The sequence below is a fragment of the Elaeis guineensis genome, chromosome 7 (genome assembly GCF_000442705.2).
Source record: "Elaeis guineensis isolate ETL-2024a chromosome 7, EG11, whole genome shotgun sequence".
NCBI classification, from domain to species: Eukaryota; Viridiplantae; Streptophyta; class Magnoliopsida; order Arecales; family Arecaceae; genus Elaeis; species Elaeis guineensis.
The window spans coordinates 8,905,261-9,049,439 of NC_025999.2; the positions used below are offsets into that span (position 1 = coordinate 8,905,261).

At 35.7% G+C, this 144,179-nt stretch overlaps 2 protein-coding genes, 1 long non-coding RNA gene and 1 pseudogene across 12 annotated transcripts; 2 read left to right on the forward strand and 2 right to left on the reverse strand.

The window, feature by feature from the left end:
* Positions 1–16,409: 16,409 nt before the first annotated feature.
* On the forward strand, positions 16,410–30,818 carry LOC105049078 (uncharacterized). Of its 5 annotated transcripts, XR_012142686.1 has the most exons (5): positions 16,410–16,810; positions 18,468–18,957; positions 19,275–19,429; positions 26,823–27,480; positions 30,330–30,818. It is a non-coding gene; the product is annotated as an uncharacterized lncRNA (long non-coding RNA). The 5 variants fall into 5 exon arrangements; XR_012142685.1 differs by lacking the exon at positions 19,275–19,429; XR_012142687.1 differs by lacking the exons at positions 18,468–18,957; positions 19,275–19,429 and adding an exon at positions 24,328–24,524 and having other exon boundaries at positions 16,414–16,810.
* Positions 21,505–27,131, reverse strand: LOC105049077 (uncharacterized). Its single transcript, XM_029265748.2, has 12 exons — positions 26,999–27,131; positions 26,719–26,903; positions 26,103–26,183; positions 25,982–26,023; positions 25,858–25,902; positions 24,425–24,511; positions 23,931–24,057; positions 23,504–23,587; positions 23,118–23,243; positions 22,536–22,600; positions 22,347–22,452; positions 21,505–21,827 (listed from the first exon to the last, which is right to left on the reverse strand). Exons 1-12 carry the CDS (start codon positions 27,108–27,110, stop codon positions 21,721–21,723), a joined length of 1,167 nt encoding a protein of 388 aa, XP_029121581.1. The 5' UTR covers positions 27,111–27,131; the 3' UTR covers positions 21,505–21,720.
* A 20,960-nt stretch (positions 30,819–51,778) lies between the features above and the next one.
* LOC140859425 (uncharacterized) lies at positions 51,779–55,508 on the forward strand (annotated as a pseudogene).
* An 8,087-nt stretch (positions 55,509–63,595) lies between these two features.
* LOC105049080 (cold-responsive protein kinase 1) lies at positions 63,596–96,439 on the reverse strand. 6 transcript variants are annotated; one of them, XM_073260778.1, is made up of 9 exons: positions 96,302–96,439; positions 96,068–96,201; positions 91,417–91,573; positions 83,497–83,630; positions 83,218–83,333; positions 82,919–83,129; positions 82,549–82,786; positions 82,150–82,300; positions 63,596–64,216 (listed from the first exon to the last, which is right to left on the reverse strand). In XM_073260778.1, the coding sequence occupies exons 4-9, from the start codon at positions 83,564–83,566 to the stop codon at positions 63,812–63,814; spliced, it is 1,191 nt and encodes a 396-aa protein (XP_073116879.1). In that variant the 5' UTR covers positions 83,567–83,630; positions 91,417–91,573; positions 96,068–96,201; positions 96,302–96,439; the 3' UTR covers positions 63,596–63,811. The 6 variants fall into 6 exon arrangements, with proteins under 6 accessions (XP_073116879.1, XP_010926928.1, XP_010926923.1 ...); XM_073260779.1 differs by lacking the exon at positions 91,417–91,573 and adding an exon at positions 65,828–65,882 and having other exon boundaries at positions 64,055–64,180; XM_010928626.4 differs by lacking the exon at positions 91,417–91,573 and having other exon boundaries at positions 63,596–64,180.
* Between the last annotated feature and the right edge of the window lie 47,740 nt (positions 96,440–144,179).

The window sequence follows — 144,179 nt, forward strand, 5'->3', positions numbered from 1 at the left end:
TTCACCAAGTCATTGAATTGGGTTAGGTCATGTTGATTGAGCTAGTACCTAGATCAGTCACGCTGATCAATCTTAATGGCATAGACTAACTCAAATTATTTAGCGATCTAACCAAAATTTAGTTCACCAAATTGGTCAAGTAAGTGAGATCGATGGGAGGGTCTGCTAAGCTTGCCTTAGACATCATCAAAATGATCAGATAAGCCGCTCCTAATTAAAAATCACCGATCGAAATATCAAACTTATCTTAGACATCAATTGGTTAACTAGTTTCGATTTGACCAACCTAATGATTTGGATTCAACCACTGAGCCACAATCAAGGTCTATTTGGTCTAATCAAAGATATGGACTTGACCATCTACAACTATTGTACTAAAAAAATCTTGATTAATCTAATTCAATATTTGGTTAAACTTGATCAATTTCTCTACATAATCAATCAATTCTTTGATTCTAACCTTAGGTCTAACCCAATTAAAGAGAAGGACCTGATTTGAGCGAACCCATATCCCATATTTTATGCAATGTCATTAGATCTAAATCACAATTTTAGATTTATAGAGTTTAACACTTAATTCTTAATTAAGTTTTGTATCAACATGGTTAAGATTTTGAAAATAATGTTTCATGTAAACTTTTTACATCAAATCACAAAAGCTTTTAGATCAAATCTAAATTTTTATGATTTTAAATCAAAATAATTTTGATTAATCAAGATTAGATGTAACTAGTTTTTTTATAACTTGCACCACATACAACAACACCTAGGATTTCAAGATCTAAGATTTTACAAAAAAGTAAGTTTTCTTTTTTCGCTTTCTTCTTCATGGGACCTCATAGTGGCACCCCTACATGCCATGAAGAGCATCCCATTGAATGGGAGGAGAGGGTTATGAAACCCTACTTGCTCCTATGACCAGACGGCTTGGTGATTATCCAATCTGAGTACTTTGCTACTCAGAACATCTAATCTAAATAAATGATAATCAGATCTGAAAATAAACTAAATTAAATCTAATCTAAATCATAAATAATCAGATTAAATAAAAAAAATTAGATCTAAAGTCATATTAATTTATATCAAAATAATCTGGCTCTGATATCAGTTGAAGAAAATATGCGATAGTGCAGTACATGCAATTTTAAAATTTTGTACAGCAAAAATAATAGATTAAATGATTTAATCCTAATAATATGTATAAGATCTTATCTTAGACTACTATATCATGATCTTTGATATGAAAATATGCATTTTAGATCTAAAAATAAAAATTGCATCGATCTCATCGATGCTGAAATTCTAGATCTAACTATTAGATCTACCATAGAAATCAAAACAAGTTAGAGATTGTTACCGAACAAATTTGATCTTGATTTTATCTAGTCCAATAGTTGAAAAAGATATTCTTCAAATCGCTCACAACCACACGGAGTTGTCTGGCCTCTACAGGAAGATCCACGCAAAGACAGGTGCAGATCAGAAACTTGGAGGTGCTAGCCGGCAAGCAACTTCGATAGTTGATTTGTTCCTCTTTCTTCAAGTAACTTGGACCCTCCAAAGTAAGAGAAGATTAAGAGGAGGAATAGAGGAGGAGGAGAAGAGGATCTAGAAATAAAAAATACTAAACAAATGATCATAGGATGTCTAAGAGAGAGGACCTCTTTTTGTAGACTAGGAATTAAGGCTTTCCAAAGAAGAGCACCAAGAGTCAACACCAAAACCTCCTTTTGGCATCTCAAAAAATTTCAAAAATATCATTAAGATGTGGAGAACAATTTTGGTATCTCACTTGCCAAAGGATTCTTTAAAAAAAATAAGAAAAAAATAAATATAAAGCCAACAATATTCCATATATAAATTTTTTTTTTCCTAGTTTACCTCTTATCTCTAATTCAGATCGCATTCGAATTAGGCAAGAGATAATATTATGACTCATCAGCTATTGCTGCCTACTCTTATTGGATCCTCTATCATGATGCCAAAAATCATAATCCAAATCCAATTAGGTGTGGAGAAATTAGCTTGGATCTAGGTGTGGTGCAAAAGATAAAGATAGAGTCCTAGTTGATAAGGACTCTTCATTTTCAATTCTGATTCTAATCCAAATCAAATATGGATTGAACCCACTAATAAAAATGAACCTAATCTAATTAAAAATTTAAATATCTCATCAAATTTTTAACTCAATTAGGAATTAGCTGAGTCAAAATTCTGATCGAATCAGGATCAAATTTCTCTTGTATCAGGTTTGATCATATCAAACCCAATCAGAGTCGAACTGAATCTAATTCAATTAAACTTGATCTAAAGCTCTTTGTTCAATCAAATTGAGTCAATTAGTAATCTAATTATTAATTAATTCTCTAAAAATAGTATAGTTCTAGTCCCAGTGGGATACTCTCCTAGAGTCCTAGTCCGAGTAGGACTCTTCACTAGAGTCACAATCCAATTGGACTCTTCAGCCATCAGATCTGATCAAATCTTCTAATGCGTATGACTTCATAGGTTCGAACTTAAATTGATAGTATAGAAATAACTTTTTATACCAATCGATGTAACCATCTAGCAATGATGACCCAACGACCGGATAGGTTAAAGTATTGCAAAGCAACCTTCTAGAACCTACTGGCATATGGTTATCGTATAATTCATCTCTTTGACCAAATACTCAAGATAACCTAAGATTTAACTGTCAACCCTAATTTAATAGACCACATTGTATCTCAACCTTTTAAATCTATCTTATGGATTATCCTGACCAAGTTTTTACTGAATTGAAATATACTGATGCATATTTTCTATTAATTCAGAGGGGTCAATTCCATCTTGACTCACACACCAACTTGATAAGTACTTGACTGCACTCAGTAGCCTTCTGTCACTGAGTTAGAAACTCAGATGGTTCAGTACTAAAATACAGTGAGTTGCTTATAAGTCACCGTGGTGGTCTCAGATCGGAGGGACACTTATATCCATACCCTTCACGAGCTACTCTTGACAGCAGAGTGCTCGACACATGATCACGTTCGATGTAAATATACTCTTATATTCCATCTGCATGCCATAACAGTGTCACCACACTCCTTGGTTAAGAGGACAACCAATTCATATGGCAAGCAACGACCTATACTCGATAATGCTATCGTTCTATTAATAGTATATCATTTAATCATGAATATTTTTAAGGACTTAACAATAAATCTTTCTTTGTCGATTAATTATAGTCCTAAGGACTTCATTACCACACAAAAGTTCAAAGATGGATAATTTGTAATAAAAATATCAAATAATTTTTATTAATAAAAATTTATATATAATTTATAAAATGAGCACAATCGTCTAACGATTGACTTTGGAATATATTTTTCAACATGAGACTTATTGGATCATATCTAGTAGAGGAATGTTCACTTTTACTTATTTAAAAATCTCTATGATTTGATCTAAATCGACTGAGTGTCTATTGGATCTAAGTCTATTTGAAAAAGGAGCTACAGGATTGATGGGTGATATCTCAGCTCGCTAGAACCTTGATGTGGATTCTATAAGTGGCTTGAGTGGCTCATCAATCTCTGTTGATTCAAGCTCCTTAGATTTGGTTTGATCGGTGGGTTGTTCAATAAGTGACTCAAAAGGTAAATCTTCATGATTTTCAGATGTATTTACTTTATTGTCCACTTATTTTTCTGACCTTAATGTATAGATTGCATTCACTTGGTTAACCTGATTTTTTGACTGGGGTCTTGGACCATTCTGAACTCTAGGATTGGATTCGGGTTGGCTTGGTAATCTATCCTTTTTTCTTTCACTAAGGATAGTGGCTAACTGATCCAACTGCATTTCTAAACAGGCTATGGCTTGAGTGGCTATGGCTTGAGTGTTTGCTATTAGGAGTTGGTCCATGGTCTGCATGAAGCTGTTCATGGTGGTGGTGGTATCAGAAGCTGATTTCATCAAGACTTCTAAATCCTTCTCTAATGTGTTGAACCTCCTTTCGTTGCTAAAATCGGATGGGTTGTTTAGTATATAGTTGGGCCTCAAGTTAGGCAAATTGAAGACAGGACTGCCTGAGTTAGTGCCTTGTGACCAAAAAAAGTTTGGATAATTTCTTTACCTTGGATTGTAAGTTGGTGTATAGGGGTCATTCATAGGTCTATGATAATTAAGCCGCATTTATCTGTGCATAACCATTCTCAATCTAATTCATCAGGGTAGGATATTCTTTTAAAACATGACCTGGTTCACCGCATCCATTGCATATGGGTGCTGATGCTTGGTTCACTTGGGCGTGTCCTTGCAGTTCTAATATCTCTATCCAACAGGTCAAGGTTGCGATCTTTACTTTTGCAGCTAGGGATCTTTGCACTTGATGCATTTCACCTCTTAGTGGTATGGATCTATCAGGTTTTCTAGTTGTCTCCCATTGTAGATTTTTCTCGACTAAATCTTCTAAGAACTGCCAAGCCTCATTTGATTTTTTATGCATGAATTGGCCCTGGCACATAAATTCTAACATGATCCTAGAGTTTGAGTCTCGTCCATCGTAAATAATCTAGCATAACCTTCAGATTTTTATTCTATAGTGGGGGCATTGACTCAACAAGTTCTTAAAATGATCAAAGCACTTCCAAAAAGACTCATCAGGTAGTTGGTAGAATTGGTTAATCTCATGTCTAAACTTGGTAGTCTTATGGTGTAGAAAAAATTTCTTTAGAAATATTTTGACAAAACTGTCCCATATCGTGATTGATTGGTTGGGCAGACTATATAGCCATTTTTTGACATGATCCTTAAGAGCAAAATTGATAAGTTTAAGCTTAATTGCATCCTCTGAGTGTTGTTAAAGCTTCATGGTGGTACACGTTTCTGCAAACTCTCTCATAAAGATGTATGCATCTTTAATTTTGATGAATTTTGAAAGCATGTTTATGATCCAGGGTTTAATTTTAAAATTAACATTAGTTTGTGGCAGTCAGATACATGAGGGTTGGACTAATCCAATCAGATAACACAAGTCCTTCAGGACTTGTGGTTGATCGATTTTGCTGATGGTGTCCTAAAGATCTATTGAACTTGATGTAGGATTCAAATCACTTCTAACCAGTCATCCAGATATCCTTGTCTAAGAAGGAAATTGGAAGTTTTAAATTATTTTTATAATTTTTTAATTTAAAAGTAAAAAATAAAAGAAGGAGAATTCTAGAAATGAGGACCTAAAGAATCCTAAATCTAAGAGCTAGATGAGAAGAATATTTTTTTTTATATTTTTTATTAATTATAAATAAATTTTTAAAATAAAAAAATTCTAACTAGATTTTAGCCTAGACCTAAACAGCTCCTAACTATTCTAAGTTCACCTTTAGGAACTTCAAGTTCAAAATCAACCAACCAAATTGGCCAGGTAAGTATAAGATTAGTGGGAGGCTCCTCGTACTTTCATAATGAACCTAATTAAGTAACCATCATTCTTCAGGATTGAGTTTCTGAACTACTTTTTTAGACATCAATTAGTTAGTCAAAGTTCAATTCGGTCCAATCTTCTGATTTTCTTATCCTGTTAAGCTCGAATTCTTTAGGGCTGATGTCAATTGATTTTATTAGGATTAGGATTATGCAAGGTGAAAGAAACTTGTTTGTGGATCAAGAAAGAGTGATGAAATCTCTATCTTATCTTGTTTTAGGATTTATACCCTTAAGATTGATTATGAAAATACAATGCAACAAATAAGATGGCCAAATAATTTTTTTTTTATTTTTGTTTCTAATGTGACTATATATATTATGAAATAAATTTTTTTATTTTTTTTTATGTTCAAATAATTGTGCTAATGATTTCCGACAATGACGCCAAAATTTGGCTGCTTTTGTAAGCAACTAAAGATAAAAATTAACTCTGATTCAACTATTTAGTAGAATAATATGAGTCGGATATTGAGTCCACATATATCAGAAGATTAAGTTGATTCAACAAAATAAAAATTAAGAAAAATAAAAAAGTTTTTTATGAAAAATTTGTATCTTGGAAGATATTGATGATTAAAGAATTAATTAATTAAAAAATATAATTAAAGTAATATGTATGATAATGAAAGTTTCAAGATTTTGATTTCATCTTTAATTACAGTCTTAGTATTTTTTTTGAAGCAGATTAATTAAGATGTTCTATGATTAGGTTTGATCATAACTTATCTTATCCGAGTATGAATCATATCTTCCGATTATGATCTATCTCTCTAAAGTATAAATTATTCAAACTTGAATCATAAAAGATCTTAAAAAGAAGATAAAGAAATCTATGAGTAAGTTCTTAAGATAGCTTATTTTGCTTGAGCACGGACCGTATCTCCCGATCATGATCCGACCCTACGAACGTATAAGCTTTTTCAAGATTAACTACATAAATATGAAGTATAAGAACTTAAAAGCAAACAAAATATTTATTAATCAAAGAAAAAAGCTTACAAGTTTTTTTAATTGCATCAAAGATAAATATAAGAAAAAATATTCAAGATAAAATACAAAACTAAAATTTAAAGACTTATTCTACTCCTTCGAAAATTTGAGTTTTTAGTCGTGCATGATATTGATTCCGCTCGCCTTCACTCTCTTTATCCTCATTCTTATTGAAGTATTAGAGATTGGATGCTTTGATGAAATGGATGAATTCTAGTTTAAGACATTGAGACTTATTTATAGGTGCTAGGAGGCATGAAATTTAATTGATAGGCAATATGGGATTAATAGAAGCAAGGATGGATGGCTAGGATTTTGTCAGTGAATATGAGAGGGCTTCTAATTAATGAAGAGTTGAGATTTATTGTGGAGATCAAGGAAAGGTGCTAGATGGTGGCATAAAATAAGATAGGATAGAAGAAAGAAAAGAGGGAGTGCAAGTTGTTTCTTAAGAAAGTGTTAGGGTTTCAATTGATGTGGCTTGATGGAGGGCTTAGATGCGATAAAAAGAAAGAAGGCACGCTCCCTATATGGAGCGAGAAAGGGAGGAGGGCTTCTTATCTGGTGCTAAAAATAAAGAGAGAGGGCGTTGGTTATTTGGAGTGTGGAGAAGAGATAAGAGAGTACTTCATAAGGTGGCATGCAAGAAAGAAAGCATGAAAAGTTGTTAGGTTTTTAGTATGAAAAAAAAGAAGTGGGGCATGAATGATGGATGTACGCTAGAATTCTAGTGTGAAGGGGAGTATTGCATGTGCTAAAAATAAAAAAAAAATGAAAAAGGGGGGTGAGGTTTTATGGTTGGTGTCAACTATGGAGAGAAAAAAAAGAAGTTATTTGGGGCATTGAAAGTTCTTTAAGTCGGTCTCTCTTGATGGCCTTTGGATCAAGATATCTTGCTTCCTATCCCTTAGATCTTGGTATTTCTAGAATTTTCATGAGTTGACATCATAAATCTTGACCGTTGAGTGGAGCATTGCTTCTAAGCCGTTGGATTATTTTCTTATTTGATTAGCCCTTCAAATTGATTGCTCTTAGCCTCTTGGTTCTTGAATGTTGTTTTGGATTTGAATCAATTTGGATCTTGGTTAGCTCAATCTCTTAATTTTTTACAAAAGAAGATAGGAAGTATCAAATTCTACATAATATAAATCAATTAATAAAGGCTTGAATATTTCTATATCCTAATTAATGTACTTATCAATAAGCCTTTTTCATGTCGATTTTAAGAATCATCAAGCTTCGGATCCTAGGTGCCTTCCACATTGAATGCATGACCTCTTATCCTAGTAGAATGTTATCTAGCATACTTCTTTCTGGCACAAAAGCTCCTTGTTCCATAGACACCAAGCTTGGGAGAATTGGTTTCAGCCGATTCATAATGATTTTTGTCACGATTTTATAAATTGTATTGCACAAACTAATGGGGCGAGAATCATTGACACATAAGGGGCTTTTCTTCTTCAGCACCAACAAAATGGATGTCTTTTTCTAGCTTGTTGGCATTTGAGTATTTACAAAAATGAACTTGATAGCATCAATAACCTCTTGACTCACAATATGCCAAAACTTTTGAAAGAAAAAAAGCTTGAAATCCATCTGGTCCCAGAGCTTTATCATACCTCATTTTCTGAACAATCTAAACTATTTCCTCTTCCATAACCTCCTCAATCATATGCTCATTCTAGTCATGGGAAACAAAAGCAAGCCCCATTGGTACATTTGCCTTCTTAACATCAGATTGAGCCCACCACTGGAGCTGAAACTGATCCAAAAAGAGCTTTTTAACTTCTTCTGTAATTAGCACACCCCTATTGTCCAATAAACTTATAATCCAATTTTGTCTTCTATGCAAAATTATAGAATGGTGGCAGAACTTTGTATTTGCATCCTCTTCTTTAACCTAGGTTACTCTAGCCTTTTGTCACCAAAGAACCTTTTGCTTATATAAGTTAGCATGATATTACCGTAATAAAGAGAGTATTTGTTGATGATCCTGTCCAGACAAACCTTCATTTTGGACCTCCATCTACAAGTCATATATTTTATCTTTCAGCATTTGTGCTTTAGAAAATAAATTACTCACCGTCTTTTTCCATCTTCTAACAACAAATTTTGTGTTCTACAGCATCTTAGTATGTTTAACAACAGGTGAATATCTCCCTTGACATTTCCAAGCATCAGCTATATCTTGCTAAATTCTATTGCAATAGAGCCATATTTTTTCAAATCTGAGGGGACCTCTCCTACTCTTCTTATTGTTTGACATAGGCAACAATAAAGGATAGTGATTTGAAGCAAACCTTGTTAGATGAAAAATATTGAATTCTAGAAACGTATCAACACAACTATCTAAAGCAAAAACCTTATTCAATCTCTCCCATACTCTGGCAGCTCCCAACTGGTTGTTACACCATGTATAAGCTAGCCTTTGGAAGCCCAAGTCAACAAATCCAGTTAGTCTAAGAAAATTCTGAAACCCTCTCACAGCCCGATTCACTTTAAATAGTCTACCTCTTTTCTTATCTTTCACACTAATTATACGGTTAAAATCTCCAACGATAAGAGTTGGTAGGCTAAGAGAATTAGTTGAAAGGATCTGCTTCTATAATTGATTATGCTCCATATCACAAGTACTTGCATAAACCATAGCTACCAGTCAGGTAAGAGACATGTGTGATGAAATGATTCAAAAGATAACTTGTCTATTTGTATGATAGAAATCTGTCTCCCCTAACTAATGCCTCCAAGTCACTACAATCCCATCAGAAAGCTCTCTAGCTGAAAATAAATAGATACCCCAAGCAGGACCCATTAACCTTTGGATTCAGCCTGTAGGTTCCTCAAACAGCCTTATCTCAAGAAAATTATAAATATCAGGTTTATGTTGCCTCATCAAACTTTAAGAGTAGTTTCCAAATGGAGGTTTAGTAGTACCTCGATAATTCCAAGCCAGTATCCTTATGAGCACAAAGAGGGGGAGGAAGCTGGCACCTCGGCATCCTTAATAGTGCAACTAAATTTTCCAAGAGATTCCATTGGACCTCCTTCAACTCCTAAGACATCTAGAACAATAGGTTGAGATAATGACTCATCCATACATAAATCATGCTCTTCTAGTACTAACTTTAATTTTAACATACATGCATAATGAGTACCTGATTCAGCACTGGTGGACTAGATATTTTTATCTTGAATAAGTTATGGCCTTTGCACTTCAACGTGTTGTATCTTCCCTTTCAGCTTCTAGTTTTGCTTAGCTACCCATGCCCTAGTTGGCCTCCACACTTCTTTAACACCACGGGACTTTTTACCACTATTTGTTAAAGAGTATGAAACTAACTGCTTTGACACATTCGCATTAGCAGCAAGCTCCTCCCACACAATTACTTTAGATTGGGGTGAGGATTCAGACCCTGAGAACTCTTTTTAGATGCCGACTTTGTTGGTGATCATTTTTTCTTCTCCTTCAATGTACCAACCCCAGAAGTTTTAGCCTTAGCTAATGATGAGGAGCTTATCTCCATTGGTTGAACAATTGATTCCTTTGCTTTACCCGTTAAGGGGGCAAATCTGGACCCCTATCCCTTATCCACCCCCTGATGAAAGGGTTTAGTCTTGGCCAGTAATACCTTTTTTGCCTATCTTTTTGGTTGCATCCATGGACTTGTAGAAAATCCCTCTTGATTCGGTAGAGTAAAATTTTTTCTTGCAATATCAGTAGTTGTAGAGGCAACTGGTATCCTTGTCATCCGGATCCATGGACCATATACCTGTTTCTTTCAATATTTCTCTGACAATAGTGAATAGCCATGCTCTCTAGCTATTACAGTAATCCGATCATAAGTGTAACATATTTTGGGTAGGTCTTCATAAATGAATTCTTGCAAGAAAGTGGTATCATTGACCTTTACCTTTGTGCCCGAACAAATAGGTTGGTCAGCTTGTATTAATAAACAAACTCTAGCAAACCCCATTCTTGATGAAGCCTCCATCCATTCATCAAGAAATAAAGGTTTACTTGCTACAGATACAATCCTCAATATTTTTTTTTGTCCCATAATTTCAATGGTAACTCTAGCAGTCAGATCCAAACCCAAGTCTGCATGATGACATCATGACTAGGTTTAAAGTTTGGCCACCCATCTTTCAGAGCAAGCAACTGTCCTACCAGTGATTTAGGTCCTTTAGAAAGCACCTTATGCTTCACCTCCTCTGAAGATAGCCTAAACATCAAGACACCCTCAGAGATAGGTGAAACCTGAAAATTTCTTTCCACATTCCATCAAAACTTGAGCTCCTTCTATACAAAATCCAATCCTTCCCCAAAAACTTACCCAACAGAGATGTCGCTGGGAGACTGCTTAGCTGATTTCTTCTTTAACAATAAAAATGAGTTATAATATCTTTATTTATACTAGTAAGGTTCATTCTTGTTACTGTCAAAATCTTGTCCGGCTACAGCAACTTGGAGGGCACTGGTTGATCCAAGAAGAGGTGCTGATCTATACATAGAAAAGAAAAAAAAATTTATCAGATTGACTTTGGCCAAGCCTTTCAATACCTAAATCAGGAAGGACTTTGAAATAAAAGTATTCAAGAGAAAATATAAAAGAAGATTAGAGTAGTGTAGAACATTGCTATATTTTGATCAGCTTGATTTTGGTTGGCCTTCATCTCGATTTTCTTAGATTGATCGTTTTACCTAAATCTTCTCGAGTCAGCCCTAAGATCGACCTTTATGAGTTTGGCCCTAAGCTTCTCATCTTGGTCTTCTAAGGTTGGCTTTCGGAGCTTAATTTTTGACATTCATCTTTGGCAGCTCTATATTAGGAGCCTGGCTTTTAAGGACTCTGTCTTTGGGACTCTATTTTTGGGAGCTCTATATTGGAAGATCAACTTTTGAGGAGTTCAATCTTTGAGAGTTCTGCATTGGGAGCTCGGCCTCTAGGAGCTCAACCTTTGGGAGCTCGGCATTAGGAGCTCGGCGTTTGGGAGCTTAGCCTTTGGAAACTCTATATTGGGAGCTTTGCCTCAGACTTTTCACCTTAGCCTTTAGCTTCGTAGCTCGATCTTGATCATCACCATAGTCTAGGCCTTCACCTCAGCCTTAGGTTTAGTAGCTTGGCTTTGGTCATCACCTTGGCCTTAGCCTTGGGCTTAGTAGCTCAGTCTCACTTTAGTTGCTTGGCTTTAGTTATCACCTTGGTCTTAGCCTTTACATCGATCTTAGACTGAGCAGATCGGTCTTGGTCATCATCTCAACCTTAACCTTCATCTTGGCTTTAGGATTGGTATCTCAACCTCCGTCTTGGTAGCTTGGCCTTGGTTATCTCCTTGGCCCTTGCCTTGGTAAGTCAGCCATGGTCATCATCATAGTCTTGGCCTTCATCTTGACCTTGGTTTGGTAGCTCAACCCTTCAATCTTGGCCTTCACCTCGGCCTTAGGCATGATAGCTCGATCTCAGTCTTGGTAGCTTTGCCTTGGTCATCGTATTAATCTCGACCTTAGTCTTGATAGCTTGTCTTGGTCATCAACTCAGTCTTGATCTTTACCTTGGCCTTAGATTTGGTGGCTCGACTTTGGTCATCACCTTGGTCTCAATCTTTACCTTGGGCTTGGGCTTGGCAGCTTGATCTCAATCATGATAGCTTGGCCTTGGTCATCACATTGGCTTTGGTAGCTCGACCTCAGTCTTCACCTCAATCTCGACCTTTATAGCTTGGCATCGGGCTTCACCTCAGTCTCAGTCTTCACCTTGGTCTTGGGCTCGATAGCTCAGTCTTGATTTTCATCTCGATCTTAGCCTTCATCTCAATCTTGGGCTTGATAGCTCAGCCTCAAATAACACCTTGGCCTTGGGCTTGGTGACCTCGTTCTAGTTGGCTTGGTTCTGATCAACCTTTACTTTAGTCTTGGTATTTGACCTTGTTAGCTCATAGATCTACGAATCTGTAAGAAAGAAAAGTAAAATGATAGATTAGGACTTGAGAATCTCTCACTATGGAAGCTTTGAGTTATGAGGATTTCTTCTTTTGGAGCTTGTTCTCCTGGGTCCCTTTGGCCATGCTTATATAGGCGCAAGTTCCGTTATGATTTGAAGACAGAAGTCAAGGGATTACCATAATCTTCTTTCTTATCTGAAAATTCGAATATATCATAACCTTTTTCTTTATCTGGATCTTTCATTTGAAATTCAAATATGTTTGAAAATCTCTTGTCATATGTCTATGCACAATAGACAGGTTGTTACCATACCACATCAATCCTTATAAAATTTAGGTAGATCCTTTTTTTAGTTGAAAAGAGCTATAGTTTTTCCAAAATAGACATAAGTAATAAAAGAAATCTTTAAAAAGCTAAAATATCGCAAGAGATAGATTTTGAACTAAAATAATATTTAACTTTAATATATATATATATATATATATATATAAGGGTAAAAATAATTATTTCTAGAAAATATGGTAGCTAAAATATTGTTTCCTGTTACCATAATAAGTTTTCTATATCAAAAGACAAATATTACTACTAGACTTTTAGCAACAATTTTTATAGAGTATTTTGTAGGGTTTTTATTTGAGAGCTAGAGGATTTTATTTTCTATGGACTAAGTGTAGAGGCTCATTGGGAAGTTGAACCCGATGAGAGTTTAGATCAGATAAATCAATGGCTGAGATAAATTTTAAAGTGATGAGCCAATATCTCACTTGGCTTTGTCATTGCCTAAAGAATGACCTATTCAGCTTTTTTGGTTTGATGACACTTGGATCATCACGAAAAGCTATTTATCGAGTATTTGTTGATTAACATGTTCTACATATACAAGCTTTTGAGGTTTAGTCCTTATATTTTTAAGTTTTAATTGATATCTTTCAAAAGTAGTGAGCTAGATTTTAGAAATTTTAAATTTGAATTTAATAAATGCACTAATTTAAGGAGTATATGATATTAAATAATTATGCACTAAATAATGAGAGCAATTGTTCTAAAGGAATAGTAATTAAGTGTTGAAATATATATCTTAATGCATAGTGTCAAAAACTTGAATCCGGTAATTAAGCACAATAAAGTGTATTTGTGAGTTTTCCAAATTTTTAATTTAAATTTGAAAAAGAAAGAGAATCTTGAATATGTTAAATATTGCATAATTTTTTTTACTACTACATGATTTTCAGAGCAACTGAAAAATTCATTTTTTATTTGAAAATTAATTTAGAAATTTTGCACTATTTTAAAGCAGAAGAAGTCAGATATTATTTTTCAATGTGGTTAAATAATTTTTACACGAATTTTATAGCATCACAATTTTATTCTAAAAATGAAATTAAAACTTCCACATGGATTTCAAATCAAGTTATTGGATTTTGTTTTGAGACATAAAGTAGTTTTCTGCACTGATTTTAGAGCACCAATTTCTTTTAAAAAAATGATATTGCAAAAGATTGAAATCCCCTAAAATACAATATTTAACAAAATTACACAAACAATTACAGTTGCACTATGTTACTTGAGTATGCAAATATTAGCAATTTTTAATTAACTGGGAAATTCATTCTTAGATTGTTGTGGACTAGTTCCTAGAAATTGCTAATAATTGTGCAAAACAAGATTTGTAAATAATTTCAAAAGTTTAATAAAAAGATATATTGCAAAAAGTAATTTTAAAGGAAGGTATATCTGGCATGACATGTATGAAGACAATGCCTTGAGAACAAAACAAAATCATCTTTAAGGTAGAACGAACCTAGCTCAGCCCCGGGTCTCCTATTGCATGGAGGTTTGACCCAATAGACTTCTTCAATTGCCCATGATGAAGAGCAAGAAAGGCTTAAGAAAAATTCAATAGGAGGAAGAAGTTTAGTGGAAATGAGTGCAAAAGAATTTAATCACGTGCATGTCATGTCCAACTAGACATCAATAAATGAGTATATATTTGTATTTAAATATCTAATATGGGGCTATTAAATATAGTTTTTTAAAATTCAAAACTTTTCAAAAAAAAGGAAATAATTAAAAATTTAAACTTTTCTTAAAAGGATAATAAAAATTTCCAATAAAATTTGTCCCTGCTTTTATTTGCTTTTTTTTTTTTTCTTTTTTTAGTACATCTTGCAACCCAGCGGCTTTTATTTTCAAAATCTTCCCATCTTTTTTTATTGTAAATAAAAATTTTAAGGCACATTACTTAATACTCTTAGAAGACTCGGCATCCAGGGAGTTGGAAACAAAGCTAGCAATTTATGATATGACCCGTCAACACGATCAGTAAACAACCCATTTTAAGTAAGTCTGGATTTGATATAAATAGGTTTGGGTTACAAATGATTTAACCTGTCCACATTAGTTTATTAAACGGGTTAGTTTGAGTTTAAATTTTTGATCCATTTAACTTGTTTTGACTCTTCGAGTGATTCGACTATATCATAACTTGATCTTTTTTAATTATTTAATATTTATTTAATCTATTTAAAATATATTTAATTTATTTCTGTATGTCCTATTTAACTCATCTTGCTTAGCTTATTTAATTTGTTTAAATCTATTTATCATGTTAAAACCCCCCAAACATATTTAATCCATTTAACCTGACTCAACTTATTTGATAAATACACTATATTATTATTCTAGGATAATACATTATTATTTTATTATAAAATAATCTATTATTATAAGATAATTTATCATTATAATATATTATATTATTATAATATATTTTATGATAGATATTATTTATATTATATTATATATTATGCTATATTATATTATAGATGATATAATAATAATATAAGATAATATAATATTTATATAATAAAAAATATTATATAAAATATGGATACATCTTATCAATTTATCCAGAAAATTAGCAATATAAAAGAATATAAGTAACATATTTTTGAATCATTTTTTGGTGCATAAAAGAGTATGAGTAAATTATTTCAGATCCAAATATTGTCTTCTTGATTATTACACCAATAATAAGTATTTCTATCGAAGATCTCATCGTTTTAGGTAGATAACTTTTATGCTAGACATCTGTTTTTAGAATTTTTGGCATATCTATTGTAGCCCGCCATCCCAGATAAAGTCATCACTAATTCACCATACGTAGATTTGGTAATTTCTTTTGTATTGGTACAGTGGCCAAACTAGTCGCTGCCATTGCCATGCTCATGCCTCTCTCCCTCTTTTTTCTGCATACCTTGCCCTCCCACCCCCTCTATTCTTTCCTCCGCCCATAATGACGACCTCGATGCCTTACTCCTTCTCCTCTACCCTTGGTGCACACCCCCACCTCCTCTTTCTCTTTCTCCCTCTCCTCTTCCTCCATCCTTGGTGACGACACCACCGCCCCACCCCTCCCCTCCTCCTCTGCCCTTAGTGCATATCTCTCCAACTTCTTCTCGGACTTTCTCTAACTCCACCACCCATCCTCACCGAAAAATTGTGATTTGAGAGAGGAGAGATGGCAAAAAAAAATTTTGAAAAAAAAATAGTATTTAATTTAATCTTGATCTTTAGGATATTTACCTCACCAACCATGCACATCAGGTACTCTAATTGATTGCTAATGGAGAAATTCAAATCATCCATTTTTATTTGATAGCTAGAAATAAATTAATTATAAAAAAACTAAACTACTCTTTGGAGCACCGTAGTAAAACCCTATTATAATATTATTTATGATATATATTATTTATATTATATTATACATTATTCTATTCTATATTATAGATGATATAATATATATAATATAATATATTATTTATATAATAAAAAGTATTATGTAAAATATTGATAGATCTTATCAATTTATCTAAAAAAATAGTAATATAAAAAAATATAAATAACATATTTTGAAATTATTTTTTAATATATTAAAAAAAATATGAATAAATTATTTTCGATCTGAATGCTGCCCTCTAGATTATTGCATCAGTAATAATAAGCATTTCTGCCGAAGATCTCACCGTCCTAGGAAGATAGCTTTTATCCTAGACATCCGTTTTTAGAATTTTTAGCATCTAATTCACTATACGTAGACTTGCTAATTTTCCTTGTACCAGTACAGTGCCAACTCCCTACCCAGCCGCTGCTGTCGCCACCTCTCGTTGGGCCGGCGGCGAGCCTTCACAAGACGCCCTCTGCCTCCCAAGTCTTCTACTGCGTCGCCGATTTCCGAAAGGTGGCGCCTTTGGACCTCTCCGATCCCATTCCGTATTTGATGTAAATCATCTCTTGCTGCTGCCGTGATAGATTGGTTGTGGAGGATTCTAACGCAGTGCATCCTTTTTTGTCACGATGGCGCTCGGTGGAATCGATTTTGACCTAATTTGATTAGAAGAAATTTCTGAGGTGAGTCTATTGCTCTATAATTAGCATATCGACTTTGATTTCGTGGAATGTATCTTTAGATATTGTATTCGTATGATCGATCTCAGTTGTTTTCCCGAGAATCCTTAAACATAGGGGCATCGAGCAGATCTTATGGCAAATAAAATAATCTGGCATCCAAACAGGCCCTTAAGGTTCTTAAGGATGATAGTTTAACCACTTTGGATTACATTAAGTGGATCAAGAACCTTGCAAATCTTTTAAATGAAAGGTTTGCAGGAAGGCTGAGCCATATGTTATCAATGGGGCTCAGATTAAAGCCATATTTAATCACTAACAGCAGCAACAAACGTAATTGTTCCAAGATCATAAGAAATAGGTTTCATAGATAAAAACAAGCTCGCAGACTGATTTGCAGGGGTATTGAATTGAAGTTTATCTTCTTGTGCCCATCGCTTATATACATACACATATATATACATATATACGCATATATATACATATACATACCCCCCCCCCCCCCACACACACACACATATATATATATATATATATATATATGAGCGCGCGCGCGCACACACACACATATATATATATATATGCATGCACGCACGCGCGCGTGCGCGCACACACACACACATATATATATATATGCATACATATATATATATATATATGGCCCATCCTTATAATTTTCGCACACAACTTTAACATCTAGAATAAGAACTTAAAAAATAGAAAAAAATTTGAGTCCTACCATTCAAAGGCAAGATGTATGCTAGCTCATTATAAGAATCCATATGGGCATATGTTTAGTCTTACATCAGTTATGCATTGGATACATCTTGTATACTTATACAAGGCCAAGAAATCTAAATAATATCTTCCAAAAGGTAGCTTTTTTGAGTAACGTATTGGATTGTGATAGATGGTATTATAGTAGATTCGACCTATGACCTATGTAGACTAGAGTATACTGAGTCGTGAGTCCATTGCAGTTGACCACAAGTTGATCGTGACGTTTGTGATTAGATTTGACTAGATATAGATCCTTAGCTTGGCAAAAACACTGTGACTTAAACAGGGGGATTATGTGAGGACACATCCGTGCAAACATATGTTTAGTCTTACATTGGTTATACATTAGATAGATCTTAAGTACTTACATAGGATCAAGAAACCCAAATAATACCCTTCGGTTAGCCTTTTTGGATGAGATCTTAGGTTGTGACACTCATCTTTAATAGTCGGGCTATTAGATTCTGGCCTACAAGGATCGGAACACATTTACTAGAAAGCTCATGCAAACAAAGATACTGATGCATAATTGTTAAAGCAAAAAATATATAATGATTTGGACGTAATAGGACTATACCATGAACTTGACTTGATAAAACTTGCATATTAGATGTTCCATGTTCAAGGAAAAGAAGATACTTGGGATGTGTGGGTAGAAAACTGTCAATGCTGGATGCAGATTCATTCCAAAATACATCATTGAAACAAGGCACATACCTTTGAGCAATTTTAAAACAAAGAGATTTTTAAAACTTGTTTTATTTGTTTTTACAATCAAAGAAAGGGTCGTTCTTCTATTTTTAAACAAGTTGTAGTCATTTTAAAATTTCTCTTATTCTATGATTTGGTATTTTGTGATGTGGTTTCATTTTCTTGCTAGGTTTCTTCCTTTGCCTAAAGTCAAATACCTACATTTGTACCTATTGGTGCATGGGTATCGAGGTGTTAGGATGGTGTCACTTTATTTCCCAAGTCTTTGTTGTTGAGCATAGTGTGATAAAGGAATCCTCTGAGAACGTTTTATAGAAATAGAAGGAGACCTTGTTTTCTTCTGATACACCTTAAGGCAGACCGTCCATCATGGTGCTGATGATCCAATGATAGCTTGACATTTGTCTGTGGTAGAAGGTGATGGAGCGATTGTCCGATCTTTGCCATCTGGACTTTTACTGTGCTGGAAGAATTCCAGAGCCTTCTGCATGCAAGATGACAAGTGGCCTAGCCATTCACTCCTCTATTCCCTCCTTCACTAAGCGAGATCCATGATCTTAACAACCTCAGCATGTGCATGCTGATATTTTGTGGCAGCTAGAGCACATCTCTAAAGATGTTACCCTTTGGTGGACAATGCACGTCCTTAAAGGCGACAGGTACTCGCTTTCATCTATAAAATTTTTTTTCTGGAACCCTCTAGGTAAGTGAAGACCTATCTTGCATGCCCTCTCCTAGAGACAGACTACATATGCACTAAAATTCGACTCCTCCATAGAGCTCTGAGTTCTCCATTCCTCATCTTCCATTCTCCATTACTTTCCCTCCACGCTTCATACTCAACATCACCACTCCTTTTTATCCACCGTTCAGATCTCTTCTGTTTGCTTCCGTAAGAGACTGACTTAGGCATCAGATGATCACCACCGGAGAAAACCCCGATAAGAGGACTTTCCTCTCTTTGGTGGTTTTGCAGGACCAACACAAAGGATCGATTGAGGATCCGACACTAGCGTCCAGCTCCGAAAATCTGAACCAGTTGTCCTACGACTGCCACTCTTCTCCGACTCAAACTCTGCGGCCCAAGCCAACTCGACTCCTTGGCGGCAACATCTTCTTTCTTCTTCTCCTGTGAGCTATTATTTTCTCTCTTTGGATATGACTATTGCATGCAATCTGATGTCTGCCTCAAGAAAGTGCACTAGCGAAGGAAGAAGAGATCATTATATCTTGAGGAAGAGTTCCAATAATTCATGCACCTCGGAGGGTGTATATTGACTAAGGACAGTATGTTGTGATGTGACATGATCCACTAGGTTTCTTAACCTTCTCCTTCTCTCTCTCTCTCTCTGCTAGTTCTTATTCTACTTTTCCTTCTCATTTTGATATCATTCTTAACCTAACATTATACAATATTTGACTAATATATTAAAGGTTGCTGAGGTAGAGCCAAACAATTCTATCTATTTTTTTGATTTACTAAATGTCAGTTTAGTGAGGAGCTAATACTTCTAGAGTAAAACACTTATGTTAGGATCCGTGCGGATGTATTTTAGTCCCACATCGGTTATGCACTGAGTAGATCTTGGACCAAGGACCCAAATAATACTTTTTGGCTAGTCTTTTTGTGTGAGGTTCTGGATTGTTACAAATGGAATCAGAGCCGATCTAGTCATGGCCTATGTGTATGTAGGAGACACTGCAGCATAGGCCCATTTGGATTGCCATGGGCTGATTGTGGTGTTTGTAATTTGATTTGTGGTACTTGTGATTGGATTTGAGTAGAATTGGACCCCTAGCTTGGTGAGAATACTAGGGCTTAAACAGGGAGAGCATGTGAGTACTTGAGTGGGATGTTTAGTCTCATGTCGGCTATAGACTAGGTAGATTTTGGGCCAAGGAACCCAGATAACACCTTTTGCCTAGCCTTTTTGAGCGAGGTTTTGGATTATTACAACTTGTTTGCTGAATTTACTGAATATAAGATTTGAACAAAAATAACTACTATGACAGCTTACAAGTTGTTGTGGACATAGTGCCAAGAGGCTGTAATTGGAGACCCTCAAGTAAATAAGCATTCCTCCTGTAGTTAGGTGCGTCAGATGTTATTTTATGGGTGGCTTATATGTGCAGCATTTGCTGGTTCAGATGGAGAACCTTTCTAAATGTTGGATTGTGTATTTTTTTTAGGGAAAAGGCATCTGTGTATGATAGATATCACATTTTGTTCTATCAAGGCACCTGGCTATTTTTTGATTTATAAAATGTCATTAAAGTGAAGAGCTAATACTGCTAGAGCAGAGTACTGATTTACTGAATTACTGAGTATGACATTTAAAGAAAAACAACTATTATGAGAGCATCAAATTTGCTGTGGACATAGTGTCAAAGTGTTATCAATGGAGACCGTCAAGTGCATGAGATTCCTCTACTAATTAGGTGCTTCTATCAGATGTTATCATGTTATTCTATGGGTTGCTTATATGTGTGGCTTTTGCTGGTTCTAACTATATGGAAAGACTTTTCTAAAGGTTGGATTGTATGCTTTTAGGGAAAAGGTGCCTGGGCTTGATTGATGTTACATTCTCTTCTATCAAGTGTATTACCATACTAGGAATTTGGGATATCATTAAAATTTAAAAGGACCCATGGAGAGATGTAAGTCGGTCAGCGAAGGAGGGGATCAATTTAAGTGCAAATATGGTAGGAAGGTACATGTATTCAACAATTAATGCATTTGCTGCATCAGCTTATTGAAATACATCTTGGAATAATCTGAAAGCATTCTGGATTGTAGAATGCAAAACTGAAATATGCATATGTTTATGTTGAGGGAAGCTTTTGTAATGTCATTTCTTAGGAGCTTTGCTTCATCTAGATGTGTCAATGCCGCATACAAAACATGGTTTCATATGCCAGGTCGATGCAGATTGTGACTTTGCTACTCAGATTTTGGAGATGTTGCAAAAATGCTGTACTGCTATAGCTTGTCTCTGGTTAGACCTCATTTTGATTGATTACAGTCCTTAACTTTATCAGAGAAATGGTTATGTGCAAGACAAGCATGAGATGCAGGTGCTGAAACTCTCATACTTAAAGGCTGATCTTTATTATGAAGAATCCTTTTTGAGGAAGATGATGGAAAAGTTTTCTTTCATTCTCTAAGAAGACAGATTCAAGTAAATTGGAATTCTAAACTGCAAAATTTTCCTTATCTTAAATGAGAAGTTTAGGAGAGCAAATCCGTATTTACATATCATATATAAATATACTCATGCATATATTTTTTTAACACTTGAGTAAAAATGTTCCAATCAAGAAAATTGTGTAAGCTACAATGAAGAATGTGATTTCTTCACCATAGTAAAATAGGACCTATGCATGGCAACTAGTTTCCAGATATTATACTGTCATTTAATCTGCTATTGCTTCCTTAATGCCCTGTTAAACTCTTCCAAAAGTCGCTCAATGCTTCTCCTTGATGTCAACTTGTTATCAATCTCAAATGCTCTTAACTCGTCTTTCAGCTCTGCAAAAAGTAGAAAAGAAGTCTTTATGCTGGACCATGAAAATAAGTAATCCTAAAACACTTCCAATGCATTGTCTCATATATCTAGTGATTCCTATGATTTCATATGCATAAGCATCCAGTCCATGTAGATGATGTTCACAATGTCTGAATTGTCTTCCATATTTTCTTCTTTTATTTGCATGTACTAGATTTACTTGAGAAAAAAATGAATTTTTATTTACTATTGTTATATCTAGGAGAAGCGTTCTTAGAGGGTGAGCCTTGGCACAATCATAATGTTGCTCCACTATGACCTAGAGGTCACAAATTCGAAACATGGAAACAGTCTCCTTGCATATGGGGGTAAGGTTGCATATACATCTAACCCTCCCCAGACTCCACAGTGGTAGGAGCCTTGTGCATCAAGTTGCCTTTTTTTTTTATTAACCAAGAGAAGCATTCTTTTCCTAGCCAATCCATTTTGACTTAATCCCACAATACTGAAATTTACACAATGGTAGGACAAACATAACTGACCTAGTTGCTCCAGAGATTTAAGTGGCAAATGTGTTCCATTGGTATCAAAGAAGTGGAGAAAATTTTTCATAAGCTCCGCGGTACTGGTAGAGACCAAGATCTCTCTCTATAATAAAATAATCAGTTAGTCACCCAAAGAAAATCTTATGAAACAGAATAATGAAACATTCTGAGAATACCAGATAATACCTTAAAGTTCTTCTGGTTATCATAATACCCTGAAACAACCATGAGCAGCCGAAGTTTTTCTGATTCTGAAAGTTTAATGAGAGACCATCAGCAAAAGAATTTTAAAACATATTGTGAAATAATTATGTCCTTACAAAGTCGTTTTTTTGGGAGTTCTTGGTTATGTAGAGGATGCAGGAAGTGTAAGCATTATTAAATGTACTTGGTAATGTTTAATGAAGTAGAGAACAACTTGATGTAGAATTGTCATTCTATCTTTTGAAAGATAATTTGACACAATTTACTTTAGTTGAATATTTTTAAGAAGAAATAATAATGTGGCAAACTAATTGTTGAGGCTGTACTCGGTAAAGAGCAATTTAGAATAACTAGCTTTTAAAATTTAAACAAGTTAATTTTCTAAAAGAGGCAACATGTTTTACAATCAAATATAAATCATGCCTGGCGACCACTCCAAAGGATTGAATCAGTTCACATCACAACCGTCAACTTATAGACAAAGCAGACTTTTATAATGACAGTACAAAAGTTAATGCTGAGCAGTAACTTTTATGGCTAACATGAAAATGAGAATTTGTTTACCTCGAAATTGAATCACCTCCAGAGCAGCAAAATCTTCATGAGCAAGAAGTTGTTCAACTGAGATTCCAATAGAACTCATCCCAATATGGGATACTGTTAATCTAGAACCAGTGGTATTAGGCTTTCCTGGTTGCAGATGATATAGCAAATGACCATTCAATTAGGAAGAGGTTTGGAAGAGTTATAGATCATATTAATCTCAAAGCAACTTAAATAACATCAGTGTGTGACATAAGATTCCATATTACAAAAAACAGAGGATTCCTGATGAACTGGCATCGACTCATAAAATATAGTTCATTGCAAATTTAGTTATAGAATATTCAGAGATTATTTTCATGCAATTAGTCAATGGAAGTTGAAAAGTGTGTGAATGAAGATTGTACCTGTAACTCTGGTCCACTTCTTGAAATCCCTATGAAGTATGTCCCTCACCTTAAGATCAGATATATCAAACATTTTGTATTTCACTGCAAAAATTTGATTGTCTTTTAACATGCAGATGTAATAAATGAGGAGTAAACTTAAGGACAGGCAAGAAGCCTGTTAAAGAAATAGAAGCTTCTATATTTTTCTATATCACACAATGCAAGAATTATTACACTTTGAGTTTGATATGGGAAATCATTTTTCTTTTTTAAGTTAGAGGGTGTTTCTTTCATGATTAATAGCTTCTATTTTCTTCTCATGAGAAACATCATTAAAATTGGAATGTCATTAATAAATTGATTTAAAAGTTTTTGGACAAAAGCAACCAATTTGTTGTTGCAATGATACAGATGCTAGCATAAAAATTAAATGGCAAGAACTTACAAATTTGGTAAAGTCTATTGCATCCAAATCGGCCAGCTCCTTTAATCAACAATGTTACCATATATTTATCTTTGGACGTGCAATTAGCACTTGTGAGATTTGCAGTGTCCAAGAGGATGCCTGAGAGCTGCACCCAGTTAGGATATACAGTAGTCAATTAGATAATAAAATATGATCAAATGAGCTTCTTGACAGAATAAATTTTTATGAGGTATTGTTCTCATATGTTGAGTTTTCTAGAGGAAAATATATATTAGCATCGACCTTTAAGTTCTCTTCCAGGTAGAATGATTACATGGAAGTGTTAAATGTCATTATATCAATTTAATCGACAAGAGTTTATTCTGTTTGCTTGAATTTCACAGAATCTGTGATGGGTTAATTTGAACTTGCACAGGTATGATTTAATGAAAAAAATAAAGAATATATAAACAGCACTTCAGTAAAGATGGGCTTTCTGTCAGAAATGGATGGCCAAAACAACTAATATTTACCAGAAGTCTGCTAAACCCCTGCCCAGCTAGAATTTCAGGTGATGTGTCTGCAAACTTTTCAGCAACAAGTGTACAACATGAGCAATCCTGTTTCAGCAAGGTGCGTAGACCATTTTAGATCACTAGCGTTGCATGGACATGGATATGAAAATCAGCTTTAAATGTGTATCCAAGATTCTGATTCAGCAAGAGAGAAAAATGGGATATATGGAATACATAGGATCCAATATAATTTTAATTATATTATATTTTTGTACCTATATATTCTTTATTTTAAATATTAGAAAAAATATTTAAAAAATATTTTTTATTAGGGTTTTCACTTTTCAGTATATAAGTTTCTTATTCAAACTTCCCAATTAACTCAAGGATATTAAAAAAAAAAAAAAAGAAAGATATTTTGCAAAGTTTTTTACATACCCATATCTTTGGGCAATCTCTAAAAAAAGAATAAATACTCTCTCCTAACTTAAAAATGGAGGGTCGAACTCATTGTTGGAAGAATTCAACTCTGAGCCAATCTTTAGAGCTGGGAACTGAAAAACTTCAAAAATATCCAATTGTCACGTACGTATCTGACTCGGCAATGTGATAGATCACATAAAGATTAGAACAAGGATGAGGATAGCATGCCAAATTCTGCTGAAAGTGTTATGAGATTTTCATTTGTTATTATGATCAAAACAGTGGTCGACTGACTGATCATCTGTCAGGAAGGCCAATACAGCTACTTTCAGACTTCAGTAAATGGCTAATGGTGAATTAACCATTTATGGTTAATTGTAAACAAAGAAACAATGTGGACAAATAAACAAAGTTTTTTTGTGAACTTCAGATTTCCTTTCCATGAACATTCTTTCATGTGGTCTTAGTACTTAAGGGGTCTGATAATAGTACCTCAGAATCTGCCTTCGCTAGCATATGCTATCTAGTTATTGTTATTTTTATTATTTTTCTTGTTTTATTTGTTGTTCTAATATTTACTCTAATTTTTATTATTGTCATTACAACTACTAGCAGTACTGCTGCTGTTAGTATTGTTGTTGTTGTGACATGGAGCATATAAAGTGAAACTAGGCAACAGAGGATCATCTCGATGGTGTATTTGTTCATGTTCAAGGGCTTAGCAAACTGGTATAGTTTTTTAAAAATGACAATTTCAACTTTTGAGGGAATTTATTCTCTCAATCTGTTCTGTGTGATTTCTCTTGTATCTTCTTTTATGCGGCTGTGAAGCTGACAAGGTCCAGATCTCTCTTGCTTATCAGAATGTTTAGCAAAAGATCATGAGGAAACTTATCTTGAATCCTCTATGAACGTTGTGTAGTGTTGCAAATGAAGTAGAACTTCCATCTCAGTTGCCCACCAAACTGATATAAAGCAGGAAAATAACAAATTTATAGAAGAATCCTCTGCTACAAAAGAAATGGTACCTGCCCCATGGTAACATCTTTGACCCTGGGATATTGAGAATTGACCTAGCAACAAAGCCATTAGATAATTGACAAATTAGTGACAAACTATGTCTGCATCTAATTCCTACAAGTATTTACATACTTGGTTGCAGTTAAAGATCTCAACCAATGCTTCTTTCAGTCCCTGTCCAAAAAAAGGAACTCATTCAGAAAAGTGCAGTTATTTGAGTATACAAACATCAATTCTTTGAAATTGTCGTCACCTCTTGCTTTGCTGGGAGCTTGTTGCCATTTAGTAGTACAAGCTTTAGACTTCCAAATAGATCATAATAGGAAAGATTGATCTGCTATACAGTTTCCAGTCATGATCAGTTCTCATGTATTTTAGTCATGTCACTTCATAATTGTAAACTGATTTCCTAAAAGTTAGTCATCTTCTTGTCTAAAGATTGCTAAGCAGTGAGAAGGGCCGCATGGTCCAAATATTGGAGGGATGTGGATGTCGGTGATGCTTGGTAAACAAGAAGTGATAGAGTTGAAAACTTGAAATTGATTATACTAAAGAAGAGTTCAAAGGGGATTTAAGATAATTCAGAGTCTTTGGACATGCACATGATAGGCCAAACTTTTAGGCAGCTACAGCAAAGAGTTGCCAAGGCAAATCTAAACTCTTGTAGTCAAAAGAAAATTTGGAAGCGGTGAGAATTTAATGCTTTCCTTTTTTGGCAGGTGTTGATAGAACTAAATGTTGAAGTAGGATCCATTTAGTTTTTTCCCTTTTCTGTTATGCTTTTAGATAAATATCCCTCTTCAAAAAGAAAAGTGCTTGAAGGTCTGGATCAAAATTTCAATGCGTAAAATAGGAAATTTTCTACATGCCTCATCTATAAAGACCAGATATTCTTCCTCAACACGACATGAGCTAAATAACCATTTTAGCTCGGGATGCGTACTAAAATCTGCTCGCTTCATGTTGATGACAGGGAGTGTACAGAGCCGGCTACTTGTTTGTGCTTCATTCAGGAAGAAGGCGTACATGATGGTTGAAACAACTGATCCTACATCTGCAAAATCCCATTGTCAAACACTGGAGAACTAGGGGAAACAGAATGTCAGATTTTCTAATGTTTCATTTGTTATACTACCATATGAACATTACCAGCAACTTCCTGTCCCATCACTGCATGCAAGAACTTCCCTGGAATACCAGCTTTGAGATAAGCCTTCTTAGTTTTCAGATATTGATTCAACTTATAAATACTTTCACACATTTCCAAAACAGATACGTCAGTTTGTAGCAAATTCTTGTCATAGAATGATGCAGCAGACTGAGGTAAAGAAATTCTAGAATGGCCTATATTTTGTTTGCTCCCACTGTTCATTCTTTCGAGTTTTCTTTCAGGATTCTTGTCATCAACTGACTGATATTTGTTGAAGCTATATTGACCAATCCCTGGTAATGGCAGAGGGGGATTTTCAAGCTCAACTTTTTGGCCTGGGTTTTCTGACCTCATATCATGGTTAGTGATATCTGGAGCACTCTGCTTGGACTCTAACTCCCATATATCATTCAGGGAATACGATGCACTTGAGTTGGTGATGTCTCGTTCTGAGTCAAGTGTCTTTTCTTCAGCTGACAAGGTGAAACCATGTCTTCTAATTCCATGAAATTGAGGATGATCTCTTTTTTGGGGATACAGTACCTGGGGAAGCCAACATGGCTGGTTAGGTACCACCAAGAAAATAGAACTTAATTCCTTTGCTTCTATAGTATTTTCCAATTTGTCAAGATTTATTAGACTTTATGTCTACCAAAGCTTGGAGGTAAGGACTTTTATTTCATTCTTTTCTTTATCATGACCAACTACTTGTTGCTGCAAATTTAATTTGGATATAATGTATAACCTGAATTTAAGCAAATGTAGACTAGATGTTTTTGAAACTACTGATTGTAATCTTCTCTTATTTTCACCAAAACCAAATCATCAGGTTTTAAATCCCGTGGCACGTGACTGTCCTGATTTTCTCATGGAACGGGACGCGTCGCCATCCCACCCTGTTCCGACACTTGGGACAGAGGATGTCCCAAGACATCCGATTGGGATGCTGGGACACTAGTAGGATGGCCTGTTCCAACATATAGGATGGTATCCTGTCCCGTTATCCCACGGGACGTCCCGAGACGTCCCGCTGGGACTTGAATCCCTAACCAAATGTTTGATTTCCAATTTTGTCTTGTGTTATTTCAACCCTTCTTTTGTATGATGTTATCTTTGTATAATGTCACTCTTCCTGCACTCTGTATTAATAAGGGTCAAATAGATATGTATTTTGACCCCTTTTAAGAATAGTTGGCTTCTTAGACCATATGGTATTTATTCTAATTTCCTTTAACTAATTAGATTCTCCTTCACTACTGTTGAAGTGCAAGAAACTTCCATGACAAGGTGAATTTACAGAAACTTAAGCAAGTGACTGGAAATTTCATCCTAACTCAAAAATTTCATCCTAACACAAAGCTTTCTTCCTTTCCCATTCTAAATCAGGGTGGGTCCTCCTAATGCAAAGCTTACAAACTTACAGTGTGGAGTACATCATGATCTCTTTCCAAGGTTCTTTGTGTTTCATATTCTTCCTACTTTGTGTGCGAAATATCTTACTATTAGCATTTATATAGTATTTATCCCAAAAATTTTATGTTTAATAGAAAATTTAAATCACTTTTAAGAGCTTGTTTGAGTGATTACCTCAACCGAAAGGGTGTTGAAACTAAGGGCTTTTAAATTCTTAGAATTTGCATGGCTTCTTATATATTATAAGATGTGATGTTCAAGGAATGTTATAATCCTCCTTAATAACACTGAGAGTTATTTTTATCCAAAAAGTTTATACATGATTTATTTTAAAAGCTCCAAGATCTCATGGATTTTATGATGTGTCTACTTAATATTTTCGGTACCCACCCATTCCTCAAGCCTGATCAAGAAGCAGAATAGCACACTGACAACATTCTTTTGATTGTCAAATTTGAGTTGTAGCAGAATAACTTCTAATAGTAGGTGTAATTCATCTTTTGAATTAGCCTTGTCTGACATCTTTTCATTTTACAAAGTTGATATTTCATATGATCAGCATCAAAGGCAAACCTTGCAAAGTTAAGTCTATGTGGACCATATGAATGACAGAGATGACATTAGTGGCAAGTGACAACACTGTTCTGTTTTTCAAATTCTAGTTGTAGAAACATAGATGTTAGAAGTAGTGCTGGTTCATCTTCTAAATTAGCTTTCAGCTGAAAATTTAGAGCAACAGCATTTCATAGACACAAGGGATATAATAGACAAGCCTGGCAGTGTCAAGTCTATGTGGACCAACTGAAACAGTATATGCAGACAAGAATGGCTGGCTAGAATGACAAAGATGACCTACATGCAAAATTTTCTGATAGCAGGCTTGGCAAATGATGACAAAAAAACGTTCATAAACCCACAGTTGAAATCTTGACATTTTGTAATGATGATGTTCCATAAACAAATTGGATATCAGATGCAGACTTGGCCAATCACCGTGTTAGGTCTGCAGACCAAATGGAGAAAACCAGTCTGCTTAAGCATAAGATAAACTTCCTTTTACCCATATATGATAGATTCCTGGCTTGCTTGGAAGAGTACGTCTCTTCACTTAAGGTTGTGTTTACGGTTAGCATTTGATCTGATGACTGGATGTTTTCTGCTCCAGAGAAGCTGCCTGCTGCCTTTGGAGGAGACCACAGAAGAGAAGGGATATAGCTAAGTGAACTAGTGAAGGATTAGTTAGGCTGGCGATGTTCTTAAAATTGTTATATGATTACTTCACTGTAGATCTATGATGCTGCTAAGATCTGGGTCTTGACTCTTGTGTCCTTTCCATTTTAATGCTTGAAATGTTCGCTTTTAAAGCTTTATTGCATCATGATTAATTGGTGGATTATTATTATTTTTCCATATGATAATTATAGAGCAGTTCCTGAATCATAAAAGAAACCCATATACAACATCACAACTAAATCATATACAAATAGATAATCTTTGCCGAAATTCCAAATAACTCCTTATATTCAAATGTATGTTGACGACATACACACTTAGGTACACTCATATGCCTCGTGTCAGACATGATAGGTTGCTGATATTCTTTTAAATGATTGAAGAAATGTTAATCGTTATCTCTATATACATAATTTGTCAATTCTACATGGTTATGAAGCTTTGATGCCTCCAGACATTTCTTCTTAATTCTGGCAATTTAGCTTTAGATTAAGTAAGTCGTACAATCAAATGGCATCTGCTGCATTTAGGAATTCTTGGTGGCATTGCATTAAAGATTACTCTTGGATATTCCCTAACAACCACTCATTCAATGGCTTTTGAGTCATATGCCTAATATAGCAAATATTTTTCCAAAACTTCCTGAAGCTACTAGGCAAAAACTGACCTGGTTTTTTTCAGCAGCCACCGGATTGGAGCTCCGCATACTCTTTCGAATTAAGTGTGAGTCGAACAGCTCTCTTTTGCTCCTTGTACTTGGATAGAGAGATGGAGGGAGTGCTTAATAGAGGATGGAGCAATTCAGTAATTTATTCATCGTGATGTCCGCCAATGAGCTTTGGATTAATCTCCCTTCCTTGCTGTTAGTCATTGTTTTTATTGTTACTAGCCGTTGCTTGGACAAGGCTTTTGTCTTTGATTGCGGCCTGAAACACCTGTTGGAAGGCATCATCTGGCACTTAACAGCCTTATCAGGTTCTGTAGTATAATGAATTGAACTGCAAATTAAATTGCAGGCCTGGACTCCTGTCCGGGTACATGTTGTTCCACTGATAAAAATTGTAAGATGATCACTTCCAACAGGAAACATAGGTCATCCTTCCACAGATAAATTTAAGTTTTGAAGAAGCCATTGATAAAAGTTGTGATAGGTTACTAGGCTTTGAGATGTCATTGATGCCACCAAGATGATCTTTTCTTTCTTCTTCTTCTTTTTTTTTCTTTTTTTTATAGTGAAAAGGATGCTACCAAGGTGTTCATAGCCATAGTTTGTAACAAGCTTTCATCGATCCTGTCGCTTTAATCCCAGGCACATTGCCTATGTATTCAGATCTTCCAAATTTTAAACATATTCTTTTTTATGCAGCCCTTGGTTTGTAACTCCTGTCCTAGCACATGTGGAGGGTAGTCAGCTCTCATATAGTTCATGAGCTTATGTTCCTCCCATGGTGAACCCTGAAATATATTTGTGATGATCATGCAATGAAGCTTGAGTTACAGCCTTTTTCTAATAATTTTTCTTAAGGAAAATGATGATTTAAATGATACAACAGGAGAAAAAGAAAAGATATTTAGATGGGGAACAAAACAAAAATAATGATAGACACCAAATAAACAATGAGGGAACTCAGCCCACGTTTGACTCAACACCATGGTCATCCCCTCCAGGGATGGGGAATGGATTGGCTCAGGTTGAGCATGGGTCAGATCAAATCCAAAAACTCTCAACTCATACCCAACCTATTTATAATCAAGTCCGAAAGTATAGATCCACACCCGGTTTGCTAATCTTATATGGATCTATGCTCAATCCACCAACCCAAATTAATGTCTCATTTGTCAATAATATATTTTAGCAAATGAAAATAAATAATGACCAAAAATGGATATTCAAGGTTAACATTCAAATGAGGTAAGACATGAGAAAAATATTAAAGTGCAGAAAAAGTATGACAAATCAAAAAATATTGATCCCTCTTTTTTCGAAGTATTTCTAATTCGTGACTCGTAATGAGTTGACCGATCCGACCTGTCTTGCCATCACTATCTATTGCAGTTTCAAGTTGGGTCCAGATCTAGAATATTTTGATATTTGTCCCAACTTCTAACCCAAGGAGAGGGTTATTATTGTGACAAGGCCGATGCAATCTCTAGCCTCAAGTATAAAGGGGCAAGAGTTTTTCCTCCTCTTCTTCCTCCGGCCTAGTTTCCATATATATAATTTGGATCACACATAATGAAGTTCTTTCATTATCAACTTAATCTTTTGAGATCAATGGTTAATGAATAATGCTACGGATGTAAGGGATGTGCTTGAAACTTTTATTCAACCAATGTTACCGCATTGATTTGGAAGGGTCAAACCCACTCCCAAAACATTTATAATCAAGTTGATTTTGACTAATTCTTATCCCGCCCAATTACAAAAAGCTTTCCTAAAAAGCCATACCAAAAGATCTTTGATATTGTGCCCAGCGAATCAAATCTATCCATATGCCTAGCAATATAACATGCTTTGGCTATAACTGTCAGTAAAAAATTCTTGGTTTTTAGCTATAAGTCCCCAATCCAGGACCATTCAAATGAAAGAAACACATTTAACTAAGCTTAACTAGAACATCTCCCAAACCTTCACTCACTATTTTTCCTTTAAAAACTTACTTTTTGTTTTTCTTTTTGTAGAAGTCTATTTTTTCCTTTGATAATACTAGTTCAAGTCCACAAGCTATTTAGCCCCGTAGAAAGTCAAGTCAGAATTAACTTAAATATTTTTAAGCTATTATCTGTAGCAAGAATAAGTTCGTAGTACTTCATTATTTCTTGCTTTCAATTAAAGCTGCTTTTAGAGCATTCCTTCTCTTGCTTAAGCTTTAAGAACGTTCTTACTTGATTAAAGGGCAACATGCAATGGTCAAATCCAAAGATTTTTTAGCAAAAGTAGAGAGCACTGAATTGCACAAAAACTGACTTGAATATGAAACATGAATCTTTTGTCGGCGGCAATCTTATCATGCAAGAGATTTGATATCCTCCTTTCTTGACTTTTTTAGGCTTCCAAATGGATCATATCCAACTGCCAAATGGATATTTTGTCTAAAATGGGGGAGGGAAACATTCAAAGATTTCTAACCTATCATCTATATAACCAAATAGTCTTAAAGCTTGTAATTTGTCACGTATCATCGAAATTTAACTTTTGAACATTCTTTGATGGACCGAAAGATTGAGTCTAAGATGCTTTTCAAAGTGGAAGTTCATGGAAAAGTGATGGATTACATAGTTTTTCAGCTCTTGAAGATTTTTCTCACGCAAGAGATATGATATCTTTTGTCCTTATCTCCCTCTAAAGGAGCACTTCAGGCTAAAACATGGACTACAAGGCATGCATATTTAGTGGCATCCACCTTTAACAAAATATATTTCTTCCATCTTCCAAAAACTATGTGGATGGCAGATGTGTCAATTGGTTACTCCGCATATATATGCCATGCAAAAGATATCCACATATAAAATCCTATGGTTGAGGCTTTTCATTGGATGGCCGGAAATCATGAGGTGGATAGCAAGCGAAGTTGATGGTGAAAAGAAAACTAAACCAACATATTTGCACCTTTTGGAAAAGCTTTAGATTCCAAAGGCTAGAATATGGGAAAGCATGTAGTTGAAAGATGGAGGGCTTTTTTTTTTTTTTTTTTTCTTTTGAGTGATGGAGGTGGGTTTGTCCTAATGGGCATCATTAAGGTCTCAACATTGCCTAAAGAAGCTATTAAAAGGGAGTTAAAAAAGAATACCTTTAGCATGTGTCTGATCTTTGTCAGGCAAAGATTGGACATATTTGATTGACATCTGATAACTGAAGTTGATGCAAGATTTCATGAAGACCTCGTTGTTATCGGTATAGAAAGAAAAAAAAAAACTAATTTAAAGATATTAAGTATGTGGATCGCTTGCCATCTTGTGAGTAGAAGGCTCTAAAACTCCTTCAATATGATCGTAAAAGATTATATGGTAGAAGTTGGACGATCACTCCGTTACCGTCTATCAAGGACATATATCGGGTCATCGCTGGATTGTCAAGATCATGATAGACGGTCCATCTCAAGTTGTATCAGCAGTGATGCCAAATAAGCTTTTATTTTTTTTCCAATCAATTCTTATAGAAACAAATTTAGGTTGCCAACAATGGTAATCCAAGAGAATCATTGAATTTTATATGAACCACTTTGGCCACTATGGATAGGACTAGATAATAGGATCCAAGAGCAAGAATCACCATATTGAAAAATCAAGTTGTAAGCCAAACTTCCAGAGGTCATAGGTATTTGGTCATATGATATTCAATTTCAGTGATTTTTTTTTAAAAAAAAGGATAGTTTTAAAGAGTGATGTCCCGAACGGATCAAATCCAAATTCTTTCATTTAAAGATTGAAATGGGCTAATCAAACTCAAAATTTTCTTTTCAGATATGATCTCAACCGTTCATGGTTTTCAATTCAAGAAGAATCCAATGAAATAATAGAAGATAAAGTTAACATAAAGTCCAGGCCTTGAAAAGATTCTCTCTAGATGGGCTTCAACTGAAATACTAAGAAAAATATTTTGAGTTAAGACGATCTAGAGAGAATCCATGCTCGATATTTCAATCCTCAAAATTTCTCTTTTAAGTTGGTTGGCCGTTCTAGTTGGATGATGTTGAACCGAAAAGACCAACTTTATTAACTAAAATTTGAAACCTTAAAAGAAAACAACCATAAATTTTTTGAATTCGCAAGGTCCGGGTGCTTCCATTATCCCAAAAAAATAAAAAAACGCAATCCCCTTGCAGTGCTACCTAAGCCACTCATGCGTCGGCAAATTCTTTGTGCACCACGGGTGATGTAGAAAATTCAATATGAAGCACACCGTTTTGTTCGATTGATCCATATAGATCAATTTTTTCGATTAAAAATTTTGTATGACGAAAAGACCTCTGTTCTTTAGTAAAATTATGACATTCTATATCCATATTATGACATGCTGCATCCAAAAAATCATAATTTTTATCTACAAGATGTCATAATATAATTCAGGATATCATAATTTTTTTAAAAAAATAAAAATATTTTTATCATTCAAAATTTTTAAACAAAAAAATCGACATGCAGGTATTAAATATGCATTGAAAAGTGATTAGATAAAAATATTTTTTTTATATTATAATATTTTAGATTATATTATGATATTTTGAATCACAATATATCATAATTTTTTTAAAATAAATATATTTTTATTATATAAAATTTTTAAATAAAAAATTAATTTATAGATATTAAATATATATTAAAGAATAATGATTATACGGATCAAACGAATTAGACGATATCCTCTGCGTTGGATTTTTTACGCAGCCGAAGGCGCACAAAGAATTTCTCCTCATGCGTCATGGGAATCACTTGGGTCTCATAAATCCCGTCCATCAAATGACATGGGACCCAGCCAATATCAAGGATCTGCATGTGGTGGGACCTGCCTCAAGTCAAACTGTGGTTGATTGAACCGGACAGAACTGAAGTGATGGACGGAACTCAAATCTCTAAATCCTATTCGTTCTCCCGAAAAAAAAAAAAGGAAAAAACTTTAACATGTAACTTTCTACATGCAACACTTCCTTAGAGAGAGGGTATCGTTTGGGGTTTATGTGTCGGTGTCCATAACCTTACTCTAAATTATACTTTCCAGGCGTCACGTCCTGCGATTGCGAACCTAAATGAATGTTTTCGCTAGTCAAAGTCAAGCTTAGAGTCTCCCAATAAATAAAAGAACTCATAATTTTAAAATGAAATAATTTTATTAAATAATAAATATTTCAATTATTCTTTAAAAAAGTTGACAATTGTTTAATATTATAATAATTTAATGCATCACCTTTTGTTGTTCCGCGTGCACATCGTAGACCAAGGCACGAGATTAAAGTTAGATGTAGTATTCCAACACATTAAAGAAGGAATGTCTTCATCACCTTTCTTTTAAAAAAAAAAAAAATAATAATTTTTTCTTATTGTTTTGTTATAGCTTTTGTGACTTTTGTGCCATCATCATAATTACATGCCCTAGGTTTAAGGAAATCAGTAATCATAATTTAGCTGCGTCCCTCGGAATTATAAAAGTTTACCGAGGTGCAATGATGATGAGTAGGTCGACCAAATCATTGCTCTTTGGGAATCCAAATCTAAAATTCAATTCGTAAATCTGTTTTTTTTTTTTTTTTACTTTTCCACAACCAACTATGAGAGTGCTCTCATGTCGTATGAAAAAAAAAAATTACATGAGTGATCTTTTGAATGATAGCTTATGACCGTGATGGTACTTGATAAACACATGCCCAAAATTTAATTTTTTTTATCAAATTTTTCTCCAAAAATAATTACACATAAAAATAAAATAGAAGATATCAATTATCCATCAAGTTCTGATTACATATCTCAAACTACTTAGGTATTGATAAAAATTTAAATATCTAATTAATATTTATATTCATCAAAAAAATAGATATAAATATGAATTAAAAAAAACCAATTTGTATCCAAATATCTATTTATAATTGTATTTAATTTTATATAGTATGCATAAATTTTGAAAGAAAATAAGTGATTATATTAATAATCTATTAACTTAATTTAATTATGATCTATTTAGTAATATCTTTAATTTTATAATAATAATGTTTAATTATTTAACTTATATTCATATTTATATCCATATTTTCAATATCTGATTTGCATCCATATTTATTTAAAATAAATATGGATATGAATTTTTGCATTTGATTAACATACATATCTATATCTATATTCATCAAATAAAATAAATATGGATATGGATATACTAGTATCGATCCATATTCGATTCGATTTCAACTCTAACCTACAGTCTAAAAAGATTACATTATTAATAAATAAATAATAATTATGAAAATAACATTCTTATTTTCATTTTTTGGTATAATATTATTATTTTCTATGTTCGTTGAGTAGCCACATTTGTCCCTCTTTCAAGGGATGATCAAATATTTGTTCTATTTTGGTGATATCAAAGTACTTTGTATCACCTTTTGGAATGGATTGCTATGCTATTTGTGGATTCTTCAGAGTCGGCCTACTTAGGACTTTGCAGATGTACAACTTGCCTGTCAAAATCTTGGTCATATTAATTTCATTGTAATCATCTCCTTCAAAACTGCATTAATCAAAATAATCCACTTTGAAGCTCAAGATCTTATAGTTTGAGTTTCTCATATACATCCCTTTGGATGCCTTCTGCTGTTCCTCTTCCCACAAGATAATCTCATAATTAACTACCTAATTCATTAGTTGGAAAAGGTCCAAAAACTCTTGCTTGACGAACTCCTTTCTTAGTTCCAAGTTTAGGCCATTGCGTACAATCTTCACATACCTGGCCTCTCTCAAGAAGAAGTGGTAATGATTTCTGACCCTCTTGAATCTGTCCATAAACTTCTCCACAAATTCTCTAAGTTAATGAACCTACTTAGCAAGATTGGCTACTGTTACCTCAAGCTTTGTATAGTAGAACTACTCGTGGAACTAAGACTCAAAATCTTGCCATGTGAAAATGGAGTTCGGGAGTAGATTCATATACCAGGTGAAGTCCAATCTAGTTAATTAATTCACAAATAACTAGAGTTTTAAAAAGTCATGAGCTTTAGTTTCACCACATTGGATGGAAGATCAATCGATATGCTTCATGGTCGAGAAACTAGCGTTCCTTGAGAATTTTTAAAATTTAAGAGCCTTATAGCCTCTGAAAAACTTATAAACCTGATTGTACTAATTTGGGCATGATTTTCGGTACACCAGCCTTTGAATAGGACGATTAGCACGTTCTTATTGATCCCCAATTAGTTCAACCAACTAGGTGACATTTGAAAAGTATGCTCTCTCCTAACTAATGAGTTGAGTAGGAAAAGCTGGACCCTTAATGGCTAGAAAAGTGGGTTATGGTGAATATTGTATGCACCTTGGTTGATTTAGGGTTACCCCCCAATATATGGATTCGATGTGCACACCATCAGGACAAAATGGCTTCCACCGATGTGATTACCCTCCCAACCCTCATAATGGAGGTAGTCGGTATCATAGGATAATAGGATTGCCCCCATCCATTACAAATGATGAACAAATGGTCTTGCCTTCAAAGATCCGTATCAGTATAATCTCACCAATTGCCTCAATAGTGGCCACCTATAGATCATTCCAATTTGAATATCAGTCTAGTGTTGACCCAAATCTCAATATCTTGTTTGTTTGGTATGATCTTATATTTTCTTGTAGGATATATCCTCACCTCAACCTACTAATTTTAAAGTCATCATCAAATAATCTTCAAACATGTCTTCTCAATTGACTGAATTCTAGTGGTCAGATTTTCTCGACAACCCTGACACTCCCATTTAAAGATTGATGAGGTGATTTTTCCTCTCTATGGTACTATTGGCTAAATTCACTATAATATGCACCTGGGTAAGCTTTGGTATATCATATTTATTTTCGATAATAGAAGCAAACTTCTTGATTTATTTTATTATCGAATCCATTGTTATCCTTTATCTTCCATAAGTAGCTTCAATACTATAGCCACTTGGCTTTTGAATGAAATTGGCACTACTCGCTCTCTTTTATGTAGGTCTCAGGCTATATGGCTGCATATTGTTGAAGACTAGCTAGCAAATAGGTCATTACTATCTAGAGATCATCCATCTTCTTGCTCAATAATACATGATGGAGCCTACATAATAATGTCCATCGAGTATGCTAGAAGACTTGTTCATTGCCTTTTTATTATCGGGGTGGCTAGAGGAGGGGTGATAAGTCTTGTGCCTAGATCTGGTAATTGTGTGGATATGCCACTAGCATTAGATAGCTAGAAAGAAGATAGAGGAAGGAGAATAGTGATAGTAACATGAGCCTAGATGTCTTGACTTTCAAAAACTTTTACGATCATCACACTATCTACTCAAAAGAAGAAAAGGTAGAGTATTGCTAGTGCTATAGATTGCTCTACTTCTATAAGTAAAATAGAATTCTTCTAGAAAACTAAAGCATAGAACTTAAAAAGTAAATGTAGTGATAACTTAAACATAAAGATAAAGGTAAGATCTGGTTGATTGACTAATCGAAAGGTTTCTTTTTTTGAATTACATTCTACAATTTATATATATAGCATCATTCTAAAATTGTTAAGTAGCTACTGATGGCTGTCATTGCAACTACCTATATTGGTCCATTGTCATTCTCAACAGTTTTTGGCACTTTCACTCCATTACTCCACATGTCTCCAATATTGCATAACTATAAATCATGAATTTTAACAATCATTTATAATAGAGCTCAACATCCTTCAGCTTGTGCCTCTATATCTTCTACACTCATTTGTCTTTGCTAAATTCTGTTCAGCCTATAAGAGACACGACTTCTACTTGTTTTGAAACTTGACCTTATCATTGCTAATCTTCTGATTTGATTCTTGTAAATTAGATACAAGCGAAAGATTAACTAAAGAAAGAATCATGAATGGATGATTAACAAGTCCATTTTTCTCTCATACAATAACCACAACATCAACAACTACCATGATCAAATATTTGTTTTGTTATGATGATATCAAAGCAATACTTCATTTTACCTTTTGCAATAAGTTGCCCTATCGCTTGCCAATTCTATGGAGTTGGTCTACTTAGGTGTCGTTCAAAATATCAAATACATCAATTTCATTGTAGTCATTTCCTTCAAAACTGCATTAGGCAAAATCATCCACTTGATGGTCAAGAACCTATAGTTTGGATTTATTATATACACCACTAGATGTATTGTTTTATTTTTCCTACCACAAGATTGTCTCATAATAATTAGTCGGCTAGAGAAAGTCTAAATACTCTTGCTTAGCCAACCTTTTTTCTTAATTCTAAGTTTAGGCCGTTCTATGCAACCTTCACATATTTAGCCCCTCTCAAAAAAGTGTACAATAATTTCTAACCCTCTTGAATCTGGCCATAAACTGTTTTATAGATTCTCTAGGCTAATGAACTAGCTTAGTAAGATTGGTCATTGATACCTTGAGCTTGGTATGGTATAAATGCACATGGAAGTGAGACTCCAAATCTTGCCATGTGAAAAAAAATTCAAGAGCAAATTTATATACTAGGTGAAGACCGATCTAGTTAACAAATTTACAAATTAATAGCTAGAGTTTTAAAAAGTTGCTAGCTCTGGCTTCACCACATTAGAGAAAAAATTAGATGATATGCTCCATGGTTGAGAGATTATCATCCCTTAAGAATCTTGAAAATTCAAGAGTCTTATAGCTCATAGAAAACTCATAAACCTACTTGTATTAATTCGGACATGATTTTTGATACACTGACATCTGAATAGGACAATTAACACATCCTAGTTGATCCCAAATTAGTTCAACCAACTAAGCGAAATTTGGAAACTATGCTTTCTCATAATTAACAAGTTGAGTAGGATAAATCTATCCTAACACTAGCTACAAAATGAATATGGTACATATTGTATGCACTTGGTTGATTTGAGATTGTTCCTTGATATATGGATTCCATGTACTATTCGAGCAGGATACAGTTGTTTCCATTGATGTGATTGCCCCTCCAACCTATACCATAGGATATTAGGATTGCCCCCCATTTATTACAGATGATGAACAAATGGTCTGACCTTCAAAGGCTAACATTAGTACAATTTCACGAACTACCTCAATGGTGGTCCCTCGTAGATCAAGGGAGCCAAGAGCTTTAGGTTTGAATATTGGTATAGCATTGACCAAAATGCTGATACCTTATTTAGTTTGGCATGATCCTACATTTTCTTGTAGGATCTTCATTTTTATCTTTTAATTTCAAAGATATCATAAATAATTTTTGGCCTTGTCTTCTCAATTTACTGAATTCTAATGGTCAAATTTCTTGACAACCTTGATGCTCCTATTTAAATATATATTGATGGGCTAATTTATCCTTTCTGTAGTTACTAATACTATCGGCTGAATTTAGCACAATATGCATTCGGATAAGATTTGATGCATGATATTGGTTTTTGATAATAGAAGCAAGCTTCTTGATTTGTTTGATCATAAAATCCAAAATTTTCTTCTTATTTACATAGGTGGCATCAACACTGTAGCCACTTGGCTTATAAATGCTTCCGAAAGGCCGTATTAGCTCTCCTCTATGTAGAACTCAAGTTATATGGCCATATCTTATAAAACACTGGCTGATGAATAGGACATCACCATCTAAAGATCATCATTCCTCTTTCTCAGCAATGGCACAATAGACTTTCTCTCACTAGGTGTACTAGAAAACTTGTTGTCTTTCTCTTAGTGGGGCGGTCGGAGGAGGGATGACAAGTCTTGTGGCTAGGTATGGTGGTTATGTGGGCAAGCCACTAGCGTCATATAGCTAGAAAGAGATAGAGAAAGAGGACTTTAGATATTTTGACCTTTAAGAATTTCATTACCGTTATACCACCTACTCAAAAAAAAAAAGTATAGTGTAGCCAGGGCTATAGATTACTTTAATTCTATGGGTAAACTAAAATTCAACAAAGAAACTAAAGCATAAAATTTAAAAAGTAATAGTAATGATAATTTAAATATAAAGATAAAAGCAAGATTTGGTCGATTGACTAATCGAAAGATTTTTTTTATCTTATATTTTATTATTTATATAGCATCTTTCTAAAATTATCGAATAACTACTGATGACTATCATTGCAACCAATCAAATTGGTCTACCATCATCCTCAGTAGTTTCTCTCTATTGCTCCATATGTCCTTGCACTGCACAACCACACATCACGGATTTTAACAATCACCTAAGATGGAACTTAATATCCTTTAGCATGAGGCTCTATGCCTTCTATACTCAGTTTGTCATGGCTAAATCCCATTCAACCTAGAAGGGATCACATGACTTTTGCCTATGGTCCTTAACCTTATCCATATGGCACCGACTTAGGGCCATTGTCGAGATGAGTATAAATAGTCATTGATAGTCTTGCTATTTGATTCTTGTAAATTAGATACAAGTGCAATATTAACTGAAGAAAAAATCATGAATGGCATGATTATCAGATACATCTTTCTCTCATACCGATAGAGAACCACAATATCAACAACCATAATAATTAAACAAATAGATTCCATAAGAGAATTATAAAAGAGAAGACTAATAAGATTAGTACCTTGCTCTTTGATAAAGAGTAGCTGAGCCCATCATCAAAATATTTGTAGTAAGGGGTAAGAGAGTCTTGAAGAAGAGGAAATGAGAGTTTGCAACTATACCTTGAGTCACATTTGAATCCTAACAACTATTTCATAGGCCTCTATCCCCCCATGCCACGACAGGAAAGGTGTTGATGGTTGGTAGCTTTAAGAGCTACCTATAGGTGTGGAGTTTAGGTGAGTTTGGGGCTAGAGTGTCATCATTGAGTGAGCAATGATTGAAGTTGAGGGTGTACAAAGAATAAGGTCAAAATTGTATCTAGAAAGATGGCTTGTGTATTGAGATATAGTTGAGGTTGACTTTGGCCCTAGATAGTGAGCCATGAGAGATAAAATAGGGGCAGTACTATGCTTGCACTTGTGGTCCCAGTAGCTAGGAGATGTTGCTAGTGCCAAAGTAGGTTAAGGATAGATCATTGCTAGTAGGGGTAGCAAATTAATCTGACCCGCTAGATACTTAACTCAATCTGATCCGAATGGGATGAATTTTATCCGATCCAATTAAAATTCGGAGCAGATACGGATAATTGTATATATATCCCGCCCCAATCCGATCTGATGTAAATCCTACCTATTTTTTTGAGGGGTTTGATGGATGGGATGGCAGAGAGAAAGCTGCCATGAGAGATGAGCAGTAGTTGCAAGGAAAAGAGGGCTCTTAGATTCGGGAGTTCCGATCATTGATCGCTCCTTGATCCGTGATCTTTGCAAAGCCAGGGTGCGATCTCCATGGAGGATTGGATTTTGGGGTTGGATCCACGATCCAGGTGCCCTCATTTTGAACCAATTGGAGCACTATAATGGAAGAGCAGCAACGATGATGGCCGGAGGTCTCTTGAAGTGGTCACTCAATGAGATGGAGAGGTAGCAGTAGTTGCAACTCCAACATGTTCTTTTCCTTTGATCAATGAAGCAGAGGACCCATCTCGCCTCTCATATCTTCCATCTCGATCGCTATATACCGATGATCAGCCTACAGCATGATCTCACTGACCTAGCCTCCCACCCGATAGAGACTCTTGAGAATAGAAGAATAGAGAAAAAAGGAAGGGAATCCTACTCGGCCGCTCCAAGCCTTCGGCGTCTTGCCCGATTAGGCGATTAAGATAAGATTTTTTTTTCCACATAGAATGATCATATTTTTTTTGTTTGTTTTTTTTCTTTATCTTATTTTTTATTGGAGATCAGAGGAGCGCGAGATTTTTGATCAAATATCGGTGGAGCTTGGGATTTTTAATTGAAAGAGATGGAAGATTGATGGATTTTGGGTACACCCGATCCTACCCATCCCTGTATCTTTGTTTTGCCTTATTCGAGACGGATCGGGACGGATATATAAGTATAGATTTTTTTCTAATGGGATGTGTACGGATGTTGGTTGATCCGACCAATATCCAATCTATTGCCATCTCTAACTACCAGGATGGCGGTGGCTGGCTAGGAGAAGGGAGGGGGAGGATAAAATTCACTATAGGGACTCTAAACCATACTAAAATTCAGAAAGATAAGAGTATTTCATTTATAAAGAGAAGTCTAAATTATGTCATAGTCACATGGTACTCCTCCGATGCCTAATTGAGAGTAATCAACCAGTGATATTGCAACAAAATGTCACGTTGCGGGCCTAATTTAAATTTTTCAAGATAGGAGGGGCTAAGTGTAACAAGAACAAAGCTGAGGGCCACTAAGTAAATTTGACTTTTCAATGATGTTTCCATTGCTCCCTCCTGAGACACGTGCTACCATGCTTTCTCTCCACAACAGCATGTCACATTCTCTCGTGTACCTCCCCATCTACTAGATTCTATGGACACAAATCATGCCACGTGTGCATACGATCTCTCTCATGCCATTATTATTATTTTTTTGGACTGCTGCTTTTCCTTTCCTTTCCGCTGCTATGTCGGGAAAAGGTTGCAGGGCACCGAATCTTTCAGAGACCGCCATGGCCACGAGGCCAAAGCGTTTGGTGAGATGCAAATTGTTTTCTATACCAACAACTAGATCTACCATCCATCCTTGTTACGAATCTAGATCGTAAACGTTTGACGGAAGATTCCAGAAGTCGCATAGAAATTTTGATACGTGAAGTCATATAGAAGAAGTGATTTACGAGCCTTAGGTGGGGCCCGTAGAATCTTATCGTGGACGGCCATGAGCTCCCGACCAAATGGAAAGGTGGGATGGAACGCACGATCACCGCTTTTCCGTTTTACCCTTTGACCCTCCCACCAAGGGGTCATTGTCACCACCCGGTGACAAAAACCTTAAAATTTCACCCCTGATTTTGCTTTGGTTCCCTCCAAGTTTCCCGCAGGAAAGAAAACCAAGCTTGCAAATCCAGCACCAAAAAATGATATCAAAATACAGAAAAAATCTGATGTACGTTGATATGTTTAAGATAGTTTTAGACTTGAAAATTTCATGATTATAAGTAATGTTTTAAATTTCGATAACCATATCTACACTGATACCTTAGTTATAAGATCGGTGCGATATAATATAATGAATGCTCTCCCCACCAACACATGGCATGCTGTTGAAATCGAAATCAGAATAATCTATGAACGTACATTTTTCGACATTTTTTTTTTCAAATATAATTTTTAAAAATGAGTGCTATATGATGGAATTCTAAAAATGATAATGTGAGTAAATTTTTTAATAATTTTTTTTATTTTTTGAAAAGTAGCTAAGATAACCAGGTCACGTAAGCTATGATGCAAGTCAACTGCCCATTTAACCCAATATGTTTATAAAGTTGCTTCAACTAATTTTCTAGTCGTTGTTGATTAGTCATGTATTTGGTGCTTTTCTTAACTACCCATGTTTTGAAAGCATTATCATTCTTCTTATATGTGGAGTGGTTCTAAGGCCTGATCCACTTTATAAGCTTCTTTTTTTAGGATAATACTTTGCCATCCGCCATTCTCTGTCATCAGTTTTATTCTAGCTTGGTTGGATGCAAGCCATGTGAAAACCATCTCTTTCACAACTAATTTAGACGATAGGAGAACATATCTCTTGTCGTAGCTTTTGAAAAGTTCCCAAGCACCAAAGCCATGGGATAGGTCCAAGCCATGATTGGCCATGGCCGCCACCTCCAAAATAATGTGACATGTCAGATGTTACACATTACTATTATTTTATGCATATTGTCTAAACTCTAGTACACCCTTTGGTGCTATGTTTGGTACATGGTACTCAAAAATATTCACTTTATGTACACTCTCTTTCTCTCTCTCTCTCTCTACAGGAAGAAATATGATGGGTATTTATAAGTAAAAAAAAAGTCAATTTATCAATCCTCTCACTTGAACAATAATTATCAATCCTCAGCTTTTGTCTTAAATGTGGAAAGTTGGGAACATGAAACACATAAAGTGGAATAAATTTAACAATCTAACCATTTCTTTTAGTAATATTATGGACAAAGTATGGAAGGAATTTAGTGGAGAAGTCCATTTTCTAATTATTTTAGTTGGAAAAGGGATTGCATGCACAGACCCATTTATTGGACAAATAATATTTGTTTCATATAATCTTAGGTAACATCTACAAGAATTTAAGCTTAATTAAAGAAAAGCATTAGGTAGAATCAATAGAGATTTGATTAGCATTAAATTTCTTACCATTGTTGGTCAAAACATCAATAGAAGACCAAATGGCTTTCTCCATAAAAAACTAGATTTTGAGTGAATCTTTTTAGATAAAATCATAAAAGGAATGCCATTGGAAATAATCCACGTAGAGGTATATATGTGGTGATTGAAAGGAAATCCAAATAAAAGGACAAACAAATTTCAAAAGCTTGCTATGTGGGTTTTGTGAAGTTTTAGTAGTTTTCTACTCCCCGAATAAATTCTGCTGCTTTGCCTCATAAAAAGGACTAGCATGTTGGTGAACCATGAGCATAATGATATGAAAAATGCTCAAGTAACTCAAAAATATCATTCAAAAAGTCACTCGGCTGGTGTGGTGTATTTTCATTGCTCCCTTTGAATTGATAATGTGAAGTGTGGCCAATTAGGTGAAGGTGATTGGCTCAAGGCACCTAGATGTCATAAATAGCTCTCCTCTATCATGCATGGGCTAAAATAGTATTTAAGGAAAAGATAGAATTGTAAAACTATGGAGGTGTTCTTTATGCACATAATGCTACAATGGGATTTATCTTTTGTCTCTCTTCTATTCTGTTGAAGAACAAATGGACTCCATCCAATCCAAATTACTGAAGTAAGAAAAATAATGTGATAGTTCTATTACCTTTTATATTTATTTTGTCTATGATTTAGCAATCCTACAATTTATTTGTACTATTACATGAAATATTATATATCAATTAAAGAGGTAATATTGCAAAATAACTTATAGAAATTTGCTTATTAGAGAAACTTGAAGGCCTAATTTTGCAAAAAAAAAAAAAAAAAAAAAGAATGTCTCTATGGTACTTGGTATATTATTTGGAAACTTTAAGGAGGTAGATTGCAATAAGGCATTTAAAGTAGTTTAAATTTGGAGGATTAGATTAGATTTCATTATGTTGGATTTAATTGGAAGATTATGAATCAAATAATCCAAATATCAATTGTGTTTATGCAAATATCAATGTTTAGAGGATAAATTTGCACAAAGCTAATTTTTCAAAGGTACTTATAAATAAATTTTTTGCATTTTCGAAGAGCATAATTATGTTCAAAGTCATGAAAAGAAAAATCAAGTCAGCATCAAAGCATGCAAGTTTGATGACAATTTGGAACTAGCTAATTTTTTGAAGAATTTGATCCACAATGTTTATATTATAGGGACTTGACCAACTTGCAATTATTTTGTCAAGTAATTGAAGAAATATTCTTTTCATTATTTACTACAAGCATTTTTAGTCGAGGTCCCAATGTGTGCTTGGCTTGATAAAATTCAATTCAACCTTTTAAGTTCGGATTGAATCTATCATTACTTTTCCACATAATTACTAAGCATCATGGTTCAATGTGTATGTATTAATTCGCACCTAAGAAATTTTATTTAATTTGTCAATTCACAATTATGGTAGAAAATCAATGAATCCTTTTGTTTGTAAAGTCATGTTTTTATGGCAATATCATAATGTAGAGATTGCAGTAATTGCCTTCCCTTTCATTCATGAAAGAAAAAGGAATATATATAAGTAGAACAAAAATGTTATAAAAAGGGAGTGTATTTACAAATATCCAAAATAAGTATTAAAAACTAATTATTTCGGCAAAAGTTCTTTGCATGAACTATAATGCTTAAAGACTTTGCCTACAATATATTTCTTATTTTGTTTTTACTTTTTGTAAAGTTGCCCATTGGTCATATCTTAAGAATTTTTTTTCTAAATCATCAAAATTTAAAGCAATTAGTTTATAATTCCATGCAATGCACAGAATGCAATTTATTTAAACAAATATTTTATTTTATGTATCCTTTTTCTTTTTGTCTTCTTTTTTTCCTTCTTCCTCTCTTCTTCACAGAACAGAGAAAGAAGAAGCTGCCCCAAGCCTTGCCGCTACCGCTTCACGCATGCCAGTCCCATCACTATGGTACTTGTTTCATGCACATCGGTGCTGCCTCCACCACTGGCGCACCAGCAGACACCAAGGGCATTGAAGCATTGCAAATGGAGAAAGCTCGGATGTGTCCCTAGTGTACGGATCGCCCATCTCGGGTGCACAAGCTGATAGAAAGGGCCACCCGATGCACCTTGGACTCACATCCGATTTCGTCTAATCGCACATCAGTGCTTGCTTGCATGCAATGGAGGCATCTACCGCTATGAAATATCCCCACAAGCCCTCCTCCAACAAACCCAACGGCCCTTTCCCCTGCCTTTCCTTTGCCACTGCAGCCTCCAAGTGCCATCCTCCGCACTCGCCCATGGCCTCCTTCCGGACCCACTTGCCAGCCGAGGCTAAAGTCTTCTTCTAACGAAACCCTCTTATACATCCTCTATCCCGCCAACTGAACCCATCACTGGAACCTCCTTGTCGATGGTCTAGGTCTCACGATCAGCTTGAGATCTGGCTCATCCGGCCCTCGATCCTTCCCTCGAGGCTATTTTTTATTTTTTTTATATTGCAGAGGATAGAGAATTGTGAGAAAGATTTTTTTTTTCCATGTAGCTCCCTCTCACTCTTTCCAAAACACCATGTGTCAAACAGAGGCTTCTCCATTGAGAAGCCTCCATATATATATATATATATATAAAACAGATATTACATCATGAAAGATAAAATATACAACACATCAATGTCATAGTCAAAAGGGCCCCCATATATAAATCATTTATTGAATTTGATAAAAAACTTAATCATCCATAAGATATCAGTTTTTAGCTTTATGTATATATAATCTCTTTTGTCCCCAACATTAAATTTTTTAAGCATATTATCAATCAAATATATTTTTTTTAAAATCATTAGCATATGGTAGCTAGTAACAAGATCTTTACCTTCATATCTGTTAATTCTATAGATCACATTATTGTATATCAAAATTTTAAAAATATATACTATTTGGCCTTCTACCTAATACAAAGTCTTTAAGATGTTAATCATAAGTAAGAAGATTGTTTACAAAGAAAAAGTAGTACAAATTTGCATTTGCTTTGTCTATGCTTTAGTTCAATTTTAATTTAAGAATATTTATTTTGTAAAATAAAATTTTAAGGCAGTTGTATGGGTCTATCTTTCCAGCAAAGAAGCCAATTCAAAAAGAAATCATCCTAGGTGAACAGAAAGCAGAAAGAAGAAGGATAACGTTAAGTTAAAGAAAGAACAAATTGTAAACCTTCCATTGGGACAAAATAATGGATATTTTCTTGCTAGCAGTTTAGAAGAATTTGCAGCTCCCTCAATGCAAAGACCGAACAAGGATTTGCTACTCTTTGCAAAATTACAAAAAAAAAAAAAGGAAGAAACAAGGCAAGTTGGGATAGAATGATGGTAAGGCATCAACCCCTATTGCAATCATAATACCTGCGTCTCCCTCTCTCTCTCTCTCGCCCCCCACCCCACACACAACACCCCCCCACACCACCACCGCCCCGCCCCCCCTCTCACGCACACTCCATTCTTCTATTTAATACAGACTCTCAAGTGGTGCATCAGGCTTCACTTGGCAATCATCCATCTCCAAACCACATAGAACATAAATACATAAGTAACTAGTTATATTTTAATTAATGTAGTGACATACCATTGTGGGTAAAAAGTTATTTCTTTTATGAGATTTTGAAAGACATATGGGATAGTTGCTATCTTGACAAAATCTGCATGAGACATAAAGTAAATCTTACTAAATTAAAAAGTATAGTTATGAAATTCCAAAAGATATTCGGGAGATTCTGTATCATAATACTTTTGAGAAAATCATGAGACACAAGGGAGTGAATCTATTATGAATTTGGGTATATATTTATAAAAATTTATAAAATATCGAGGAGATTACTATCCTTAAGAAATCTATTTGAGATTGCACTAGAATCTATATCATGTACTAACAGCTTTTGAAGAAGCTATCTTTGGTCACATAGCAAGGTGATACCCAAAATATAACAGTAATATGATAGCAAGGTACAAATTTGTGGAAAGGTATAATATAAGGTCACCATGCATGGTTACTGAGTTTGTATAAAACTTAATATTCATATGTACTAAGGACCTTTGTTGATTCATCATTGTATGAATATGTAGGAGATGTTCATTGCAGGATAACTCGACTAAAGTGATACTCGTATTTTACTTTAGCGAACTAGCTTTTTTGTGACAAACTATATTTTACAACAATTTGAATTTTAAATTGGCTACTAGTCTATATGTATGTGTTCAGTTGTTTACATCTAGACAAATCAAGTGTATATCTGAATTGTCTTGCTTCCCTCTAAAATTACATGATAGAAAAGTACTCTACTATTGAAGAAATATAATTGTTGTTTATCATTTTATAACTTATTTTATATAAGCATATTTTTGTAGGGATGTGTTGTATAAGAAGTAGATCATTTAAGCCATGCTAAATATCAATTATTAAGCAATTATGTTTTAAGAAATGAAAATCTCCTTGGATTCATGCTGTAGTTATATGAAGGCCAAATTATTTTCATCTCTAATCATGTGTGCAATCAAATAGCATTTTGAATTATACTATGGATTCATTAATAAAAATTCATAATTTATAAAATTTAGTGTGCACAATCCTATTAATACCCTTCGCCTTCATGATTTACCATGAGAAGAATAATCATTTATAACAAACAAAGATAATTATAAAGTTCACAGAAGTTATGATTCTTTAAATCTCCATATTTAAGATAATCCATATTGGACTAATCCTGTTATAATCAATTAGTTTGAATAAATGCATGCTATATATATATATATATATATATATATATATATATATATATATATATATATATATATATCTGTTCAAAACGTATATCTTGCCAGTCCAACACAAGTTAAATCAATCATTTTCCCTAGACTATTTGGAAATACCTATAATGAAGGAATGGGGATGCATATAGAATTGAAGTCAAGAATCTCGAATGCATATCCTTGTTTAATACTGAATAACTCCATACAATACTTTTCTTAAAAGGAATTAAATGATAAAACTACAGATTTAATAATCCTGAATATTTTCTCATGCATGTTGTGTTTATTGGATGTCCATGCTTTACTTAATGAGCAAGATATACCTACTTCCTCACATTACCAATCATCTTATCCCGATTCCCTTTAAGCTAAATACAAGGAATAATCGAAAAACTTTTTTATTGTAATTGTAAATTGCTCGATCATATCAAATAGAAGTAGGTTGGCATTTATATCAGCAAATAAATGTTGACAAATTCCACCATTAGAAGAGAGGCAACCCCAAAAATTTTGGGCTATGATGAAAAATAATTGATAAATTGCTAGATATTGTTCTTTCATCATTAATAAGCCTGGGGATTATGTTGAAGAGATGTAATTGCATCAAAGTTGCTTAGTGACAACGTCCTTGCACTGATGTTTCCTTTCAAACTCAAAAGCTTAATGTAGGGCCATGATCACTATTAATTCCAAAATTTTTAAATATATATACTGAAATGAACTACACTATTAGTGATTGATGTAATCACTATAAACTATGATAACAAATTTATACGGTAGAAATTATGATAAAATTTATATATATAATAAATTCTGCATGAGGCTATATGATAGTTTCGATTGCCCAAAAATTGCTTAAGCATTGAAATAGATGCAGTTAAGTGCCACTAGTCCAATCAGTCAACGTATTGCCCAACTACGTTGACAACATCATTCTTTACAATGAAAAGAAAAAAATTTAAAAGTTATAAGAATCACGAGGGGGAATTATCTAAAATACAAAAGATTTTGGGAACTCATGGTAAATAAAAATATTATCTTACTTCCGATTGGTGGGAGAGGTTGGCGAAAAGAATCTGAGTTAATCCAAGTGCTCCAGACAAACCCCCGTTCAGAAGAAATAAGAGAAAAAAAAAAAAAAATCACTCAGAGGGGAGTGAGGAAAGCAAACAGGCTTTTCTGCTCTCCGAGGGAGAGGTCCTGCAACCTGCCTCTCCCTCTCATCCATCTCTATCCAAACCCAAGCTTACAGCCAGGTCCAGAGAGAACCAGCTAAACCCTAGCTAGGGTTTGCCATGTTTAGAGGGATACGGGGTGAGATTTTCCTGAGCGTGGGTGGTGAGCATAACACGCTAAAAAAAAGTGGCTCTTTTGGAAATATTTTAATAGTTGTCCACTTCATAGTAAGAAAATCCTCCTCTCTTCTGGCCTATAAATCCTCCATCACCTCACCCTTAGGAACCCCGCCCCTCGCCTCCTCTCTCTCTCTCTCTCTCTCTCTCTCTCTCTAGATTAGGTGGTAGAGGGTTTTACAGGAAGTAAGTCTTCTTCCCATGGAAGGAGGAGGAGGTGATGGGGAGGAGACGCAGGCTCTCTCTCACTCGGTAGGAGGTGATGGTGGCAGGAAAAGAAAGTGGCTTCCTCTCTCTCTCTCTCTCTCTCTAGAGGGAATGGTTTTTTCTCCCTTCTTAAGGAGAGGTGAAGTGGTGATGATGGGGAGAAGGAAGAGGAGTGGGTTCTTAATTTGTCTTCTATTCTCTATAGAAATAGTAGGTTTTCTTCTCTCCGTGGAGGGAAGAAGAGATTCTTGTGAGAAGGAACAGGTGAAATGGGTTGTGCCTGGCTCCCTGTATGCCACACGTATAGACCAATCTGTTGTGAGATTGGCTACTGTGGGTGGCGTGCAAGGAGCCAAGCATGCCTTCCCTCTCTCCCTCTCTTTCTCTCGATCTCGCCTCCCACTCCTCCCTTCCCCACCCCCAGCCAAAACCATCTATTCCTTTCTTCACCTGTAATTTCTTTGGTGAATTTCCTTTAATGAATGATGTATGGGAAAAGAAGAGGTGAGAATGAATTGGTAGGTTATTTTATATCTGGTTCTAATGGTGTTTTCATTTTGTTTGTAGGGCTACGAGGGCTTCATTTCACCACAATCCTTGTCAGGAGGATTCGAAATTCAAGGTTCAAGATTACTGTGATCTCTCCCTTTGTTTTTTCCTTTCCATTTTTGTGGATTGAAGATCTCAGAGCCTTTAGGAATAAGATTACCTTATGGTGACATCTTTGGTTTCCCTATCTTGACATACCAAACATTTGGTTACTATATAAATCATGGATGATATAGAAATGGAAGTGTTTACGAGCATTGCATGGTAAAAGTTTATATAGAAATTTTGCATTGAGATTTTATATCATTTTATAGATGCATTATAAGATGGTTTTATGGATGCTTCCCCATGTAGACTAGAAGGAAAGGTTGGAGATCTTTTTCTTCTCATGATGGTGGATCAAAACCCTATATTGATGGTTTTATGAAAGTTTTTTAGTATTTTTTTCTTCTCTTAATATGGAAACACTTTTCATCAGGAGTAAGTCTTTTACAAATCAAAAACTTTCCAAGATTTCTTTTGGTGAGATCATAGAGCAGAAGTTTCCTTGTTTTATAAATACACAATATTGTTTTGGTTTTCTTTCTTTTTTTTTTCGGTGGGTCGTTTTAACAAGGGATATAAAAGAGTGTCCATTACCTCTTAATTGCTTTATTCCTTAGACGATGATGATTCATTTCATCGATCGTTGATAGTGGTTTGTAACAAGATACTTGAAGTGAAGGTTTGGATGCTCCTGAGTTCATTGACAGCTTTGAATCATTATCTCTGAACCATTCTTTCTCCGGAGGGGTTCTCACCGAGTTCAGATGCGTCAGTTCCTATGTACGAATTGGACTTGAGGGATCTCTCTTTCCCTCTCACGTACCTACACTTATTATGTAATAGCTCTACTTCTGTGGGGTTATCAATACCACTTCCATCACTGTATAGGTATCAGCACCACCATCTCTCTGGGACACGCAAATGCTCGCACATTTGTTGCGACTTCTCAGATGCTTTTGTGAAAAATATTCAATATCTACTAACAATTTTACTACGTGATATCCGGGCTTCCTTTCCTGAAAAGCAGCAATTTTCCATTTTTTTTTTCTTTGTTGATATGTGGATCAAAGTACTCAGTAAATGAATGCCTTGATTATATGTTTATCAAAGACAATGCTTTGATTATCTTCAGCGTTACAAATGTTTAGCTTCTGTTTCGAAATATATTCACTTTGTCTCTCTTTTGCTGTACTTGGACTTAAAGATATTTTGACCAGATAACATGGTTCTCTTCATCATAGTCTCTCTCCCCCCCTCCCCCTTTCCCCTTCTCCTCACTGAGTCTGGAGAAATAACCCTCATGTTTGTCTACGTACGTATATAGCCAGGAATCTCTGTACATTGTGACCATTTTTTTTAGGACTTAAAAGAGGCAAAAGAAAGATATATATATAATCTTAGCCATTTCGTGGACCCTTTCTATGTCACATGCAGCACACGTCGATCCCTCTCTACCTGTCCTCCTAGGTTTCATTCTCTATTGTCTCAAGTTATTAGGTAGTTGAATAACTTCTAATATATGTTTCAAGCATGTCAGAGGGTTTTAAGCCATTAAGTAATCGAACGCCATCTAACATTCTCCTATAATGCATGGACATGGCCGTATATATGCTTTGAGTCTCTCTCTTCAGTGTGTATGTGTGAGAAAGAGAGTCCGTGCGTGTGTGTGTATGTGACTCAGAGACATATCCCACATTTAGTATGTTATTCTTTACAGTATTTATCATTATGACAGTAAGAGGTGAAACGTCCTTTCCCATTACCACCTCAATATCATGATGCAGCCATGCAGCCTCAGTATTTCCAATCCACAGACCCCCACACACTTGCACACAAAAACACAGACACAGACTCACAGAGAGATAGATAGAGAGAGAGGGAGAGAGGAGAAAGAGACTTTGAGTTTAATAATAATGTTTAGGACTTTAACTACATAATGAATGTTTTTAGATATATTCCATTACAAACCCATTGCTCAGAACAAAGAAATTTTTCCTCTATTTTTTGTGACAGTTACTTTGCAAATATATATAATCTCACCTTTTTTTTTAAAAAAAAATTTTGCAGGAGTAATCAATCTTTTAGACTCTGCAGTCTGTACCACTCCTAGCTCCTTCTGTCCCTTGAGTGGTCGAGTACTTGGTGGCACTGCCTTCAAAAGCTCAAACCTCTCTTCTCTCACATCTGGCTTCGAATGTGGTTGATGCAGTGGTAGGACCCTATAAACATGCAATGTAATGTGGTCCAAGGCCCCTGTAAAATTGTGGCTCTGTCCCACCAAAAGGAGGTAGATAGACTCCAAGCTGTGGGGTCCTCTTCCCATGGGCCCTACTTGGGGCTGTGCGTGTGGTGACTGCACCGCCTACCACATGGGTGGGCAAGACGCTTTGCCTTTCTGCCTTGCTTTTGTTGCTGGCAGTAAAACCAGGATGACCCCAAAGCGGCCTGCCTCAGGGGCTCAGCTTTCTATCCTTCCGAGGACTCAGAAAGATAGAGAGAGAGAGAGAGAGCATTGGTGTCCTCCTGGAGGAATTTTCAAGGCAGCTAAAGAAGCCAGAGAGAGAGAGAGAGAGAGAGAGAGAGAGAGAGAGCATTGTTGTCTTCCAAAAGGAATTTCCAGCTGGGGCAGCTAAAGAAGCCCATGAGAACACCCCAACCCCCGGAGCTCAAAAACCCCACTGCCCTGTCCCCAAGGCATTGTCTATAATCCTCATGATGCCATGTCTCTGTACGGATAATCCAAGGGCATTCTGTTCATGTTCTCAAAAGGAAAATTTCTTTGTATGCAGTTCTCTGTTCCCTTCCCATACTACCCCTCTCATCATTATTTGGGCTGTTGTAGTCTGGTCGCTTTATCCTAGAGGTTGAGAGCTCTCTATCCTATATTATGTAATGCAGGCCCAAGTAAAGGGCATGATACCTTTTATGAGAAATCTTCGGATGGGTCGGTGACGATGCTTACCTTGACTAACTGGTTGACAATGAACTAAAGGAGAGCCATTTTGTGATGCTTAATTATGGTATGTTTGCCCATAAGATATGGGACTAAATGATGCTGCTTATTGAATGGTTTAATTTGCTTGAAGTGCTGATCAAATATAACATACATACATACATCCATCATTGAGTGAATGCTTCTTCTTTTTATATATATATATATATTCTGGTATTTATGAACCATCCCTCTAAGATCTAAGATTTAGGCCTGCTAGGCTGCGAGAATAAACCTATCAAAGGCAAATCAAAATGCAGTATTGTTCACCCCAGCCCATTTTGATGTCTAACCAGAAGCAAAAAAAAAAAAAAAGACACATACATAGCATGATATTTGGTTTTACCTAAAAATTATCTAACATTTCTTGCATATTTTTCACAATATCATGTCCTCAATTCTCATCATTATTGAAGTTATCTGTGGTAGCCAGATGGGATGCCCTAATCAACAGCCCTTGATGCATTGCCAACCATATTTGGGGTCAATCTTGATTAACAATTTATGGTGTTGCACTCAGCATGGACTATTTCTCGCCGCGCTTCCGATTTTTTAGATAGTTGCAGGGTCATCCAAAAAAAAATTTGTTGAGCTTAGGTATTGCTCGATAGGTTTTATATGTGATGTAAATAAGGAAGACATCAACAACCCTTGCCCAATTCTCATAACAGCTCATCAAGTCTTGCTATGGTCCTAAAATGGGACCCTTTTGGCCCATATTGTTGCACCAGTTTTGTGGTCAAGTCCATATGGGACCTTTGAAATACTGGCCAAATTTGCTTAATTTAAGCCTAATTCCTGTGACAATTAAAAATCATAGAACATGTCATGTAGGATTCGAGATCATTCATAACTTCCTACCACGGCTAAATTTTATGCCACAGCATCAATCATGTACTTATGGAAATATTTAGCCCATCTTTTCTTTTCCCAAATTAAATGGTGGTCCTCAACCTATATATGGGAGAGCCAAAAATAAAGAGTTATGTTGGCCATAACTAGAGGTAGAAATGGGGCAATGTCCATATGGAGCAATTTAGTAGCAAGATTCCACCTTCGTTGTTTCTATACAATTTACTTTGGCCTATTTTTCTATATTATCAAATAAAGTTGCGATATTGTAGACATGTGGAATGAAAAGAGCAACATGATCTTTCCAAGCAACAAGAGGCGGTTTAGATGTTTTGTATGTAGAATTAGTTTTATGAAAACAAGGAAAATCTATTTTTCACAACAACTCACTCTTCAGGTTTCATGACTTATAAAATCTAATTATTTTGAGTTTTTTATAGACATGTGTTACTTTTTTTTTTTTTTGGTAGAAATAAACATGTGTTACTAATACATGATAACCAACCAACTTCTAAAAGTCTTTTAACCATTTAAATTAAGCAAGCCTATATTACTTTTTTTTTTAAAAAATTCAAAATGCCCAATTTCTCGAAGATGTGTTCCTTAAAAACTTGTATGCCTCATAATATTACATCTTAATTTTGTGGATCTATTCTTCATGATCTTCGTTTACTTGATGCAGCTGGAATGATTTTCTCCCTTTTATTAAAAAAAAGTGGAAAATATTTTTTTGACGATATACATAACTATACACATACTTGTTATTCAACATGTGTATCACGAGATTTGGAGGGAGAAAAAAAAAAATTAATCTCTAAAAATAAGGGGATGTTTGGTTGGAAGAAGTGGGGGTCTGAAATCAGAATCGAAATAGGTGACTCCCATTCTAACCGTTTGGTTGGAAAGAGTCCCATTTCAATTTCGATTCCAGAGGAGAATAGGAATGGCTCAATCTATATAGAACTCAATCCGTACTCTTCTCTATGGATTCAAATTTTCATTCCAATTTCGATTTCGATCACGAACCAAATGCTTTGGAGGATTTGACTATTCCGATTCCGATTTTGATTCCAAATTATTCTAATTTCGATTCCAAACTATTCCGATTCTTATTTTCATTCTGATTTCGGTTACCAACCAAACACCCTCTAAATAGTTTTAAAAGGACAAAGTTGTCTTTATATTATTCCAAGACGGATGGTGAATCTTAATCTAAGGGAGTGTTTGGTTCGTAAATCGAAATGAAAATAAAAATCAGAATGATTTGAAATTGAAATTGAAATGATCAAATCCTCCGAAGCGTTTGGTTCGTAATCGAAATCGGAAGCGGAACTGAAATTAGAATGAAAATTTAAATCCAAAGAAAAAAAAAAGAATTGAGTTCTAAATAAATTAAATTATTTTTATTTTAAAATTAAAATTAAAATAAATTTTTTTTCAACCAAATAATTAAAATAAAAATTATGATTCTTAATTTGATTCCACGCGTCTGTTCCCTCCAATCAAATACCCCTTAAATTTAAAACGGCCTATACCTCCACGCATGATTTCTGCCCCTAGTTTCCCGCATGGGCATTGCTCTGTGGATGGACGAAAGCACCCTCGAGCCATCTGTATTTTAGGTCCTAATTCTCTTATTGAATTACTGTCCTGCCATCCTCGTGTCCCATCCACGTACGGTGTGTTTCTGTCCGTCCTGGCTTCCTTGGACGGCGTTATGGTAAAAAAATCGAACGTGGACAACGGCCAAGGGTAGTCTCGTAAAAGTGTCACTTTTTATGCCGAGGGCAGTGCCGTCACATAGGAATTCTGACATCCACGTGGTTTCTTGAAGGAGCGCCGGAGAAAGAAAATTTTACCTTTTTCATGTCTTGCTGTTTGTTTTATAGATAGAAGTACAGTTGGTTTGACATGGGCAATTCTAAGATTTTTCTTTGTATAATTATATATAATATATTTGTATTAGAAATAATTATGTATATTCATATTTTTATAATTATCTATAATCAAGTATAAAATTTTATTTATTATGATTTTTGTCATAATAAATTATAATAAAAAGATATTATATATGAATATTTGTTAATTAAATTTTGAGAGAAATGATGTTTTTTTTTTTTCTTTTACTCCTTTCTCCACTTACTTTCTGAAGTGTAAGTGGATCGGATCGGACCGGATGATGAGTGATCCTGATCCGACTCAATTCTTGATCAAATTTTAATATTGGATCCAGACCCAATTAATTAAAAATCGAATCGGATTCATAATTAAAAAGTTTATTTTATTGGATCATTTGGGTCGGATCGAATCCATATATAATCTGATCTCAATCTTAAAATCTTCGATTCGACTTGAGTGCAAATTCTGGTTGGATCTTGCTCATATGATAAACTAACATATGCAAACTGACAAAAGAAAATAAATATTACTTTATATTAGCTATTAATATATAAATAATTTTTCAAAATTTTACAGTCAAATTGAGTAAAACTGTATGAAAAATAACAATACTGCAAGAGAATTTAGAATTCTAATCTCACTTTATTTGTTCTATAGTTTATATATTGGATTCAATATTGAATTCGAATCGGATCGGGTCGGATCTGAATTCAGTAAATTCAGATCCGATTCGAAATATTGAACGGATCCAATTTTAGAATCCGGTCCGGCCCCATAAGTTCTTTAAAATGGATTGGATTGAGTCTAAGCGGGTCGGATTGGGTCGGGTCACAGGTCGACCCGACCCATTTGTAGCCTTATTCACTTCTCCCCTCGCCATGCCACCACCCCACCCCAACCATATATATATATATATATATAGTTTTTATAGGTTAACCCACAAAATCTTTCATATTTGCATATGAATTCCTGACTTTTCTATATCTATATTTTAATCCCTAAAATCTTATATTCTTATAACTTATTGATTACATGTTCATCGGGCTAAGTTAATTAAATGATAATAAAATATTCTGGTTATATTCTTCCAATGATAATACTTTCATAGTTTTTGAATATTTTTGTCCCTCATTCTCATACTTAACAGATCCCTTATCGTGTGCCCCTTCACTGTAGGGCCCCTAATGATCAAGTCCCCAGCGACAAGAAGGCAGAGAGGGAAGAGGGCAAAATGAGTAAGAAAAGTTAAGGTCTTGAGCCTTTTTTTTGTTTTTTTGGTAGAACTTGAGCTTAATCACTGTTTAGCCAAATGAATTTTTATCCTCCTGTGACGCTAGTTGAGTTTAACTAGAATTTGGCCAATCAAAATTAGCACAAAGATTGACTTGTGCAAATAGATAATTTTACAAGGATCATTAGATAAATATGAAAGAGATAGATATTAGTTCATAACTCTAAAATTATTCAAGAACTAATATGCAATATATGTATATATGAATGTATGAATTCCATATGTATGCATGTGTATATGTGTATGTAAATATATGATCAAAGTTATAGCGGTCCTACCATACAACTTTACAAACTATTCCAACCAAGAAATAATAGAAACGCCCTCTATATAAAAGATTAGGTAGCTTTGTCTAATACCATTAATGCATATTTTTCATGGATTATTTCTATATTAATTATTTCACATTTTAGAGCATTGATAGTATGGGACAAGTCACAGAAATATGCCATGCATGTAAAGCTACCTAATGTAATATATGGAGGATATTTTGATTATTTGCTGATCGGAGCAACTTGCAAAATTATTCTAGTCAGACCATTATAACTGTTATCCCCCTCCTCATTCACCCATGCATGCATGCACATGTGTATGTATTTATGCGTATATATGCACCCACAAATATGTAAACATATGCATACACAAACATGTATGTATATGTACATACACACGTATGTGCTCGCTCATGAAGGGCTGCTAAATTTTGCATTTAGTTGGACAAGTAGATATGCTAGTAGTTTAAATTTCTAAAGAAGAAAGCCGGTAGCATAGTCTATAAGAATAATAGACACTTGCAGTAAAAAAAAAAAAAAAAAAAAATCTTAACAGTAATAAATAAGTTCATGGAGAACAAAGAGGATGCGCAGAGTTGACTAGACTGAGAATTTCCATTGGTGTTCAAACTTGCTGGACGTATCTTGGAAAGGCTGTGGAAAGAGATGCACATGAATCATAAAAGGAGAAACACAAACTTTGGGTAAGTGCGACTAAAGAAAATGAAAACCTTTGTGTTCAATTACCCAGGAGGCTTTCAAGTACAAGAATTATGGTTTGGGACACCAAACGGGACAAACGTCTGACCCCAAGTTTGAAGTCGATTACCTCTCAAAAAGAAGTTTGAAGTCCATTAGACAAAGATGGGATATAATATTCTTAACTCACAGAAAAATCACTAACAACAATGCTGACCACTATGGTTTATTATAAAGCTACATTAACAAGAGAAGAGATGCTTGAGACAAAGCCAAGGACAAAACGTGCTCGGATTACCATCTTGGATGCTTGGTTGTCATAGCAGAAGAAAAGTTTGTGCTCAAAATCATGCCTTTGTGAATTTGGTGTGTAGTGCTTGATAATAATATTTCTTGGTTGTAGAGCATGTGCAGTACGTAGAAGTACACCAAGACTTAGTTGTAAAGCAGGTTGCATCGGACAACGTTTATTCCTCTCGAACTGGCTAAAAAAGAGGACATAAACAAGGGATCAATGATGCTAGAGTTGCACTGGGACCAGTTCAAAGTTCTTGTCATGGAGGCAGCGGAAGCTTATAGTTGTTTGTTCTGAAAGTCAGTAACTTTGAATATGCCATCTTTACCAGGCTGTTATATCATTTTTAGAGCTTCTAAACAGGCATGGTCATGGGTTAATAAAGAACTCACTGTTAAATAATTCACATACTTAGCAAATGACCTTATGAAAGCACCTCTATAATCCACCTCTAAGATGGTAGACTCAAACCATTTTGATCTTATGTACATGCAAAGCAGGTCTAATTGAACATCTGAATCATTTAATTTTGTGTTAGTAGTGCAATTATTGCTTCATGAACTGTTTGCTAACTTACCTGTTTAACAAACAAGATTTATCCTTTAGGAAATAACAAACAGCCCATAAGCAAATACCTTGATGGAATATGACATCTTCTACATTTCTCTCCCCTAGAGAGAGAGAGAGAGAGAGAGAGAGAGAGAGATGTTGGCTCCTGTCTGTGTGATAGAGATATTCCTGCTTCCACCTCTGGCTCCATTCCACACTGTTTCACATGATCTTTCTGTCATTCAATAAACTATTTTGCTGGATACCAATGCCTCTAAAGTTGGTTTGGTTTGCAGGCAGCCTTGGGTTGCAGCCTTGCAGGACCATCTGACCCATGGACCAATAAAGGTCAGTACAGGCTAGCCATGTGGATAATGGATGAAGCCATAAGCCCTTCTCCAAAACAAGGGAGTCTGGAATGCTGACACAATGGGGACAATGAACCAAACAGCAGCTGTACCGCCCAGGTTGGCACACTCAAGAGAAAGGAATCACCCTGGCCAAAGTAGGAAGGGACAGCAAAAGTAGTACTTATTGGAGGTTCAGTACCCAGAGACATCAAAGTAAAAAGAGCCCTTAGATCCACTAGCCATTTAGGCATTTGGAGGGAACCAACCTGCACACCCATAGTAGGAAAAAGACAACAGCAACAGTGCATTTGATATATATATATATATATATATATATATATATATATATATATATATATTTTTTTTTTTTTTAAATTTTTATTTATTTTTTTTTTTTTCCAGAGCTACTGCTGAAGCTGCACACATACAAAGCACTATTTATTAATCCGACGTACTCAAGGGAAAGAACAGAAGGTAACAATAAAGTAAATAGGAGTGAGAATAGTTCTTGATGTCTAAAAAGCATACATCTCAAGCAGTTGGCTTGAATGCTTTTGTTCCATTCTTGCCTCTTGAGTTCATATACAGGATGCCTGCTAAGTGAATCAGCTAATCCTTTTTTCACATGAAGCATGCCAGTGAGATCGATCAGAAAATTCTATTGCTTTCAGCTTTTCTACTTCCAGTCACAGATCCAACCATCAACGAAAACAGGTGATTAGGTAACGATGGGAAAACTTTTAGTGGGGCCAAGCTTCCAGGCCGGAAGCACAAAATACTATCATGGCCTTCCTAAGATTTTCCTTCTTTCTTGATTCAAGAGATAATAGTGAGATTTTGTGAATTTTCTCCCTCCCTCCCTGAAGCACAAACAGACTTCATTCAACTTTTTTAGATGTCACCTTTTTCATTCCATGGGGTGAATTCTCATCAACTGTAGAGAGGAAATTCCCTGGGAACAAATAATCATGGTGGAAACAACATTTTAGCTTTTTTGTCTTAGCCGAACACCAATTTTATTTGCTAGAAAAAATAGGATTGAATTAGTAACTGTCATGTTCCGCTTGTAATATAGAGACCCAACAAATATCATCCCTCTCACAACGGGAGTTAGGATTAAAATTTAGACCCAATTTTTTTATGGATCATAAACAACCCATAAACCCATTATTCTATTGTTCTGGCAGTAGTAAACGGATAATTAAAGAAGAAAGGGATGGAGAGGAGGAACCATAAATCCCTTTTTTATTTCTTGTTTTTGTTCCTTTTTTTCATTAAGAACTGAAGCATAAATCCTCCTAGAGGTATAAAACAGAACGAGAAGCTTAAGGTTTAATTTCCTCTTCTTTTCCTAGGCTGCAAGAAAGACAAGGCTATTCCAGCACACATCAAACGACTATAAAATAGAACAGAACAAGATTAGTCATTTTTATGAAGAGATGTATCACATGTATGTATGAAAGCATGTTCAGATCTATTAAGGAGGTATTTGATTATGAAAAATGGAGATCTGAAATCGAAATCGAAATAGATGACTCCCATTCCAACCGTTTCATTGGAAGGAATCTCATTCTGATTCCGATTCCAAGGTAGAATGAGAATAACTCAATCTATATAGAATTCAATCTCTACTCTTCTCTATGGATTCAAATTTTCATTCCAATTTCGATTCTGATTCCGATCATGAACCAAATACCTCGTAAGATTTAACCATTCCGATTCTCATTCTTATTCTGATTGCGAACCAAATGCCCCTAAGTTTAACAATATGTTTGAGATTATTAATTTGTTTATTGATCATCCCCTAATTAAGGATTTATAGCAAATGCATATGAAGAACATCAAATCATTCCATGTCTGGCCACAATACTGGGAACAATTAGCAGTTTTCTCAAATAAAGTTTTCTGCTCAAATAAATCAAACAATGCCCTGTTATTTATTTATACTTCCACATGGTTCCTTGGCTTTTTATATCTACACATAACATAAATTGTAGATAAAGATGAAAACATAAGGCAAAAAATAATTTTTTAAAAAAATATTGTTGCATGGAATCTACGTGAGTCATGAGCTTTGACAGCAACATCTTTTCCTACCAGTTATACTTCCTTGAGGTTCAGTCTCGCTCAGATATTTCAGTGACGGTTATGGATGGACATGTAATATTCTCTGATGAAGAGGGTGAAGTCCCAGCTGCAGAGGACATGGTGGATATACCTGTCTCATGGGCCCTCTTCCGACCTCTAACTTTGAGCTCCATTAAATCACTGACCAGACCAGGCTTCGTGATGTTCTCTGATTCGATATCCTTCTCACCGGTCAGCATCTCGAGGACATTGGACATTGCGGGGCGAAGCTTTGCAGCATCTTGAGTGCATAGGAGGCCGACCTTTAAAAACTTGCAGGCTTGTTCTATGTCTAAATCATCAGTTAAAGAAGAATCTATAATCTTCCACAACTCATTTTGCTCGTATAGCACCCATGTCTGCAAGACGAGAAGCCCATGCGTGATGTCTGGGAACTGTAGAGTGTAAACCATCTACGCAAATTTAGGACTCAGCCACTAACGTGCAAGAAAAACCATATTGGTAACTGGCAATTTGTGATGGTGCAATGTACTGATCAAATGTAGTAGATCATCAGTTATTGGTTTTGTGAATGTTGACCACTGTGTAGGTAAAGCTCATTTGTAAGTGTGATGAATAAGAAATCACAGCATACAGGGACAAATTGTGGGGTCTTGATATAGGATTCTTCTACGCTATTTATGCTTTCAGAAAGGTTACATTTACAAGAACTAAATAGGAAACAGAATAATAGACAACAATAGGAGATCACGAAAGCATTGTTCCCACCTATGAACTCTCTTGTATCCCATCAATGGCCAACCGATTAGAACTAGTGAACCAGTTTAGCAGTATGGCTGGATATAACACATCATCTCCAGCTAAACTTCTAACTGAATTAATTAATGGCAAGAGCTCCCTCTCTTTTCTTTTTCCCCCCTCTTCTGATCCATGTCATGCATTCAAAGTTTCAAACTGCTCTTGCAATTTGATAAAATCATGTATGACTGTAGGTACATGAAAAGCAATACCACTTTTCTTACTCATTTTAAGCAACTCACAGATTTGCCCAGAACCTGCATGGAACTTATTACATCATGCTAGGTTAGCATCCTTTTGGAGGGATTGCAAAAGTATGCTGATCAACGTACTATTAGTGGATTAGTGCTACATTTTCCTATTTCATCCAGTACAAGATCCAAGTTTGTGAACCTAAATGGTTTTGCAAGAAAGTCAACTTGGCATACCTAGGTTGTTGGTGTAGGTTGGGCCGCCTAGTCACCAGCCTTGGCATTTTGTGTTAGTTGATGAAATTGATTATAAATTAGTTTTGGATGTCAGTGAGTTGAAAGCTCTCATTGAATTATTGCATCTTATATGTTATCTTCTTTTATCAGACTATAAGCATCATTTTAGGCTTCTCCTTTTATTTTATTTTTTTAAGTTTCACCGTTTCTGGGCTTCTTGATCTCTAGGTTCCACCCTAACGCCTAGGTGCTAGGCAACATCCAGCAGTCAATCTGCCACCTATAGTTTTGTAAAACATTGCCTAACTTCTGTGGAGCAGGAAGGTCACCTGCATAACATTGCTCTCCTCTATGTTGTGTATTAAATTGACTTTGGATCAAAAGGAACATTTTCTTAACAGCCTTTATTATTTTTCCACATGCCCCAGATATATCCCAAGGAAAATTTACCTTAAAAAAGGAACACACCACATTGATGAATACTGAGGAAACGGATAACTACTTGAACTTGTGAAAAAGTATAGCATGAAACAAAAGAAGTCAAGAAAAAGTTGACAATAAGCATATTGCTTTCTCAGCCTCTTTTTATTATATCTTTATATATTGAACAGTCAAAATGGCTTTTCCTGACTATAGAAGTATAAAAATATATCTATTTCCTAAGCCTAAATATGAGAACAAGACTTGATGATTATGATTTTACCACATAAACAGAAACATGACTACCCTTCCTTGCCATACTTGGAAAGGAGAAAGACGATTATTTAATTAAAAATACTGTGTGCTGTATAAGAAGTAAAAATAAACAAAACGAGAAACCTGCAGTGGAAGAAGCAAAATGCCCAGTAGATGTTCACTTGTTGAAACCAAATTGCTACAGGAGACCAACACACACTTAGCAAACAGACATAAAAGACTGCATACAAAGACATTACAGTCATCATATTAACTAGAAATGGCAATTGTTTCTCAAACTTAAGCTCTATCTCTACCACCTGAAATCAAAAAGGACATACCAACTTAGCTGTATTAACTTCTTCATTAATGATTGTAGAATATAGTCGCCTAGGAGTTAAATATAAAAAAAACAATTCCAAGTGCAATTTCCCAAAATGATTGTTAAATTAAAGGAGAACATGTCAAAAATTCCAGCCTTAATTGATTGTTAAACTTCTTCTTTTCTTCTTCTTTCAGTCAGGATATGAACTAGAAATGAGAATTGTTTCCCAAACTTTTCTATCTCTACCATATGAAATCGAAAAGGACATACCAACCGAGCTATATTTGAAAGAAGAAACGACGGCAAGTACTAAAACTTCTTTGTTAATGAATGTAGAATAGAGTTGCCTAGGGATTTTTTTTTTAAAAAGAAAAATCAAGCCCAACTGGAATCTCCCTGAATACTTGTCAAAGTAAAGCTGCTGCCAAAACAATGCCATTTATAACATGTTTTAGAGTTGTCCCTACACCTGATTCTAGAAGCACCAAAAGATGAACAAGTTTTTTTTGGAATGCCTAGTATTTTTTGTTCCTTTCCTCCTCCAAGAAACACATCATTAGCTTTCTATGATATCCCACTTTTACCCGCTCAAACTAAGAAAAGTGAAACACCGTTTCTTCCTAACACCCCATCCATGTCCCTCAATCTCCAGCTAAAGTCCCTCAATTTCCAGTTAAAGTCCCTCAATCCCTCAATCTCCAGCCTGTATTACTAAGAGGCTAAGAGCCCTATACTCCTTAATAAGAAAAGGAATTAATGAGAGCCTTGATAGCCTTTAAAAATGCCTAAACCTTCATTCCACTCCTTAAAAGTAAAACACTTACCTCTCTGTAACCTTAGACTCATTGAACCTACCCTTCAAAAAAAAAAAAAAAAAAATCAAAATTCATCCATTCAGTTGGTTATTGCTGAATCACTTCTCAACAATTACTAGATAAGTTAATGCTTTTACATCCAAGCAAGAAAGCCTAACAATTAATTATAAAATTCAACCCAACCCTTTTAGGGATTCATCTAATTACAATTTCAAGCACCTGATGTGCCCTAAATACCGGTGCACCAAGCTTTGACCAAAGCGCCATACATTTAATTCATCTAGTTTTGGTTGGAGGCTCTGAAAAGATTGGATGACAGATTTAACAGCTACAGAAGGGTCTGCCTCAAGACCTATAATTTTGTTTATGTTAATATTCGAAGGTTCCTAGATGTTATGGCTTTTTGTTTGAATGATGAGGCAAGTGTATTTCATTTTATCATGGTGGAGCTCATTCTCTACCTTGAAGAAGATAAAAAGAAATAAAGAATGTCATGCTCCCATGGAGGGTCAGTGAGATGCTACATTGGAGGCTAAAGTTATGCCAAGCTCGTAAGGAGCTGGCAGACATCACATAATTAACATTGAGTGGTCATTATTCCTAAACATCAGTAACATCTAGAAATAGTTTGTCATCGACATTGAACACTCTAGTCAGAACTGATGACTTAAACCATTAACATTTTGCTTTTTGGCAGAGATATTGAAGCCCATACTCCAAAGCATAAAACATATTGGCTTCGTTCTTCTAGAAATCCTCAAGCCGGTAATTTCTTATTCAAGCATTGCTTTGCCCGTGCCTAGATCACTGTTCTAAGGCCTTCACAAAAGCCATAGGAGCAGCATTTATTTGATGTTGTCACACACACTCCCCTACGTAGATATTACCCTTTCTCACAAACACTTCTATCACGCGTCCAAGATCATCCCTGCTGCATTGCATATTTTATTTCACTTTTCTTTATCATCTCAAATTGATTAAAGTCATCCAATTAATATCCCATAACTTGCACATTTGACCTCAGAGAGCATCTTCTCTTGGTTCTCTTGAAATGATCTTGAGTTGAGTGGTCTATCATGGGCACCACCAATAAAGTACAAAGGTGGCTAGAAATGACTGCCAGTTTGTTCTAAAAGGAGAATGAATATCAATAATGATGGCGTTGTTTGGTTATACTCTTAGATGGCCAAAAGTCCTGTTTCCCCAAGCTTTATAGGCACAAAACAAAAAAAACTTAGCTCATTCCATAAAGTAAAAGAGGTTTTGCTTAGTAGACATTTCTAGTACTTCAAACTATGAGTTCAAGTTAAAACATGAGCCAGACCTGCATGAACCCACTAGAAATAAATGGATTTGTGTTGGCCATTTCAACTCAGAGATAGGTCAACCTTAAACCAACCTATTTATAAATGTCTGGGTTCAGGTTTAACTCCTGAACGTGGTGGGTAACCTGAGTCAAACTCACTGGGAAATAACCAGCTCCCAAAGCCATGGACCATGTTGATCTCTCTACTTTTGTTGTTGCATATTAATTAGTCCATCGTTAATTAGTTTTTTGATGATGTATTCTAAATTTTATTTTTTGTGCTTATGATGATAAATTGCAAGTTAGATATAATTTTTTTGTTGGGATATTTGCATGCCATGTTCTGCTTTATTTTTTAGCTATATATGTAATTGATGAGTGAAAATTTTTCAAACGGATTAGTTGGTGGGTCCAAGTTTATGCAAAATAAATGGTTCATATGGGTCTACATTTCCCAAACTAATTACAAATGCGTTAGGTATGGGTTGGAAGTTTCTTGACCCAAACCTGCTTCAACCACGCTTGAACCCAATCTGAGGCAACCCATCACCACCCCCAGTTCAAGTAGGATGTGTCTTGAATGGACAAGGTTGGTTAGTCCTTTGTCTTCTCTTAAGAATCACAACAGGAGACAAGGTTGTTTAAACCTATAATGAATTAGTCATTGACTTGACATTTCTTAGACTTATGTCTGGACAATTTCAAGGGTGATTACTTCATATGGTCTTTAGTAAGGTTTTAAATCTCATGAGACAGGACTGTTCCGATTCTTCCATGGAACGAGATACGCTGCCGTCCTGCCTCTGTCTCGATACTTGGGACAGGAGGTATCCCAAGACATCTCGATCAGGACATCGGGTTGCTAGCGGGACAGTCATGTCCCGACACATGGGATGGTATCCTATCCCGGTGTCCCATGGGATGTCTTGCTAGGACTTGAATCCTCGGTCTTTGGCTCAAGGGTAGATGGATTGATGAGATAGAGAATCAAGCTCTCAACAAAACTCCACCTTAGGAAGATAAAGTGGACAGTTTTCTTGGCACCCACGTTGCACTAGAGAGTGGCATAAGGGCTTAGGTGTTTCCTGAAGTGATAAAACAAAAGAATGCACACCTTATGGAAGCATATTCCAACTTGAGGAAGGCCAATTCAGCCCTTTAGCTAAGTAACTCAAGGGATTGAGCTGACTAAGTGCCTTTAAGGTGAAAGGAACATTCAAATAAGCAAGCAATTGTAGTAAAAAGAAACTAGGATTGGCTTGCTTACATGCCCATCTTCTCATTTGTCCTTGTTGAGGTAGGTAATCTATGTGAACATCATAATGGGTCAAATAATCTCACTGGCACCTGAGAGGAAGCAGCTAATGGCCGAGTCCCTTTAATATAGTGTTATCACATTTATCAGTATATTATTATTTATCTTATCCTCTTTTGCCCTTTTGTCATATAATGTCTTATCTTAGGTTGGAGTCTTTGTCACACTCCATGCTATTGTGCTTGGTTCTCTTTATAGAAGTGATCTTTTTAATGCAATATTGTGTTTTTACTTACCCATTTGTTTGGAAAAGAATTGAAAGATGCCAATGAAAAATGTCGATGTGCATTTGGCCTTTTTTTTTTTTTACCTTATGGTTCACCATGCCATTTTCTTCTTCAAACATCCTCCTCTAATTTTGACTTCTATTGAAATGATGGAGATGATGTAGCTAGAAAAATTTAATAGCCATAATGACAACTTGCAACACTATCTTCAAAGACTCATAGCTTGTCTAAGTTGGCTAAGCAAGATGAATGTCATTAAGAGTGTCACCTACTTGTGCATTAGCTCAAAGTCTTCATATGGGGATAGAGGGAGAAAGGTGGATCAATGGAAATTAAGGGCCATAAGTGAAGTGTTTGAAGGGAATTATGCACTAAAAATGTAGTTATATACATTGCATGTGCATTGGAATGACTAAGAGAGTTTTATATTTAACAATTTTGCGACTGCATTTGGGGCCCAATTATAATGCCAGCAGCATCCAGTCACTAAATACCCCATTTTACTTCTCTTTTTCACTTCCCTTCTCTCCTCTTATAGAAGGATCCAGTATTTTAAGACCTAGCAGGTCAATCAAGTCAACCCATCCATCTTATCAACTAGTTGATCCAGCCCCTAGTGGATTGAACCATTGAACTGCTTGATTACACCAGCTGAACTGATTTCCCCTAACTTAGTTCATTGGTTTTACGAGAAATAAACTAACTGCATTGAAAAGGGGAGGTAACTGCACATTACAACTCATTCTCTCCACTTCTCCCATTCATGCCTTATCTCTTGGGGTAGAGCATTTCCTCCACTTTATGTTTACTATCATAGTACACTGATAACCCGAGCATTCTCTCCTCCCTTACCAAAGTTTGAAGGGCAGGCTTCTTCATTATTCAAAGGCCCTGAGCTTCCCCTCTCCATACAATTGGTGCCAAAACTGAGTGGAGAGGACAAGGTGGTGATGGGTGACAAGGTGGTGATGGGTGATTGCTAGGGCTTTAGCTTCTCTCCTCACATCAAGGTTTGAAAGGGTCATTGGTTAGTGGCCACCAGTGCTTGAGATACTTCTCCATAATTAATTATCCATATACATTGCTAGCATGTTCCCTTTTTCTCCTCTTTGGACCTAACAACCAGTATTAAGATAAGCTACCAATTGGTGACATGAAAGTTTAGCCGCCAAATACTGGCAACCTACATTATCCTGACTCCCAACAAAAATTCTACACTTCAAAACTATTTAAGTTTAAGCAAAGATCATACTTTTAATCCATAACATGATTTTCTTCTCCATGTCTTGTATCACGATTAAATTCATGATAACAAAAGTTTCTTGATTCATTGTTTTGTACTTTTTTAGACATTTTCAATCTATTTCTTGGTTCTTTACATCACGAGTTGAGATTTGAATTCTACTAATTTATGACAAAAAGCTATTTAAATTTCATGTTAGAGGTATTTCCCTAAGGGTACATGGGAACTTTGTCTCCATCGCAGCCCTTGACAGCTGTCCTGCTCCTAAGTCTCCACACCACCTCCTCTTCCTTTTCTCTTCCTTTCTGCCTCCCTTCCAGCATAGTGAAGACCAACATCAAGAAGGTAGACCACAAACTTTCCCCTCCTCTCCACTGATGCTATGGGGACAACCACTTAATGCTCTATTCCCTCCTCTTGCATTGGCACCATGTCCATCACCACCTAGTGATTTCATCATTGCTGCCTTCCATGCCAACACCACCTCCTATTCCCCTTCCCCTCATGTGAATCATGATTAATTGATTGATATCCTAGATAAGGCAGGTCATACTGATTCATTTCCAAGCCTAGATGAGAAGGATCATGCTGGGCTTAAGCTTAGATGATTAAGACCCAAGGCCAAATTGGATCGGGTTCAGGCCAAGGTCTAGATCCTTGATACCGTGGTTGCAGCTAAGGGCCTGCTTGGATATCTAGGATTTTTAAACCTAGAATAAAAATGATGATATGATATAGGATTTAATCCTATAGGATTATACAAAAAATCCTATTGGAAAAAAAAATCTCATGTAAATGATCCTACCCTATGTTTGGATGTGTATTTTATATGGTAGTTTGCATGATATATGTTTGGATATGTAGCATAGGTAAAAGAGCCATTGCTCTTGTTGAGTCTCTGCCCATTAGTTCGTATTAAAATTGAATTATCATATAGGCCAATATAAAAGCAACAATAAGGATATACTATCTTCAAGAGATAATAGCATGAATTTCTTGGCAACTTGAAGCCCAAAGCAGAAGACAAACGAAACATCTTTAAAGTGTAGGAGCCTAAGAATAAAATCAGTCATGGAATGCCGTACCATGCCGGACCGGCCGATACAACCCGTATCGAGCCGGACCGGTCGGTACAACCCATATCGAGCCGGACCGGCGGGGAACCGGCACGGTTTGGCCAGTTCAAACAGTATACCGGCAGAGGAAAAAAGAGAAAAAGTGAGAGAGAGAGAGAAGGAGAGGAAGCGAGGCAGGAGCCGCTGGAGGTCGGCGGTGGCCCACTGCGGCCACCGGAGGACCGCGAAAGCATCCGCGGCTCATCGGTTCGCCCGATAGGGCTTTGAAACGAGCGAGAAAGAAAGAGAGAATGGGGGAGATCATTGGAGATGGGAGCGAACGGCATCGCGATCACGGATGCGGACTTCGCCGAGGCCAGGGGAGGGGGTGGTGGAAGCGGTGCAAGCAGCATCGCAGTCGCAGACCCCCTTTTTTAAAAACAAAGATCAACAGTGAAGCCGGCAAATTCGCAGACCCCCTTTTTTAAAAACAAAGATCAACAGTGAAGCCGGCAAACCATTTGCCGGCTTCACTGTTTAAAAGATTTTTAAAAAAAATTAAAATCAATGAAGCCGGCAAACTATTTGCCGGCTTCACTTAAGTTTCAATTTTTTTAAAAAAAATTATGAACAGGGGCGTCGCCCCTATTTTATGCCCGCAGCACTGCACGCATGGACTGCGCCATCCGATTGCCACAGTGGCCAGCCGGAGGCCGTCCGATGGCCCTGCCCCCTCCTTCCCCTCCCTCCTTTCTTTCTTCCTCCCTCTCTCTCTATTTCTCTCTTTTTCTTCTCCCGATTCGGGTTTGGTGCCTTCGTCGGTTTGCTGTCGGTTCAGTACGGTATGGAATGGTACCAAACCGTACAGCCATCCTACCGAAACAGCCATCGATACCGAGATGGCGAACCTTGCAGCCAGTAGTATAATGCATCTATAGGCATACCATAGAAATTCAGAAAAGATTAGCAAGACAACTAAGCAGTAGATTATGATGGGTTGTAGAATAGATGATGCAATTATACAACCATGGCAAAAAGCTAATCTCCTAAAAAAAAAATCTATTTCTATCAGATGGTGAGCATAAACCAAATCACCCATAGAAAAGTCAAAAATTAAACAATTATAGTTGCTAGTGTGAACCCCATCAGAATCTTTATTATAGGAATCATCCTTTGGGGCGACAAATAATTATGGTAAGGGAAAAACAGTATTAGAAATTTGAGAAATAGAAACAGTAACATCTTGACCTAAAATAGTGCTAGATGAGAGTGAGGAGAGCCACATGTTAATGTCTTGGAGCCAAGGGGAATGACATAGGTTAATGTTTACCATCTTCATTTTGGCATAAAATCAAACAATTGATGAGCAAAGTTTATAGGAGATCTAACATGCATAGAAGAGAGTGGAGGGCCTCTTAGGTCTGAAACAGGATGTCGAATCATCGGCCTTCAGGGGATTGCATTGGCTGGAGTTGCTGCAGCGGCGATGGCGCTAGAAAGGCCACCAAAGGCAAGTACAACAGGAGAGTATGGTGGCAGTGGCGACAGCGACAACGGCGGCGGTGACGGTGAGGATTAGGATAGTAAGATATGGGCGGCATGGGAGGAGGCAGCAAGAGGGCGGAGGAGTGGGAGGATAGAGAGGGTGCGCATGAGGTGGGTGATAGAAGGAATGATGGGAAAGGAGAAGAGAAGGTGATGTTTCGACGAGGAGGGAGCCCGACGATCTCTGGAAAAAAAAAAAGACCCGTGGAGGTGATTATTTTTTTTCAATGGGATTAGCCGCTTCCAATAGGTTTTTAATCCCATGATTAATCTAGCCAAACAGTAGTTAGGATATAAAATAGAATTTTTATCTCTAGGATTGTCAAATCCTATAGGATTTGGGCCAATCCTATCCTTCTCAAATAGGCCCTAAGTTGAAGCAAACCCAACTTATTGGATGCGTAGGTCTACTGTCTATCTAAAGGCCATATTATAAACAATATCACTAAGTCAATAATACCTCCGACACTTTATTATGCAAATGTAATCTCTCTATATACTTAACTTTCAAAGTTTCAATAACTGCTATATTTGGCATTCTATTCAATTTCTATTATCAAAATGCATCATTTGACCATCAATCTATCATAACTTCTTCAGCTTTACTGCAAAGAAAATCTAATCTAGCGTTGTAATGTTGTGAGTAAAGATTTTTCAACTTTCTTATGTTGCTTTTCTAGTAGATTCTTTAATGATCATATTTTTCATAATATATTTGTTAAGGTTTCCTGCATTGGTACTAGGCATTGTATTAGTAACTTATTGGTATCCCCAGTATGGTACACCCCTTGTATCGATATGGGGTACGCAACTGGAGGTGAGACAATAGATGTATCATGTATTGATATAGTATGTATCAAACCTAGGTACACAGTAATACGGATCAATATGACGAACCATGATATTTGGTATGATATGAAACAGAAAATGAGAGAGAATCGATCTATCTTATTCCATGATTTTGAATCCTATATAAAGGAGTGTATCGAAATAAGATTTCCCTAAAGAGAGAAAGTCTTATAAAAAAAAATACAATTAGGGATTGTACTCTTATATATAGGAGGAGTGTATAGAAATAGGATTTCCCTAAAAAAGAGAAGTTGTATAAGAAAAAATACAATAATGGAAGAACTATAAACATAAAGAAATAATAGGGAATAACATATATTAAATGACACATGTTAAATATGCTCTCTAACACTCCCCCTCAAGCTGGGGAGCATAGATATCCAATATTCCCAGCTTGCCACGCAACATAGAGAACCTGCTACCTCCCAAAGATTTAGTGAACATATCAACCACCTGATCTTCAGAATGAGTGTATGGAGTACATGTTTGTTTGTGACTTGATTTCTGATGAAGTGACAATCAATCTCTATGTGTTTTGTCCTTTCATGAAATACTGGATTATTAGCAATGAAAATTACTTGATTATCACAATACATAGGAATGGATTTTCATGCTAAAACCCAAACTCCGTTATCAAAGAATGCATCCAGATTAACTTGCAAGCAGTATGAGCCATAGCTTGATGCTCTGCTTCTGCACTAGATCTAGCCATCACATCTTGCTTCTTACTCCTCCAAGTCACAAGATTTCCTCCAACAAATGTATAATAACTAGAAGTTGATTGTCTGTCTATCTTCGAACCAACATAATCAGCATCAGAATAACCAACTATATTAGTATGGTTATTCTTTTTGTAAAACAGTCCTAGTCCGAGAGCTTTCTTAATATACCTAAGAATGCCACATGCAGCCTCTCAATGGCACTTCTTGGGCTTGTCCATAAACTGACCGACAATACCAACTGTAAATAAAATATCAGATCGGATAACTGTTAAGTAAATAAGCTTACCAACCAGTCTCCTATATGCAGTCTTGTCTGATAGCTCTTCAGAATCCTCTTTTCGGAGTGCTACTATTTGGTCTAAAGCAAGATTTTAAATATCGGTACTGCATCCCATGCTGATTGCCGGCCAGTGTACCAACAATAAAAAATCAAAAAAAAATCCACCCCAACGACCAAAAAAATGAAAAAACCAAACTATACTGAGGTCGTACCATACCGTACCGATGCTGTACCATGCCGTACCATACAATTCGGGCCCGTACTGTACCAAACCGATCGGTACGATCCAATTCATGCCATTTATCAAAAAATTGGCCTGAGCCATACCGGTTCTCCATTGATACGGTACGATATGGGGTGTACCAGTCGGTTCGGACCGGTACGGAATACCATGGTCTAGAGAAATATTTGCTGGTTGAGCACCAAGCATGCCCATCTCTTATAATAGATTAAGAGCAAACTTTCTCTAAGAAAGTACAAGTCCTTGACAATTTCGAGCCACCTCTATTCCAAGAAAGTATTTCAACCGACCCAAATCTTTAGTAGCAAAATGTTACTTTAAGTGCCTTTCAGTTGCCTCCATGCCAGCTTGGTCATTGCTTGAGATAATAATGTTATTCACATAGACAACTAAGACGATCACTCCAATAGAGGTGTGTATAATGAACACCGAATGGTCTACATGAGTTCTGATAAAGCCAAATTGACAAACAATCTGACTAAACTTCTGAAACCAAATCCTCAGATTCTGCTTCAACCCATATATTGCTTTCCTCAGGCAACATACTCTAGAGCTCTCCCCCTGAGCAACAAGCCCCGAAGGTTGCTCCATATACACCGCCTCTTCAAGATTGCCGTAGAGGAAGACATTTTTCACATCAAATTGATATAGTTGCCAATCCATGTTGACAGCAATAAAAATCAAAATTCGGATGGAGCTAAGACGTGCTATAAGAGACAATATCTCAAAATAATCAATACCATATGTCTGAAAATATCCTTTTGCAATCAATTATGCCTTAAGCCTTTCAATGGTGCCATCGGGCAGATACTTGATGGAGAAAATCCAATGACATCCAACAAATGCCTCTGCTTTCTAAGACAGACATTTTCTCTTGCATTGCGTGTCGTCAATCAGGATGAGATAGTGCCTCCTCTACATTCCTGGGAATAGAAATAGAAGAAAGGGCCAAGGAAGACTGTCGAAGTGCAAGACTAAGGTGATCCAAAGAAACAAATAAAGTAATAGAATGTTGAGTAGAAGAACGTTTACCTTTCCGTATGGCAATGGGAAGATGTAAATCTGATGCAAGTGGTGAAAATATTGAACCACTTTTCGAGGATAAAGATGGTGGTAGCGAAAGTGCTAGGACCTAAGTCCATGGATGTTGAGTATACATCCTCAGGGGTAGTGGAGAAATAGCAACAGACATAACTGCAAGCTCTTTTGAAGTGGAAGAAAACACCGGAGCAGGGATAGCTGTTGATGGAACTAGTAACTCACTAGACAAAGATTCTCCTACAGATGAAAAGGCTGCTCCTCAAAGAATGTGACATCAGTATTGATAAATACCTTGTGACTCACAAGAACAAAGCATCTGTACCCCATCTAGTTTTTGGCATAACCAAGGAAAACACATTTTATGGCTCAGAGAGATAGTTTGTCCAAGTTCAGTCGAATATCATGGACAGAAACTACATCCAAATGTACGAGGCAAAGAAAATAATATGCGATGTGGATATAAAAATTGGATGAAAATTTTATCTTGGAGTACTAAAGATGGCATAAGGTCAATAAAAAAGTTAGTCAAAACAACATCTCCCCAATATGTTTTACGTACATGCATATGAAAAAGAATGGTGTGAGCAACATCAAGAAGATGACGATTTTTGCGCTTAGCTATCCCATTTTGTTGAGGGACGTACGCACAAGAAGTTTAGTGTTGAATCTCATTTGAGGTACAAAATGCATTTAACTCTTGTTGGACAAACTCAAGAGCATTGTCAGTGCGAATAGAACAAATATCAGTAGAAAACAAAAACTATTTTCTTATGAAAATTTTTGAAGACAGACAAAATCTTAGACCGTTTCTTTAACAGAAACACCTAGGTGGTACGACAAAAATCATCAATAAAGATCATAAAATATCTATGACCAATACAACTCTTAAATCTAGCAGGATCCCAAATATCAGATTGAACCAACTCAAATAATCTTATACTAGTTTTATTGACTTTCCTTGAAAACATTGACCTATGGTGTTTTCCAAGCTAACAAGCCTCATAATTGGACAAGACTGATGACTGACTAAGAGGGACAATTTGATGCAATTTTTGGAGAGATGGATGCCCAAGCCGATAACGCCATTGCTGAGAACTCACCCTAGATGAAAGAGCTCTTGATCTTGGAACATCCAAATAATACAGGCCATCAGCACTTTCATGGCCCCTACCAATCTTCTTCCTCATCAAGAGATCCTAAAAAACACAATAAGAAGGATAGAAGGTGACTGAACAATTTAAACACTTTATAAGAGAACTGACTGACAAAATATTTAATGAAAATTTAGACACAAAGAACTGAGGAAAGTGAAAAAAATGAGTGATATAGAACCATAATCAGATACTGACGATTGTCTGCCATCAGTTAAAAAGACAGGAGGGTGATTTTTTGAAATAGGAAATAAAGAGAACAATCTAGAGTCACCTGACATATGTGATGTAGCACCGAGTCAATGACCCAAGAGGAAGGCACAGATACAGTGGCAGACAAGAGAGCAGTGCTACATGAGACAAAGGATGCTACGGAAGGAGTCGAGGAAAAAGAAGCAGAAGATAGTTGAGTCACTTGACAGACCAATTGGTCCAAATCCATCCGAGAAATAGTCAAAGTATTAAAAGCGACTTTAATGGGTGCAACAGTAGTCTCAGCTCCCCCTGACTCTAAAGCAATAACTTGGTTAGCCCAATCAAGCTTACCATGCTTCTCCCAGTACTTCTCCACGTGATTAATGCGGCCGTAGTAAGTACATTTTTGTTCGCTAGAACTAGTCCCACGATCACAGTTTCTCCCTTGGCCACATTCATGACCGCGGTCGGATGAGGAATTGCGACCATAACTACCAGCAACAAGTGCCAAAGGCTCAACAGAAATAGTTTCTGATTTTGAAAGTGGAGCAGGAACTCGCTAAAGATGAGAAAAAATAGAATATAGGGAAGGCAAGGAGTCACCACCAAGAATCTAATCACGGACAGAAGCATACTTAGGAGGAAAGAGTCAAAAACTGAACCACTTGGAACTCCTCGTATTGCTGCTTTATTACATTTACATCTGTAGTTAATGGCTGATAGATATTGAGCTCATCCTAGAGTCCTTTGAACTTAGCATAGAAATCAGCTAAGGATCCACCAGACAACTCAAATACTCTAGATAAATTTTTGGCATGAGAATACATCTCCTTAAGAGCATCCCAAAGTTTTTTAGCAATATTTAGAAACACCACATTAGCACTAACATCTGACTCTATATGTTCAGCAACCAAGTATAAACATATGAGTCCTCCTTGAGCCAATCTTTATACTTCACATCATTAGAAGGAACTGAATCATCAATCAGAATATGGAGCTTGCCATATGTACTAACAAACTTTTTGAATACTCGAGCCCATACAAGATAGTTTTTACCATTAAGTTTAATGGTAGTAAGACCTTGCAGATATGAGGGAGGCATAGATCCAACAGTTGAAAGCATTGTTGGAGTAGTATTAGCCATCAAATTAGTACGAAGGCAGGCAGTCAATGTGGTAGATTCGGTAGACCAAAATCACCACATATAGACAAGCACAGAAGGTACTTAAACTGATAGCAAGCCGCAGAACATATTTATGCGGCGAGCTGCAAATTCGATCCCGATAGATCGGAAAAGAAGAAAGAAGCGACGCCTCCCCTTAAAGTCACTCAGTAGAGGAAGTCCCTCTGTCTAGATCAGCACAAAAAGGAGAAGAACGAGAAAGGAGAGGAAAGAGAGGAGAGGCTAATGTACGAGTAAAGAAGATGATAGGACAAAAGATGGTGGTAGATCTTACCTAGAGAACCCTAAGCTCTGATGCCATGAAACAGAAAATGGGAGAGAATCGATCAATCTTATTCCATGATTTTGTACTCCTATATATATAGGAGTGTACAGAAATAGAATTTTCCTAAAGAAGAAAAATCTTATAAGAAAAAATATAATAAGGGATTGTACTCCTATATAAAGGAGTGTACAGAAATAAGATTTTCCTAATGAACAAAAGTCTTATAAGGAAAAATACAATAAGAAAAAAATATAATAATGAAAAAACTATAAACATAAAGAAATAATAGGGAATAAGATATGTCAAATGACACATGTTAAATATGCTCTCTAATAGATACTATTAAATCTTTGTAAATCTAGTCCAGTTTATTATATTTGTTATTTTTAAAAAAAATATGTTAGATTTAACTCAACTTTTTACCGATCATGTTTTTCATAATATATCTATATCTGTTTTATCAAACCTCGATACTATATAGGTACCTTATTATATGGTATGGTATACTCGGCACTCAGCCACACATATCAGTATGATCAACCATGATATTTGCTATGATACTACAAGATGTTTGCAAAACTCTAGACCAATTTGTTATATTGGTTATTTTTTAAAAATGCATTGGATCTAATTTTTCAGCGATCATATTTTTCATAATATATATGTTCTGACTTGATGTTTTTACAAATTCTAGATCAATTTAACACATTGGTTATTTTTTGTGTTACATCCAATTTGTATTTAGACCATGTTTTAGGTGGAGTTCATGCAGCTACATATGTGTCCACATATGCTGATGTGGCCTACTGATTGCACCACAACAGGGTTAGACTGCATATAGAGTTATCAAGCATATATAGGCACCCAAGCACATACAGATTGTGAATGCAATAGATGATAACTCATTACTTTCTGAAAATTAGTACACCTTAAATTCGAATATAATTCATTGGAAAATATTAGCACTTATTTGTTTTGGTTAACATGCCATGCTACACTAACATACATTCTCATATGAGCGTAAAATCATTCTTAAAATTTTTGTTTTTCTAATTTTTTAATTTATTTCAGATGCCAAAGACATTGTTACCTAAATTTAGGAATTACATCTGTTTTCAGATATTTATAAAATATCAAAAGCATAAGTCCTTGCATAAGCACTTGTATAATGAATATGCTCTATCAGTACCTCAACCACCCATATATTGGGGCCCCTTTTTAAAGCCTTGTATTTAGTCTTTACTCCATGTTATCTTGTAAGCATGATCCTTCATGTATTCAAATGGAAATTCATGGCATAGGAATAAAGAATCACCCTTGAGAGATGTATAGTAACGTGAAAAGTCATCATCTTACTATATAAATGTTACACAAATCATTGGATTATCATCATATTATTTTTTCTCTTCTTTTCTTCTTTTTCTATATTTTTAGATTTTTTTAGTTTTTTGCTACTTATGGATATTTATATTTTATTAACAACAACATGGGTCAATGAAATCAATCCGTGGTTGAACCATGGTTGAGTCATTGACTTGTGACCTGGATAATAAAATGGGTCCAGCTCAATGGTTTAAAAGCAATGGAAGGATCTTTTCATTCTCGCTCCCAATTTATCTACTTGCTAATAGAAATATAGAGTAAAGGTACCTCAAGAACAACTAATCAGTCCAAGTGTTTCATTCACTTTTCACTTCAAAGGGATGAATTCAATCCTCACTTTCTTTTCATCTGATAAATAACTTTTATTAAATAAGTCTACATCAAAGAACACTAGGAGGGAGAGAGGGAGAGGTAACGAAAAATAAAACCTTTAGTAAATTAGCATTTAAATATGGCTAATTTAACTCTTTTAATTGATAAGCCATCCTAGAAAATGAGCAAGAAACCATAAAAAGTATGATTCCTTTCGAAATGACAATAAAAAATATAGAGTTGGATAATGCACTAAATGTCAAATCTTCGATCAAAGATTTAACAACTCAAAAAACAATAACAGGTTATCCGAATTGGAAATTCACATTGTCAGTTATGATTTACATTAAAAATGCATAGAATCATAAATTATATATTCTAGAAATTTTAGCCTATGCATCAAGCAGGTTCGAATATAGACAGCTTTAACTACAAGATATGTTCTTTTGCTATGATTTAAGCATCAAAACCTAAATTCTGATGTGTACATGTTCTAAAACACTTAAACCAAGATCAATTGTGTGGATCTAAATTAAGGAGCCCCATCATGTAATTTAACATGCTATGAGAATTGGTGTTCTATATTTTTTAACCCACTTGATGCATTGGTGGGAGACAACCAAACAAACTATTTTGCTTTCTTGGCATGTTTAGTGATAAAAATTACGAATAACACCACATATTTCCAATTTTGGTGGCCTAGTAATTATTTCAAATGGTTAAATTTTCTTACCAAATATTTAAAATATATTTTGTAGTCTAACTCATGTTTTTGCATGTTAGTCAAATATTCTATGCCTAGGAACCATGGATTATATTTCATTGTCTAACAAGTGGTGATATATGAAACAATGTCTCAAAAGAATATACTTTCCCTAAGTTTGTGAATTAACACAAACAGCTGGGACTGAACCAGAAACTACAAAATATATCATTCATAATTAGATCAAGTGATCAATTGAAGAAACAAAACTCATCCATCATGCATGCATGTGTGATTTTGGTTTCCTTACCCTTTCGAGAAGAAATTGATCTTCATAGGGTAGTCTTGTGTTAGTGTTACATCTTCCACTAACTATTTCTAAAAGAAGAACACCAAAACTATAAACGTCTGACTTTCTGGTCACTTGACCCCGAACTGCATATTCTGGTGCAAGATACCCTCTACAGAAACAAGTAAAACTGAAGGTTAGAAAAGGAAAGGAAGTCGATACAGCTTTAAAAAATTGTTTAAGTATTATCTGTCATGGTTTGAAGTGCATTTCTTAATCAAGTTTTTTTATGTTATTAAATCCTGACATCTTATCTTCAAAAAAGAAAAGAATCCTAAGGTAATGTTACATTACAAAAACACAGGATATTGAATGGAATAGTAAGACTCTGATGAGTGAGAGAATAAGCATAAAACTCACATTGTTCCTGCAACTCTAGTGCTGACATGGGTTGTATTTGCAGGCAGTAACTTTGCCAAACCAAAATCTGAAATTTTGGCAGTGAGATCCTTATCAAGAAGAATATTACTTGCTTTAATATCCCGATGAACAATGTGAGGCCGGACTTCCTCATGAAGAAATGCAAGTCCGCGAGCGATACCAATGCAGATTTTAACTCGTGCTCTCCAGTCAAACTGAATGTTACTGTGGGCAGAACCTGACAGTAGGCAATAACTCGGCATATTTTCAAATGCTAAATTATGGGAAGGAACTGACACAGCAAAAGGAATATTATGGTATAAACACTCAAAATAGGTAGAGTAACATTAATTAGGGAGCTACAACTTACCAAGAAGGGTTTGAGCAAGGCTATTGTTCTCAAGATAATTGTAAACAATTATTCTGTGAGTTCCTTCAACACAGCAACCATACAACCTAACAAGATTCTCATGCAAGATACCAGAGATCACAGTAAGCTCAGTCAAAAACTCCCGCACTCCTTGCCTTGACTCAGAGGAGAGAACCTTTATGGCAACAGTAGTCCCATCTTTGAGCCTTCCCTACATCAATCAACTCACAGACAGACAATCACTAAAAATTTCTAACCATTATCAAAACTGATTGAGTATAAAAATATATGCAGGTTACCCTGTAGACAGAGCCAAAACCTCCCTCACCAACTTTGTTAGCAGCACTAAAATCTCCAGTGGCACTTCTCAATTCATTATAAGAGTAGAATGTTACATTTTCAATGCCAGGAATATCTAGAATCAGAATGAATATTATCAGTTGTTTATGTGAAGAGTAAGATGCATATTCAACAGTCATGTACAATGGGAAGGTGAATAATGCATCATTTTCATAAGATGACATAAACAAGATTGTAAGTTGATTCATATGGCACTCAGAAATGATGCAATTACTTACCTTCATCACCTCTATGAGTTTCTTGCTGTGAAGTCCTTTTCCTTCTGAATATGAAAGAGAAACAACTCATTACTGACTAAACAACTGACTTCCCTGTTTGTGTTGAAAGTTGACTTATTTGAACAAAAGTTACCCTGCAAAAGTTGAATACATGATTGAGGAATAGATACCATCATGTACAGAAGAAAACAATAAAATGGAATTATTCAAATTCAATTAGGTGGTAGATTTAAAAGGAATCATGTAAAAGAACCAAATTTCATGGGTTTTTTTGGGTGAATTTCAAGTAATTCATTGCTGGATCAGTTTCTTTATTAAGCAAAGTAATTTGTGAAGTATCCATGGCTATATGATATGTTCCACTGCATTCTCTTAGTGGGTTCAGTATTTACATTATCTTAAATTCAACTGTAATTTGCCTATATTTCTAACAGTAATTAGAAGATGCATAGGCCATAAAAGTGAGGCACTGTATCCTATCTAATCTATTCACTTACTCATAGCAGTACTAGATAAAGAAATTCTTCATGTGGTGAGTGCTCTACAGATGAATTGACAATTAAACAGCTTCCATGAGACTATTTGAAATTAACTTCATTAATCCTCCTTCACTATCCAATCCTGTTATGGGCAAAATTGAAGTCATTGTCATCTTTTCAAATCCTTTTTCAGAAGTTCCATCCATGTTATTTTAGGACTTCTTTTTTTCAGCTCAGCATTTTGACAAGAATTCAAGTCTCCCTGATTATTGTGGCCCTTTTTGTACATTCTTCTTCTTTTTTGCCTTTCTTTAGATGAAAGATGGAGAGTCTCATCATCAAATTACTAAAAGCATAAAACAACCATAAAAAGTACAAGGTGACCTGTTTCAAGGTCCAGAAAGCAATAAAAGATACCAAGAGATGGGAGAAAGGTAGTAGATAACATGGAGAAGTGGGACCAAAGAGATGAATTCTGCTGAATTGCAATCATGTCCTATCTGGGCAAGGGCTTCAGAACCGAAATCCACAAACAGATGAAAAACTGTATTCTTTGCCAAATTTCTTCTTCCAACTTCCTGTTTGTTGAGAAAATCCTAGTAAGTTGTAATCATTTCAAGCCACTCACTTCAACACCAATCCACTTCATCAGTTCCCAAGAGATGAATTATATATCTGACCAGCAGTTTGTGACAGCACCCAACAAGTCACTGCAGGATTTCTTATTCTGATTTTTGACCGCTCAAAAGCCTCCTGCAACAACTATTAGGCAAATCCATGTTCATTTTACTTATCCATATATCTTATTAAGTTCTCTTCGACTTGTTCCGAATCTTTAAGCAGTTCTTGTGCTTTCTCTTTTCTGTTCATTCATCATCCTATTCTCCCAATCAAGGTTCACCAAACCAGTAACAAAGGGCATATCAGCCAATGACCAATTCGGCACAGTACAGGGCTATATCATGCCATTTAGGGGTGTAACAAAATAGGGGGAGATGGAGATAGAGATAAAGGGAGAGAGAGAAAAGGAGAGAGGAAGAGAGAGATAGAGAGTCAGAGAGGGAGGAGGGAGAAAGAGGGAGGAAGGGAGGGGGGAGAGAGAGGCCAAGAGAGAGGGCTCGAAAGGCCTTATTGTCATTTGGGGGGGCGGGGGCGCCGGGGACTTGGGCCTCAGAGTTAGGACTGAGAGAGAGAGGGATGGGGGAGGATGCTTACCAATGATGCTCTTGGTGGAAGGGGGAGGACGAAAGTTGAGCAAGAGCATGCTCCAAGTGGTCGCAAGCATCAACCAAAGGGTGCGACGATTACGAGTAGTGGGAAGGGGAGGTTGTTGAAACATCACGATCCGAAGGGGCGGGGGAGGCTTTTTAGCAATCTGGGGGGAAGGTTAATCAAACCAAACTTGGTGCACCAGGGGGAGGGGGGGTTAATCAATCAAGCTGGTTCCACCTACTTACCAAGCTGATAGGGTGAACAATCCCAATTCCCTATCAGTTCAATTCAGTATGCTCCAAACCATGCAGTTTGAGGTGGTATGGCAAACCATGCTCCCAACTATAACCATACATCTAGTTAAGAAACTCTGACCTCAGCCAAGCTCATCGTGTGTTCAGATCTTCCTTGTTGCCTAAAAATTTGAACATGACATCAATTAAATAAGAAGAATAAGAGGAAGAAGAAGAAGAATGTCAGAGCTTGGTTGCCAAAAGAAGAATAAAAAATTCTACAATTTCAATTTTACAATTTTTTCATAAATCAGTTTTCTTTCAAAAAAATTTGATCAATAAGCACAATCCACAATAAACACCAGCCGTACATCAAAATTATAGAACCACAATGACATAGGAGACACCTACCAATCTTTTCCTTCTCTTGAATGTGAAATCTTGAACTTGCTGCTCGTTTAGAAATTTGGGTTGATGATTGTAAAGTAAACTTATGTTTATCATGGAGACACCATGAGGTTCATTAAGTAACATGGAGTAAGGCAACTAGTGAAAGCCAACAAGTAGTGTCCACTTCAAGGTTCAAAGATACATATGAAAGACTGATCATGGGTTTCAGCAAAACTTATCAACAAGACATTTGATTTGTCCACCAGAATGACATTGGAGACACTAATTAGTCTTTCACTTCTCTTGCTTGTTAAGGGTCAATGACATTATATGGACCAGCAATTGAATGTGGAATCTTGAACTTTCCTCACTGCTCCTTTAAAAATTTGAGTTGAAGATCACAAAGCAAAGTTATGATTGTCATGGAAACATGTTGAGGTTCATGGGCAACACGGAGTATGGCAACAAGTGAAGCCAAGATGTAGTGTCTACTTCAAAGTTCAAAGACCATATGAAAGATTGACCATGGCTTCCAGCAAAACTTATCAAGGAGCCCTTTAATTTGCTGAAGGACTTCTGGTTTATGATAAAGACATTTGACAAGAGAGCAATTTGATAATAGGATGCCATGATTATATGGTCAAGCTGCTCTAGCAAAGCTTACTGGGGAAGCCTGGGATAGGTCAGAAGAGTTCCAATCTCAATGATGTTGACCTATTAGATGAATTATATTCTAAAGCTTTGTTGTTAGGAAATGGCTATGATTTGCATATCATTTGTGAGTTACTACATCTTCATGTAAAAATGGAACCTCCTTTGTTTTTTCTCTTGTATCCACAATTATCCCGATAGCAATGTAGGGCAATCAAATCTTTCATTACCATGTATTTTGTCATGCTCCAGTTTCAAAGTACACAAGTAGCAGCAAAATTCAAATTCCTAATTTTCTAATTTTATTTCTGCAGAAGACAGAAAAAATTATAATATTGGACATGTCCAGAGATTCATATCGGCATCTTGTCTTCATCAATGGCTTGATGGAGTCTCACCATCAACAGGGTGATTGGGCCGACAATTATCCAGCCCTAGGATTAAGACATAGAATATCCAATAAATTCTGCTCAAGGGAAACAAAAGAAAACAATAAAACATCCCTGCATGCACCTTAAGAACTAGCCAAAACCTGGAAAGAAATGTGATCCAGATAATCAGTCCACTCCACTACCCTCAATAGATTTTCCTTAATGAGAAATGCCAAAAACTATCATGCCTTCTTTGAGGAGGAGACATAATAAAAGACATCATGACCCTTCAAGTAGCTTTCAAAATCTATAGCTAAAGAATTATAGGGCATGTGAATTGGAGAAGCTGGCTAATAAGCACGTATGTCCTAAATTAGTGTGGATGCATTGACTCTGAAACTAGTACACCTCTTATGCATAGCCAATTAATAGGAAATGACTCTACCGTTCATTCCAGGTCTCACGGCACCCTCTGTCCTTTATTTAAATTAAAAAGTACACAAACAGATTTATCCCTTAATGCAGGGAACAAATTGTCAATCTTTCTGATATATTATTCCCTAAATATTGTTTTAGAAGGCTCCACGTTACAAATAAGATTTCCTAAGTGGATTTACCCTCCCCTAATTTCCATTTCCAGCTTGCACAATTTCAACATGCCATCATATACTATGCTTTCTCATCATTACCAAACACTTGGAAAAAAAAATAAGAACATCAATGATTCCTTACATGTTATCATCAAACACAAGTTAGATGCCCAGAAGAAGGATTACTTCTCAAAGGCAGTAGCAAACTTGATGAACTTAAGAATGTTATATTATCTAATTTCAAAGTTTCAGACAGTTTTGACTAAATGAGGATAAGGAATAGCCAGAGTGGTTCTTTTAGAGGTGACAAATTGGGAAAGAGGGATAAATGTAGAAGATTAAAAAAAAAAAAAGGAAATTGTATATTTTCAGATCATGGTTGTGGAGACCAGGTCCTCATGATGTTTGTGTGTTGTCAATAGTGATCGAAGGGTCAACATTACAGTACCATCAATAAAAGGTTGGAAGTATGACTCAAGTTCCTTTTGACTTTTGAGGATTTTAAAAAGAAGGGGCCGTAAAGTTCAAATAAAACATGTTTTTAGTGGAGTGAGCTTCAGTTGGCTACAGACTACCTATGCTCTCTAGTCTAGAATTTAATCCAAAAATAAGGTTTGTAATTGTGTGGGGATGGGAGGATGAGGTGTCAATGCCAATAATTTGAATGCATTTACACCATACAGAATGCAAGAAATCAATTGCATCATGTCAAAGATGTTAAGGATCATGTTTGACAATAGAAAGATAGAATGTTTGATAATGAAGATTGGTTGCTTTATCTGTAAATTCCATTTGTTCGGAAGTATTCGCCAAATGAAAGTCCATAATTTAATACTGCAAAATTTGTAAAGTTTAAGTTCATCAATGCACAGGAGTGTTTAGGAGGTCTCATGCAGCCATACTGTCTTGCTAAAGGGTGGTGATGGTTCTCCATCCTAGACATAGAACAAGTGACTGTTTGCTTGCTCTTAATTCTAACTTCTATGAAAATTGAGGAATATGTTGATCAAAGTGTTGAAATCAAAGTTTTGTTCTCAAAACTTTTGGTTGCATCTGTTCCAGCGCTAAGTTTGCAAGTATTGGAGAAAATAAGACATAGATGTCAATCTTTAAGCAACATATCATGCAAGGGAATTGCAGGAGTTGGTTTCATAGTGTGAAATATCGCAAGGACTCAGATAAGACAGTGGACAGTTGGAAATAAGAATATGAAGATACCATTCCAAGGCTCCTCCTTTTAGTTTCATTCTTCAGCAGTTGCCTTTAGTTGTTAGCTAAAAAGAGGTGAAACCTTATATGCCCCACAAAGTTTGCCAATTTATAGTAAACTACTTGCAAGTGCAAACATGTTAATGGATGTCCTCTTGCTTGTGCTTTTCCAAAAGTGCTTTGTACAAAGAACTTCAATGAAAGTGCCTTGAAAAGAAGCACTTCATTAATTATTTGGTGTTAGCTAAAGCATAACATCAAGCACCTTTTACATATATTTGGTTTTGGGAGGATCAAATCTAAATCTTAGACTTGAATTAAAATATTAAAATAATGCTCACTATGGCTCACAGAATCATGTTTTTCAGTCCAGGTTGGATCTGCAATGAGTCAATTAAATTTACCTAATCTAGTTAAACCTCGAGTAGCTTGATCTTAAGTGAGGGAAACTCATTACTTTCAAATATGCGTAAGACAAAATCTAGTTTTCTGAGTTGTCATAAAGCAGACTTTGACTTGTGCTTATATGAGGAAGCTCCTTTTATTGACCATTACCAGACACTTTTTCAAGGACTGCCCTTTTTTCTTTTTTGCCTAAGAATGCATAGTTTTTGTAGTGTCAATCATGCCCTTAGAGAGGTAAACATATAGATAGTAAAGGTTAGTTGTGTGAGCTAGAGAATGATATACTTGGAGACTTCCTCTCATACCATTTGTATTCATGTGCTATTTTGGAACATGATGAAAGAGATATTACATGTCACCTTTACTTACATGGGTGCTTGAGCCTTGAAGTACTACCATCTTCACAACATATTGGTTGAGCAGGACTTCAAAATTTCCTAAACCTTCTTGGATCACATTTCAATCCATAAATCGATCTCAAATGGACAGGATAATGCTCAAAGGCTAAGGGGAAGAGGTTGAATCTTAAGAGACTGTGAGAGTAATGATTGTATCTCTTTCATATCCTCAATTCATGTTACAAGAGGCTCGATATGCAGAGCAACAAAAGTCTAAATACAATGAACCATATAAATCATGATCTCAATCAAATATTTAGTTACTTAATTTATCTCTGATGATTGATACATATCTTCTAATTGATACATTTCCTAAATAGGATTATTCTCAGCACTCCCCCTCAAGCTGGAGCATATATATTATATATGCCCAGCTTGTTACAAATGTAATTTAGCCATGAACCCTTAAGTGCTTTGGTGAACAAATCTGCCAGCTGATCACTTGACCCAACAAATGCAGTCGCAATATCTCGTGACTATAATTTTTCTTGAATAAAGTAGCAGTCAACCTCAATATGCTTAGTCCTTTCATGAAAAATGAGGTTTGAGGCAATATGCATTATTGCCTGATTATCATAAAATAATTTCATAGGTTGTGATTGCGTCATGTCCAATTCTCCCAGCAATTGCTTCAACCATATCAGCTCAAAGTAGTCAAGACCATAGCTCTATATTCAGCCTCTGCACTCAAATGGGCCACAACATTCTGCTTTTTACTCTTCCAGGAGATCAAGTTTCCTCCAAACAATACATAATATCCAGTTGTAGATCTTCTATCAAACATGAACTAGCCCAGTCAGCATCAGTATAGCCAATTAGCTCAGCATGACCCCGATCTTAATACAATAAACCTCTTTCAGGCACAACTTTGATGTATTTGATAATTCAGATTACTGCATCCCAATGTGCCTTAGTTGCAGAATCCAAGAATTGACTTACAACACTAACAACAAAGATGATGTCTAGTTTGATAATTGTAAGATAATTCAACATACCAACCAATTTTCGATATCATCCGGGACCTGAGAAAGGCTCCCCCTCTCCCGGTGCTAGTTTGGCATTCGAGTCCATAGGAGTATCAACAGATTTGGACTCAAGTAATCCAGTTTCCTCCAAAATATCCAACACATATTTTCTTTGACATCTATAGATACCACGTTCAAATCTTACAATCTCAATTCGAAAAAAATACTTCCGAGATCCTAAATCTTTTTTCTAAAACTGCGAATGTAAATGAGTCTTAAGTTGAGTAATACCAGCTTCATCATCTCCAATGATAATTATATCATCAATATAGACAACCAAAATTATTCTTCGTCCCTTAGAATGTCTATAGAAAATAGAGTGATCTGACTGAAATCTCACTGGTCTAAAGTCCAGAACAGCTGAACTGAAGCAGCTAAACTAGACCCGAGAAGACTACTTTAAGCCATATAATGACTTTTTGAGCTTACATAGTTTGCCAAAGCACTCCTCCTGAGCAACAAATCTGGGAGGTTGCTCCATATAGACATTCGCCTCAAGATCTCCATGTAAAAAGGCATTCTTGATGTCTAATTGATGCAGAATTCAGTGATGAATAGTAGCCAGAGAAAGCAGCAACGGACTGAAGCAATCTTAGCTACTAGAGAGAAGGTCTCACCAAAGTCTATCCCAGAAATCTGAGCATAACCTTTTGGCAACAAGCTGAGTCTTTAAATGATCAACCTTTCTACTAGGAGATACCTTCATTGTGTACACCACTACACCCAACGACATCTGAGCATAGTCTTACCACAATAATTTTCAAGTGCCATTAGCATGTAGGGCAAACATCTTTTCCATCATTGCTGCCCATCAGTCAGGATGCATCAATGCCTCTTTAGTAGAGCAAGGAATAGAAATAGAATCCAAGAAAGAAAGAAGGGTTGTAGAGGGAATAGATAAGCAATGACAACTCAAGAAATTATAAATGGGATGAGTAGCAGCAGTAGCACATGTACCTTTCCTATGTGCAATGGGCAGATCAAGTTCAGAAGGTGATGGTGATGGTGATGACCCAAGGTGGAAGGAGCTATGGATACAAGAGAGGTCTCGGCAAGTCTCACTAGAGTGTCATGCACTCCTACTGTAGTGGTTTCTGCCCGAGGCGCCTTCTGCCTGCACTGATATGTAATGAGGTCACTCTGTCTTGCTTTTCTAAAAAAAAACTTAGAGAGGGCATGAAAGTAAATATTCCTAAAGAGGAGAAATAGGAGCGGATGCAACAGTGATGGATGACTCTGATGATGATGTGGTAGAGTTGGAGAATAAAGGAGTGGACTCAAAAAAGATAACATCAGTGCAAATAAAATATCAATGAAGTTCAGAAAAGTAGCACCTCTACTCTTTTTGCCTTCATGAATATTCAAAAAAAATATATTTAATAAAATGAGCAGATAACTTAGATGCATTGAAAGATAATTAATGAATAAAGCATATACATCCAAAAACACGTGGGGTAATGAATAGGAGGCATCTCGAAAAAATAAAACTAAAACAGAAGTCTAATCCTGAAGAACACTGAAGGGCATTCGATTAATCAAATAACATGCAGTAAGGAGAGTACCATCCCAAAAATGATCAGGAACATACATATGTAAAAATAATTTTCATGTCGTTTCAATGAGATGCCTGTTTTTTCACTCAGCCACTCCATTTTGTTGAGAAGTGTGAGAGCACGAGGATTGATGTATCATATCGTGAGACGACATAAAAGACTAAAATTGAGTGGAGAAGTATTTTCGAACATTGTCACTATGAAGAGTATGAACAGAAACTCCAAACTGAGTGTTAATCTCAGCACAGAAAGAAATAAAGATAGAAAACAGTTCAGAATAATTTATCATCAAATAAACTCAAGTTACTCTAGAGTAATCATCAATAAAAATAACAAAATAGTGATAACCTTAACTCGAGACAATACTACAAAGACCCCAGATATTAAAATGAACAAGAGCAAAAGGAGTACTAGCTTGTTTATTGACACAGCTTGAAAACTGAATTCTAGTATGTTTTTCAAGCTAACATGACTGACAATCTAATTCACTAATACTAGACATACCAGAGACCATCTTCTTTAGGATAGTTAAGGATGGATGCCCAAGACGTCTATGAATTTGCAATGAAAAAGCAGCAACCATGCAGGCAACAGGTAATTCAGAGGAGACTAGAGTAGATAGAAGGTAGAGATCTTGAGACTCATACCCCATGCCAATCATCCTTCTCGTCCTTAAATCCTGAATCATAACATTATCAAAAGAAAAAAAATATGACACAATTAACTTTTTTTATGAGTTGACTAATGAAAATTAGATTAAAAAAAACTGAAGAAGAAATAAAACAGAAGATAGGGGTAGGAAAATAGTAGATGCTGCTGTTTTAATACCCCATATAGGAGTAACAGACACATTGGCTGATGTGGTAGATGGTAGAGCATTAGACTTAGTTAAATAAGAGAACAAATTAGGATTAACAGATATATGGTCGGAAGCACCCGAGTCAAGAATTCAAGGTCTAAGAGATGACTGAGTGAGGCATGCAATAAAGTGACCTGATTAAGTGAGCAAGACAATGGATTGAGTCGCCTATCGAGTTGTCTGGCTCTATAAGAACCAAGCATATTCTTCTGTAGATATGATGATAATGGACTATCCAGTGGACGACATACTATCAACACTGAAAACCTCTATCTATGTTGCATTGGCAACCTTGGGAGAAAATCCATACAAGTAACAGGTATCACGACTATATCCTCGCTTGTTGCAGTGACTACATTTGGAAACATTTCCTCAACCACCTTTACCGCCTCTACCATCTTGACTTCCCTCACGAGTGCTAGAGGATGCTTCAAAAAAATTAGACTATGTGATAAGAATAGATCTATCTCCAGTAGGCACATTTTTTGGGACAGCTAGATTGGAGACTATTCGTAGTCATAAAAAGACATCTATCAGTGAAGAAACTAATTTACTACCTAGGATCTAGGTCCTAACTGATTCATACTCGGATCGAATACTTTGCAGACAAATAACTGAAAATATTTTTTTCGTTGAGCCCACTGTACTTTCAAATCTATAGTAAAAGGTATCAATTCATTAAATTCGATAAAAAATGCTTGCAATTGGCCAAAGTGTGTCAGTCTGTCTCAATGGAAATAGGTGAGACAAGACATCATACATCCTGGTGACATCACTAGTGTAGAATTTGTAAGCATGAGTCCACACCTCTTTATATGTCCGATAAGGACGAAACATAACCATCAAGGATAGATCAATGGCTTGTCATAAAAGACTAAGTAGTTGTGCATCAATCTTCTTCTAGGTGGGTTGATCAGATGTCTGAATATGATAAATGAATTTGAAGATATGATCTTTCTGCCCTTAAGCCATAAACCAGACCTCGACAACTACTCTCCAATCAGAAAATTTTTTGCCATTCAGCTTCATGGTAGTGATTACAGTGTTGCCAAAGATTAGAAGTCCTGTAATGTTGGTAATTTTGGAATCTGACTTTTTTTTAATAGATTCCTGCATACGGCATCAGTGGAGAAAGAAGTAGATATGGCTTCATCGAGAGAAGGCAATGCAATGAGAAGTCCCACCTTCGATCGGTGAGTAGTGTGCAGCATAGTGATGACATCTCCCATTGATGAATGGGGGTGGTGGTGCAGAAAACTGTACTCTTTGAAATTAAATCACTCTCATGAAATATTTTGATATCATGTGAAAGTAATGATTGTATCTTTTTTCATATATTCAATTCATATTACAAGATGCTCTATATACAAAGCAATAAAGATCTTAATACAATGAACCATATAAATCATATTCTCAATCAAATATTCTGTTACCTAATTTATCCCTCATGATTGATATATATCTCCTAATTGATACATTTTTAAATAGGATTATTCTCAATAGAGACAAAGGACTTGTTTGGATGCTGGAAATTCTTACTGACTCGATACAATCTTCCCAACAACACCTCCATCTTATAGATATTCTGGAAGTCAGGTGGTTGTAAGAGATCAGGGCAGCCACAATACAACTCATCTTTTTTTTAGGGATAAGATAAATCACCATGGATAAAGGCTCAGTTGTTCGAAAAAATAGAGATTAGTTATGTTAATCAGCTGCTCCATTCTCCTCTAATTTGAGAACTTAAGCCAATACGTATTTAGTCCCACACTGGCTATACATTGGATAGATCTGAGGTAAGAAACCCAAATAACAACTTTCGGGTAGCCCTTCTAGGTGAATTCTAGGGTAGTGACAAATGGAATTAGAGCAAACTGCAAATGACCCATGTGAACTAGGAGAGATCGCTACATGGGCCCTTTTAGAACTAACCAAAGACCAATTGTGGTGTTTATGATTAGATTTAATTGAATTTGAACTCTTAGCCTAACAAGGAAGGCTAAGCTTGAATGAGGGGAGTGTGTCAGGACCAGTGCAGGCATGTATTTAGTCCCACATTAGCTATGTATTAGGTAGACATTGGGTGCTTATACTAGGCCAAAAAATCAAATAGCATCTTCCAGCTAGCCTTTTCGGTGAGGACCCTATTTCCAAAATATTTTAAATCAAAAAAATCTTATTAACACTAGGTTAAGGAAGAGTTAATAATATCTCTTGCTTAACAGCTTAAGCAAGAGCTATAGATTCTTTTATCACAATAACCATGGCCATCAAGCGCCCCAGTTGGATCCACTTCATGACTCTTTTGAGTAACCACTCCTGATAACCACTACTCTTCTTTCATTACAAGCTTTTCCAAAACTTTTCAAAGAAACATTTAAGACCTCCCCTAGGCAAGGTCTCTAGATTTTTGTTGCACATTCCAATTACAAGTTCAGTTAGTGATCCATCACTCCACCCTCACACAACGCCACCTTGATGCACCATCTGATATAGAATTAGCGCTTCATCAATCATTATAAAATAATTTACCAGAGCAAATAAGGTTAAATTAATCTAACACTAAGCATTCACTAAGCTGCATTTCTGAAACTTTTAGCTACAATTAGCAAATGCTAATCAACAACCCAGAATACAAACCTTTTAAGGGACCACATCACTTGCAAGCAATGAAAAGCTGGCAAAACTAACCTCTTTTCTTCTGATTCATCAAATACAAGGCAAACTTGGCAACCAATATCATATTTTGTTCCATACAAGTACCATTAGAGAAATTTACAACATTGGGCATAATTTTACCAAAGATCCAAATTTACAGACAGAATATAATGAGTAGCGATGCCAGGATACTCCTAACAAGATTCCTCTCAACAGAACTTCACAGAATTCCCCTTTGCTCCGCAATTATTTAGATTACAATTACCCAATTCCAGCAAATTCCACAGAAAACAAAGTCAGAAACTTTACAATGGTAATAAATTTCCAGCAAAATCAGTCATAGGTATCTAAAAATTCAGCAGAATGAAAAGGAAAAAAAAAAAACATTAAACATAAACACAATTGCATTATCCCAAAAACAAATAGTTTTCCATCTCAAAAAGAAGCCCACTAAATGCAAATAAGAGATTACACTCAAACTATACCAACTTTTACATCAAAAAAAAAAATCAACCATTCGAGCTCGGAAAAAACAAACCTGAAAATCACCTGAAAAATCGATCACAGAAGTAGAGAGATGCAAGAAACCACACATAATCTACCACCCCCCGAAGCGGCGCAGTTTAGTACCACCAGTCGAGAACCAACCTCCCCTCTTCTACTCCTCCTAACCTGCAAACCCCGAAAGAAACGATCAAACCAACGAACAGAGAGACAGATACTGCAAAGCAACAAATCAACGCCGAGAAGCGAACCCAGAAGGGGAACTCACCGGAGACTGGCGGGAGCTGTGTCGGGCGGCGCGCACGTTAGCACGGCGGCGGAGAGCCAACACTGGCGAGTTCTTCCGGAGGAGAGAGAGAGAGAGGGAGAGAATGGGCTTCCATGTTTGACTTTTCATAGAACAAATACTGATGTGACCCGGTCCCACGCTTTGATCGAGTCCAGATTTTGAACCTCCAGATTACGGTTGTGGTTCATCTGACCCGACCAGGCATGTGGGATTAGACCGGGAGTTTGCCGTCCGTGGACCGGCTATTTTTCCAATAAACTAACCTGGTGGTGCAGAAGATTTGACTATGACCAGTGGCGCGGACTCCGCTCGTTGGCAGCCTAAGGTGGTTGCGAGCGCTGCTGGTTGGTACGAGGGAAAAGGCCAGGGGCATGGGGTAAATGGTGCATGGAAAAGGCATTCCATGGCCCCATGCGATGCCGGCCCTTGATCTTGCATCAAGATCTACAACAATATGAAGATCTTCTGATACTTGCACGTATCTTGTATCATGCTCCTGACACCAGATCATTAATCGAAGCTATGTCAGACCATCAAATGATCCAATGAGCATATAACTCGACATGCATGGCCTCGTACAATGCCGGCCCTCGATCTTGCATCAAGATCTATAAAAATATGAAGATTTCTGATACTTGCACGTATACCATCAAATGATCTGATGAACAAGGAACTCAAAATGCATGTATCGCCTGCTCGGTCTAAATTTACCATGGTGTAATATTGAATAGCTTCTACCATCCGTTCTTGGGCTATGACAAGGGGAGGGCTTGCAAGTTTGATGCAACACGTTATTAGGTGTTGATGGCACAAGGTGGACTTTGACGTGTCGCATTCTTAGAATTTATTGCTTGGTATTAAATTTCTAGAAAACCAACGAGTTTATGGGATGATATTTGACTTCTGAAATTATTGGCTGGGTTATCCAGGCATATTTGGGAAGTTCCCCTGGAATTCGTCCAAGGTCGGTGTCGACAGAGTATGAGAGGGAGAGAGAAATGGACGGTGACAGAAGAAATATAGAGATATGTCATCATCAGCACCGGCCCCGAGACGAGATGGGTGGGGGCCAGGAGTCGGATCGCCCATGAGAAAAACAATCATGGATAATTAAATAAAATATTATAAAATAATAATAATTTTTATAATTTAATAAATAAAAATTATCGATATTATAATTTAATAATTAAAAATAATTATCAATAATAAAATAAATTTCAACAATAAATAGAGGACAGATTTCATTAAATACGTGGATATTTAAAATAAATAATGAAAAAAAATTTTCAAAGATTGAAATCGATTGTAATTTTCGATATCAAAAATAATATATTAATTTTTTATCAAAATTAAAATATAATCAATCATCTAATTATTTAATAAAATAATATTATTTTTTATTTTTTTATTTTTATTTTTTTAATTTTTTTTTTCACCATCTCTGATTTTGCATTACCCAAGGATTCTTTTTTTTATAGCTACCACCTCTGATTTCACGCGAACACTGAGGGTCATACCAATACATGTCCTACTTTTGGGCTCTTCTCTTTCTTTTTTTTTTTTTTTATTTTAAATGTGTATTGGTCCTATATATGGAGGGACTACCCAATATGTAGGATAAGTACAGGTAGGTGGAATTGGTCGGATGGATCAAAACAAGTAACACTACAAAAATTAATTTTTTATATGTAAATTAATTTTTTATCGAACATCAAAAAAAATTATGAAGAGTTATATATACTGACATAGATTTTATTATTATTCATATCTTCCTCAAATCTTCTCCAGATCAAATATAATCTACTCCATTAAAGTCGAATCAGATTACATATCGAATGAGATGGAGCAAATTGTCATCCCTTAAGAGAGAAAGAGAATGAGACAGAAAGAGAAAATAAGAAGTCGCATGGCTCAATCCATCTCGAATCTTTTTAAACTATATGAAAGAGTCTACCAAGTTTTTTATTTAATCCCACAAAAATTGAACCTGCAAACTCCCATGATCTCCGTCTCATCTCTCCTCCTCTTTAACAAGAGAAAAAAATTCTCCGATGATGATGATGTGTATGGTTAATCTATTTTTACATCATCAGAAGCTAAATGAGTTTTCATATCGTTCAAATGTATAGATTTGTGCTTGTCCTCCATGTCACAATCCCCTGGTCCTTGTGCATTTGGAACGAAGTAGAAACTAATTTGATTTGATCCAAAAATGATTTATTTCTATACCTTCTTGTTACTACCGATCTCCCTGTCTGATATTGGTTGCCGAGATGGATGCAGCCGAGATGAAAATCGTCACTGGAGCTTCACCTGGACACCTGCAAAAAAGTTCTCACCAGAGGCGTTCTCCAGTGAAAATCCTCCGACGCTCAAGTCAGAATATAGAGAACAATGAGAGAAAAAATCAAGGAGTCAATTGCATATCTTAAAGGATCTCGGAGCCTTTATTTATAGAGAAAGAATTGGAGTCATATTGGTCTCGGAGTCCTGATAATTTCTAGATTTGTCGCACAGATTGATTCAGATAAGATTTTTTTTTTTACAGAAAATTCGATCTCGAAGGAATTCTACTCTATCTGAATTTTTCTAATTTGAAGGAGAGTCGGATCTGATGGGAAGGAGCTTAGCTCGGTTATGGATGAGCTATGATAGATCATCCTAAACCGAGGCTCTGGAGATCATAGAGCACGTGTTGACCATAGGTAACCTGAGATTGGTCGGCCATGTATGAGCTATGATAGGTCGGACATGTATGAGCTATGGTAGGTCGGCCATATGTGAGCTATGGTAGGTCGGTCATGTATGAGCTATGATAGGTCATCCGAGGACAAGGTGAACTAAGGCAAGGTCGAGGAGCAGGAACTGCTGCTAACCCAATAGGTCATGCCAGGTGATCTCCATATCTACTGTATATCCATAATCTGGTAAACATTAATCTCCCATAGCTCAACTTTAACCAAGGATGTATTAGCCGAGGTCGAGGTGCAGATCCACAACAGATGCCCCCCACTCTCGAAATTGAGCTTTCGATAAGTCGGCCGAAGAGAGTACCAGCCTGAGGTCGAGGCTGATCTCGTCGAGTTATTTTCTATTGATACGTATCAAAGATCGGCATCCTGAGATAAACCATCTTCAAATCTAGACCATCAATTCATCGAACCTACAGGAGCCATATTCTGACCAACCAGAGACTGCCATTTGTCGAGCATTGATCAGAAGCAAGTAAATCGATAGTAGATCGAAGCCATCCTAGCTTTCTATAAATAGAACTATGATAACTTTGGTTTTTTATTGTTTCTGCTGTTGTGAGGGAGACCTCAGTCATTTTATTTTCTTGGAGTTTTGCTCGGTCGAGATCGATCTGAGGCTTGTATCAAAATAGCTAAATTGCCAGACCAATCAATTCATGACAAATGTCGAGAATCTATGCCATTGATGTCTCAATTAGTTGATCTAGATCGTCGAATCTGAGTTTCTGTGTTGAGCCGACGATGGTCAATCATGAGCTACTAAATGACGTTCATCCACGGTGGCAACCTAAATGGTCATCAGATTGGGGCTGTCCAACTCCTTATAAATGGCCAATCGCTTTTGCTGGGGCCTCCACCACTTTGCCGCTTTCCTCTTTTTGAGCTCGGAGAGTGATTGCCGGGTGATTTTCGATGAACCTCCGATGATCACTATCAGTCGATGCATTCATCCTCAGTGTAGCTGAACTCCATTATCCTCAACTATAGACAAACTCCGATCACCAAACTTGAAGTCCTGTCATTTGGCCAACTCGATCATCGAATTTTAGTAGACCTCTTTGCTTTTTCTACTTCACTTAGAAATATCCAGAGATGAGTGCATCAAGGTCATTTTCAGCTTTTTTGGTCTTCGACTGGAGGGCCACCCGAGGTCAATCCCTTCGATGTCAGTTCCCCCTCAGATGGATCCAAGGTCGAAGAGGAGGTCCGGTCCTAGAAGACTAAGTTGAAGTTGATGGAGACCGAGGTTGCACAGGCTCGAAGCTAGGCTGAAGCTTGGTTGATTGAAGGGCTTCGATCGGTGGCAAGTCAATGGGAGAAGAAGCTTGAGCAAGAAAAAGCTACCGTCGTGGAAGCATTTTGCTCTACTAAAGAGTTCACCAAGATAATGCCGAAGTTCGCTTCGGAGTCATACGTGTAGAGCCTTGCTGATCATAAGGCTAAGGTCCGACATCTTTTCTTGAACATCGACTTCAACTTGCTAGACACCGACGATGAGGACGGTGAAGATGGAGATGAGGTAGAGAGAGTTGAAGAAGATGCTTCTGCCCCCTAGCCCTTGCTTGCAACCAAGATTTCTGAGCTAGGAGCTCCCTCCAAGCAAGGTGCCCCTACTCTAGTTAAAGCTTAAAAATTCTTTTTCTTGCTTCTTTTTATAATTAAGTTCGGATATACCCGAGGACTGATCTTTGAAAGCTTCAATTTTTCTGAAGTAATTTTTGTAAGAGATTGGTTCGTTTTGTAAAAATGCTTCATAGAAATGAAAGACAAACCTTTTTAAATATTTCTATTCTCTTTCCCAAGTTATTGAGTTCGATCTTCAATGAATTTTTATTTTCATCTTTGGTATTTAAGGGTTTTGTCCGAAGTCACGTTGAGCTTCGTTTGGGGTTTGGTGCATCATCATCCATTTTATCTTCATCCGAAAATGAAGAATTTTGCGATAGGCATCAGCTCTTGCCGACCTCCAATGTCGATATTCAAGATTTTGCAATAGGAGGAAAAGTGTCGCGGCCAATCGGCATTCTAAGGTCTCTGCTTAGGCTTGTTCAAGGATAGGGGATGTTCATCAATCAACTTTGGCTTTTACCGACCTCCCACTCAGCCTATTTGGGGATGAGGAGCGTACGGAGATCGAATGGAGATGCATACCACTCATCGACCATGATGAAGGAGTACATGATGGAAATCGAGTGGAGAACCACATAGAGATGCACACGGTCGAGCAGCGCACGATGGAGATCAAAAGGAGATCCATATCGATTCTCGATCGTGGTCAAGGAGTGCGTAATGGAGATGCATGTGTAGAACACGTTTCTATCCTTGACCGTGATCGAGGAGCGTATGTTTGGAGAACTATATGGAGAACATGTTTCGATCCTTGATCATAGTCGACAAATGCATGTTTGAAGAACCGTATGAAGAATACGTTCTAATCCTCGACCATGGTTGAGAAGCGAGTGTTTGGAGAACCGCATAGAGAACATATTTCGATTTTCGACTGTGGTTGAGGAGCGTGTGTTTAGAGAACATGTTTCGATCCTCGACCACGGTCGAAGAGCACGTATTTGGAGAACCGCATGGAGAACATATTTCGATCCTTGATCATTATCGAGAAGTACGTGTTTAGAAAATTGCATGAAAAATACGTTCTGATCCTCGACCGTGATCGAGGAGCACATGTTTGGAGAACACATTTCGATTTTCGATCATGATCAAGAAGCATGTATTTGGAGAACCGCATGGAGAACTGCATGGAGAACATGCTTTAGTCAAGAGATGGAGAACAATGAGAGGAGAGAGCGAAGAGTCGATTGCATACCTTAGAGGATCCCAAAGCTTTTATTTATAGGAGAGGAGTTGGAGTTGTATCGATATCGGAGTCTTGATAATTTCTGGATTTATCGCATAGATTGATTCAGATAAGATATTTTTTTTATAGAAGATTCGATTGCGGAAGATTTCTACTCTATCTGACCTTTCTCAATTCGAGGGAGAGACAAATCTGGTGAAAAGTTTAGCTCGACTGCGAATGAGCTATAATAGGTCGTCTGGAACTGAGGTTCTGAAGTCCGCAAAGCATGTGTTGGATCTCAAGTTGGTTGAGATTGGTCGACCATGTATGAGCTATGGTAGGTTAGCCATATATGAGCTATGATAGGTCAATCATGTATGAGTTATGATAGGTCGTCCGAGGACGAGGTGAACCAGGACAAGGCCGAGGAGCAGGAACTGCTGCTAATCCAATAGGTCGTGCTAGGTAATCTTCATATCTATCGTATATCCATAATCTGATAAACATCAATCTCTCATAGCTCGATTTTAATCGAAGATGTATTAATCGCGATCGAGATATAGATCCATAATATTTCTAATTTTTGTTTCGCAAGGTTTACAAATCTTACTCATGTTGGTCGGCAAAGTTTGTCAATTATGCAATGCAAGTCGTTGGCTTTGGGATACCAAAGGAGAAATGTGAAGCTAAACTAGCATACTATCTCATGTGTTCTTTTATTCCACTTGTCAAAGGCCCTCGTTAAAGGGAAAAAAAAATATTTGTTCATGACTTTGTCCACATTAAAAAAAATATTGCTGCTATCTTTGATAGCCACGCCATAGGATTTTTAGTCCCACATTTCCTTTAATTAAATATTGTAGAACTGAAATAGAAGTTTAAGAGACTAGAGTACAAAATATTATATGTACCTACATCCCACTTGTCAAGTAGAGGCAATTTCTTTTTTGTAAGCGTTTTGCCGTCTCGTGTTCAACTTTGACCTGTTTTTCTGCATAGAAGGAAATTATAAGAGCTAGTACGTTCGTGGATGTCTTTCAACGGTTCTTTGACACTAGGAAATGATTTTTATTGCAAAGAGATTGTGATTATATTATTCCTTCTCAGTGTATAAATACCTTCTCAAATATTTTTGAGTGAGATTTACTGATGTTAAAAATAGCTAAGCTAAAATATTTAAAGATATGGATGGCCTACAACTAGAACTATAATCATTTTGGCTGAGAAGAGACGTGACTATTGACATATATAAGCATTGTTTTACATGTGAGATTGATGACTTATAGGAAGGATTCCGAAATAAATAAATAAATAAATTTTTTTAAGTATTTTAATATTATCTATTAATTTTAGTGTTTAAAATATTTATAGTGTCATTAATTTTTTGTTTAATTTCTAATCATTGGATTCGTAATTACTAAATGGTCGTATGTATTTCATCTCATTTTTATTTTTTGATAGTTCGACATTTTATTAAGATCTTAATGGGCCAATAAAAATTCAAATGATCATAAATGATCATATTAGATAGCTATAGAAGGACCATCTTGAAATCTGATTTTAGACATCCCATATAAACCTCTTTTTCTCCTCCTCCTGATTTCTATTCAAATCTTTTCTTTGTGATTATTTTTCTGGATGTTGAAAGAATCTTCATTAATCTTTTCCATGATTGTGCTCACAGGTGGAGGGTCCCAGTCGTATCTTAGAGTGGTATTTTTAATTTTTTTTGCATAAAAAATAAAAATACGACATAGTATAATGCCTCGCATACTTTCAGATTTGTTCATTTTTATTTCTTGTTATTTTGTAATTTATCTATAATTTTTTTGTAATAAAGTTTTGTTAGTTTTCTCTAGTCTTTTAAATCACATAAGAAATTCTTTAAGTTCTATTCCAATAATCTAAGATGTACTTCCCCCATGAAGAAGAATAGATAGAATATTTGTCTGGTTTTTCAAAATCTGATATGTATTACAGTGGTAGATTTCACTTATATAGACTTTCTAACTTTCTTTGTACCATTAGGAATTAGGACTACACAGTATCAAAGGGAGGAAAAAATTATTACTTATACCTATTATTGGTGCAATTAGATCTGCTCCCCTTGACTTAGCATCAGCCTCCCTGACTTATAGTCGATCATCTCGATTGTAAGATGAAACGTCAATCAGTGCATCATCCGACTTTACATATCAACATGAGAGAACAGATCGCCAACTGTCAATCGGTAAGTTGACTAACTATCAGCAATTCTCAATCGATCTCTTGACGGGACCAAGTCAATCATGATGATCTGATCAATTTCATAATCGATAGTCAGTTAATATATCAGAATCACCGACCGATGATCATTCAGATTTCTATAATTATCGACATATAGTCGACATATTTAGACTACCAACATCAAGTCGGCATATCAGAAATCGCTAGCATTGAAAGTGCATAACGGCCATATACCATGATTATCAATGGCCATTAATACCCACCCTACGATCATATAATACCGAAATAAGCAAAACCCACATACCAAATCATTACAAATGGTTACCAACAATTCGTCTATAAAAGGGAGGTAAATGAACAGCATTAGTAAGACACTTTTAAGCTAACACTCTATCATTTTGAATATTCTATCTGCTATTCATCATTCCCCACTGACTTAAGCATTGGAGAATTTTCGTCGGATATAATTCCGATCAGTAGATTTTTTTTACAGATTGCTCTCCGTCGAAGCTAGGCGCAATAAGGGATTGGCCGCAACACATACCAAACCATTACAAACGGTTACCAACAACTTGTCTATAAAATGGAGATAAATGAATAGAATTGGTAAGATACTTTTGGGCTAACACTCTACTACTTTGAATATTCTATCTGTTGTTCACCACTTTTCACTGACTTAAGCATCGAAGGTCCCCATCGGACACGATCAGTGGACTTTTTTTGCAAATTGATTTTCATCGGAGCTAGGCACAATAGGAGATTGACCGCAATAGATTGACGCACCAGATAAAAAAAAATAAAAGAATCTGATTATGATAAAAATAAGAGCTCAAAATAACTCCACTAGCTCTGTCAGGCAATCTTTCTATCGAAAAGACCTCCCTCCACCTCCAATGGCAGAGCCCAGTTCTTCACATCCCATTATCATTACGGACGTCCAACTCACTACTTTAATACAGCAAATGAGAGTACCGATGGAGGCAGTGCACAGCTTTCAACAGCAACATACACAACAGCAATAACAACAACCAATGGTGGAGGAGTCGACCGTGCATACAGTACCATCCAGGCACAGTCGTCATGCTCTATGATGATCCCTTTCTCCATTACCAGAATAACGATCATCTCGACACTCACTGTGTCGAGTTAGCACTTTTTCGGTACTCTCATCGTGCCACCCACCATTTGTGGTGGTCTCCTTCTCCTTCATGCCGACATAGCATCAAGAAGGGAAAGAGGCCATGCGCCCTTGACTTCTCGATCCTCGAGCTCTTTAAAAGACTCTACCCCTGGTTCTTACAGCAACGATGGCTTGACGACTACGAGTGCAAGTTCAAAAAAATCAACCATCAACTCATCCGACTTCAAATGGATGGCCGAAGGTCCTTCAATGACCTTGGCATCCATGCCGCTCCACCTTTCTCTCAGTGAATCTTGAATGAGCCGATTCTGTCTCGATTTAAAATACCACAGATGGAGCTATATGATGGCTCCATCGACTCGATTGACCATCTGAAGAGCTACCAAACTCTCATGATGTTTCAGAGGGCAATCGATGCCCTCTTATGCATTGGTGTTGCTCCTAGATTGATTTTGATGATTACAAAGCAGATTGAAGGGATACAAACAATTGAAAAAGTCCTTATGCTCTTCAAGGGCAAAATCGTAATTTCACTAAAATCCTGATTTGATAGTACCATTTGGTAGAACAAATGATTTGAAATCTATTGGTGAAAATTTTATTTTGTTTGGACTTATATTTTTGAAGTTATGAAGGTTTGAAGTGCATGAGTCGACTCATGAGTCAACTCATGACACTATGAGCTGAATGGCACGCAAAAAATTCTCATGGCACGCTGGATTTTTGACTTGGCACGACCTGTGAGTCGACTCATGAGTCGACCCACAAGGCATGAGTCGACTCATGAGTCGACCTCTGCTGATTTGAGCCTAAAAATCCAGAAATCAGACCTTCTGGTCTGTTGCAACAGAAGTCGACTCATGAGTCGACTCCTGAAGCATGAGTCAACTCATGAGTCGACCCCTGCGACGGGAAATGTCAGCAACGGCTATTTTTTTGCCCGTTTTAATTGCCTTTTATGCTTCCTAAAAATCCTCTAACGGCTCTTTATCTGCCTAAATTATTTTCTCTTGCTACTAATGCCATAAAATGCTTAAAATGGTGAAAGAAAATTGCAGATTAAATAGCAGATCAAATTGCAAAGAAAAAATGTGAAAATCGGAAGATCAAACGTGAGATCAAAAGAGAAGAGAGGATCCTAAATCTGAGATCAACGAAATATTCAAGAAGAAGAGAGAGGATCCACAATATTCAAGAGAGTTTGTGAAAAAGAAAAGCAAGAGCATTCAAAGAGAGAATCTTTCAAGTCGATTGTTTTCAACCTTGATCTAGAGATCGTTCAAAGCTTTCAAGAGATCTTCAATCAACAATCAACCTCTTCTCAAGCGTTCAACCGTTCATTCATCTTGAGAAAATCTGAAAAAGGGGTTCTTCATTTGAGTAAAGCTTTTATTGTTATATTTGCTTATTTAAGGAGCTGTTATTGTATTCATCTGTGCTCTAAATATTCTTACTCTTTGTGAGTTTTTGCTCTTATTTTTGGAGGATTTCCAAAACAAGGAAAGGTTGATCCGAACCTGAAATCGGAGTGTTTTGGGTTTGCTTGTACCCGGAAAACAAGTGTTCTAGCTTGGGATAGCTAGGGTCGGAGTTTCCGACGTCTTGTATTCTAGCTTGGGATAGCTAGTGTCGGAGTTTCCGACGTTTTGTATTCGGGTTGAATACAAAGGATAGTGGATTGAAATTCCCAAGTGGGATCTTGGGGAGTGGATGTAGGTGCAAGGTTAGCACCGAACCACTATAAATCCTTGTGTTTGTGGTGTGCTTTATTGCTTTATCTTATTTCTTTATTATATCCTTGCAATACTGCTTTAGGTAATTAATATTGATTTAAAGCCATTGTTTTGTTCTTCATAAATTATCTGTTGGGCTTAAAATTTTTAGAAACCCAATTCACCCCCCCCCCTCTTGGGTTGCATAGCTGGGCAACAATTGGCTTCCCGACTATCATTCAGAAAGCTGCTTGAGCCTGGTACTCTTGGCTCCAATCAGGAAGCATCCACTCTTTCCAGCAGCTAAAATAATTGTTTGTGACTCACTTTAGTACTAGTCAAAATATACCACAAACATCTGACAGTCTCTTCTCCATCAAGTAGAATGAAGGAGAGATATTGAGAGACTTCATGGCGCATTTCAATGCCACTATGCTCGAGATCCGAGATCTCAATGAAGATATGACTATTTCGATCATGAAGAGAGGTTTGAGGGGATCCAAGTTCACTTACTCTTTGGATAAGACTCTCCCTTGGACTTATACAGAACTTCTAAGGCGCATATATAAGTACATTCGCACGGATGAAGACGCTATTGACCGGCATCAAACAGAAGGAAAAGGTCAAAAAAAAAACAAAAGAAAAGTAGAGCTCCAATCGAATCGAGTCGGCCAACAACCAACAAGGGAGCTTCACCCCACTGACGGAGTCCAAGCCTGAATAATTACGGTAGCAGGTTTGATTTCTACACTTCTCTTTCTGCTCTCCATGTGCAGATTCTGATGGAGATTGAGAGAGAAGAGTACCTTCATCACCCCCATCGATGAAGGCGCCACTGAAGAGTCATGATAAAAAAAAATACTGTCTCTTCTATCGTGACCATGGTCATGATACCGAACAGTGCATTTAACTCAAAGATGAGATAGAAGTTTTAATTCGATAAAGCTACCTCAAAAAGTTTTGATGAGACTGTCTGACTCAACCTCTTACTGACTGACAACCTCAGCCATGATCTGAAGAAGTGATCGACAATCAACCAACGATAGAGGTAATCAATATGATTTTTCGATGATCGAGAGATTGGGGGGCAACTTTCGAAGAAGAGTCTACAAAGAAACAATGACTTAATGATAATGTAATCTCTTTTTTGAAGGATGATGTTCAAAAAATACAAACTCTTCATGATGATGCTATTGTCGTCTCAGCGATGATAGCAAATTTTGATATAAAAAAAATTTTAATCGATAATAAAAATTTGAATGATGTTTTGTTTTATTTGATTTTCTTTCGAATACGACTATCGACTGACCGACTCAGAAGAGTCTCGATGTCATTAATTAGTTTTATTAGAAATGCAGTCAGCATGGAAGAAAAAATCACTCTCCCTCTGACTGTAGGAACTGACCCATGACAAAGTACTATCCTCCTTACATTCACTATCGTCCAAGTTCCTTCGACTTATAATGCTATACTTGGATGATCATGACTCAATACATTAAGAGCAGTAGTGTCGACTTACCATCTACTAATCTAATTTTTAACTAAAAAAGGAGTCAAAAAAATTTATGGGGATCAACAACTAGTCCGATGCTGCTTCATGGTTTCTGCCAAAAGTAGTAAACCTGAAGACCCTCTATCGGCTAACAAACTGGACCAAAAGGAGAATGAAGAAAGGGATGAGCCAGCCAGTGGAGCAACTAGTTTCGATCCTACTAAGAGAAGATGACCCTACAAAAATAATTAAAATTAGATCACAATTACCTGATCTAGAGCGAAAACAACTGGTGGACTTACTGAAAGCAAACATCGATGTTTTTGCTTGATCGACGACCAACATGCCAGAGATTCCTCCGAAAGTAATAACTCACCGATCGAACATTGATCTCAAAGTAAGACCGATGAGACAGAAGAAAAGATCTTTTACCCCTGAAAGGCAGAAGATTATCGACGAAGAAGTTGATAAGCTCCTTGTAGCTAGCTTCATTAGAGAGGCCAACTATCTCGTTTAGCTCATCAATGTGGTAATGGTGAGAAAGATCAATCAAAAATCATGAATCTATATCAACTACACTAATCTAAATGAAGCTTATCTGAAAGACAGCTTTTTCCTATCAACAACTAATCAATTAGTCGATGCACCATCGGAACATCGACTTCTGAGCTTCATGGATGTCTTAGCAGGCTACAATCAAATTTAGATGGCATCTGAAGATGAAGAGCATACTGCCTTTACAACCAACAAAGGCATCTACTGTTACAAGGTGATGCTGTTCGATTTGAAAAATATCGGAGTAATTTATCAATGGCTGGTCAACAAGGAATTCAAATCATAACTTGATCGAAATATGAAAGTCTACATCAATGACATGCTGATAAAAAGTGTCACAATTTTTAATCATGTTTGAAATTTAGAAGAAGCCTTCAACACACTTTGATGATATTAGATGAAGCTAAATCCGATCAAGTATGCATTTGGAGTGATTGTCAAAAAAATTTTTAAATTTTTTGTATTGCAATGAGGAATCGAGGCTAATCTAGAGAAGATAAAGACCATCATCGACATGAAGCATCTAAGCTTCAAAAAAGAGATATAACAACTCAATAGAAGGATCACCGTACTTAGCCGATTCATTTCGAAGTTGGCTGGGAGGTGTTCAACTTTCTTCAAAGCCCTGCAGCAGATGAAGGACTTCACATGGTCAGATGAATATCGATAGTCCTTCAAAAATTTGAAGAAATATTTGGCATCTCCCCTACTACTCACAAAATTGAAGGTGGGAGAGGCAGTCAATTCGATGCTTGTTCAAGAGGATGAAAATTAGATTCAACGGTCGATTTACTATATCAGCAAGGTACTCCACAATATTGAAACGAGATATTCAAGAGCGGAGAAAATGATCTACGTTCTAATCATATCGGTGCAATGACTTCCACCATACTTTCAAGCACATTCAATAGTAGTCTTGACGGACCAACTGTTGAAGGCAATTTTGTACCAACTTGATACCTCCAATCGAATAGCAAAATGGACAATCAAACTTAGCGAGTTTGACATTCAGTATCATCCAAGATCATCAATGAAGGCTCAAATTTTGATCGATTTGATCGCTAAATGCACTATACCCGATAATAAACCTGATAATAAATCCGACGATAAGTCGAGACAAGTTAAGAGTCCTAAAGTCGAACCTACATCAGTATGGGTGTTACATATGGATGGGGCATCCAATGCCCAAGAAAGTGGAGCCGGCCTCATCCTTACTAACTCCGAAGGGACCGTGATTGAATACATCTTTTAGTTCGACTTTAAAATATTAAATAATCAAGCCAAATTTGAAGCTCTACTAATCGGCTTGAAAATTGCTAAAGAACTCAATGTGGATAGCCTGAAGGTCTTCACTGACTCATAACTAATCACTGGACAAGTTAAGGATAAGTTTGAAGTCCGAGATTCAACTATAATGAAGTATCTTCAGAAGGTGAAAGATCTCACATCAATCTTCAGGTATTTTGAGATCTCACATATTCTGAGAACAGAGAATGCTCAAGTCGATGTACTTTCTCGACTTGCAACTACTTCATCCAATTTACTCGATCGAACATTCATTGAATATCTCGAACGACTGAATATCGACAAAGTTAATGAAGTGCTATAAATAAATGATAAATCAAATTGGATGGATCTGATCATTCAATATTTGACTAATGAAAATTTATCCATGGACCCTTTAGAAGCCAAACGACTAAGGTGGAAGGTCTCACAATACATCCTGATGAACGGATGACTTTACAAGAGGTATTTCTCCCTTTTGCTGCTTAAATACTTGGGATCAACTGATGCCGACTATGCTCTCCGAGAAGTTCATAAAGAGATTTGCGAAAATCACTTGGGAGATAAGCTATTGACTTACAAGATCCTACGATAGAGATACTACTGGCCCATAATGAAAAAAGATGCTATCAAATTAGTATGGAGGTACGAACCATGTCAGAAATATACTAATATACAGCATCAAGTGGTCAGTAAATTGACATCGATCGTTGCACCATGGCCATTCGTACAATGAGAAATCGACATACTCGATCCTTTTCCTCCGGCATCTGATCAGAAAAAATTTTTGGTGGTCGCCATAGACTACTTCATCAAATGGATAGAAACTGAAGGTAAGATGGAAGACTTCATTCAAAAGTCTATCATTTGCAGATTTAGTTTGCCGCATACCATCATCACCGATAATGATCGATAATTTAATAATCAAAATTTTAAAAAATTTTGTGTGAAGCTTCATATTACGTACAAACTCACTTCAGTCGGCCATCCATAATCTAATGGTGAGGTAGAGGTGACAAATCGAACGATTCTACATGGTCTCAAGATCTGACTGAATGAAGCCAAAGACCTTTGGATAGAAGAGTTATATCCAGTCTTATGGACGTATCGAATGACTTCTCACATCCCAATGGGAGAATCATCGTTCAACTTGGCCTATGGAACAGAAGTAGTGATCTCAATGGAGATCGGACTGCCATCGATGAGGGTCAAACGATATGCAGAGCCAAGTAGCTCCAAATGTCGAAGAGCCGACTTAGACTTGCTCCCGAAGGTTCAACAGCAAGCATAAATAAAAATGACAGCATACCGACAAAAAGTAGTCCGGTACTATAATGCAAAGGTCAAACCGAAAATTTTCCATCCAGGAGACTTGGTCTTGAGGAAGGCAGAAATTTCAAAACTTTTGGATCAAAAAATTTATTTTCAAACTGGAAAAGACCCTACAGGATGATCGAAACCCTTCGTCTGGATGCATACCGACTAGAGACTCAATGAAACGACTATTCCCGAATATGGAATGCCAATAATCTGAAAATGTATTATCAGTGAAGTTGTCCATATGTACGATATATCTAAAATGAAATGATCAGATTTTGACTTTCCTTGGATATTCAAGTATATACAAAATGATATCTGACTAATGACTAATCGACCAAAGCACACTGGCTCAATTTTGATCAGACAACTATAATATGCTGACTCAACTCCGACTGAGCAGAATGACATGCCGACTCAACCATGATTGGACGAAATAATAAGCCAACTTGACTTCGATCAGGCAGAACATATGCCGACTCGACTTTGATCGATTGAAAGATATTCGGCTTGCCCTCGTATATCAAGTAAGAAAATTTATGCCTAAAGTTCGATCGACTGATATCCAACTAACAAGCGAATTCTACAACTTCTACAACTTCAACTATCGATCTGAGTCGGCTTACCAATTGACAATTGATTGTCCAACTGATATTCGACTACACTGGCGATGACAATGAAAAGCAACATGTAAGGAGTTCAACACTTAAAAAATTTTCAACACTTAGAAATTTTTTTTTTTTATTTATGAGCAAAGGATTACAAACTTGGACCCAAAATCTGATTACAAAAGGTAAGTTGGACTATTGTCCGATTACAAGAATGAAAGACAAAGATATCAACACTGATCACCAATTGGCATCCTCCTCAACTGTCAGTAGCCACTGCAACTATGATTTTATGGCCTTCGATAGTAGCCGATTCTACTCTAACCGACTCTGGTATGGCTTCCTTCGCAGCTGGGGCCGACTCTATCACAGTTGGTGCAGCTTCTTCGATCAGGGTAGCCCCTTCAATGACTTCTTCTTCAGTCGGAACCGTTGTATCATCGACTGGCTCCTCTTTAAGTGCACCAGTTGAGACAGTTATGTTGTTTAGATCTAGGATAAGATAAAGCTTCTCGACCGCGTCCCTCCCATCCTCATAACCGACCCAGGAAGATGTGCTGTCATCCTCGAGGATTTTATTTTTAAAATCTTCAGACTCTTTGTAATCCTCAACGGCCTACTCCCACGCCCGACTGAGAGTTTTCTTGATCGATTGTGCTTCCTCCTTAGTGGAGGCTGACTCTGCATTGGTCAATGGCAACCTTGCTTCGGTGGCTCGATGCTTCTCCTGCTCCTCCAACTCTTTGAAGAAGTTGTCACGTTCCTTCCAGACTATGTTGAGTGTATGCTTCTTCTTTTTAATTCGGACCTCCTGGAACATGACAGTTTGCTTGGCCAACTCAGCTTCGGCTCTGGCGAACTTAACTTTGACCCTGGCCAACTCTAATTCAGCCTTTATTTGAAAAATCTCCTCCAGGTGTTTCTCTTCCCGCTCTGTTGCCATCTGGAGGCATTCAATAGCAGCAACCTTCTCGACATTTGCGATCGAAATCTTTTTAGTCCATATTTGATAAAAGTCTGCGATCTTTCGATAACCACTCTCCAGCACCGACATGTCATGCGCTAACTAAAAAAAAGAGAGAACAAGCTAGAAAAAACAAGTTAGAAAAGGCAATTGAGAAGTAAAATACTAACTTATACTAAGGATTGTCGGGTAGAAAGATGAAAACATTTCAGACACCGTCCAACTCTTCCTGTTTTCCTTGTCAGTCGGAAGTGGTGTAGCCCTAATGAGTTGCTTGGCCAACTTTGGATTTGCCAAAGCTGACTCACCAGCTGGGATCCGAACATCAAAAAGCTCCGTAAAGCTCATCGATGACCCATCGTCAGTCGAGCTGGCCGATGCTTTCCCAAGCTCTTCAGTAGGTGGTCGATCGCTTGATGCCGCCATCCATTTGGGTGTTGAAGGCACCCGAGATAGTGTCGGTCCCATCTCGATCGATCCTGATTTGGGTGCAAGAATTACTCGAGACTCCATCAACTCTACACTGGTTGGTGTTGTTCTGATTGATGGTGGTTCGACGACTGTGACATCATCATCCCCTCCTAGTTCCTCGACGGACGAAAGTGTTTCGACTGGTAGAAGGACTGTCGGGGCCGATAATGCTATGACTAGCTCAGTGCCAGACCTAGGGACAGCTACCGATGGAGTGTTGGTCAAAGTCACTATTGCCGACTGTATGTTAGGCCGACTCTTCTTCGGTGCATGAGACGACCTAGCATCGGCCACAACTCTCTTTTTGGTGGCGTGCTGTTGGACATCAGCTATTGAGATCCACCCTGAAGGCCGCATGGCTGCAAGTAAAAAATTACCAAATCATTTGCAAAAAGAAGCCAAGCAAAAAATGAAAGAACTACATTATGCTATACCTACAATGGGTATCGAACCAAGTCGAGCATCGTAGAAAGCCTGCTCCATCAATAGTTTCTTCTGTACAGGAACTTCCATGTCCTTTAGATGGAGGAAGTCTTCTCTGTCGGTGATGTCAACCTGATTATTCTCATTCGAACTTGTATTCGAACTCTCCCAGGTAGAAGGAAAGCCCCAGGATAAGGAAATAAAACAAAGAAAAATTGAGTCTTCCAATCATGAATGGAAGAAGGAAGGTTGGTGATGAAAGATAAACCTTTCCTCAAAGAAAAAAATTACTAACCCTCAGCCTTAGGATGGGGGCGAAGGATGAAGAAAGGTCGAAAGAGAGAAACTCGAGGCATGATCAGAATCATATGGCATAATAAAGCAAAGGTAACAAAGAGCCGAATGGAATTTGATGTGAGTTAAGCTGGACAGAGTCGGTAATAGTCTAGGACATTCTGAATGAACTTCAAAATCGGGAAACGAAGATCAGATCGAAGATTTTCAACATAAAAAGCAACCTGATCTAGAGGAGGAAAAAGTACTTGACCATCCAAATCAGGCACGAACAATCGAAAGGGCTCCAAGATGTGATACTACTCCCAGAGATGGATGACTGCAGAATCAGCTAGAGAGGAAACCTCTACTGCCAGTCCCGAAAGGAAATCACCAACCAAACCAATCGGTCAGCTACCCCAAAAGGATTAGGGGCTCTATCTTCTCCGCCCCTAACTTTAGCTTTATCGTTTCTACTGTTACTTGCCATTATTAATGACGGAAAAGGAAAATCAAAAAGGAGCAAAAAGTGGAAAAAGCAAAGGGATGAAGAAAGCTTAACCTAAAAGCTAAGAGATGCCTAGGAAACCACAATGACACAAGGAAGAAGAGGATTCTTAAACCCCTGAAGCTCTTAACACTCGCAAAATAGTTTTCAGTTGTAGGAGAATGATGAATAAAATGACAGAAGATTCAGAAGGAAGAAAACAACCTCATATATATAGAATCCCTCAACGACCAGGATAAACTCGTTAAAAATGAGATTGCCTTGGATTCTAACATGTGGCTACATCAAAACAATCATTGATAGAATGGTTCAATGCACCTATCGCCTGATCGTGCCACATCATCACTATCTGTGTGAAACGGTTGAGAGCCAATAATAAATGGACACATGACGGCAATCAACTAGTCAGAATCAAATCGATCGAATCATCCAACTGCTTAATTGTCTCCTCGAATCGACATCCCAATGATGGCTGCATGGCCATCGAAACGACAAAACAGCTAAAAACCTTTCAGTTTCTGGGAGAATCATTAATACTTGCAGCAGAATTGACCACAAAATTGGAGATCGAGATAACATGTGATAACTTACATCATCTAACGTGTCAGGCTACGTGTCAGGTCACATGTTATTCTACCTTTGACTTGAGAATGGGGGATAACTGTTGGGGCAATCGGATCTGCTCTTTCTAACTTAGTATCAACCTCTCCGACTTATAGTCGGTCATCTTGACTGTAAGTTGAAATATCAATTAGTACATCATCCGACTTTACATATCAATATCAGAGAATAGATAGCCGACTATCAATCGGTAAGCTGACTGACTGTCGACAATTCTTAATCGGCCCCTGGCGGGATCAAGTCAATTATGATGATTCGACCTACTTCATAACCGATGGCCAGTCACTATAATAGAGTCATCGATCAATGGTCATTCGGATTTTAATAATTGTCGATGTATAGTTGGCACATTTAGACTACCGACATAAAGTTGGCAGATCAGAAACCCCTAGTGCAAAAAGCACGTAACAGCCATATACCATGACTATCAATGGCATTAGCTACCCCCCACGATCATATAGTGCCGAAATAAATGGGATGCATATGCCAAACCATTACAAACGGTTACTAACAACTCATCTATAAAAAGAAAGTAAATAAACATCTTTGGTAAAACACTTTTGAGTTAACACTTTGCCATTTTAAATATTTTATCTATTGTTCACTACTCCCCACTGACTTAAGCATCAGAGAATTTTTATCGGATATAATTTCAGTCAATCGACTTCTTTTGCAGGTTGCTCTTCACTGGAGCTAGGCGTAATAGAGGATTGACCGCAATACCCACTTTCAGTCCATTCTCCTTAGTTAAATTCATATGGCTTTAGGTCAAACACCAGTGGTGTTTCTCAACATCTACTTCTTGTGGATTTTTGGTCTATAACATTATATTTGTTTTTCAAAAGAACATACTTTCATAAAAAATTTTTTTATTACAAAATCAAGATAATCCTTATCTAACCACTAAATCCTTTGAGAACACGTAACGATGAGTTTTTTTATCACTACCATTATTAAATCGTCAGCATTAACCAACCGGCCTGTGCGTATAATTAGATGAAGGTGCTCTATCATTAACATATATGTAACATATATGTATACATACATACATACATATATGTATGTATGTATATGACTTAAATCTACACAATCTACTTAAGTGCCGGTCTACTTTTGTTGCCTTTAAAAACATGCATAAATTGAACAAGGACAAGATGGGAATAATTTGATAGGGTCAGATTAAATTAGCAAGCTACACTTTTTTCCCAACTAAAAATTAAATGTTAGATTTGCACCTTAGAACCACTGGGAACTAGATGAGTCAAATTCCAAAATTTTATCTACTACATGATTTGAACAGAGTTCTCATTTCTTTCTCAATATCCAAAAACCTTATCAATATCCTAAATGAGGTAATATTGATGAGACTTATAGTTTTATTTATTTTGAATGTTTTGCTAAGTGCATACACTGATTTAACACAAATAAATTCAGAAACATTCACACCTACTTGACTTTCTGTCTTGAATTTTCTATGTTGAGCATAATTTGAATCAATATAACTCTGTAGCTCTGGAATTTGCAACACAAAAGTCATGAGAGCCAATGTAACTGATCCACCAAAGTATAGAGATGAGTGAGTAAAATATTTATGATAATACCTGTCTTACAAATGAGGTCATTGTGAAGATAAACTTTCATATGGTTTACTTGCCTATACAAATCTTTCAGCTTTTGTACACTTCCATGCTTTTCCACATAGGTGCTTAGGATTCATTTTTCTTTTTAGTATCATATCCGAATAGTAGCCATCAAGTTTAATCTATTTGGTCTCAGTTGACTGATCTTTTATCACCATCTGTCTTATGAACAAAAGGTGGAGTCAATGTTGGATTTACTGAGCCTTTCACAAGGCTTGCCTTGAGGTATTCCCATAGTGGCCTGTCTCTTTCAGAAGGCTGAGACTGCCCGGTTGAGACTGCCTGGTTGTTGTCCACAATATGTAGAAAGGGACTTGTATATATCAAGTACCTATGAATTTAGGTGTCCATAGTTCTTATCCATAATCCTTTTCTTTAGACTAGTTAATTGTCTTATTGCATTTTATATACATCTCAACGCAGGTTTGATGCAAGGTATTAAAAGTCAAGTGTATGAATCGGCATATAAAATACATATGATATGTCATTGAAAGTTAGGCTATATTTATACCCTCACCATTCTTAATCTGCATTGGATTTTATGGTTTAGCTAAAGTCATCACATGGTATCAGGCGTCAGAAGAAGAGGCATCTGGTATCATGCAAATGTGATGCATAATGCTACATGTGCTATGATGTATCCAAGTATTTTTTATGACTTAAGTTATTATCGCTTGATTTGCATAATGGATGTTCATGTTAAGACCAGATACATAAATTAATTGTTAGGTTCTTGTCATTGCTTTAGTTAGATTTTTTTATAAAAAAAAAAGGCTTAATCTTGAAAAAAACCCTGTACTATTTGGGGATTTTCAATTTCATTCAGAATTTTAATTTGATGCAATCAGACTATCAAACTATTATAAAAGTTCAATTCAAATCCTGACTATAGATTCCATCCGGCTTCTGTTATAGAATAGTCACGTGAGGTCATGTGACAGTGTTATATGGTAGAAAGGGATGACATAGATTACATGGATGTTTCCCTCTTCCTTTCTCTCCTCTCCTCAATGTTACCACCACCCTTCTCTTCCCCTAGTCCCTTCATCGCCAAAGCCGCAGTCCTCCGCTACGGGCACCAAAAGAACCCCCACCATTGCCCATTTGCCACCACCTCCTCCCCTCTTTCTTTTGCTTCGCCGCCCATCTCCTCTGCTCCTCTCACTCCGCCGCCCATCTTCTCTGCTCCTCCTCCACCATTCGAATCTTAGAAATCCATGGAACTTCAATATGAGTTCTCAATCTTTGACTAATGCTGAAATGTGAATCAAATCCATATGTTCACTGCTTTATAAGCAAACTCTTATAGCTTAGAGTTGTGAAGGACAAGAAGGTTAAAAAGATGGTAAGATTCCACATGTTTCTGATAAAAGGAATGTGTGAGAGAGAGAGGGAGAGAGAGAGATGTGGGGATGTTAGAAGTGAGAAAATGAGTAGAAATGGTTAGCAGTGTGTCAGTAAAAAAACATCCTTCAAAACTTGGTGTTGAAGATAAGCTCCTTCCCTCCTAAAAATCAATAAAAATAAGCAAGGGAGCTGTTGTATGATTTTTGTGTGGATATAGAAGAATCTGTGTAGTTTTTTAAGCACCCATACTGAAAATCTTTATATTTTGATCACCGATAAGTCTCTTTGGATGAGTTCCAAGTACCCTTGCAATAGATGATTTGAAGATTCTATATTTCAGATGCTATCAGTCCTCCAAATTCTCCTTTAATTGATAATTATAGCTTTGACAAAAATTTCAAATGGAAAAAAAGAAAACATATAATTGAAGGTCGTGCTGTACATCCCCATTCTCCACTTGATAGAATTCAGATAGATTAGTACTTTTCTTTCTAGAGGAGCAAAGGAGGTGGGTGGTGAAACGGGAGTGGAAAGAGGAGTAAAAGAGGTGGGCGGCGAAGCAGAGGAAAGATGGGAGGGGAGTGATAGCAGAGGAGATGGTGGAGGAGAGCGGAGAGAGAGTGGAGAGAAAGAACTTACTTGCTACATAAGCAGTCTCCACCACATCATCTCTCATTAAACATCATGTGATAGTACGTGATGACATCCGACCATTTCCATCATAGTAATTAGACGGAAGTAACGGCTAAAAAATAAATTGAAACATCTTAAAAATTGTAGGACTTGATTGCAATGAATAGAAGTTTAGGATAAATATGAAAACTCTCAAAAAATTTAAAATTTTTTAAAGTAATTAATTCTAAAAAAATTGAATAATATCTACCATAAATAAAAGTCATTTGGTAGATGACTCAAAGAATGAAATTATATGAAACAATATGACTTAAATAATTTGTTGCAACTAATCTTAATTTTCTAATGTACCTTATAAAAAGTTTAAATAACACTAAGGGCCTAGAGTCATCGAGAGGGAATGGATTTAGCCTATAAAAGATCTTCCGACAATAAAAATCCAACCACTGTGATAGAATATCCCTTAAAGGAGGTTCAATGTAGCAATAATAAGCTAGTTAGTTAGTTAGGGAGCTAGGGGTGTAAGCGAACTAATACATTCGACGAACGGATCGTGAACATGCTCGATTTTGGCTTGTTTATATTCATTCATTTGATAAATACATGCTAATAGACGAAAATTTTAGGCTCATCCCGAGCTTGAACGTAAGCAAGCTCAACTCGTTTATATTCGTGAACAGGCTTGTTTAATGTTCGCAAATAGACTTGTTTAAGTATTCATTAAGGGCTCGATAATAAGCTCGTTATTGTGCTCTATTCATTGTAGCATACATGCTTCGATATTCTTGGACAAGGCCCACCATTCACACAGCCACGCACACAGCCCTATTCCATGCTCGATCCAATTGAAGTTTAATTAAGTAACCGTAATCCCTAATCATTTTGAAGATGAAGCTAAATTGGTTGAAGATGAAGCTAAGGCACGAAGAATAATCTTCGATTGGTTAGTTCCTTGCACACCTATCTCCTTTCTCTTCTTTATAATTTTGTCGATTTCAATCTTTATTATTTTCTCAATTTCTGCTTCAATTACTGCTTTGTTGATTTCAATCTTTATTATTGAGGTCAAGATTATTCCTGAAGTAGCATATGTAATTGTTACTGGAGAAAGTCTTTTGATTTATGCTTGAAGTTCAGCTTTTCAACCAAGATTGTCGATTTCAAACCTTGAAGTTTAGCTTCTTTGTGCTTTCATTTCATTTTCAAATGAGGGCCATTTGATTTGTCTGAAAATTTGATACAATTATTGCACTATTCAATGAATCTGCCGAATTCAATTGCATTTTATTCAATGAATCTGCCGAATTCAATGCATACAGATTATATGCAAGGATATTATAATCTTTCATTATTCAATGAATCTGCCGAGTTCAATTGCATTTTATTCTTTGTATGCAGTTCATGCAAATTAAATTAATCAATAACTCTCTTTTTTTTTTTTTTGCATTTTATAGGTATGTCTTATAACATCTCATTGCAAGAACATACCAATTCAACTCCAACATCTCAACCACTTTATTTAGAGTTTGCAACGTCAAGTGCCAATTCTTCAACAAATTCATACGTGGCTATTGATGCTGAAAATGCCAATGAAGAAAATAACAATAATGAAGGGGTTGTTGCGGATGATGTGGAAAATGAAGATAATTCTTTTGACAAAAGAAAGAGGAAAAAGACATCAGCAGTTTGGCAAGATTTCACAATAGTTCAACTTGTAGATGGGATTAAAAAGGTACAATACAATCATTGGAAGACTAAACTTCGGAAGAGTAAAGGAGGAGCCACTACACAATATAAGAGATGCTTGGATAATTGCCCAAAACGGAAGTTTTCTTTGAGAAGGCAATTAAATCTTTGTTTACGGCAACAGACAACCAATTCAGAAAGTGCAAGTGTTCAGAATTGAAAATATGATCAAGCAAAAATTATGGAGCTCATCTCTCATATGGTTCTTGTTCATGAGCTGCCATTTTTGTTTGTTGAGTATGAGACGTTTAATATGGTAATGAAAGCTGCCAACCCTGGTTATGAGAAAATTTTCCATACAATGGTCAAGGGTGATTGTGTAACTTCATACCAAATTGAGAAGAAGTGATTGAAGGGGTTATTGAAAACAATCAATAGAATTAGCATTACAACTGATTGTTAGAGATCTGGGCAGAATATTCAGTACATAGTACATGGTGGTGACTTGTCATTTTATAGACTCAGGTTGGAAGTTGCAATCAAGCACTGGAGTTGTTATATATATGACTCATTGTATAAGTGTTTGCAAGAATGGTCTCACGACTCAAATTAAAATTAAATCTATCTCTTGTAAATAGAAAAAGGTCAATGTCTCTATTCTTGTATAAAAACTTCATTCATCATCATTCATTCATTTATTTATTTCAAAATATTAACCACTCTTAATTTCAACCCATCATAAGATAGGAAAACATACTTCTATGAATCATATGATGACATCCCAATCAATCAAAATTTAAAAATATTTTCTCTTATTCATACTTTTAAAAGTTGAAGATTTATCATTTTAATCTCATTCTCGAATTTTTGATATTTTAATTCTCGATACAATTTCATCATTAAGTTATTTCATAAAGATCAATATCACCATTGTTAATTGAAATCAATATCACTATTTTTAGTCATCGAAATTTTCTTACTCAAACCCTCAAACTCTTAAATATTCTAATTCTTGAAGCAATTTTATCATTAAGTCATTCCATAATAAAAATCAATAACTCAAAAATTGATCTAAATCAAAACTATATTTTTCTTATAACCAAAATCAATGTCTCTATTCGAAGTAAGTATATCAATTTGCTTTATCTAAACATTCACAACTCTTAATTAATCGATTCATTATCAAATTAAATAACTCCAATCCATCTTTTGTAGAACAGTCGTCCATATCAATAGACAACCTCAATCTTTTTCATTTAGTCAGAGAAATAATAATAATTAAAAGAGTCCAAACTTCAAATTTTATTATACTCTAGAGATAATTATTTGAGTATAATAATCTAAGATCAAAATTATTATTCGATAAACAATCTCAAATTCTTCCTAATAAATAGAGAATTATAAAATTTAATTCTAGGATAGAGAAAACTTATCTCTAAATATTCTAAATCAAAAATCAAAGGTCCACTCATCCTAAAATTAGGATGCTAAATATTTTTGTAGCATAGTAGGTGGAAGCACTACTTTTAAAAATCACATTAGGATATCTAAAATAATTTAAAATTTTTAAAATATTATTTTTTTTAATATCAATAAATTTCTTGTATCAAACCATATCATCTATCATAATTCTTTAACTCAAAGGGTCAACAGTCCTGACTTACTCAAAGTAATCAAGATTACCATGCTTCCGCTGCGCACTCTGATCTAACCATCAAAATTTTTTAGATTCACTAAAAAAAAGTCTGATTAAATTATTTCTTTATCTTATCAATAGAAAAGATCTAAAATTTTAAATTTCAATTGAAGTTAAAGATTAACTTTTGATTCTCATTCACACTTTTACTGGTGTACAATAATCTTGATTAACCCTTGAGTCCAATATCATATTTAAACCATCATATAGATTTACTATAATCAATATGAATCAAATCTTAATTCTCATATCAATTTAATTTGATAATTTTCAAATCAAAATCTTTATAAGTCAAGTCAATGAAAAAAAAATCCTTCGATGCTCCACCAAATTTGGACATAATCAGAATATATATGGATTTCAAATCATTAATATTTTTTTCTAAAATTTTTAAATTATAAATTCACATGGATCCCATAATCTCAAATAAATATAAATCATATTTTTTATCTTAATCTAAAGATATCAATCTTTCATTAACAACCTCAACAATAATATTAAAAAATTTCTTGATCAACTTAGATATGAAATCTTTAAATTAAAATTTCATACACATCATGTAGTCTCCAAGAGACATAATAAGATCCATTATTTAGATCTAAGGATAATGATTAAAGATTTCAGTACGATGAATATCTTACAATCTCAAAATCAATTTCATCAATAAGAAATAGGCTTCTTCGCAATATCCTCAAATATGCATTCATCCTAATATGCCACTTTATATATGATCCACATACCAAATTCAATTTCGATAAATATTCTAATCAAGCATCATAAGAGACTTTCTTAGTCCATTCTGGAATAATATTTTATCATCAAATCTTTATCTTGCCAATAATAGTCAACTTCTCAACTAGAAGTAATATCATAGTATTATTCTCACATCGAATTTGAACTTACGATTCACTTGAATAACCAATGATCAAATTAATAACCATAATTACAATAAAATTTTATGTCAATCTTTTTGTGATTACTTTCGATCAAGATCTAACTAATCATATCATGATCTATAGATTATCCATCATATTTCAAACTCCATATGTCATAATCTTTTGCGATCCTTTTATACATAATCTCAATGTTTAATCAAAATTTTTAAATATTTCTTCCACTACAATCATCAAAGATCTACACTATAATATCTCTGGTATCTATCCACTTACACCCATTCTATATCTGATTCTATGTTTCATAATTCATCCACTTATGCTCTGATACCACTATAATTGTCACACCTTTGATCCGAGATTGTGAATCGAGGGTCATGGCAACCGCCGCATACTCATAGAAAACTCTTTCCATAAGCATGAAAGTCATCTTATCATGTTATCTTAAAACAACAGCAGAATAATTAGTCAATAATTTAAATTCAAAACATAACGATCTAATTTTTTTTCTTTAATATCTCAATAAATTCAACAACAATTCATAGGCTTTACATCAAATTCAATAAGCCTTTCAACCTAAAATAAAAGTATGGAGATTCTGCTTCTGATCACTCTTCCATTCATATCTTGTATCATCTTAATTCCTCAACATCTGTAAAAACAGTAAAATAAGAGATAATGAACTAGACAGTCCAGTAAGCAATGATCACTTTTCAACAGATTTTATCAGGCATTTAAGTAAATAATCATTTATAGAAAATAAGCATACAGAGTTCATCAATTCGAAATCAATTTCAATTATGCAATATAATTCATGCCAAATTCATTTCTTTTTTAAAAATTCAAGTTTCTTTCCAGATTTTAATTTCTTTCGTTCTTCAATTCTTTTCGTCGACTATGAGCTATGACCATATTTTTTCTGTGGTAGGGTCATAACACCGCGTATCTTCTTGCGGTGAGCTGCGAATCATCTGGCAGCAAAATCTTTCGGAATCGCTGGTCTCTCTGGCAGTTTGTCGCTGGTCTCTCTAACGACATGTCGCTGGTCTCGCTGGTGACATAAACCCTCAGAACAATCAATTGCCAACGTATATGCCCCCATTGGCAGGGTCCTTTACATAGTCAGGTTGTCATAATGTTTCTTATATCATAATTTTTTATAAATCATATTTCATATTCTAATTTCGATAATAAAACATATAATCATGTAGTCTCGAAATCAATCAATATAATGCATCATAAAATCAATATGTTCAATCATGCTTCATCATAATATTTCAAATAAGATGTTTTCATAACAAAATACCATTCATCCAATTCATGCATCGTTTCACAAATCATGTCAGAAAAATACATTATAATTTGTCGATAAATCTAGAAAAAGTGAAACATTACTTACCTCGAATGCATTCCAATAAACCCACATAATTCTATAAATTTTTCTTCCAAAAATTCTGTTCGTAGATCATATTGCGATATCCCATGGTCAAACTTTCACAATCTTATACAGAATCAATTTCAATAATTAGAAAGAATACGAATACCATATTTCAACGCTTTAAATTAGATCCGATCATCTAATTTCATCTAATCAAAATCTAATTAAGACCTAAACGATCCAAAATTTGACTATCAGATCAAATCGGATAAGAAGTGATAGGACCGAGGTTTCTTCATCGATTTCATAAAATCAAATAGAGAGAGACAATTAGAGGAGAGAGAAATCAATGAGGTACAATTCGAATTGATCAGGTGACACAATCCAACATTATGATTGGTCCAATATCTCGAGTGGTGAAATCAACATGATCAAATCATGATTAAATCGGGATCATGGATTATCAAATTGAGAAATATCAGATCTGATCAAGGTGAGTGCCAGTACACTGCCCGATAATCATGGATCAGGGTTCTTCATTAGAATCAGATCAATACTACTGAAAGAAATTTCTTCATTGACTAACCTTTTTAGAGAGAGAATCAATCAAGAGAGAGAATATTTTAGAGAGAGAATTCTAGAGAGAGAAAACTCATCTTGAATTCTTTAGACAATATGATTCAACAAATTTGATTGATCGGATCAAATCATGCTGAAATTATCATATGGACAATTCAATAAGATCATGAGAAATAAAATCTAAAAATACCTGATCTGATCAAAGTGGATGTCGGTGTACCGTCCGACGATCACAGATCAAAAATTCATCACGAGTATCATTTAAATTCATCATCATTCTTCTCAAAATTCTAGAAATCTTAGGAGAGAGAAATAATCTAGAGGAAGGATTCTAGAGAGAGAAAGTAGAGAGAGAAAATCCAATTCTAGAAAGAGAAAATACTAGTTCAGACTGAAGAGAGAGAGGAAAGAGAGAAAAATTCTCTTTCTCATATTTTATTATTTATATCATTATTTATTAATTAATTTAATGATTTTTTTTCTTTTTTTTTCTCTCTCTTTTTTTCTTTTTCTTCACAAAAGAGAGAGGAGAAAATTCTATTTATTATTATTATATTATTATTATTTTATTTTTCTTCTTCTCTTTTTTTTTCTTTTTCTTTTCTTTTTCTTTTCTTTTTCTTTTCTTTTCCTTCTTCTTCTTCTTCTTTTCTTCTTCTTTTCCCGTGCTTCCTTTGGCTGAAACAGGGGATCTTTAATCCCCTCATTGGTTGGCCGGCCGACGGTGCAGCCGGCGTGGGGCGGCCGTCGGCAGAAGGGGAGGCGATCCGACGGCAAGAGGGGGACCAAACCGGTGGTCGGCGGTGACCACCGACGACGAAAAAATGGCAAAAAGAAAGATTTCTTCCGCAATAAAATTCGGCGACTCCGGTCGCCGGCGAGCGTGCACATCGGCACGGGAAGGAAGGGGGAGAAGAGAGGAAGGGGAGGAGGCTTACCTCCGTCACCGGCAAAGCTTTTCCGACGAGAAATTGGACGGCACAGGGACGGTCTTCCGTGGTGGATTTTCCGACGATTGCCGCCGATTGAGCTTAGGATTTTCGATGGAAAGGAGAGAGGAGGTATCTCCTCCTTAAATAGGGCCGGAGGGAGCTCGTCTCCGACTCCGATTGGGAGCCGGCGAGAGGAGGAAGAAGACTCCCGAAGGGAGCCTTCTCCCCTGTTTTTCTGTTTTTTTTTTTTTGGGCTTTGTTACATGGGCTGGGATTTGTTATCGGGCCGGGCCATCACAGATACAGTTCAGGTTTTACTCTGTGGAAGTGACTGGTATTAAAATTTCTATGAAATTAAGAGGAAGATAAAAGTAAGTTTTATATTATTTGATTTTTTTTAATATTTATGATTATATTAAAATTTAAAATTTATAGCATTGCATAACTTTACTCTTTTATTCCTTCGGAAGGAGGAGACCAAAACCATCATGCTACCTTAGAGATTTATCTCCCATTGGCCATTGCTTCAAGGTTAGTTGGCTATCTATCTTAAATTCTGGACAGTTTGTCATTCTGAACTAAATTATATCTTTTTTATGATAAGTTTTTAGTTATGTTATCAAATTTCTATTTGGTTTGACTATATTAAATTTTGGACAGTTTCTTTTCCTTGCATCTTGTTGTTTCTTGGATCTACCTTGTGTAGTTGGGATTTGTATTGTGCCATTGTTTTGTTTGCTACGGTGCTATCTAGTTATCACCCGTTATGGCCTTCAATCTTGCTTTGAAGTGTGTCTTGTGGTCTGATTTATGGACTTTCTACTATTTGGAAGTGTGTATTGTTGTTTTTAAGTGTTCTTGTTTGGACTAAGTTTTGTGTTACCTCTTTGAATCCTATATTTTACATTGCTGCTCAGAAAAATAGCTCTTAGACTCAGAGCTAGTATTTGAACTTATCTCATGTAATGGATTAATTTTAGATGGATGAAAAGTATTTATTTAATTAGTTTATATTAGTGGTATGTTTGTTCAATTAAAAGCTTGTTTATGAGCTTGTTCAAAGCTCATCTAAAAACTTGTTAAGAGCTCATTTAAGAGCTCGATTAAGTTTATTAAGTCAAGCTCGATTCAAGCTTGAACAACCTAGAAACTAAATGAATTGAGCTCAAACAACAGAAAGAGAGCTTGAATCGAGCTCGAACATGGTAAAAAATAAACAAGTCGAGCTCAAACAGCCCAATACTTAGCTCGATTCAGCTCATTTATATCCATACAGGGAGCACATATAGTTTATTTGATATAGGAGTCATTGACTCCATCCCATCTTTATAGTGATTAATGTTTCTATATAGTGGTTAGGAAGATTTTATCTCTGAATGAGATGCGAGAGGTATTCCTCGAAATATGACACTACACATATCCCTGAAGGGGCTCACCTATGCGAGAGTATTTATACATGGCCGCAAATATGAGATATGGGTGATCTCTAGTAACTCTTAAAAAAAAATTCAGATATATGTATAGGGCCACTAATGCACAGACATGCGATGGAGAATTCTGTACTATATGTGTGGTAGTTAAAGTCTGGATCAAATATGTTAGATATATATTCTAGAAGCCAATCAAGCTGATATATTAATTCTTTGTAAGATATAATTTTATACTTGATTAAATTAATTAGAATAATTAATTTTATTCATGTAGTATATATGTCCATGAATCGTCTAGAGAATTAATAAGATGATGACATATATTCTCAAGAGTTGAGAATTTGAGGTATGTGTTATTAATGGTTAATTCTCAAATTACTCTCGATTGAAGGATCATCACGGGGGCGGTGATTGATTTGGTAAAATTGATGCACAGATCGCTTCCCTTAGGATAGACGAGTCTCGAGCCTACAGTGTGGAGTTACTAGAGCAAGAGTGCAGGTGATTGTTAGAGAAGAACGATACTGAGCATGATCAATACGAGAAGTCATTTGGATGTCTACTCACTCGTCAGTGATTTTCTTGATGCTATAGTGATGTGACTAGTTCTTAGATCTGTGATATCTGGACTGTTCACAATGAGGTTGCTGTAGTTTGACTGCACTATAACTCGGTCTCCTAATCATACGGAGCCTTGAGGTATATGTTGGTTACAGTAGCTTCATTATAGGAATAGGATGTGCATCCAGATGGAATCTATTGACCTTAGTAATTAAGGAGTAATTCTATGTGATTTATGAGATTAAGTTCGAAAGATTTTGACCAAGACAGTGTGAATGATGGAAAAAAATTTTCATCAAGTTTCACAAATGAACTAAAGTCAAATAAATCTTACATATGACAAATGATGGAGTTTGACGAATTTTTCATGACCTCCGTTTTGTCGGAACTCACAATAGAAGAACTGAATTACACGGTAACTACATCTAGAGGTTTATTTTTCTATTCTGTTGGGTTGCCACTACATGCTACTAGACATCACTGATGGATTGTGAGATCAATGATAATTATTTTGATGGTCAATAATTCTTGATTAGTGAGATAGAATTGTTCCAATATATTGAAAGGAGTTTCAATGATATTTTGATGGAGACTAGAATATTTTTTATTATCAGACAGAATAGAATCTATGAGGTTACACATAAAAGAGGTTCTGACTGATCGGACTGTCAAATCATGATTTTGAATTGTAAATCGCAAGCGATTTTAATTATCAATTTGATTGATGATTAGGTCTAAATGTAAAAGTTACGTAGAGGACTTACTAAGAGTTAGTAAGTTATAGGAGGATTAACTTACAATTGTTACTAATTATTTGATTTGATCAAATAATTAGAGTTGACTTCAAATCAAATTAAATTTAAATTTAATTTAATTAGATTTGATCTGAGTTTAAATTAGATTAGGTTTCACATGTTTAAAAAAAAATATTTTAGACTCAATTTGTATTTGATCTATTAAAGAAATCTAAATCAAATTAGGTTTGGACTTTGACTCAGCTTTTGACCAAGACTTTGACTTGGTCGAGAGAGGAACCAAGTTCATGGGATCCATGCCATCTTTTCGTGAGAAAAGCATTAGCATGAAAGAGTTCACGCCTCAAGGAGAGAGTTCTGATGCCTCTTGACTCCTATTCAATAAGGGAGAGAATTGGCGGGACCCAAGTCTTTAATTCCTAAAGGGACTCTTGTGATGGTGGAAAACCTGGGAGCGCCACCTTATAAGATGGGGAGTGCATGAGAAGTTTTTTTAACGTGAAAAGAAAAGGAAGAGAGTGGGCGTGGCTCTTTGTGGTGGGCGTGAGATCAAGATCAGGCCATGAGAGAGGATGTGCATGAGAGATACAAGGGCGTGGAGAGGGGTTTTCCGCATGAAGAAGGACGTGCGCTTCAAGATGGTTGATGCTCTCTCTTTTTTCTTCCTTCTTACAACCAATAGTTGGTTGTTGCAAGTAACTTCTCCTCTTTCTCACATGTCCAAAGGTTGGATATATCTCCTTCACCCTTTCCTCAATTGATGTCCAAAGGTTGAACATAAAATTAAATTTGATCTGATTTTTTCTCTCCTTCTTAATCCATAAGATGAATATAAATATCCTCTCTCTCTTGTCCAAAGGTTGGACATGTCTCCCTCTTCCTCTCTCCCAAAGATGTCCAAAAGTTGGACATGATTAAAATCAGATTTGATCTGATTTATTTTTGGCTCATGAAATAGACGGTTCTCCTCTACCTTTCCTATATCTAGTCTCAGGGTTGGACAAGAAGGAAGAAGAAAGAGATTAGATCTCTTGTCTTCTTTCATAAATCATCATGTTTTTCCTTAAGAAGAGAAAAGAGAAAAAGAAATCAAATGTGATCTGATTTCATCCTCCTACTATCGATCTGTTTGATTTTCTTAAGAAGAAAATCAAAAGATCAAATCGATTCGACGATTCAGGGAGCGACCTCTATAAGAGAGCTAGTACCTTGGTGAGATCGAATCATTCTAATAAGATTAATCTCAGTGGATATCCATAGAAATTGGACACTTGTGTGGCTATAATAGGACCTCAAAGATATTCACGGATCATCAGATCGCGGTGAAGATCTACGCATGCAGAGGTAAAGATCTTACTCTAAATCTGATTTTATTTTTCAGCATCTTAATTTCAGCATGTGAACATTCCTGACATGTGTAGATTAGATCTATATTTTATGTACGTTAGATTTAAAATTATTTTAAATCTATATCAAGTTCAAATTTTACTACGTTCATGATTATTAAAAGTTAAAAATCTGCATATTCTAATCTCTGCATATATATTCCGGATGTGCAACATCCTTCAAGTGGTATCAGAGTCACGTATTCATTTCATATGCATATTATTAAGATCTGAAAATAAGATCTTTAGATCTGAAAATCAGATTTAGTAATTAGATTAGATCTAATTTAAATACATGTGATGTATTGGATTAACATTATATATGAGATATATAAATGATATGCATATGTGATATATGTAAATGTAGTTATGTATGAGATACATAATCTGTTTTAATATGCATGAGATACATGCTAATAGATCTGAATATTGTATGAGATGCATGTTTGTTAGATCTAAAAATTATATGATTAGACCTTGTTTATACATGACATGTGTAATTGATCACATCTTTTTAAGATTAGATCTAAATTGGTTGGGTTGATCGAAATCATCCTGACATAAGGTTGTCCCGACATAATAAAAATTATGCTGAATAGTTGTCCTAGGATGATGTGAGATGAGATCCTTTTAAATTAAAATCCTAGATCCTAAACCATTTAAGATCTAAACATAAATCTAAAATTTATGTGTTTATGTATGAGATACATAAATTATTAATTTAGATCTGAAAGTAATTTTGACATCTAAACTATCTTATGTTTATAATACACTTAATTAAAGATCTGAAATTATGAATTAAAGATCTGAAATTAAATATTATGGATCTCAAATTGAGAATTTAAGATCTTAATCTTAAGCATAAAACATATGGATTTAAGCTTGGGTAGTTCAATTAGGTCTAGTAATTCAATTACTTTTGGATAATCGATCAGTACATGATAGGGCTTAATCGAGATGAGCAGTTAACCCAATCTAATCAAGAGTTGATTAGAATCACGTCAAGAGTGCTTAAGATCAACCCAATAATTGTAGATTGGTCACATCGATTAATAGCCTCATATTGGATCGATTAATTCAAAGACCTGATTTGGCTCAATAGTTCGAGTTTGAGTTACACAAGCTAATTTATTCGAAATTGATTGACCTATTAGTGTCTAAAAAAAGTGATTTGACTTGATCTAAATAGAGGTAGTTATTTAATTGGTTCTGTTCACTGATCTGATCAAGTTATTGGTGTTTAAGGAAAGTAACGGGGAAACCCCCACCGATCTTATATTTTTCTGATCAATTTGGTTGATTAGTCTTGATGTGGTTGCTTGATGATTCGAGCTAGCCCACATCCTTATGGTTAGTCATAATAGTTATGATTAACTAGGATTAAAAAGATCTAAATTAATATTAAGTCAAGGGATCTTCCACCGTTGTAGAGTGCCGTACTCTTTCCAATATTGACTGTTCTTGGCGAGACATAGTGGTTTAGTTATATCAAGAGAGAAGCAACCACTCTATTGGTATGAGATGCTGCGGTATGGAGATGGGGTTGGACCCAAGATCTGTCAGGTAAGGATCCAATGACGGCTTTACTCGTGCTTAATGGTGAATTTGACTTAACTAAGGAATGAGGTCAAGATCTATTAGGTGAGGTCTCAGGACTTAGAGATCAAATCTACTACAATTTGCTTGAGAAGCATTGGACAAAAATTATCCACTCATTGGTTGACACATTCATCAAGATCTATCAAGTGAGGTGGTGTGCCAGTCGGTGGGATCGTAGTATCCACTAGAAATCCTAATTCACGAAGGGATTTCTACTTCCCAACCCAAGGAGTATTGGAATCTGAAAAAATAGTGAGAGCACATTTATTTTAAAAGTCTCTAGAATAAATTTAAAATCAAGTCTAAATATTTAACTAGAATCTCTATTCTCGGATAGAATTAAAAATTGACTTTCAATCCTCACAAACTTAGAATCAATTGACTAATCTATCAGGTTATAAAGACTGGCTCAAAAACCTAAAATAATTTTAAGTTTCAAGAAGTTGCGATAACCAAGATATTTTTAAGTTACCAAACTGTCTGACATTGATCAAAGAGCAATCAATTCATGATCATTGTTTGACAATGATCAAGAACTTGGATGAGCTTGAGAAGCTCAGTATGTCCAAGCATAAGAAATTACAAATAGATTTAATCCTACAATTTCTTACTAGTTTATATGGGTAGTTTATAGTAAACTATCATATGAATAAAATCGATTGCACATTGGTTGAGTTGGTAACTACCGATGAGACCTTGAAGAGTTCAAGGAGAAGGGTTTCTGTGTACTTGGAGAACCTAGAGAAAAGGATAAGGGACATGCTTTCAGAAGATATGTTGGATCTACTCGATATTAATATTTGAGCAAATAATGAGTGCCATAGGATCTGAGAGATCCAGTGATAAAATAAATCTAGTATATATGATATGTTCGGTTTGATCATATTGAAAAGGACAGAATAAATAAATTGAAAAGGTATGAGCTAGGCTCATCGATTCTCGAGTCATTTTTGATTTATGGATTCGGTCTTCAAGGATAGATGATCAAACTAATTTTTTGTAAGACATGGGGTGAGGACCACTAATATACTTGCTCCGATACATTCTGATGTATGCAGCCAATTTGATGAGTTGGACAAGGGGTGATTCTCTTTACTTCATTACTTATATTGATGATTGTTTACAGTATGGGTATATGTGTGAGACACAAATATGAAATCTTGAAGAGTTTAAAGAATTCAGATATGAAATAAAAAAATAAATTGAAAAATCTTTAAGATTCTTTGATGAGATCGAAGAGGTACATGTCTTAATGAGAGTTTCTAATCTATCTCAAGAAAACAGCATAGTCTCATAATGGATTCTTCTTGGAGCATCTCAACTTGATGGGGTGTTGAGAGTAGGAATTAAACTCTATTCGATATAATCCGATCCATGATGAGCTTCACTGATGTTCTCTTATTTTTTTTAAGAATATGCTTAACTTAATAAATAGAGTTTTCTCCAAGCCATGCCGTATGAGATGTGACATATTAAGGAAGTCTGACCCATGTCAAGTGTTAGCATATGGACTAAGTTAGAGGTTAGATCTATGAGACCCGTTTAAAGGTATCCTAAAGAGTTTTAGAAATACTAATTTCTTCCTAAGGATCACAATATGATTGTGGCCCGATATGCTATATTTTTAGAAAAATAGTTTATCCAGGATGAGATAGTGAGAGATAAATTGAGCTCAAAAAGAAAGTCTCTTAAGAGCAACAAGTCATAGAACCTATTCATATTGAGTCAGTACATATAGTTCTTTCATCTCATAATCTCCTGTCTTACTGAAAGATACTTAAGTATTTTGACAAGAGGACATTGAGGAAATATTCCTCGAAGGAGATACAGAACATGCTTTTGATGGGATCAAATATTCCATGAGAAAAATATGTGTTTATAAGGAGGTCAGTGTGAGTATTGTCACGATCCTCATATTGTACGAGGATAACATCCTCCTGATTAGAAAAGTTGTTCCTATGCTAACATCGGTTTAAAATTTGGTTGTCTAAACAAACTCTTCATGAAGGACCTCGAAAAGTATCCAATAAAGATTTACGAGATAGATCTAAGTCTATAAGATAGACCTAAGGAGATGCTAAATCTTTTACAGAAAATATGCATAGAGAAGGTACTGAAAGGATTCAGCATAGATAACTCCAAAAAGGATTTCTATCTTTTAGATAAGAGACTGATCTATCCAAGAAGATGTGTTCTGACACATTTGAGAAGATTCAGCATATGAGCTAAATCCCTTATTCTTCGGCTAAAGAGAGCCTTAGGTATGTCTTGCTATGCATAAAACTCGATATAGACCTTGCTGTGAGTGTTACGAGCAATTATCAGTTGAATTCAGATTGAGAGTACTAGATAGCTGTGAAGAATATTTCTAAGTACTTGAGAAGCACTTAGAATATGTTCATGATCTTTGGAAGAAGAAAAAAAATTAAAGATAAAAGGATTCACAATTCAGACTTTAAGTCTGATGTTGATGGTAGAGAGTTTACATCAAGATATATTTTTTTATGCATGTAATTCGATAAATTAAAAGAGTTTCAAATAACCAATCATTGCAGATTTTAGAAGTCAAGTATATCACTGCTTATAAGGTAGCTAAGAGGATATTCTAGTTTGTTACAGAACTAGGTGTAATGTCGTGAGATGACACAACATTATTCTTCGACAACAATGATACTATAGCTCTACTAAGGAGCCAAGGTCTTACCGGAGTTCTTAGCATATAAGAGCAATGATTCGCGACTAATCTAAAAAGTGAGACTTCGAGGATTAGAATAGACCCCTCGAAAATGTGGTGGGTCTACTGATTAAATGATTTAACCAGTCAAAACTAAAGCACATTTTGAGAAGATGGGGTTTAGATTTCTGACAGATTGATTTTAGGGCAAGTGGGAGATTGTTAGATGTATATTTTAGAAGCCAATCAGATCGATATATTAATTCTTTCTACACATAATTTTATACTTAATCAAATTAATTAGGGTAATTAATTTTATTCATATAGTGTATGTTGATCCTAGATTAATTTTGATGATAACAAAAGTATATGAGTATAATTTGTTATATTACTAACATTATTTTTGAGGTTGTGTAGCTTAAATTTCAAGTGCTCATCATGTTTCAAGTATTTTTTATCGATTAATTGAAACACCATCACTCAAGAGTTTTATGAAGAGATTCTAGACTAGACGCACCTTAAAGAGAAGGTTAATAAGGATTAAAATCAAGTAAATGAGGCGAGTCTAACCTAGAAATGTATTTAGAGGGGAAAGGCTGTCAAAAACTTTATGGCATGATTGGCACGCAATTTGAATCGACTAAGAGAATATTTGATCCGACTAAGTATCAATAACAGAAAGCTAAATTTTTGGTTATAGAAGACTTAGTCGATCCAGATTCAGCTTAGCCGATCAAGATAGAGTTTTAGTCGACTAAGTCAGAAAGTTAATCGACTCGGTCTCAGAGAACAGCAGCAAGACAAAAAGGCTGATTTTCAAATACCATCCACTGAGCCGACCAAGTCAGAATTGGGCTGATCAAGACAGGACACTTAGTCGACTCAGTAAAAAGTTAGTCCACCAAGTCGCAGTGAAGCAGCAAAGGACAGAGAGCTCATTTTTCAGTTGTCTGAGATTTAGCTGACTAAAAAAAATTTTGAGTCGACTAAGTGAAGTGCTTAATCGACTCAGAGAAAACTTAGTCGACTAAGTTATTGCAACAGCTAGTTTTTTAATTCTACATTTTTTTGACTCCATCTTATTTTCAATGGCTAGTTTTATGTTTTCAGTGGTTAAAATATTAAATGAAGTCTCTCCAGATGTCTTAAAATGGTGGAAAAGTTTTGAAATATAAATAGAACACTTATATGCTTTGAATGAAACTTTTGGAACACTTATTGAAGAGTGTTCAAGTCTACTTTAGTTCATTCGTTGTGTGAGCCAATTTGCAAAGTGAAAGAAGAGTTTTTCAAAGAATATTCTATCCTTTCAATCATCCTAAAAATGAGAGAAATCAAGGTACAAGCATTGAAGAGCTCCACCAACTTCTTTCAAGCATTCAAGGAGAAGAATCAAGCCAACAAGCATTCGACTTAAAATTCTTCTCTTGGGCTTCATAGAGTTTTCATTTTTAAACTCTTTTAATCTTGTATTCATTGTGATTGTATTTTATTTTTTTTCAAATTTTTTGGGGTGAGAAACTTGGGTTTGTCCTAGCCTAGAGTCAGATGGTGCATTGATTTGATTGGTAAGTCAAGGTTAAAATCAATCGACATTGATTGTTAGCTCAAAAAATAATTGTTATAAGATTATAGTTGGTGAGCCTAGGTTAAAACTAATCAGGTTGGATTGTGAACCCAAAGAAAACAATCGAACTATAATTAATTGAGTGATTATAGTTGTATTCACAAGTGGTTTACTTCGAGAGTGGACGTAGATGTCGAGTTTGATGCTGAACCACTATAAAAGTATTGTGTTTGTGATTGTGTGATCTTTTCCTCATTATTCTCTTTCATTACTTGTGTTTTAATCTATTCCACTAAGCACCTTATAATAAATTCAACACAATTAAAGCTTAAATTTTTAAATGTCCAATTCGCCTCTCCTTTTGGATAGCCATCTTTGGGCAACAAGTGGTATCAGAGCAGGTGCTCACTTGTTTCTTATTATTGTGACTTAAAGATTTTATGGCAAATCCAATTGAAACTTTATTGGTTGAGGGGGAATCAACTAATAGACCTCAACTTTTTAATAGTATTAATTATATCTATTGAAAAGCTAGAATGAGGATATTCATACAAGCACAAGATTATGATATGTGGAATGCCATAATTCGAGGCCCACACACACTCACTATGATAGTTGATGGTATGTTCATTCCGAAGTTCAAGAAGGATTGGGATAAATATGATAAGAAACAAACTCAATTAAATGCCAAAGCAATGAATGTATTATATTGTGCTTTGGATGCAAATGAATTCAATCGTATATCAACATGTTTATACGTCAAAAAAATTTGAGATAGACTTGAGGTCACCCATAAGGGTACTAGTCAAGCTAAGGAATCTAAGCTAAATATTTTGGTACACAAGTATGAGCTATTTAAAATGGAACCATATGAAATTATCACCGAGATGTTCACTAGATTTATCGATATTCTAAATGGTTTGAAAAGTCTAGATAGAGATTATACTAATAGTGATGTTGTTCGTAAGATTCTTAGGTCTTTGCCGAAGAATTGAGAGCCGAAGATAACCACTATTCAAGAGGCAAAAGATCTAAACAAGTTAGCCTTGGAGGAACTCATCAGATCGCTCATGACGCATGAGCTCAACATGAACCAAAGCAAGGAAGAAGAAATGAAAAAGAAGAAGAGTATAGCACTCAAGGCCGCCGTCATTCAAAATGTAGAGAGTAAGTCTGAAGAGGATTCGGATTCGGATGAAGAGAGGGCGATAATCGCAAGAAGATTCAAAAAGTTCATGAGAAGAAGAAAGAAATTCGAATCAAAGAGGAGATTCAACAAAAGAGAAGGTAGCAAAGAGAAGAAAAAAGATAAAGAGAAAGCGCAACCTATTTGCAATGAATGCAAGAAGCCCGGATATTTTCGGATGGATTGCCCTATGTTGAAGAAAAGCTCCAAGAAGTCAAAGAAGAAAACTTACAAAGCAACGTAGAGCAATGATGAGAAGTCTTCTTCAAGTGATGAAGAATTTCAAAGAGAAGAAAAGGCTAACCTTTGCCTTATGGCTCTAGAGGATGAGGTAAGTAATGATATCCTAATTTCTGAATTTATTTTTGAAGATTATGATGCATTTAATGATTTACTTAGTGATTTTAAAAAGCTATTGCATAAGAACAAAAAATACTACAAGAAAACATCTTTTTTATGATAAAATTATTTATGATAAAAATATTTTCAATCTTTAATAATATTATTTATGATTAAAAAAATATTTATCATAAATAATTTAATATTTATGATGAAAAAAATTTTTCATCACAAATAGTCGCGTATCAGTAATGAAAAAAAATCTCATCTTAAATACAAATTATTTATGATAAATATTTTTATCATAAATAATATGTTATTTATTTTAATTTTTAATTTTTAAATATTAGTGATGAAAATATTCTTATAATAAATAAATTAAGTATTTATGATGAAAAATTTTCTTTCATCACCAATAAGTTTATTTACATTGCAAATATTATCATCGTCAATATTTGAAAAAAAAATGAGAAATTTAAAAAATTTAAAAATTACTAATTATTTGTGATAAAAAATTTTCATCATAAATAATTAAATTTTATCATAAATACTTAATTATTTATGATGAAATTATTTTCATTGTCAATATTTAAAAAAATTAAAAACTTAAAAATTTAAAAAAACTAAAAATTATTTATTATTTGCGATGAAAATTTTTCAATGTAAATAATCAAGTATTTTGATGAAAAAAAATTTCATCATCAATACCTAATTATTTATAATGAAAATATTTTTCTCGTTAATATTTAAAAAATTAAAAAATTAAAAAATCAAAAGTTATTTATTATTTATGATGAAAATTTTTTATCATAAATAATTAAGTATTTATGATGAAAAAAAAATTATGTCATAAATACTTAATTATTTATGATGAAAATAGTTTCATCGTCAATATTTAAAAAATTAAAAATTAAAAAAATCATAAAATTTAAATTTTTGATTTTGTGTAAGGCAACTGTATCTATTTTTTATAGCAGCTGTATATATCTTTTATCTTTTTACATGATAAAGAAGCAAATATGAGTCATGATCCAGACCGAACTTTTTGTATAAAAAAATCATATGAAAGTGGATGATATTTGTGGAGTAGAATGAATAGATCCTTTTGAATAAAATGAGCTATATATTTATTTGTGACGTAAAATTCATCTGTTCATCGCTGTCACTGTTACTAGTGATATTAATGAATCTTTCTGATGGAGTGTCTGCCTTAAGCTGTATGAAAGGAGCCTCCTTTTGTGCAGAAATCATATAGTTAAGTAGCCCATTCTAGCATGACTTCTACGATCTCAAAAGGTACTGTGCTTCCCGCATCGATCAACGCTCAAATATATCTCTGTAGGAGTTTCAATCATGAGAAGATAAACAATATGAGTACTCGTCTTCCTAGCAATGAAAAGCATAAATATGAGCTTGTACTTTATAATATAACTTGTACTAGCCGTAGGTCTACTTTGATTCTGGTTAATTGCTCTTTGATGCTCACATAATTTCTCTTGAATTTCTTAAGCTCAATCCTCACATGCAATATACGAGCTTTTGGACTTCTAACTTTCTATCCCTACCTTATCCTTCAAATCTCAATCTTGATGGATTTCTCTCGCGATCTCAGAATCACCGTAATATTTTCGTACTTCGATTTTTGGAATGAAGACTTCAAGAAGAAGATGAGCTCTTTGGAGATCGAAGACCTCAAAACTATCGATCTCTCATAGTACCTATTCCATTGTGAAAACCGAAAAACTGTTCTTATAACCATTATTAGCAACATAAATTGAATTTTTCATCATAATTACATTTTTTATGTAATTTTTTTTGAAAGAAAAAATTTTTTTGAAAAAAAAATCACGAATTGACTATTTATATGAATTTTTTTTATTAATAATTATCATGAATATTTTTTAATGTCATTTTTTGTTAATTTTTTTGGATGAAAAATTTTTTTGATGAAAAAAATCTAAAATTAATTTTTTTATGAAATTATTATTGGAAAGATTCTTTTAGACTCAAAAAATTTGAGAGAATTTTTTTTAATTGTTAACGACATAAACTGAATTTTCATCATAAATAGTCTTTAAATATTATTAAATTTTTTTAAAAAAAAATATTTGCGATGTAAATTTATTTTTCATCGGTAATTATGTTTTAAAAATTTTATTTTAATCAATTTGTGTGAAAAAATTAGTAATGAAAAAAATTTTATTAGCGATGAAAAAAATTTTCATCAGTAAAATTATTTTAAAAATAATTTTATTATTTTTTGAAGAAAAAATTGTTAGAGAATTTTTTTTTTGAGTGGTATTTATTAGCGATGGAAAATGTATTTCCATCGATAATACTCTTATTAACGATACATATTTTTATTTATATCATTAATAATTTATTTCATAAATTTTTTGGATGAAATTTTTTTTTAAAAAAAATTTAGTGAAAAATTTTTGGCGGACCTTATTGACGACGAAAGTGTATTAGCGATCAAAATTTTTATCGCTAATAGTTGTTTATTTATTACATGTCAAATCGACGTCACTTCCCTTCACATGAAACCCTCTCTCTCCTCCCTCTCCGAGCACTTCCCCCTCCCTCTCCGAGCTTCCACCGACCGGCTCCGCAGTCGCTTTCTGGGCTCTACCGTCACTTCCATCGACCATCACGGATGACTCCTCTTCCCCCTCAGGTACAATCTACCATCGCTTTCCACCTTTCTTTTTTTGGTTGATCAGGCCACCGACGAGCGATGTCCGATGGCGAGGAGGGGGGAGGGTTGTGGGGAAGGGGGGCCATGGGGTACGAAGGAGCGACACCGATAGAGGTGGGGGGGAAGCCATGGGGTTCGTCGGGGTGGGGAGGAGTGAGGGGGGCTGGGTCACAGGGGTCCATTCGGTGATGATGGATGTGGGCGCAGGAGTCGAGGGTTGGGAGGACGACGGTGGGGATTGGGGGGACAGCGGCGTCTCAGAGAAGGTTCAGTTGCCGTGGGGTTGGGGGGACGATGGCACAGAGGGTCGAGTGCCTAGAGGGTGGAGGGGGTTGCAGGGGACTAGGGGCCAGAGGGTGGATGGTGTTTCATGAGGTGGGGGTGGGCGGCCGGGGGTGACACGGGGGTCGAAGGGGGTGGCACGACGGGTGGGGTGAGGCCGTGGATAGTGCGCTGGAGGGGGTGGGTGTGGGTCAGCCGACGATGGACGAAGGTCGGCCGGGGCAGGGAGGAAGGGAAGGGAGAAATGAGGAGAAAAAAGAAAAAGAAAAAAAATATTAAAATATTAAAATATTAATCAAATATTTTATTATTTGATTAATAATAAAATATTTTTTTTGTTATAATTTGATACTTTTTTTGCTTGTTATAATTTAATACATATTTTTTATAATTTAATGTATATAAAATATTGTGATTATGATTTAATATTTTAACTAGGATTAGCCGAATCTTTCAGTGAATTTTTAATGCATATAAACTGTCCGATCTAGAATCTTGATCGGGATCCAGTTCAGATCTGGATCACGATCCAAATTGGATCGAGGTCAGGATCCGAGTTGAGATCCCGATCTAGGTTGGGATCTAGATCGGGATCTGATCAGGATCCGAATCGTGAGGGGTTGGAGAGGACGGCAGCACCACGGGGGGTGGGTGACGGCGGTGGCACCGCAGGAGCGGGGGTTACAGGGGTAGAGTCTGGGTGGCATGGGGTGGGAGACAGCGACGGCATCGTGGGAGTGGGGGTTGCGGGGGTCGAGTCCAGACGACATGGGATGGGTGATGGCATTGGCGCCGTGAGAGCGGAGGTCGCGGGGGTCGAGTGCGGGCGGCGGGGGGTAGGTGACGGTGAAGGCACCGCAGGGGGTGGGTCTGGCCACGGGTGGATGATGTTTAGAAAAAAATAATTTTTAGAAAAAAAAATATTTAGGATAAAATATATTTAGGAGAAAAATAATTGTTAGGAAAAAAATATTTAAGAGAAAATATTTAGGAAAAAAATATTTTTAAGTAAAAAATATTTTTTAAAAAAATAAATAATTATTTATTATATATATAAAAGTTAAAATGCAGATTGGGTCAGAGCCGGAGGAGAGGGGCTTAATCGATCCGAACCCAATCGGGTTGGCTCTAGGCCAAGCCAAATGTCCGCCCGAGCCCAGCCCGATGGCCAAACGGATCCTATTTTTTTTTTGGCTAGAGCCCAGCCAGAATGGTTTGAGGTCGAGTCCGAAGTCCGATCTGATGGGCCTCGGGATGACTCGATGGGCCTCCTAGCGGTCCAACCCGATGGGCCTCCTAGAAGATGAGGGAGAGGGAGTGGAGGATATTTGGTGCAGGATTGAGTTTCGTGTTATTATTTTATGTTAATATTATTTTGTATGCTCAACTATTTATAGTTTATTTTATATTTATAACATAAATTTTTTAATATTATTGCTGAAATTTTTAAATTTTTTATTGTTTCACTAGCACAATTCATATTACTTTTGTTTATTACAATTTAATTATTTTGTATGCTGTTTTGTATGCTTTTACTTATTATAATTAAATATAAAAAATATTTTTATTTAAAAAAAATTATTAAAATTTTTGATGAAAAAATTTTAATACAGAGTTACTTTTTTTTGATAAATTAGAAATCCATCTCTGAATGTATGTTCAGAGATGGTAGTTAAATTGCATTGAGCCATAGATTTCTATTCAAGAGTCGATCTTGATCGAGATCGACTCTTGGATGTCCCATATTTGAGTTTTTTTAGAAAAATAATAAACTTAGTGTTGTTAATAGTTGATATTTTATTTCATTATGTGGTAGTCAGCAGTTACCTGTCTATTGTTCTTCGGATATATGGTGGATAGGGTGCATAGGCACTATATTCACGTTATATACTTGAAAAATCATGGAGAGATGTTATCGAAATTTTCACAATAATAAAATAAAATATCGACTAATAACAATAATAAGATTATTATTTTTTTAAAAGAGATAGAACCACACATGTTAGTAATGATTTGAAATGGATAGAACCATGCATTTTTGCTTCATTAAATTGGTGGAAGAAGATTTTCTATATTACTGTTCAGTTTGTGTTATTTAATGTGTGCTGTTCTATATAAAATGATCCATATCTGGATCTGGATTGGGATTTGATTTGAAATCTAAGTCGGGATCCGATTCGGACGAATACCACTAAAAATTTTTTTGTTGTTAATGATTTTCGTATTTGTTGTTAGATAGATACCAATAAAAGTTGGATGAATGTCCGAGATATTTTTTTGCCTGAATATCGAAAAGGTGTTTGAGATTTTATGGAGTTTGCATGGCATAAGGATGACAGTGCTAATCAGATAAAATATCCATGCTAGAGATGTATCAATATAGTATATCATCACATAACACTTGTTGAAGAATATCTACTACATTATGGTATGGGCAAGAAGTATACTCGCTGGATATGGCATGGGAACAGTGATCTAGATAAAGTTATGCACGATGATGATGATACTGAAGATGATAGTGATGTTGTTGAACCTGTCGAACATGGTGGTATAAGAGAACTATTGAATGATTTACATCAGGGTATTTGTTCAAATATACGCATGAGTACTAGTGCATCTGAAGGCAATTCTGATCATGAACATAATATCCGACTAGAGGTAGAAGAGACTTTTGAATAGTTTGCAAAGCTTGTAAGGGATGCACAACAGCCACTCTATCCAAATTGTGCAAAGTTCTTCAAGTTAGAGTTTTTGATAAAATTGCTTCATATTAAAACCATGAACCGATGAAGTCAGAAGTTATTGGACCAAAATTTGGCATTAATTAAAGTAGCTCTTCCAGATGAAGAGAGACTTTCAAAATTATATTCTGAAGCAAAAATATACATGTGAGAATTGGGATTTGGCTATATTCCTATACATGCTTGCAAAAATGACTGTATATTATTTTATAAGGATAACGAATAGGCAACTGAATATCCAAAATACGGTGAGCCTAGGTACAAAATTGATAATAGAAAAGGAAAGAAGATACCTCAAAAAGTTTTGAGATATTTTTCATTGATTTCAAGACTTCGAAGGTTGTATATGTCCACAAAGATAGCTGAAAAAATGAAATGGCATCATGAGCAGTGAGTTTCGGAGGAGAACATACTTAGCCACCCGACTGACTCCATAGTATGGAAAGACTTCGATGCAAAGCATTCGCACTTTGCAAATGACCCGCACAATATCCGGATTGGTCTAGCAATAGATGGATTTAATCCCTTTAGCAATTTGAGTACTTCCTACAGTATGTGGTCAGTGACGCTAGTTGTATATAATGTGTCACCTTGAAAGTGCATAAAAGAATCATTTATTTTTATATCACTGTTGATTCCATATCTGAAAGCACCATATAATAAAATTGATGTATATTTATGATCGTTAATCGATAATCTGAAGGAGCTATATGG

Excerpts from the sequence above, each read along its gene's own strand:
- LOC105049080 (XM_029265737.2), bottom strand. The coding sequence starts at position 83,566 with ATGAGTTGTTTCTCTTTCATATTCAGAAGGAAAAGGACTTCACAGCAA. Across the intron at positions 82,787-82,918 it reads CCTTGCTCAAACCCTTCTTG|GTTCTGCCCACAGTAACATT; the intron begins GTAAGTTGTAGC and ends GCCTACTGTCAG. Across the intron at positions 82,301-82,548 it reads ACTAGAGTTGCAGGAACAAT|AGGGTATCTTGCACCAGAAT; the intron begins GTGAGTTTTATG and ends TTGTTTCTGTAG.
- LOC105049077 (XM_029265748.2), bottom strand. The coding sequence starts at position 27,110 with ATGTGTGAAAGTATTTATAAGTTGAATCAATATCTGAAAACTAAGAAG. Across the intron at positions 23,588-23,930 it reads CAATAGACTTTACCAAATTT|TGAAATACAAAATGTTTGAT; the intron begins GTAAGTTCTTGC and ends AAATTTTTGCAG. Across the intron at positions 23,244-23,503 it reads GAAGTGGACCAGAGTTACAG|GAAAGCCTAATACCACTGGT; the intron begins GTACAATCTTCA and ends ATCTGCAACCAG.